The sequence below is a fragment of the Scyliorhinus torazame genome, chromosome 6 (assembly GCF_047496885.1).
Source record: "Scyliorhinus torazame isolate Kashiwa2021f chromosome 6, sScyTor2.1, whole genome shotgun sequence".
Classification (NCBI taxonomy): Eukaryota; Metazoa; Chordata; class Chondrichthyes; order Carcharhiniformes; family Scyliorhinidae; genus Scyliorhinus; species Scyliorhinus torazame.
The window spans coordinates 198,816,491-198,938,386 of NC_092712.1; the positions used below are offsets into that span (position 1 = coordinate 198,816,491).

Below are 121,896 nucleotides of genomic sequence, written 5' to 3' on the forward strand. Positions count from 1 at the left end.
TTCTGGCAACATTCTTCCCAAACTACACAACTCCTCATCTCTTACCATTAAAGATTGACTAGCTCCTGTATCTCTTAAAATTGTAACTTCTTTACCTGCTCCTCCTGATACACATGAGTAAACTTTACCCACACAAGTAAATTCTTTGAAGATATCTGGCACCTTCTTATCAATCACCTCTTGATCAGGCTGGACAATCTCTTGTACTTCCTTCACTTCACTTGGGCTTTCCTTTACCACTTTAACAAACCCCACTGTCTTATCCTGTTTTACCACATCAGCCTTCCCAGTGCTTTTCTTCCACCGCCAACTCTGTGACTTTACATGGCCTAGTTTATTACAGTGAAAACATTTGAAACTTTTCATTTCTTTTCCACCCTCCTGGATTTCTTTTTTAATCTGAGGTACACTCTCCTTATTATCTCCCATCAGATCACCTTTACCTTTACCACTTGAGTATTTCTCATGTCCCCAGTTTCTATCCCTCACAGGCTGAAACTGATGTCGGAAACCAAGCTTTGATTTATGAACTAATTCATAATCATCTGCCATTTCTGCTGCTAATCGTGCAGTTTTAACCCTCTGCTCTTCCACATGGGTTCTCACTACATCAGGAATTGCATAATTTCTCTGAGAGCTTCATACGTTTGGTCTATTTTCAAAGCCCTTATCCACCTATCAAAATTACTCAGTTTGAGCCTTTCAAACTCCATGTATGTTTGACCAAATTTTTACCTTAAATTTCTAAACCTTTGTCTGTAGGCTTCAGGCACCAGTTCATATGCACCTAAGATGGATTTTATCACCTCCTCATACGTCCCAGATACCTCCTCCGGTAGTGATGCAAACACTTCACTAGCCCTACCTACCAGTTTTGTTTGAATCAGTCATACCCACATGTCCTGTAGCCATTTCATTTGTTTAGCTACCTCCTCAAATGAAATGAAAAAGGCTTCTACCTTCTTCTCATCAAACCTTGGCAATGCTTGGACATATTTAAATAGATTCCCACCAAGCCTTCGACTTTGATGCTCTTTCTCACTATCCTCATCACTATCCTCAAACTGTACGTTTCCCTTTACGTCTGCCAATTTTAACTGACTGTCTTGTTTCATGGCCATTTTCTGAAGTCCAAACTCTCTCTCTTTATCTTTTTCCCTGATCTGTATCTCCCTTTCTCTTTCTTTTTGCTCTGCTCGGGCTATTTTTTCTTTTCTCCCTTCTTCTCTCTCCTTTTCTTTTTCCTCTCTCTCTCTTTCTTTTTCCTCTCTATCTCCTTCTCTTTCTTTTGCCGCTCTCTCTCTTTCTTTTTCGTTTGCCTCTCTCTCTCTTTCTTTTTCCTCTCTTTCATATTCAAGCTGCTTTAATTCTTTCTCATGTTCCATTTGTTTAATTTGTAACTGAATTTTTGCCATTTCCAATGAGTCAAACTGTATCTCAGGCAACTTTAAATACTTAGCCACCACCATAATTATCTCACTTTTTCGCATTTTGTCAGGTAGTGTTAACTGCAATGTTTTTGCCAAATCTAACAGTCTGCTTTTAGTCTCTGTTCGTAAGGTACTGTGTATGACCGTCTCCACCCCCAAAAACATCAGAGCCTCTGAAAGAGCCTTTGTCCACAACACACTCCCCACTTAAACTAGAATACCACACCTGAAAAGCAACCACAATATGCTCACCCCTCACTGTCTTTAAGTTCACTCCGCCAATCCAATCGATAGACCTTTATCCCCCTCGAGCCCCCAATTTGTTATGGGCCAGGGTTTAGAGAACCCCAAAGTGTATCATGGAGATCACCTGACCCACAACTTTTAATAGATTGTGGTATGGGGAGCACACGGCCCACTCTACAGGTGTGGTACAGCAGAAATGGAAAAGTATTTTTTAAAGAAAAGCAATGTTTAGTCTATGAACTCAAATGAAAAATGAAATGAATGAAATGAAAATCACTTATTGTCACAAGTAGGCTTCAATGACGTTACTGTGAAAAGCCCCTAGTCGCCACATTCCGGCACCTGTTCGGGGAGGCTGGTATGGGAATTGAAGCGTGCTGCTGGCCTGCCTTGGTCTGCTTTCAAAGCCAGCGATTTAGCCCTGTGCTAAACAGCCCCTGTTAACCTTTTTAAGTTAACCTTTTTAAAACAGACAGTGAACATCTTAGCAACCATCAATTCAAATACAACCCCCAAAGAATACAACACTAAATAATCCTTAATAACTTCCCAAACAACATCCAGAAGACAAAAGAAACACCTTTTAACAGAAGCACATGAGATTTACATTCACTACGGAGAACATTTATAATTCTGAATTCACCAAATGATCAAGAGATAGTCCTTTCATGGCAGAGAGAACAGCAGTACACCTGTTTTGTCTGGCTTCAGCTCCAACACCAAAAGCAAAACCAAAACACCCGGCAGCAAACAGCCTAAAATGAAAGTAAAAAGCTGACAGGCAGCCCAGCTCAACCCACACTCTAGAACGTCTAGAACGTGTTGAAAATCGGGAGGCACTGAAAAATAAACAGGAATCTTGGGAGGATTGTCATCTTTACCGTCTGCACTCTCCCCGCAAGTGATAGCGGGAGTGCATCCCATCTCCTGAACTCGCTCTTCATTTGTTCCACCACTCTAGTGAAATTTAGCTTATGCAGCCTGCCCCAGTCTCGTGCCACCTGTATCCCTAAGTATCGGAAACTTTCTCCGAATATCCTAAATGGCAGCCTCTTCAACCTGTTCTCCTGGCCCCTCACCTGCACTACAAACATCTCACTCTTAGCCATGTTCAGTTTGTAACCTGAAAACCTGCCAAATTCTCTCAATAGTCCTAGTATACTGTCCATCCCAGCCAGCGGGTCTGATATGTACAGGAGCAGGTCGTCCGCGTAGTGCGATACCCTGCGTTCCACCCCTCCCCTAATCATTCCCTTCCACCCCCTCGCAGCTCTCAGGGCAATCACCAGCGGCTCTATGGCCAGTGCAAACAGCAACGGGGTGAGTGGGCATCCCTGTCTGGTCCCCCGGTGTCGTCTAAAGTACGCTGATGTTGTCCTATTCGTCCTCACGCTAGCCTTTGGGGCCTGGTACAATAGTCTAACCAAGTCAACAAAGCCTTCCCCGAACCCAAACCGTCCGAGTACCTCCCACAAATCGTAGATTATCATAGAATTTACAGTGCAGAAGGAGGCCATTCGGCCCATCGAGTCTGCACCGGCTCTTGGAAAGAGCACCCTATCCAAGGTCCACACCTCCACCCTATCCCCATAACCCAGTAACCCCACCCAACACTAAGGGCAATTTTGGACACTAAGGACAATTTATCATGGCCAATCCACCTAACCTGCACATCTTTGGACTGTGGGAGGAAACCGGAGCACCCGGAGGAAACCCACGCACACACAGGGAGGATGTGCAGGCTCCGCACAGACAGTGACCCAAGCTGGAATCGAACCTGGGACCCTGGAGCTGTGAAGCAATTGTGCTATCCACAAGGCTACCGTGCTGTCCCACTCCACCTGGTCAAAGGCCTTCTCGGCATCCATTGCTACCACTGCCTCTACCTCTCTGCCTTCCGGGGGCATCATGATCACATTGCGTAGTCTTCTCAAGTTGGCTACCAGTTGCCTGCCTTTCACAAACCCTGTTTGGTCTTCCCCGATCACCTCAGGGACACAGTCCTCAATTCTAAGCGCCAAGACCTTAGCCAGGAGCTTGGCGTCGACGTTGATCAGGGAGATTGGTCTGTATGACCCACACGCTTCCGGGTCTTTATCCCGTTTTAATATCAGCGAAATGGTAGCCTGTGACATCATCGGCGGTAGTGTCCCTCTGTCCCTCGCCTCATTAAATATCCTAGTCAGCACCGGCCCCACTATCTCCGAGAACCTTTTGTAGAACTCCACTGGGTATCTATCCGGCCACGGGGATTTACCCGACTGCATGGCCTTCAAGCCCCCGAGTACTTCCTCAGCTCTGATCAGGGCCCCCAGTCCGTCTACCAGCCCCCTATCCACTTTTGGGATGGTCAGTCCGTCTAAGAAACGCTTCATCTCCTCCGGCTCCCCAGGGGGTTCCGAGATATAGAGCTTGCTGTAAAACCCCCAAAACACCCTGTTCAGTCCTGATGGGTCATCCACACTGTTCCCCATACCGTCCACTACCCTGCCTATTTCTCTGGCTGCCTCCTTCCTCCTGAGTTTATTGTCAGTATATCTATCTATCACATGCATTGCTCCATTGGTGACACTCCCACCTCTAACTCAGATGCTTTTAATTCATGCCATTGGGGGGAGATTTACCAAGAGTTTTAATCTGGCAAGGTACCTGCAGGGGCTGTTTAGCACATGGCTAAATTGCAGGCTTTGAAAGCAGACCAAGGCAGGCCAGCAGCACAGTTCAATTCCCGTAACAGCCTCCCCGAACAGGTGCCGGAATGTGGCGACTAGGCTTTTCACAGTAACTTCATTTGAAGCCTACTTGTGACAATAGGCGATTTTCATTTCATTTCATTTTCATACCTCATAATACATTGGTAAAGCTGCGATTTTTCTGTTTGTGGCATGAAGGGGTCATACCTCACTCTCTGTAAGGATTTACGTGCTTATTTATGTTAAGCCTATTGTGCAATACTGAGGGAGTGTCTCACTGTCAGAACAATTGTCCTTTGAGTAAAATGTTGAAGAGTTGCTTATGTCTGTTCAAATAGACAATGTAAAAGAACACTTATGCTATTTATAATTCTGTGCATCCTTTTTATTTTAAAAGATTTCATTGTGAGACTTGCTATTCAAAATTAAATTTTCGTGTCTAGCTGTAGCACACTCCAGAACTTCGCTTTTTCTGTAAAAGCTAATTCAGCTTATTTTGTAAATTGTTTGGATTTATTGTGACATTATTGGGAAGAATGTCAGCAGTGACTTAATTCAGGATGTATATTCAAATTAACAGATGAAATTTTGTGTCGAGCAATGAATGCCAAAGTCCTTTGGTAGAAAGGATGAGGAGAAGCAATAGAAGCTAATGGGGTTGGAGGAGAGAACAGGGAGTTTATGCACATATTTCATAATGGCAGGGCAAGTTGAAGAGGCTTTTAAATGAGATATGGGATCATTTGCTTCATTAATAGAGGCACAAAAATAAGGAAGTTATGTTAAACTTATGGGGAAGTCCAAAACTTACAAGTTCAGGACAAATGTCTTGCCTCGAGAGTGGTTAGAGTATAGAACTTGCTACCACATGGAGTAGTTGATGCAAGAAGCATAAATGTATTTAAGTGGAAGCTCGCTAACACAAGGAAGAAAGGTCACGCTGAGAGGGTTAAATGAAGAAGGGTGAGGAGAGACCAACAAGGAGCATAAACACCAAGAAATGACCTGGTACTGTGGTGCAAAATCTATGTAATTCTGTACGAGCATTTCTAAAACATTGGTTCAGCCTCAGCTGGAGTATTTTGTCCGATTCTGTGTACCACATTTTAGGAAAGACTGGTTAACAGACAGAAAACTGTAAGAATCAATATGGGTCATGCTCAAGTTGGCAGGTCGGGTACTGCAGTGATCAGTGCTTGGGTACCAGCAATTTATATTCTATATATTATTTGGATCTGGGGCTCAAATGTAATATTGCCTGAGTTGTAATATTTGCTGATAACACAAAGCTAGGTAGGGATGTTAAATAAAAACAAAGTGCTGGATAAACTCAGCAGGTCTGGCATCAGACCTAGAGGCTGGTTTAGCACAGGGCTAAATCGCTGGCTTTGAAAGCAGACCAAGGCAGGCCAGCAGCACGGGTCAATTCCCGTACCAGCCTCCCCGAACAGGTGTCGGAATGTGGCGACTAGGGGCTTTCCACAGTAACTTCATTTGAAGCCTACTTGTGACAATAAGTGAGTTTCATTTCATTTCATCAGAGAAACAGAGTTAACGTTTCTAATATGACTCTTCTTCAGAACATCACAGTTCGGATGAAGAGATATATTAGATTTGAAACGTTGGGCACAATATTTTCACCATTTTGCGCCTAGTGCTGATCCCGTATGTGCTGGAATCATTGTGGGAGAGGCCCAAAGTGGGATTGATGCAGGGTGCAAGTCACAAGACCCATGGTGCCCAGCACAATCTGGATCACACTCACGCTGCACATAATCCAGTCAATCATATTTAAAAGATCCATTAGGCTCATCTAAATATGTGCGGCTGGCTTGAGGCCATAGTCTCCCGTCTCCGGGGAGTCACCCGGAGGCCTCACCCGGGCGCCAATTAGTATTGCTCTCCAGAAGCCGAGACCAGGCTTGTTGGTCACTGTGAGGGTCTCAGGGGCCATTAGAGCCCCTTGGGTGGTCCGGGACAGGAATGGCACTGCCCCTGACACCCAGGAACCCTGGCAGTGCCAACCTGGCAGTGCTAGGGTGTCATGGGTAGTACCCAGATACCAGGTTGGGTCAAACGGGGTATAAAAGGGTTTCATGAAGGTTTGGGGGGGGGGGGGGGCGAGGGGGGGGGTGACGTGGTGTCCGGAAGGTTCGGGTACTGATCACAGGATCTCCATCTGATGAAGCTGGGCCATCCAGAGTCACAACCATCCACCACCATGGGGGACCATACGGGGGCCAGTTTAGCTCAGTTGGCTGGACAGCTGGTTTGTGACGGGGAGTGGGGCCAACAGCGTGGGTTCAATTCCTGTACTGGCTGAGGTTATTCACGGGCAGCACGGTAGCATTGTGGATAGCACAATTGCTTCACAGCTCCAGGGTCCCAGGTTCGATTCCGGCTTGGGTCACTGTCTGTGCGGAGTCTGCACATCCTCCCCGTGTGTGCGTGGGTTTCCTCCGGGTGCTCCGGTTTCCTCCCACAGTCCAAAGATGTGCAGGTTAGGTGGATTGGCCATGATAAATTATCCTTAGTGTTGGGTGAGGTTACTGGGTTATGGGGATAGGGTGGAGGTGTTGACCTTGAGTAGAGTGCTCTTTCCAAGAGCTGGTGCAGACTTGATGGGCCGAATGGCCTCCTTCTGCACTGTAAATTCTATGAAAAAACCACCTCAGAGGAGAGCTCCGAGGAGGCCACCATCGAGGCGTTACACCCACACCTTCCACCAGTGCAGAGACACACACCTCGGTGGGCGACATTAGTGGACAGGCTTCTGGGCGCAATCTGGTGAGCACAACACAATTGCTGATGCACATCAGGTGAAGACAGCAACATCCAAGGGAGTCAGCAGTCGGAGGTCTGCTGGATCCCAGGACTTAGCTGGGCCGAGCCTCTGGACAAGGTTCTTCCAGAGCTGATATAGATTGTGGTGTTGGGTGCTCTGGTGCACAGATGAGCCAACACAGTTGTATGTGGTACAACTCTATTTTATTTTAACTCTTATAATACAGTTCGTTCTGGATACTCTGCACGTGCTGTCTCCCTGAGTGTGTTTGGTAGCAGATGTGTCCTGGTCCTCCTCTGCAGCTAATACTGACCACCGGGGGTCGTGTCTGTGCTTTTATATCTTTCTGTCATTGGTTGTGGTGTTGTGTGTTCTGATTTGTCTGTTGGTGTGTCTATCATGATGTGTGTGTTTGAATATCATGACATCCCCCCTTTTTACAAAGATATGTGCCTACGTGGTTATAAATATAATTGTGTCGTGAGTGCATCTAAGAGTGTGTGTGTGTGTTGTGTACAGCGTGTGTATATGACGTAACTATTTACATGGGGCGATGTCGGGTGCGTCACACTAACAAGGTTGTACCATAACAAAACTTGGATGCGAGAGAAAAAAAAACTTGAACATTGGTCCGGTCAGACGATATCTGGAACAATAAACAACAACAGGTTATAATACAGAAGTGTTTGACTTTTTGAACGTATGAACAGTGTTATAAGTCCAGTCTAATGGGTGACCGCCTCAAGAATGGGCTGGTCCTCAAGCCGGTTCAGCTGTGGAGATTTGGGGTCACACTGGTTCACCTTGGACTGTTGGAGGTGATGCTGTTGCCGAAGTCTCTACTTTACCATTTGTTGTACTTCGTGCAGTGCTTGGTTTTTTCATTCGTGCAAATATAACATTCAACATCTTTGTTAGTGGTGCCTTGGCTGTGGTTTGGTTCTGGTGGCGATGGAAGGGGCATGATCCGTGGCATCTCCACGAAGTCATCCTTGGGAACCAGTGGAGGATCCGGCGTGTGCGTACGGTTCAGTTGCGAGCGTGGAAGGCGGCGCAAAGCTCGCTGATTGCGCCTACGCACCAATCCATCCGCCCTGCATGCCAGGAACAAGGTGGAGTCTTTTTTCTTTTTATGTTTGTGGTGGACGGCATCTTGTAGCCGATGGGTCGTTGCCATCGAAGTAGCACCATCACTAATATCATGCAAGGCGATGACTGTGCCAGATGTGGAAGTTGGCCGAGACCGTGCACGCTGGTTCCGGCCACCTGCTGTGCCGGAAAGGCGACTCCGCAGAGAAACGTCGAAGCATGTCGCCTTGGAGAGAGAATTGTTGCTCGCATCAACGTCTGGCGATGGCGCGAATTGGTGTGTCCATCTTGGACCGCCGGTGCTGGTTGCCACTGCCGACCCAGTGGGACTGCCACGCGATCCATTCCCTGTCGCCGTGGCATCCGCCGTCACCCTGAGCGTGCCATCACCGAGGCCGCGACACCGCCCGTCCGGAGCAAGGTCTGGCGTGCGCAAATCAGAGTCGGCGCTTGGCTGCTCCCCATCTGGAGTCCGGTCTGCCTTCCGTCGATGCCCCCCGTCCGGAGTCCCAACAGGTTCACTGGAGGCAGCCGAGATTCCCTGAAGCTGCACTTCTGGAGTCGGAACATGCAGGAATGCACCAACCAGTGGAGAGGCTCGAGCCATCGAGGGTGGAAGCGGTGCGCCGCCACCGCAGTCGTCAGTGGTCCCACCGTGATCGTCGAGTGCCTCGGTACGCACTAGGCGAGGTCTGTCACCTTGCACCTTTTGCATGGGAAGTGGGATGCTGTCGTCACTCGTCTCACATCCCGTGGATAGATCCTCATTAGCAGCTTGCTGTTCACTAGGGTTGGATAAATTGTCAGAGTTTTCATCTGGTGGTGCACACCATGTCGGTGGACTGTCATTGTCTTGCCGTTGTCCTTCATTTGGGCTTTTCTTCTTTGGAATTTTAAATCTTCCCCCAGACATTGCAGAACCTTGTTTATTACCCCCAAATTCTCCCATATGTATGGTCTCGAATATAGGATCCAATGTTTCTATCGACATTGTACTATTTTCCAAAGAACATTCCGTTTCACTTTTCTTCTCAGGTACCTCATATGTATCTTTGTCTAATGTACATGCCTTCATGGTCTCTGGGTCTGATTTTGCTGGGACTGGCATGGTCACAGTCTCTCTTTTACTGTTCTCAATTGCCCACATTATACTCCCCATACATAACTGCTTAATCACTGGGGTTAGTGTGGTACAATGGATAATCGGGTCGACCTTATCTGCATCTTCACCATTAGTGGAAAGCACACTTGGTTCACTTGAAACTGCTGTGGGTTTTAAATTCGTTATCTGGCTACTCGATGTCGGTGTCCTCAGGATTCTTGCTCCAATGTTCTGCTCATTTATCAGTGGAGTGTGTATAGGTTCAATGCAATTAATGTTCCCCTCAAGGTTTGAAGAGTCATTACTGACTAACTGCTGGTCTCCGAAGTTGGGATTTTGCGGCGTTGTGTTGAAGGGAGACATTTGTCCCTGCTGTAGATATGATTCAGGTTGTGTTATTTCCATTACCTGAGGATCAATGTCTTGTCCATTTTTTCGATCCGTACTAAAACACTGGCAATTCTCAGTCTGCTCCTTGCAAGTTAAACATTCAATAAATTTCTTTAGCAAATCCTCAGCATCCTTCTGTGGCCGTGCAGCATTATTAATCTCTGTTCGGCTATAATGATCCTGAAGGTCAGCGCATAAACCTTTTTCCTTCGGGCTTGGAGGAGGCGATTCCTTTGGCTTGTCTTCAGTTGGGCTTGAACAGTCATCAGCGCTGTGCCCTTCATTGTAGCATGAGAGACCTTCATGGTCATGCTGCTGTGTAGTGGAGCATGGTAGGCTGTTATAGCCTTCTTGCTGTTCACGTGAGCATGGCAGACTTGCATCATCTGCCGCTGGTTGGTCAGGAGAGGTTGCTAGACCCTCATGGTCTTGTTCCTGCAAGGACTGCACATTGGAGTCTTGCGTTGCTTCTATCGTGGAGGCTGTCCACGAGCTCTCTGTGGAGGCTTGTGACACTGGAGTCACTTCTTGTTCGTGCAAGGACTGCGCTCTGGAGTCTTGCGTTGCTTCTATCGTGGAGGCTGTCCACGAGCTCTCTGTGGAGGCTTGTGACACTGGAGTCACTTCTTGTTCGTGCAAGGACTGCGCTCTGGAGTCTTGCGTTGCTTCTATCGTAGAGGCTGTCCACGAGCTCTCTGTGGAGGCTTGTGACACTGGAGTCACTTCTTGTCCGTGCAAGGACTGCGCTCTGGAGTCTTGCATTTCTGCAATTGTGGAGTCTGTCCACGAGCTTGCTGTGGAGGCTTGTGACACTGGAGTCACTTCTGGTTCATGCGAGGACTGCGCTCTGGAGTCTTGCATGTCTTCTTTCATAGAGTCGGGAATGTTGAGCGGGACGTGGACCACGCTCTGTGTGGCAGCAGGGCGCTCTCCGTGTGCTTGCACCGCTCCCTGTCTGTTAATGTCAGGCTGCAGCATCATCCGGTACTGATAAGTTGGAACGTCATATCTGCTGGATTGAAGATCCTCAAATCCGAAAAATGAATCCGCATCTGCGTCGGATTCAATGTGGGGGCCGCCAATGTGCAACACGAAAGGTTCGTCCGAGTCATAGTCGTATAGGACCACGGAGCTATCATTGGGCTCGCGAGGTCCGGAAACACTGTAAAGATCGTCATCGAAGTATTCGAGGTCGGAATCATCGGCTTGTGCGTAGGTAACTGCTTGTCGGAGGGTTCTTCGGAGGTCAAATTCATCTCCTGGGTCAATTTGCGGCACTGTGCTGTCATTCCAGGTGAGGGAAGGTTGTTTTACAGCTTTAACAGATTTTTGTTTTTTTGATTTGGGACGTTTCCCTTTTAAATTGGATTTGGGACGTTTCCCCTTTAAATTGGTGCAGTCTGGGGCCTCTGACATCCTGACGCTCGGTATGTAGCACGTAGGAAGCGACTGCGCATGCTCAAATCGCTGTTCCTTTACCGATGGCCGTTTTCTTGACTGCGCATGCGCAAACGATACTTCCGGTTCTGCGCACTGCTCGCGCAACTGTGCTAGCGTGATACCTTTAGCAAGATGGCCGCCGACCTCGACCCAGCCCTCTCTCAGGCCCGGGATTTCGGCCTCTGGGAATTCGGGCTCCGGGATCCCAGCCACGAGGTGAGTACTGCAGCTTTTCTTACCTTTACTTGCCGATTGGATTGCGTTTTCTTCACAGTACTTGGAGAATTTGTCCAGGACTGCCTGGTAATCGTACCTTTGCTGCCTCCTGAAGAACCTGAACCTTGTGAATATTTCTCTTGCCCTTGCACCGGCGATGGTGAGGAGAAATTCAATTTTTTCGCTATCATCCAGGTCCTTGAGTTCAGCTGCCACCAGGAACAATTCGAACCATTGCCGGAATCGCCGCCAGTTTTCGCGGAGGTCGCCGTGGCACTGGAGCGGCTGCGGAACCGGGAGCTCTATCATTTTGCCTGGGCACTGCTGGTTGTCTCTGTACACTGAGGTATGCCGGCAGGTATCGATCCACTCCTGTACCATGTGGTGTTGGGTGCTCTGGTGCACAGATGAGCCAACACAGTTGTATGTGGTACAACTCTATTTTATTTTAACTCTTATAATACAGTTCGTTCTGGATACTCTGCACGTGCTGTCTCCCTGAGTGTGTTTGGTAGCAGATGTGTCCTGGTCCTCCTCTGCAGCTAATACTGACCACCGGGGGTCGTGTCTGTGCTTTTATATCTTTCTGTCATTGGTTGTGGTGTTGTGTGTTCTGATTTGTCTGTTGGTGTGTCTATCATGATGTGTGTGTTTGAATATCATGACACAGATGAAAGGACACTGCCATAACATTCAGGAGGGTTGTCAGTCACATTCCAGCGAGTGCATAGCTGATTTGTAGAGTCCTAAAGGCCATGATGTAGGAGGTGGCGGCAGCAATGCTTGGCACCGAGGTGTGTCTCTCTGCTAGAGTGGTGAATGCAGTGGAAAACCTGGAGCATAATGTTTGCGCCTTGAGTAGTGGTGCTCAGTCCCCTACCATCTTTCAGTAGCAATGGATTGCCACCAGCAGCTGTCCTTAAAGTGCCAGGTCCATAGACCCTACTCATGCATGGTGTACAGCACCAATTTCCTGATCTTTACCTTTCCAGGAGGATAAATGTGAGAAAAATTGCCAACTGATTTCAAAAGATCATGTGTGATGTCTTCTGCTTTTGAGTGCCAGAAACTAGGCTGCACCAGGCAGCCTTCCTGATTTAGGACATAGAACTTAAACTACACATGGCAAAGTCATTCAGAGTATCCAGATCACAGCAGGCTGTGAGTAAAACCTGACCTTTAAATGAGTAAGACTTTCATTGACCACATGTCAGGATCTCGTGTTTCCTGCCCTCCTGTCATGTGCATCTTCAGCAATCACAACTCATTCTGTGGTGGCTGTCCGCTTTCTGCACCTCCACTGTCCATTCATTAGGGCTGATTGATGGCATGGATTGCCCTCAGCTCGATTGCTAGCCACCTCATCCACACCCCAGGCATAGCACTGCGGCTGAACATTTTGTTGACCTACCCACTGATCAATCCAAGGGCAGAACTTTTGGGTGTTTGTAAGGTCTGTGCATCATCTGAAGGCTGTCTCTAAGCAACATTGCAACATTTTGAAGTCAAGCAAAAGAGATTTCTTTACATTTTGATAAGTTCAGTTAACCTTTGAATAGTATTAAAGTAGTAATGTCTAATTTTTCTGTTACATTTGTCATTCATTGGCAATATTTGGTACATTAGGCTTAGTTTAGGAAAATAAGTGGCTGAGAATCAATGCTGAACCTGTAGAACTGATGCAGGTTAATACATGACATGAGTAACCTGGAGCTACATTATATAATTCCATTTGGATAATCAGTGGGAACATGAGTGTAATAGTTTGCAGCAATAACATGATAATTTTGCAATTATTTGTTGATAAGTTATATTTAATTTGGCACTTAATTATTGTATAAATGTTATTCACACATTGGTGCAACCAACATATTTCTATTGAAATATTGCACAACATTCTATTGTAAATTGCAAAAGAAGTTAAAGTGGCCGAGGTTCAGCCAACAAAAATAAACCGCAAAATAGATCAAGTGAAAGTAACTTGGACTTCCTATTATGATCCCAGTTGATGATACAACTGGATGGGAAAATCCCAGAATGGAACCCCGATTCAAAAGACAGTGGGAGGGATTCTCCGACGGCCGGCGCCAAAATCGAGAAAGGTGACTGGGTGGAGAATCGGTTTTGATGCTGAAATCGTGGCGAATGTCGGTTTCACGCCAAATCGCAATTCTCCAGTGCCTCGCCAGCGGCATCAATGGGTTCCACTCCGCGAGTACAGTAAACACCGTTTGCATATCATTAGCGGCCTGAACCAGTATTCTCCAGGGCCTCCGCAATTCTCCACCTTCACTGGGGAGGCGAAGTTCACTTGTGCTTTTAAAAATCAGGAAACAGGACTTCCGGTTACGGCTATGCCTAGGTAGGTCGCAAGTTTGGCAGCGCCCGCCGGGAACGGACTTTTTGGGCTCTTCAGAGGGGCCCCAACGGCAATTGTTCGACGGCTTCCAGTGTGGGAAGGTGACAGCAAGGTCCTCCCGACATTATATAGAATCATAGAATCATAGAAGTTTACAGCATGGAAACAGGCCCTTCGGCCCAACCAGTCCATGCCGCCCAGTTTTTACCATTAAGCTAGTCCCAGTTGCCCGCACTTGGCCCATAACCCTCTATACCCATCTTACCCATGTAACTATCTAAATGCTTTTTAAAAGACACAATTGTACCCGCCTCTACTACTACCTCTGGCAGCCCATTCCAGACACTCACTACCCTCTGAGTGAAGAAATTGCCCCTCTGGGCCCTTCTGAATCTCTCCCCTCTCACCTTAAACCTATGCCCTCTAGTTTTAGACTCCCCTACCTTTGGGAAAAGATGTTGACTATCTACCTTATCTATGCCCCTCATTATTTTATAGACCTCTATAAGATCACCCCTAAGCCTCCTACCCTCCAGGGAAAAAAGTCCCAGTCTATCCAGCCTCTCCTTATAACTCAAACCATCAAGTCCCGGCAACATCCTAGTAAATCTTTTCTGCCCTCTTTCCAGTTTAATAATATCCTTTCTATAATAGGGTGACCAGAACTGCACACAGTATTCCAAGTGTGGCCGTACCAATGTCTTGTACAACTTCAACAAGACGTCCCAACTCCTGTATTCAATGTTCTGACCAATGAAACCAAGCATGCCGAATGCCTTCTTCACCACCCTGTCCACTTGCGACTCCACCTTCAAGGAGCTATGAACCTGTACTCCTAGATCTCTTTGTTCTATAACTCTCCCCAACGCCATACCATTAGCTGAGTAGGTCCTGGCCTGATTCGATCTGCCAAAATGCATCACCTCACATTTATCTAAATTAAACTCCATCTGCCATTCGTCGGCCCACTGGCCTAATTGATCAAGTTCCCGTTGCAATCCTAGATAACCTTCTTCACTATCCACTGTGCCACCAATCTTGGTGTCATCTGCAAACTTACGAACCATGCCTCCTAAATTCTCATCCAAATCATTAATATAAATCACAAATAACAGTGGACCCAGCACCGATCCCTGAGGCACACCACTGGTCACAGGCCTCCAGTTTGAAAAACAACCCTCCACAACCACCCTCTGCCTTCTGTCGTCCAGCCAATTTTGAATCCAATTGGCAACCTCACCCTGGATCCCGTGAGCTTTAACCTTCTGCAACAACCTACCATGCGGTACCTTGTCAAAGGCTTTGCTAAAGTCCATGTAGACAACGTCTACTGCACTGCCCTCATTTACCTTCTTGGTCACCCCCTCAAAAAACTCAATCAAATTTGTGAGACATGATTTTCCACGCACAAAGCCATGCTGACTACCCCGAATCAGTCCTTGCCTCTCTAAATGCTTGTAGATCCTGTCTCTCAGAATACCTTCTAGCAACTTACCTACTACAGACGTTAGGCTCACCGGTCTGTAGTTCCCAGGCTTTTCCCTGCTGCCCTTCTTAAACAAGGGCACAACATTCGCCACTCTCCAATCTTCAGGCACCTCACCTGTGGCTGCCGATGATTCAAATATCTCTGTTAGGGGACCCGCAATTTCCTCCCTAGCCTCCCACAACATCCTGGGATACATTTCATCAGGTCCCGGGGATTTATCTACCTTGATGCGCTTTAAGACTTCCAGCACCTCCTCCTCTGTAATATGCACACTTCTCAAGACATCACTATTTATTTCCCTTAGTTTCCTAACATCCATGCCTTTCTCCACCGTGAATACCGATGAGAAATATTCATTCAGGATCTCACCCAACTCTTGTGGCTCTGCACATATGGATTGGACCAGGAGTGGAGCGGCTAAAAAAGTGATCCTGGTGCAGCGGAAAGTGTGAGGGAGGAAAAGCCAGATGGCGGCGGGTGGAGACCAAGCAGCATGGGTGCAGTGGTCGCAGGAGCAGCAGGAGTTTCTTAAACGCTGCTTTGAGGAGCTGAGGACAGAAATGCTGGCGCCAATGAAGGCGTCGATTAAGAAGCTTGTGGAGATCCAGAAGGCCCAAGGGGCGGCGATCCGGAAGTTGTGGCAAAAAGCATCGGAGAACGAGGACGAGATCTTGGGCCTGGCGGTGAAGGTGGAGGCGCACGAGGCGCTGCACAAAAGGTGGGCGGAAAAATTTGAGGACCTGGAGAATAGGTCGAGGAGGAAGAATCTTCGGATTCTCGGTCTCCCTGAAGGAGTGGAGGGGCCCGAAGTCGGGGCATATATGAGCACGATGCTCAATTCGCTGATGGGCGCGGGAGCTTTCCCGAGGCCCCTGGAGCTGGATGAGGCTCATCGGGTCCTGGCAAGGAGACCCAAAGCCAACGAGCCGCCAAGGGCTGTAGTGGTGAGGTTCCACCGCTTTATGGACAGAGAGTGTGTCCTGAGATGGGCCAAAAAAGAGTGGAGCAGCAGGTGGGAGAACACGGAGATCCGAATTTACCAGGACTGGAGTGCGGAGGTGGCTAAGAAGAGGGCTGGTTTTAACCGGGCTAAGGCGGTGCTCCATCGGAAGGGGGTGAAGTTCGGGATGCTGCAGCCAGCGCGATTGTGGGTCACGTTCCAAGATCGGCACCACTATTTTGAAACGCCTGATGAGGCTTGGAACTTTATCCAGGCTGAAAAGTTGGACTCAAACTGAGGGTTTGTCGTGGGGGGGTGTTTACTGTGTTTACTGTGTTTGGGGAGTGTTCTTTTTATTTCGGTGCTGGGTGGGGATGGGTGAATGGATTTGATGTGGGGGCTGTGGGAGAGTGTGGGCGTCGATGTTGGAGGGGCAGGGCCCCGCGGAGGAAGAGGGGTGGAGGCCCGGGGTAAGGCCACAAAAAGGAGCTGCGCCAGAGGGGACGGGGCCGGCTCAGGAAAGCGCGGGCTTTTTCCCGCGTTAAGGAAGGATGGGGGTGGGGCCGGGGGGTGGGGGAAGGACGGTGCTGGAGAGGAGCGCGCACTGATTGCCAAGGGGTGGGGAGATTCTCACACTGGGGGGTCGATGGAATGGCGGGAGAGGCCGGGGTCAGCAGGAGTCAGCTGACTTACGGGAGTGTCATGGGGGGAGCAAAATGGCTAGATGAGGATCTAGTGGGGGGGAGGGGGGGTGGGGGGAACTGGGTTGCTGCTGCATTGGCCAAAGGGGAGCTGAAAGTAGGAGAGGTAGTCGGGGCGGGAGTCCGCCGCCTGGGGGACTGGAGGGTGCGGGAGGCGCGGGCACGTGGCTGGCCTAGAAAAGGAGATGGCTAGTCGTCGGGGAGTGGGGGGAGGGGGGGCGAGTAGCCCCCCGATCCGGTTGATAACTTGGAATGTGAGGGGCCTGAACGGGCCGGTCAAGAGGGCCCGGGTGTTCGCGCACTTAAAGGGACTGAAGGCAGACGTGGTTATGCTCCAGGAGACACATCTGAAGGTGGCAGATCAGGTTAGGCTGAGAAAGGGATGGGTAGGGCAGGTCTTTCATTCAGGGCTGGATGCGAAGATCAGAGGGGCTGCAATACTGGTGGGGAAGCGGGTGTCGTTCGAGGCACTGAATATTGTAGTAGATAATGGAGGTCGATATGTGATGGTGAGTGGTAGGTTGCAGGGGGTACTGGTGAACGTATATGCCCCGGATAGGCAAGGGAATCTATGTGTGGAGCCAGAGGAAATGGGCGAGGTACTAAATGAATACTTTGCATCAGTATTCACCAAAGAGAAGAACTCGGTAGATGTTGAGCCTGGAGAAGGGTGTGTAGATAGCCTGGGTCACATTGAGATCCAAAAAGACGAGGTGTTGGGTGTCTTAAAAAATATTAAGGTAGATAAGTCCCCAGGGCCTGATGGGATCTACCCCAGAATACTGAAGGAGGCTGGAGAGGAAATTGCTGAGGCCTTGACAGAAATCTCTGGATCCTCACTGTCTTCAGGTGATGTCCCGGACGACTGGAGAATAGCCAATGTTGTTCCTCTGTTTAAGAAGGGTAGCAAGGATAATCCAGGGAACTACAGGCCGGTGAGCCTTACTTCAGTGGTAGGGAAATTACTGGAGAGAATTCTTCGAGACAGGATCTACTCCCATTTGGCAGCAAATGGACGTATTAGTGAGAGGCAGCATGGTTTTGTGAAGGGGAGGTGGTGTCTCACTAACTTGATAGAGTTTTTCGAGGAGGTCACTAAGATGATTGATGCAGGTAGGGCAGTGGATGTTGTCTATATGGACTTCAGTAAGGCCTTTGACAAGGTCCCTCATGGTAGACTAGTACAAAAGGTGAAGTCACACGGGATCAGGGGTGAGCTGGCAAGGTGGATACAGAACTGGCTAGGTCATAGAAGGCAGAGAGTAGCAATGGAAGGATGCTTTTCTAATTGGAGGGCTGTGACCAGTGGTGTTCCACAGGGATCAGTGCTGGGACCTTTGCTGTTTGTAGTATATATAAATGATTTGGAGAAAAATGTAACTGGTCTGATTAGTAAGTTTGCAGACGACACAAAGGTTGGTGGAATTGCGGATAGCGATGAGGACTGTCAGAGGATACAGCAGGATTTAGATTGTTTGGAGACTTGGGCGGAGAGATGGCAGATGGAGTTTAATCCGGACAAATGTGAGGTAATGCATTTTGGAAGGTCTAATGCAGGTAGGGAATATACAGTGAATGGTAGAACCCTCAAGAGTATTGAAAGTCAAAGATATCAAGGAGTACAGGTCCCCAGGTCACTGAAAGGGGCAACACAGATGGAGAAGGTAGTCAAGAAGGCATACGGCATGCTTGCCTTCATTGGCCGGGGCATTGAGTATAAGAATTGGCAAGTCATGTTGCAGCTGTATAGAACCTTAGTTAGGCCACACTTGGAGTATAGTGTTCAATTCTGGCCGCCACACTACTAGAAGGATGTGGAGGCTTTAGAGAGGGTGCAGAAGAGATTTACCAGAATGTTGCCTGGTATGGAGGGCATTAGCTATGAGGAGCAGTTGAATAAACTCGGTTTGTTCTCACTGGAACGAAGGTGGTTGAGGGGCGACCTGATAGAGGTCTACAAAATTATGAGGGGCATAGACAAAGTGGATAGTCAGGGGCTTTTCCCCAGGGTAGAGGGGTCAATTACTAGGGGACACAGGTTTAAGGTGAGAGGGGCAAAGTTTAGAGTAGATGTACGAGGCAAGTTTTTTACGCAGATGGTAGTGGGTGCCTGGAACTCGCTACCGGAGGAGGTGATTGAAGCAGGGACGATAGTGACATTTAAGGGGCATCTTGACAAATACATGAATAGGATGGGAATAGAGGGATACGGACCCAGGAAGTGTAGAAGATTGTAGTTTAGTCGGGCAGCATGGTCGGCACGGGCTTGGAGGGCCGAAGGGCCTGTTCCTGTGCTGTACATTTCTTTGTTCTTTGTTTGAATTAGGATGATGCCGGATTTATGAAACGCATGCTGGGTCGGATTCCGGATCTGGAGGTAGGAAGCTTGATAATGGGGGGGGGCTTCAACACGGTGCTGGACCCAGCACTGGACCGTTCTAGGTCCAGGACGGGTAAGAGGCCGGCTGCAGCCAAGGTGCTCAGGGGGTTTATGGACCAGATGGGGGGAGAGGATCCATGGAGGTTTGCCAGGCCGCTGGCCAGGGAATTTTCCTTCTTTTCCCACGTCCATAGAGCCTACCCCCGGATAGACTTTTTCATTTTGAATAGGGCGCTAATCCCGAAAGTGGAGGGAACGGAATATTCGGCCATAGCCATCTCGGACCACGCCCCGCATTGGGTGGAGCTGGAGTTGGGGGAGGAGAGGGACCAGCATCCATTGTGGCGCCTCGATGTGGGACTGTTGGCGGATGAGGGGGTGTGCAGGTGGATGCGGGGTGTATTCAAAGATACATGGAGGCCAACGACAATGGGGAGGTGCAGGTGGGGGTAGTCTGGGAGGCTCTGAAGGCGTTGGTTAGGGGAGGGCTAATTTCCATTAAAGGAGAAGAGAGAGGGGAGGGAGAGGGAGAGATTGGTGGGGGAGATATTAAGGGTGGACAGGAGCAATGCAGAGGCCCCCGAGGAGGGGCTGCTTAGGGAGCGACAAAACCTCCAAATGGAATTTGATCTATTGACCATGTAAGAGGGAGGCAGCGAGGGAGATTGGTGGAATTAGAGATAGAGAGGGGAATATGGTGCAGAGTGCGGAGAGAATAGACAAGGTATTTAGGGACTTCTATGGGGATCTGGATAAGTCTGAGCCCCCAGAGGGGGAGGAGGGGATGCGGCGATTCTTGGACCAACTGAGGTTCCTGAGGATGGAGGAGGAGCAGATGGCTGGTTTGGGGGCGCCGATTGGGCTGGAGGAGCTGGTTAAAGGATTGGGGAGCATGCAGGCGGGGATGGCCCCGGGACTGGATGGGTTCCCGGTTGAATTATACAGAAAGTATGTGGACCTGCTGGGCCCGTTGCTGGTGAGAACGTTTAATGAGGCAAGGGAGGGGGGGACCCTGCCTCCGACAATGTCCAGGGCGCTGATCTCGTTGATTTTGAAGCGGGATAAGGATCCATTGCAATGTGAATCGTTTAGGCCGATTTCGCTCCTCAATGTAGACGCTAAGTTGTTGGCGAAGGTTCTGGCTACAACGATTGAGGACTGTGTCCCGGGAGTGATCCATGAGGACCAGACGTGGTTTGTGAAAGGCAGGCAGTTAAACACAAATGTGGGGAAGCTCCTCAATGTGATTATGATGCCCTCGGTGGAGGGATAAGCGGAGGTAGTGGCGGCTATGGACGCGGAGAAGGCCTTTGATCGGGTGGAGTGGGAGTATCTCTGGGAAGTGCTTGGGAGGTTTGGGTTTGGGGAAGGGATCATAAGGTGGGTCAGGCTGTTATATAGGGTTCCAGTGGCGAGTGTGGCTACGAACCGGCGGAGATCGGAGTACTTTAGGTTGTACCGTGGGACGAGGCAGGGGTGTATCCCCTTCTTGTTTGCACCAGCAATTGAGCCGCTGGCCATGGCACTGAGGGAGTCTAGGAACTGGAGGGGATAGGTCCGGGGGGGGGGTGGAGGAACACCGGGTGTCGTTATATGCTGATGACCTGTTGTTATATGTTGCAGACCCAGTGGAGGGGATGGCGGAGGTTATGCGGATCCTTAGGGAGTTTGGGGACTTCTCGGGCAAGCTCAACGTGGGGAAGAGTGAGCTCTTTGTGGTGCATGCGGGGGACCAGGGAAGGGGGATAGACGAGCTACCGCTGAAGAGGGCGGAGAGGAGCTTCCGATACCTGGGGATCCAGGTAGCTAGGAGCTGGGCCCTGCACAAACTCAATTTGACGTGGTTGGTGGAACAGATGGAGGAGGACTTCAAGAGATGGGATATGCTGCCACTCTCCCTGGCGGGTAGGGTGCAGTCGGTCAAGATCACAGTCCTCCCGAGATTTCTGTTTGTGTTCCAGTGCCTGCCCATCCTAATCCCCAAGGCTTTTTTTAAACGGGTATGCAGGAGTATTCTGGGATTTGTATGTGCGAATAAGACCCCGAGGGACAGGGGGGAGGGGCTGGCACTGCCGAATCTATGTGGCTATTATTGGGCAGCTAATGTGGGGATGATCCGTAAGTGGGTAATGGAAGGAGAGGGGGTGGAAGAGGGTGGAAGAGGCTAGAGGTGGCATCTTGTGTGGGTGCGAGTCTGGGGGTGCTGGTGACGGCACCGTTGCCACTTCCGCCGACAAGGTACACCACGAGTCCGGTGGTGGCGGTGACTCTGAAGATCTGGGGACAGTGGAGGCGACATAGGGGCGAGGTGGGGGCCTCGGTCTGGTCCCCAATACGAGAGAACCACAGGTTTGTTCCGGGTAGGATGGATGGGGGGTTTCTGAGCTGGCATCAGGCTGGGATTGAAAGAATGGGGGACCTATTCATCGATGGGACTTTTGCGAGCCTAGGGGCACTAGAGGAGAAATTTGGGTTATCTCCCGGGAATGCTTTTAGGTACATGCAAGTGAGGGCGTTTGTGAGACGGCAGGTGAGGGAGTTTCTGCTGCTCCCATTACGAAGGATTCAGGACAGGGTGATTTTGGGTGTATGGGCTGGAGAAGGCAGGGTCTTGATGATCTATCAGGAACTGCAGGAGGCGGAGGAGGCCTCGGTGGAGGAGTTAAAGGGTAAGTGGGAGGAGGAACTGGGGGAGGAGCTGGATGAAGATCTGTGGGCTGATGCCCTAAGTAGGGTTAATTCTCCCTCCTCTTGCGCCAGGCTCAGCCTAATACAGTTCAAAGTTGTCCATTGGGCGCATATGACAAGGGCGAGGATGGGTAGGTTTTTTGGGGTAGAGGACAGGTGTGTGAGGTGCTCGGGGAGCCCAGCAAATCACGTCCATATGTTCCGGACATGCCCGGTGCTGGAGGGCTTCTGGAGGGGCTTTGCGAGGAATATGTCCAAAGAGGTGAACACCCGGGTCAAGCCGAGCTGGGGATTGATATTATTTGGGGTATCAGACGAGCCGGGAGTGCAGGAGCCAAAAGAGGCCGGTGTTCTGGCCTTTGCGTTCCTGGTAGCCCGGCGGACTTCCTATTAATGTGGAGGGATGCGAAGCCCCCAAGCGTGGAAGCTTGAATTAACGATATGGCAGGGTTCATCAAGCTGGAAAGGATAAAGTTTGCCTTGCGAGGGTCTATGAAGGGGCTCTCCAGGCGGTGGCAACCGTTCCTAGACTTTCTCGCACAACGTTAGGTGGAGGTCAACAGCAGCAGGAACCTGGGGGGGGGGGTTTGGTTTTTCTGTTTTGTTTAGGTTAGAGGGGGGCGTTTTATTTACTAGAATGTTTATTTGTTAAATGGGGGTTATTGTATTTTGTTGGAAATCTCATGTATAATTTTTGCTTGTTTTATGCGTTATTCTTTTTTGTTGAAAATCGTTAAAAATTTGAATAAATATATATATATTTTTAAAAATTGATAACCAATTTTGTATGTTTAATAGGTTGGCGGGAGGAAGTTATGAATCCTCTGGTTTTCCATAATTGGCCAAAATCATGTACTGCCCTAAAGCGGATCGGGAATCTGTATAAATATTGACTGTTTTATTTTTAGCTAGAATACATGCTTTAGTAAGGGCAAACTATTCGGCCGCTTGAGCAGACGTTCCCGAAGGCAGAGCAAAAGCTTCCACTATCTTGAATGGAGTTACTATTGCATAGCCGGCCAGGAGGGTCATATCATTTGGTCGGTTTGCTGACCCATTGGTGAAAAAGATGATGTCTGGATTTTCTAGTGGGTGACTCAACAAATCAGGTCGAGGGGTTGTGGTGGCTTCAACCAATAGTAAACAGTCATGATCATACATATGTTCTGCTTCCGAGGGCACGGGCAAGAGTGTTGCAGGGTTGACAGCTGGCGCTCGCTAGTAGGTAAAGTTGGTTTTAGAGAGGATTACTTTGTACCCAGTGTGTCGAGCCGCAGTAAAATACTGCGTTGCGGATGAATTAAGCAGCAGCAAAACTGATTTTTCCTACTATGGCCGCTGTGGCTGCTACTGCTCTTAAGCAATTTGGCATACCCTTTACCACAGCACATAGGGCCACCGAGTAATAGGCAAGGGGTCTTTTCCCTCCTCAATGCTCTTGCACTCTGCTTCATTCACATAAAGAGTAAAGGGCTTGCTGAAATTAGGAAGTCCCAAGGCAGGGGCACTGATCATGGCTTGTTTCAAATTACGAAATGCTTGCTCGCTCTCTGGGATCCAGGTAACAATTGAAGAGACGTCCTATAGGGTAGCCTTGCACAGTCCTGCGTCCATCTCTCTATAGTCCGGTATCCACTGCCTGCAATAGCCTACCAGTCTGAGGAAGGTAAAGGTTTCCTTTTTCATGCGTGGAGTTGGAACCCTTGCTACAGCCTGTATTCTTTCAGACCCAAGCTCCCGCTGTCCTTGCTGCAGCTGAAATCCCAAACACTGAACTGTCTCCTGACAGAATTGCAGCTTGTCCATTGAGACCCTATGCCCTCTTTCTGCCAGATGTGATAATAACAAAAAGGTATTCTGTTGACAAACTAGCCCTCCCTCTGAGGCTATCAATAAATCGTCATCATATTGAGGGAATTGTAAGGCTGCAGACAACTGGCACTCGTCCAAATCTCTTTTAATACTTTTGATTCCGATATGTAAAGCAATTAGATGTTGACTTTCCGGGTGCAATGGTATGGAGAAAAAGGCTGAGAAAGTATCCGTTGTTGGTGGTATAGAAGACAAAATGACATTTGTGTCCGGCACCAATGGAGCAATAGTGATAACAATTTTATTGATAGCTCTGAGATCTTGCACAAACCACCACTTGTTGGGTCTTCCTACCTTTGGAATGGGGAGTATAGGGGTGTTTCAGGGGCTTTGTGTTCTCTTTAGCACCCCTTGCTGTCATACTGCATTGATCACTCACTCTATCCCTTTTTCTGCTTCCAGTGCCAACCTGTATAGTTTTAAGCAGGGCAGGACAACGTTCTTCTGTAACTGCACCCTATGCGCTGGGGCAGAATGTACTTTTCCAACATGATTTTTATGTTGGGTCCATAGATGTGGCAGTGCCTGGGCAAGGATTAAGGGAGTAAATGATGGCTCTCTCGGGGAGGTTGTTGTCTTTCAAATGTAGCGGGCCATTGCTCCTCTTTCCAGGTCACTTTGCCCTCCTGTTTGCCATAAAATTCTATCAGGCAATTTTGTCCGTCCATTTCAATATAAATCCCATGTATTACTTTTTTCCTTTGGCCTCTTTGATCACTTCTCCTATTTGCTTTTCCTTAGCGGGATGTCTTACGGCCAATGTTAAATGAGGTTCTGAAGTTAAACCCATCCTAAAAAGGTCCCTCTGACTATGGGTCAACTGTACTAACATTCCCAATCCCAAAACACCGAAAAATAAAAAGGAGTGACATGCAATGATGTCTGCTGTCCTAAGTGACATTGCGCTTGTAAATTGTATGCCTGCTCATCCTCATGAGCACACCAAGCCATGCAATGGGTCACTATATTCTCTCGTCTGGACCCTGTCAGGTGTTTTAATAGCTGTGCCCAAGGGTCATTAATCTTTTGTAAGACTTCCTGCAGTTTAAAATTTTTTTTTTAAACAGTGGTACTGTATACTGCCAGCATTGAATACAGACACAGAGCGATCGGGCGCAGGCTCAGAAGTTATTACATTTTGCAGCTGGTGAGCTCGTATTTCAGACAGTTCTATAAACATTCCATTATCAATGCAATGTATTACCGCTCCTAATTTGCAGAGTGTCTGTCTGCCTAATAGGTTCAGGTGTCGCTAGGTGGGGTACAGCCTTCCTGGGGGTTAAATGCTTCTTAGCCCCTTGCATGATTGCCTCCTTCCCTCTATTTGCTAACCAGTGTTCGAGGGACTCATTTCCTTCATTCAAATGATTATCATTATTGGGAACCCAGCCCCCATTTATGCCGGGTGGGACTCCAATCCTATCCTTGAAAGCTGGCCAAGATGCACCGTAAGAGTATTTTAGAAGCAGCAAAACATCCCCTGGGAGAGGGCTATAAATAGCACCCATTTAAGTCAATTTCCAATGACTGATTTTATAGACATTAGCTATTCTTAGAGAGGCATATTTTTTTGTCAATTCAGAACAGGGCAACTGTCTGCTCAAATGGTTAATGCTTCCTGCAGAACCTAAGGGGCGGAGAACTTGGATTGATGCCATTTACGTCTTTTCATGTAATCTAAAAACTTATTCATATTCAATTACCTTTATTCGTAAAGGCACTTTCTTTCTTTTGAACTGATTTTAATTTCCATGTTTCAGTTCATTAGAGAAATCTCAACAAAAATAACTTAAGTTATAATCTCTGACTCACAATGACAGACGATAAAAAATACAACCCACTTAGCACTTCATGCTTTGACTAAAATTAAATGGTTAAACAAAACACGCAGATTCTCACAGCTCACAAATATCACAGTTAACCGGTAGCCTTATCTCACGGCTACAGCCAAATCTGAATTCCCTTTTTCTACAGGAACCCATCTGTTACCTTAATCTTCTATTTACTTTTACTCCCCTGTTTTTTTTGTTTTGAGAGGGGGTTAGCTTCATTAGATTCCTATGCAGGACATATAGGTTTTCCTACCTCATTCCGTTGCTTTTACAATTGTTTCTTTTCATTTTCTTACTCATTTTGACTCCCTTATCTGTCTTCTTCAAGGAGTTCACCTTCTTTCTCGCTCCGGATGTCTTTACCGAGGCTTCGGGACGACCTGTGAGGGGGCATCGAGTTTATTGCTCATCGTTCCTTCTGCAAAATATTTTAGAACATATATATAATAACAACGACCACGGAATACTACAGGGAGCGCACACCGGTGTTTATCCTTTCACGAACTTCAAAGTCTTTTATCTTTTAATTTTTAGTCTCTAAGGCACCTTTTTTCTTCCCATGCAGCTATCGTTAATTTATTAATTAAGATAACTCATCTAGCATGAATCACTGGTCAGTAATTAAGGCTGCTGAGCAGCAGACCCCCCTTTCAGCTGGGGTCGCGCTATGGCTCTCTCCCTTTCAGCTGAGAGAGTCCTGTTTAAAGATTCATTTTGGGGTTCACTTCCCGTTAAATTAGGGAGACTGCAATGACTACGTCAATTTGTCGTTGAAATTATAATAAAGACAAATTCCTCGCGGTTCGATTTAAGGAAATTTATTTACACAAATATATTTGCAGAGAGAGAATGTTCTAGCTGCAAAGCCAGTGCACTGCACTCTGAGATTCAATTGAAGACAGCATGTTTTTATAGTCTGAAATAACAGCTTGAAGTAAACAGGCATATTTATATTAAATAGACCTTGGAAAGTACGTACGATGAAATATGTAGTACATATGTTCTTGCCCTTGGCTAAAAACAACTCGAGTACACGTTTTGTTACCTTTCGGAGGACAATGTGTTTTCATAATAAGGCCGAGACCAGAATATTTCAGCAGTATTTCATTTATGTTACCTGACCTACTTATTTTCATTCAAAAGCAGTGTTGAACTATAGTCAAGCATTTCCCAGCATGCTTCTAAGTTGGTTTATGTTAATTTCCCTTCCACACTATTGAAGACTCTGGCTGAGCAGGGGGACAGTGCAGCATATCTGCTGGATCATGTTGCACCTGACACAGCAGGGGAATGGGGAGGACATCTGCTCTCAATTGTCAAGGTGACAGTCGCCCTGAACCTTTACACCACGGGGTCCTTCCAGGCGCCAAGTGGGGACCTGCCCGGGATCTCACAGAGCTTGGTGCACAGATTCATCTGCGCCATCACGGAGCCCCTGTATGCCCAGTACATCCATTTGAATGTGGACCGAGCTCACGAGGATGCCTGGGCAGTGGGGTTCGCCGCCATCGCTGAAATGCCCTGGGTTCAGGGGGTGATCGATGGGATACATGTCCCACTACGAGCACTTGCAGATGACAGGCCACTCAGCACAAACCGTCTGACTCTTCTCCACGGTAGCACTTCCCACCGTTCATCTGGGTGATCCCTGCCTGCGAGCTGGCCATTCCATCACACAGTCCCATCGAACCTCTGACGTGGCGGAGATGGGGGGCGGTGGTGGGACATTGGAGTGGTGAGTGCTGGCTGAACTGCGGTCCTTGGGCCAAATCCAACCCCAACGTAAGCCCATTTCCCGCTCCTCACGCGCACACCCCCCCCCCCCCCCACTGCGGCCAGCCCAAACCGCCCCTCGCACCCATCTGACAGAGCACCAATAAGAATCTTTATCATTCTCACAAGTAGGCTTACATTAACACTGCAATTAAGTTACTGTGAAAAGCCCCTAGTCGCCACATTCCAGCGCCTGTTTGGGTACATGGAGGGAGAATTCAGAATGTCCAAATTACCTAACAGCACGTCTTTCGGGACTTGTGGGAGGAAACCGGAGCACCCGGAGGAAACCTATGCATTCACAGGGCGAACGTGCAGACTTGGCACAGACTGTGACCCAAGCCGGGAATCGAACCTGGAACCCTGGCTCTATGGAGCAATAATTCTAACCACTGTGATACCTTGTCACCCTGTTTGTGTTGGCAATCGAGCCATTGGCCATTGTGCTGAGGGCCTCTATGCATGGAGTGGGCTGGTTAGAGGTGGGATGGAGCACCAGGTGTCATTATACGTTGACGATTTGCTGCTGAATGTTAGGGACCTGGGATTGCCCATTGGGAATATTATGGGTATTTTGCATCGCTTTGGGGCCTTCTCCAGTTACAAGTTGAACATAGGGATGAGTGAATATTTTGTGGTGGCTGCATCAGGGCAGGGGGAGATTGCCGTTTCAGTTGACGGGGACTAGTTTTCGATACCTGGGGTCCAGGTGGCAGAAGTTTGGGGGCAGCTTCGGAGATTGAACTGCATTAGTCTGGTGGGTAGAGCTAAGGCGGGCTTGCGGAGGTGGGATAGACTCCCGCTATCGTTGGTGGGCTGGGTTCAATCGGTGAAGATGAACATCTTGCCAAGATTTCTACTTTCTCCTCCATACACCAAAGGAGGCATCTAGCCTTGCCAGCTCCAATAGGTGGTTAGTGCAAATGGGAGCCAGCCTTAAAGCTGTCCCAACTTAAAATTCTGGCGTAGTTGCCTCCATATTTTTTCTTTTTTTTAATTATTTTTTATTCTCCTTTTTCACATTTTCTCCCAGATTTACACCCACCAACAATAAACAATAATCAGTAACAAATATGTCAATCCCCATATCAATAACAACGATCCCATCCTCCCACCAAACCCCCAAAATTAGCCCGCATTTTTACATAAACAAATGACAAAAAGGAATCAGGAGTCACCCATAGTCACCATTAACACACACAGCCCCCCTCCCCACAACCCTCCTACCCATTCCCCCCAACTAATGTTCGATGTTATCCATTTCTTGAAAGTGCATAATGAATAATGCCCATGAATTACAGAAGCCCTCCATCCTTCCCCTCATTTCAAACTTAACCTTTTCAAGAGTCAAGAATTCCAACAGGTCCCCCCGCCACGCCAGGCCACAGGGTGGAGAGGCTGCTCTCCATCCCAACAGGATCCGCCTTTGGGCGATTAGCGAGGCGAAGGCTACGATATCTGCCTCCACACCTGTTTCCAACCATGGCTGGTCCGACACCCCGAATATGGCCTCCCGGGGACCCGGGTCCAGTTTCACGTGCACCACCTTGGAAATTACCCTATAAACCTCCTTCCAGTAATCCTCTAGCTTTGGACAGGACCAAAACATATGAATGTGATTAGCGCACCCCCCCCCCCCCCCCCCCCCGGCAACGCTCACACACATCTTTTACTCCTTTAAAGAATTGGCTCAGCCTCGCCCTCGTGAGGTGTGCTCTGTATACCACCTTCAGCTGTATCAGCCCCAACCTCGTGCACGAGGTGGAGGCATTCACTCTCCGGAGCACCTCACACCAGAACCCCTCCTCCATAACCGCTCCCAACTCTTCCTCCCACTTTGCTTTGATCCCTTCCAGTGATGCCTTCTCCTCTTCCAAAATAGCTCCGTAAACCGCCGACACTACCCCCTTCTCCAGTCCCCCTGTCGTCAGCATCTCCTCCAACAATGTGGAGGCCGGTTCCACCGGGAAGCTCTGTATCTCCTTTCTGGCAAAATCTCGAACCTGCATGTATCTAAACACTTTGCCTCCATATTTTTAACGTGTCCACCACCTCTGGATTCGTTGAGTACTTTGCTGGCGCCAATGTAAGTGGCGCTGCTACCACTCCCAAACTTGTCCCCCAACATGACTAAGTCTGCCTAAGTAATTTCTCCATAAGGTCGAGCAGCTTATTACCAGGTTTACCTGGGTGTGGAAGGCCTGAGGATTTGGAGGGGGTGCTTCAGTGGGAGCGACAGGCAGGGGGCTTAGCATTGTCAAATTTGCTGTATAATGAGGGCAGCATGTGGTTAGCACTGCTGCCTTATGGCACCGAGGACCCAAGTTCGATCCCGGCCCTGGGCCACTGCCCGTGTAGAGATTGCACATTCTCCCCGTGTTTGCATGAGTCTTGTGATGTTCTGTAGACTGGCCGAAATAAATGATAAACTACAGAACATCTAATTTAAATAATTAATTTTTTAACAAACAAATGATTAAGATAACAAAGATAAATAAAATAATGAACTACCAACACTAACTAATTAATGTAAAGCTACTGCAAATTACGTGTATCTCCTATCACAATCTACTCCAAACTCCCAGAACTAGAGTTATGTGGTGCATTAACACTAGCACCTAGTGGTCGGAGGTTGTGCATAACAGTGTGTACATAACTGTGTTATGCATTTAATCACAGGTCTCACCCCCACAACCCAAAAAGATGTGAAGCGTAGGCGAATTGGCCACGCTAAATTGGAAAAAAAAAGAATTGGGTACTCTAAATTAATTTTCTTTAAAATTTGCTGTATTATTATTGGGCAGCTGATGCGGTGGTGTGGTGTGGGGACCCAGGGACTCTCTGGGTTCAGATGAAGTGGGAGTCATGTTGGGGGACAAGTTTGGGGGCACTGGTAACGGCGTCACTTCCATTGGCGGCAGCAAAGTACTGAACAAATCTAGTGGTGGTGCACACGTTAAATATACGACGGCAACTACGCCAGCATTTTAAGTTGGGACAACTTCAAGGCTGGCTCCCATTTCCACTAACCATCTATTGGAGCTGGCAAGGCTAGATGCCTCATTTGGTGTGTGGAGGGAGAGAGATGTGGAGAGAGTGGGGGATTTATTTTTGGAGGAGCAATTTGCCAGCTTGGAGGATTTGAAAGGGAAGTTTGGGTGGGTGGACTCGGACATGTTTAAGTACCTCCAGGTGTAGAGTTTTGTTAAGAGGATGTTTCGACTTTTCCGGTGGGGCAGCCCTCTTCCTTATTGGAGTGGATTCTCTCCCAATCGGGGTCGGGGCAGGGCAGAATGTTTGGCATGTATGCATGGATAGCGAGGGAAGAGTTGAGTTCGGTGGAAGGGGTGAAGGTGAACTGGGTGGAGGAACTGGAGCCATTATGGAGGAGGGGGTGTGGAGCGAGGTGCTGCAGAGGGTGAACGTACATCTTTCCGTGCAAGACTGATCCTTATTCAGTTAAAGGTAGTGTTTCAGGTGCACCTCACTAAGGTGAAAATGAGTCGTTTTTTCGAGAGGGTGGAGGATAGGTGCGAGCGCTGTTCAAGGGGACCCGCACACCACATACACACATATTCTGGTCCTGTCCTTAGCTGTTGGGTTTCTGGAAGTGTTTTTTGATACCATGTCAGCAATCCTAAATAGTGAGCTGGAACCCTGCCCAGCTATTTTGGGGTTTCAATTGCCTCATTGACGGCTTGGAGTCAGTTTCTGTTGGGTTGGAGGTTGGCAACCCCACCAAGTGCTTTGGCCTGGTTGGGGGTGTTGATTGAGGTTTTGCACTTCAAGAAGGTCAAGTGCACCGCGAGGGGGCCGATTGAAGAGTTGTATTGGAGATGGTCATCCATGTTGTATTTTTGAGAATTGGTTACTGTTGGGGGGAAGGGGTGGCAGGAAGGGGAGGGAGGGTGGGTGGCGGGGAGGGCAGGGGGGGGGGGGGCGGGGGCAGTGTCTGGCATTTTTCTGTTTTGTTTTTCCTGTTGTTTTTTTTAAAGCTATTTGTGTTTGTGTTCGGTAATTTTGTATAAAATGTTAAAAACTGAAAGACACTTTTTAAAAAAGAAGCTGGACATCATCCAGGACAGAGCATGCACAAATATTTAATCCCTCCACCATAGACGCAGAGTAGCAGCCCTGTGTATCATCCACAAGATGCACTGCAGGAACTTACCAAGGCTCCTTAGGCAGCACCTTCCAAACCCATAACCAATACAATCTAGAACATTGGGCAAGGTAGCAGATGAACATGAACAATACCACCTGCAAGTTCCTCTCCAAACCACACACCATCCTGATTTGGAAATATATCGCCGTTCCTTCACTGTCACTGGGTTAAAATCCTTGAACTCCCTTCCTAATAGCACTGTGGGTTTATTTCCACCACCTGGACTGCAACGGTTCAAGAAGGCAACTCCCCAACGCCTCCTCAAGGGCAGTTCGGGATGAGCAATAAATGCTGGCGTAGCAGCAACATTTACGTCCCATGAAGGAATCAAATAAGGGAGAAATAGTAGAATGCCTAAAAGTACACCAGTCGTTATGGCATTTCAGGCATTGTGATGATTGTTAATGGCCTTCAGTTCACAAGTGAAGAATTCAGCCATTTCACAAAGGATTAGGAAATCCAACACAACACATCATCTTCACACTATCCCTAATTGAATGGAAAGGCTGAGGTGGCACTGAAAATTGCCCAAGAAATCACCAAGAGATCAAACAAAGCTAGCACACAAATATACAAGGCAATTGTTGGGTGGAGAAAGACACCGACTGAAGGGATGGAAAGCAGTTCAGTCCAAAGACTAATGTCACACTGCACCAAACTACCCTTTCAATAGCAAAACAGCTATTGAAACCAGGTGTTGTAACAGGTGTGAGTAAAAAGATAAGGTGAAACAGCAGAAAGTCAAATTTTAATTTGACATATCTACCAAGCCATTGCCAGAGCTGAGCACTGGAGAGTCAGTCAGGGTACAAACCTTCATGGTCTCATCAGGAGTCAGCCATCATGGAAACTTCGGACATGTGTGGAGAAATTGTCACCTCAATCGTATGGAGTGGAAGCGAAGGATCAAATAAACTGGCGCAACTGCGGCATATATTAACAACTAGTGAAACTGTTCCTTCACAGCAATCAGCCAGTCAGGGAGATAGGATTTCACCAGTTGTACAGAAAGGACATCCCTCCAGAGATCTAATGGTTCCAGTATCAACGGGTACCACAGTGTTGAAGTGAGTTCCCAGGGCAGAGGCACCTGAAGTAAACATTACATAAATTTATGTATACACATGTGGTTTTGGAAGCACAATATATGAAATACCTATGAGTGTTCAGGTATACTCTAATAATGCATAATCCCAGCTAGCAATGGAGTGTTCGTTGGGCATCATGGGAAGTAGCTAATTGTCTTGGCTACATTCTTTATAAGGGCTGATTTGTACAGTTCTGCACAGGAATGACCCAGTCAACATGTATTCCTTGTCTGCAGCCCAGAGGTACTGCTTCTGAGGGATGCTGACCGTGAAACCAAATCATCAACAAGGTTAAGATAAGAATGCCTCAAGCTATGAGACATCACCAAGACCCAAAGACAATTGATAATGGGTCTGGAACTGAGTAAGTTTATCTGCCCATTAGTTGATCACGCAGTCCCATGCTGCCGAATAACGAATTTCATTGGATTTAACAAGCCGATGTATATAATCTATAATCATTATGGTGGGACTATATCCAGCCAAGATGGGCCGAGAAACTATTTGAAACTGTATAAATGATGATGATTCCCTTTGTTCAGTGGAGAGGTACCTGGTTTTTACCCAGAGACTTGCTCCCCGCCAGTGTAATACAATAAACTGTTTGACATTTGAAACAGACCCAAGTGTCAAGGGATTCTTTCAGACTCATTCCCGTCAACAGCAACAGGTGCTGTGAGAACAACACTCTACAGACAAGGAACATCACCTAACTGACACTGCCAATGACACTGAGAAAATGTACGATTAATAATCCTGCATGGCTCATCCATCCTGCCGCCAGGGAACTTGCAACGGGGGTCAACTTCGGCAGGACTGGAAGATCCCGCTGGTAGGAAGGACTAGAGAATCTCACCCTTTGTATGCAATGCAGATACTTATGAGAATAATGCAGTTTGTTAATGCATGAGAACAGTGTGTGTATAATGGGTAACTTGGGTAAGTCACAGTTACACATGATCCTGCAAATTTGTTTTTTGTTTGATAGGAAAAGGTGGATGTTTGTATCTTTTGTTCATTATGAAAAGGGTGGGTGGTAGGGTTTTGAAATGCAACAGTAGTACATGTAGCAGGGGCATGGGAACCTGGATTGTAGTTTTAGGGTAAGGGAGAATGTATAGAGGTCAGGAGCTCAGATTTGACGTCGCAGGAGGGGGCCAGTGTTCATGTAGGTGGTTTGAAGTGTGTCTACTTCAATGCCAGGAGTATACGAAATAAGGTAGGGGAACTGGCAGCATGGGTTGGTACCTGGGACTTCGATGTTGTGGCCATTTCGGAGACATGGATAGAGCAGGGGCAGGAATGGATGTTGCAGGTTCCGGGGTTTAGGTGTTTTAGTAAGCTCAGAGAAGGAGGCAAAAGAGGGGGAGGTGTGGCGCTGCTAGTCAAGAGCAGTATTACGGTGGCGGAGAGATTGCTAGATGGGGACTCATCTTCCGAGGTAGTATGGGCTGAGGTTAGAAACAGGAAAGGAGAGGTCACCCAGTTGGGAGTTTTCTATAGGCCTCCAAATAGTTCTAGGGATGTAGAGGAAAGGATGGCGAGGATGATCCTGGATAAGAGCGAAAGTAACAGGGTAGTTATTATGGGAGACTTTAACTTTCCAAATATTGACTGGAAAAGATATAGTTCGAGTACATTAGATGGGTCGTTTTTTGTACAGTGTGTGCAGGAGGGTTTCCTGACACAGTTTGTTGACAGGCCAACAAGAGGCGAGGCCACATTGGTTTTGGGTAATGAACCAGGCCAGGTGTTGGATTTGGAGGTAGGTGAGCACTTTGGGGACAGTGACCACAATTCGGTGACGTTTACGTTAAGGATGGAAAGGGATAAGTATACACCGCAGGGCAAGAGTTATAGCTGGGGGAAGGGAAATTATGATGCCATTAGACGTGACTTGGGGGGGATAAGGTGGAGAAGTAGGCTGCAAGTGTTGGACACACTGGATAAGTGGAGCTTGTTCAAGGATCAGCTACTGCGTGTTCTTGATAAGTATGTACCGGTCAGGCAGGGAGGAAGGTGCCGAGCGAGGGAACCGTGGTTTACCAAAGAAGTGGAATCTCTTGTTAAGAGGAAGAAGGAGGCCTATGTGAAGATGAGGTGTGAAGTTTCAGTTGGGGCGATGGATAGTTACAAGGTAGCGAGGAAGGATCTAAAGAGAGAGCTAAGACGAGCAAGGAGGGGACATGAGAAGTATTTGGCAGGAAGGATCAAGGAAAACCCAAAAGCTTTCTATAGGTATGTCAGGAATAAGCGAATGACTAGGGAAAGAGTAGGACCAGTCAAGGACAGGGATGGGAAGATGTGTGTAGAATCTGAAGAGATAGGCGAGATACTAAATTAATATTTTTTGTCAGTATTCACTCAGGAAAAAGATAATGTTGTGGAGGAGAATGCTGAGCTCCAGGTAAATAGATTAGATGGCATTGAGGTACGTAGGGAAGAGGTGTTGGCAATTCTGGACAGGCTGAAAATAGATAAGTCCCCGGGACCTGATGGGATTTATCCTAGGATTCTCCAGGAGGCCAGGGAAGAGATTGCTGGACCATTGGCTTTGATTTTTATGTCATCATTGGCTACAGGAATAGTGCCAGAGGACTGGAGGATAGCAAATGTGGTCCCTTTGTTCAAAAAGGGGAGCAGAGACAACCCCGGCAACTATAGACCGGTGAGCCTCACGTCTGTGTGGGTAAAGTCTTGGAGGGGATTATAAGAGACGAGATTTATAATCATCTAGATAGGAATAATATGATCAGGGATAGTCAGCATGGCTTTGTGAAGGGTAGGTCATGCCTCACAAACCTTATCGAGTTCTTTGAGAAGGTGACTGAACAGGTAGACGAGGGTAGAGCAGTTGATGTGGTGTATATAGATTTCAGCAAAGTGTTTGATAAGGTTCCCCACGGTAGGCTATTGCAGAAAATACGGAGGCTGGGGATTGAGGGTGATTTAGAGATGTGGATCAGAAATTGGCTAGCTGAAAGAAGACAGAGGGTGGTGGTTGATGGGAAATGTTCAGAATGGAGTTCAGTCACAAGTGGAGTACCACAAGGATCTGTTCTGGGGCTGTTGCTGTTTGTCATTTTTATCAATGACTTAGAGGAAGGCGCAGAAGGGTGGGTGAGTAAATTTGCAGACGATACTAAAGTCGGTGGTGTTGTCGATAGTGTGGAAGGAAGTAGCAGGTTACAGAGGGATATAGATAAGCTGCAGAGCTGGGCTGAGAGGTGGCAAATGGAGTTTAATGTAGAGAAGTGTGAGGTGATTCACTTTGGAAGGAATAACAGGAATGCGGAATATTTGGCTAATGGTAAAGTTCTTGGAAGTGTGGATGAGCAGAGGGATCTAGGTGTCCATGTACATAGATCCCTGAAAGTTGCCACCCAGGTTGATCGGGTGGTGAAGAAGGCCTATGGAGTGTTGGCCTTTATTGGTAGAGGGATTGAGTTCCGGAGTCAGGAGGTCATGTTGCAGCTGTACAGAACTCTGGTACAGCCGCATTTGGAGTATTGCGTACAGTTCTGGTCACCGCATTATAGGAAGGACGTGGAGGCTTTGGAGCGGGTGCAGAGGAGATTTACCAGGATGTTGCCTGGTATGGAGGGAAAATCTTATGAGGAAAGGCTGATGGACTTGAGGTTGTTTTCGTTGGAGAGAAGAAGGTTAAGAGGAGACTTAATAGAGACATACAAAATGATCAGGGGGTTGGATAGGGTGGACAGTGAGAGCCTTCTCCCACGGATGGAAATGGCTGGCACGAGGGGACATAACTTTAAACTGAGGGGTAATAGATATAGGACAGAGGTCAGAGGTAGGTTCTTTACGCAAAGAGTAGTGAGGCCGTGGAATGCCCTACCTGCTACAGTAGTGAACTCGCCAACATTGAGGGCATTTAAAAGTTTATTGGATAAACATATGGATGATAATGGTATAGTGTAGGTTAGATGGCTTTTGTTTCGGTGCAACATCGTGGGCCGAAGTGCCTGTACTGTGCTGTATTGTTCTATGTTCTATGTTCTATGTCCCATCTGACTTGCTGTAGTCATGTTACTTCTGCCATGACTTCCGGCTACCAGCAGAAGTTTGTAAGGTGTACATGAGGACATTCGTGCATAAGGGTAGTTCCAGGAGAATCTAATGTAACTCGATGATAACTTGGTCTGTATCTGTTCATTACCTTAACATGTGTACATTAATAAATCCTAGTTCTGGCTAAGTCACCAGCAGTTCTATAGATGCATTGCAAGACAAGATAATGTAACACAACACTCCCTTTTTGAACAGCAGGGTTATATTAGCTACCCTCCAATCTGTGGGAACCATTCCAGAGTCCAAAGAATTTTGAAAAATTATCTAGTATTTCTAGGGTTACTTCCTTAAATATTCTGGGATGAAGATTATCAGGCCCTTGAGATCTGTCCCCCTTCAATCCCATTAATTTCCCCCAAACCATTTCTTTACTGACATTAATTTCCTTCAGCGCCTCACTAAAACTTGTGTTTTCGCAGAACGTCTGGTACATTATTCATGTCTTCCTTTGTGGAGACAGAAGCAAAGTACGAATTTAGTTCCTCAGCCATTTCTTTTTTACCTGTTAAAAATTCCCCCGTTTCTGACTGTAAGGGGCCTACATTAGTTTATATCAATTTTTTTTTTACATACCTACAGAAACTTCTACAGTCGGTTTTTATGTTCCCCCCTAGCTTACTTTCAAGTTGTATTTTCCTCTTCTTAATCAATCCCTTGATTCACCTTTGTTGAATTTTAAACTATTCCCAATCCTCAGGTCTATTGCTTTTTCTTGCTAATTTATATGCCTCTTATTTGAATCTACTACTATCTCTAATTTCCCTAGTAAGCCATGTTTGGCCACAGTTCCCTTTCTAATCTTGCACCAAATAGGAATAAGCAACTTTTGGAGTTCACCTATTCATTCCTTGAGTGCCTGCCATTGACTCTCCACTGTTCTTTCTTTCAGTAATATTTCCCAGTCCGTCGTAGTCAGCTCTTGCCTCATACCATCATGGTTACCTTTATTGGGATTCAGAACCCTGGTCTCAGAATCAACTACCTCACTATTCACCTTGATAAAGAATTCTCCCATATTATGGTCACTCGTCCCCAAGGGTTCTCTCACAATTAGATTGTCAACTAATCCTTTCTCATTGCACAACATCCAGTCCAAGATGGCCTGTTCTCTTGTTGGTTCCTCAACATACTAGTCCAGAATACCATCCCGTAAGTACTCCAGAAATTCCTCCTCTATTGTACTGTAAAATTCTTGATTTTCCGCCAATGGGTTTCACTCAATAATTGCACTGGGTGTGTTGCTAAATACATTATTGCACCACATTCCAACTTAAGTTGTAAAAGATTCCAAGTACAAATAAAACCATAAAATAGATTAACTGAAAGTAACTTGGACTTACACATTTGATTAAATCTGCTGTAATATATGAACATTGATCACTTAGCATATATTCACTTGTTTGTTCAGCCTGTTCCTTTCCTAACTTTCTTTAATTACTCCAATTCTATCCTTCACACATTTTAAGCTAATTGAGACCATGGGTAAACATCATCAAGTACAATGACAATTCTTGTTAAAATTAATTTAATTATGATTGAACAAAATCACAGTAAGTTGATTTCTATTTCCCAATTTGTACACAGTGGTAAAAGTTCCACATCAGCACCATGCTTTCAGAAAATGTAGACTCAGTGAAGGAAAACAAAACTGCCTGGGCAATTTTCATGAAATTATAGAATGGTATGTCACAGGAGGAGGCCATTCGACCCATCATGGAAAGTTATCTACTTGATTTTTCTCCATGGATTTCAAGGCCCTTCTTGCAATGTTTTCAGACATGGGCCATCTCTCACAATATTCAGACCACGGGGTTTGAGCTACACAGGTATCACTCCTCTCAACACTTCTGTAAACCAAAATTTCCCCAATCAATGAAACATCCCCGCAATCCATTTAATTTTGTGCCCCCTATCCCAAACCTCGTTTTGCTTTGTTGTCCAGATTCTTCAGTGCTTGAATGTTGGTACCTAGCAGCCACTCAATACTCATCTTCCTTATGATCTTCCTGTCATGCTTTTCAAAAAGTGCAAGTGATGAAGATTTAGTGCAAAGCTAAACATGCGAGTGACGGGTTTTAAATGGAAAAATTACCTGAAATGCATAGTTCAATTCCAAAACACTATTAAAAATCTCCGAATACAACATAAAAAATAATTCCACTCAGAATTCAATGGTCCTCATAAAAGTAAATCACATATTACATATCATAACATCTCATTGTAAAAAACATTGATGCATAACGACAAATCAATTGTGCATGTAATACCAGGAGCACGTTTCTAGCCTCTTGGCTGTTTAACCATTTTTCTACATTTGTCCACTTTGATTTTGCAAACCTGCCACTTTGCTTGATTTTTAGTAACTTCTCAGCAGCTGCTACAAAGAAATGCAATTTATGGTTGTGACCAATGCAATGTTCATGATGGCCATTGAGGGGCTGGCTGAGACACATGGGGGAAAACAGCGAGAAAACAATGTCGCAGAATGCCAATGTAATTCTCACATCTACATAAATTCAAGGTTTAAGTCTCAAGGACATTTGAGTAATCAGTCACATGGGTAAATTTGATCTTTTAGCAGATTCCTGAGATAGAAACATTTACAATGCAAATTAATTATTACAATGTCAAATTATGCTTCCCGTTTTAATCAAAATGAGAAGTGAAAGTAGTTTTACAGGGAACTGAAATTGCAATTGCATCTGCATTACGGCAAAAACAGTTCAAACTTGCACAAGTCCAATTACTGCTTTTAGACTTGTCTGTATCTGCAAGTGTTGCAGAATCACAGCACTTGTTACAACACAGGACTCCATTGTGTTTGTGTCAACTCTCTGTCAGAGCAATTGACCTAGTGTCACTCCCTCGCCCACAAGTAAGAAAGTAAAAAGAAAAGAAAACTCAACACAATTAACTGAAATACTGACACTAAACTAAACACCCTAACAGCTGACAGTGAACAACCCCTTAAAAAAGGAAATAATTGGTGGCCAACTTAGATAGAATCTCTCCACTGACCCCCCTTTTTTAAATGTATTTTATTCCAAACATGTATAAAAAAACAGTAACATATACAACAACACACTCCACAAACCCGCAATCCACAGTTTGTACAATTTTTTCCCCTCTTACCCCCTCCAACCCCTCCTCCCCACCCCCATTCACTGGTCCCCTGATGGTAACTTTGATTTTCTCAAAGTTTAGAAATGACATTAAGTCACCCAATCAAGCAGAGGCACTGGGCGGATTGGAGGACCTCCAACTCAACAATATTCGCCTCCAGGCTATCAGTGAGACAAAGAATACAATATGTTTCTTCACCCCAGACTGAACCACCAGCGAAACCGACACACCATAAATGGCCACCAGTGGAAATGGATCTAAGTCTACATGAAGTATCTCTGACATAGTACCAAAGAAGGAGGCGCAGAAACCTATGAGTATGGGGCAAGACCAGAACATATGCATGTGGCTAGCTGGGTCAAGAGAACAGCGATCACACCTATCTTCAACATTAGAGAAAAACCCACTCATTCTTGCCGCAGTCAAATGTGTCCTGTGTAGTACCTTGAACTGAATTAAACTCAACTGAGCGCATGAGGATGTGGAGTTGACCCTATGAAGGGCCTCCCTTCAAACATCTTCAGTAAATATAGGGCTCTATTCACTTTCTCAATTCACTTTCACCCTGCCGAATGAGGCAGGATCCGACGAAAGAATATGGTCATCGAGATCCGAAATAGACCCCTCACCAGCTCAGCCAGGGACAGAAACCTCTTCAGCGTGGAAGAATGAGGCGCCAAGGGGAAGGAAAGAAGAACCGTACACGAGAAGTTGCAAGCTTGAAAATAACAAAAGAGGCTGGAGTTAGGTAGTTGAAATTTATCAAGAAACTCCCTAAAACTGGCAAACCTCCCCTCCACGAACAGATCCCCCAAACACTCAAGGCCCTTTACTTACCAGGAATTAAATGTTGGGTCCAAACCAGAGGTACGAAAAGGTGACTGCTACAAATAGGGGCCAGTGAAAACATGAAAAAGAGCCAAAGTGTTGCTTAAACTACTGGGTTTGAGGAACACTTAACGGTGAGAAAGGCAACTGTGCGGTGACTATGGCCTGAAGAGTATCACAGAATTTACAGTGCAGAAGAAGGCCATTCGGCCCATCGAGTCTGCACCGGCCATTGGAAGCCCACATCTTCACCCTATCCCCATATCCCCATAACCCAGGAACCCCACCTAACCTTTTTTTTGAACACTAAGGGCAATTTATCATGGCCAATCCACCTAACCTGCATATCTTTGGGCTGTGGGAGGAAACCGGAGCACCCAGAGGAAACCCATGCAGACACGGGGTGAATGTGCAGATTCGGTGCAGATGTGACCCAAGCCGGGAATCGAACCTGGGCCCCTGGAGCTGTGAAGCAACAGTGCTAACCACTGTGCTACTGTGCCGCCCAAGTAGAAATAATGCAGGAGCGAGCCTCCATTTGACCCCAAATAGAGTCGGAGTCACTGACTAAGTCATTAACATATATCAGAAAGAGCAAGGGCCTCACCACCAAACAAACCCTTGGGAACTCCATTACAAACCTTCCTCCAATTCAAAACATATCTGTTAACTACTATTCACTATTTATTGTCACTCAGCCAATTACCTAACCATATTGCTACTGTCCATTTTATTTCATGAGCTAACTTTGCTCAGAGGTTTATTGTGTGACATTTCATCAAATGCCTTCTGGAAGTCCATAACACTTGCCAGAGCAATTGACCACATCAATAGCATTACTTATATATCAACCTTCTCAGCTACCTCAGCAAAACAAACTCCAGTAAGTTAAACACAACTTGTCCTTAACAAATCCATGCTGGATTTCCTTAATTAACCAGCATTTGCCCAGGTGACTATTAATCTTGTCCAGAATGATCATTTCTAAAACATTCCCCACAATCAAGCTCAAACTGACTGGCCCGTAGTTCCTGAGCTTAGCTTTCCACTCGTTTTTGAACAAGGGTGTAGCATTTACCATTCTCCAGTCCTCAGGCACAATCCCAGAGTCTAAGGAAGACTGGAAATTTATGGCCAGTTCCTACGCAATGTCTACTCTCACTTCCCTCAATTTCCCTGGATGCATTCTATCCTGTCCTGGCGCCTTATCAATTAAAAAAAAAATACATTTAGAGTACCCAATTATTATTTTTTTCAATTAAGGGGCAATTTAGCGTGGCCAATCCACCTAACCTGCACATCTTTGGGTTATGGGGGTGAAAACCACGCAGACATGAGGTGAATGTGCAAACTCCACATGGACAGTGACCCGGGACTGAGATTCAAACTCGGGTCCTCAGCAACGTAGTCCCAGTGCTAACCACTGTGTAACGCACCGCCCTGTGCCTTATCAATTTTAAGTACAGGCAGGTTATCCAAAATCTCCTCCTTATCAGTTTTAAAACCGTAAAAGTGTTTGAATTAGACTTCCGGTGGTGATCATGAGCTGAGCGGTTTCATGAAAGATCGCTCTTGTCTAAGAACTTCGACTATGGCCTCTTAACACCAACAATCAGGCACCAAAAGTACTCATAATCTCCCAGACTAACCCCCCATTGACTGTACCACCAAGCAGGATGTGAAAGAATCAGCCGCCCAGCCGAAAAGCCAGTAAAGACGAGGGGAGGGAAACCTCAACCTCGGAGCAGGGGACTGCATGTGGAAGCACAGAACTGGTGAGATCTTTGTTTATGGGGGTGGGGGAAGGGACTGGTGATCTGCTGACGTGTGGCATTGATGTAGCACAGTTGGTTAAGAGGAGATAGCAGCGGCTTCTTGGGGAAGCCCGGTGGGTGAGCAAGACGTGGACTTGGGGAGCTGGTTAAAGAGCTGTGCACGATCAATGACCACTAAAGCAAGGTTGTAGTCCAACTGAAGGCTTTAATAAGCTAGATGTTTCCCCCAGCAGCTCAGGTACAGAATGAAGGCTGCTGGGGCGGCGCGGGCTCTTATACCCCGCCTTGCAGGGCGGAGCTACCATACAGCTTGACCAATAGAAAACATACAATATCTACCAATGGTGTTCCAGGATTACCAGGTACCGTAATACCTCTACACAGACTACCACATTCACCCCCTGTTAAAAAATAGTCCAGCGGGGGTGGTGGCCTGATATTACAACATGGTAACGTGGTAGAAATTATAGTTATGGAGGTACCGTAATACCTCCGTACAGCGTTCTGTAACTATTTACAATTCTATTTACTATTTACAATTTATGATTCATAATTAACTATACACTTTAAAATGAAGCAATCAGTCGATCGGGGGCCCTGGTCGTCCTCTGTGATCGTCGAAGCTTCAGTGGTGACTCTGGTGGAGGCTCGGGTGCCTGTGACTCCGGGAGCGTGGCTTCGATCTCTGTGGCAGCTTCGATACCCCTAGATGGCGCTTGTGGGGAAAACGGTTGACCTGGGAAGGGAGCGTTTGCGGGGTGCGTCGGTGGGTGGAGGGGGCCTAGACGGGGCCGGCAGAAGGACCGATCCTCCTGTAAGGTGCACTGGTGGGAGGGAGGGTGGGACTGGTGGCTGGGGTGTGCGAGGGCTCCGGCGGGCGCCAGGTCTCGTAGGGAGATCGTATCTTGTCGGCCTTTGGGGTATGCCACGTAGGAGTACTGGGGTTTAGCGTGGAGAAGATGGACCCTCTCGACCAACAGGTCCGACTTGTGCGCCCGCACGTGTTTTCGGAGCAGGATGGGTCCGGGAGCTGCCAGCCAGGTCGGGAGCGAGGTCCCAGAGAAGGACTTCCCGGGTAAGACAAGGAGACGTTCGTGAGGTGCTTGGTTGGTTGTGGTACAAAGCAGTGACCGGATGGAGTGGAGGGCATCTGGGAGGACTTCCTGCCAGCGAGAGACTGGGAGATTCCTGGACTGTAGGGCCAGTAGGGCGGTCTTCCAGACTGTTCCGTTCTCCCTCTCTACCTGTCCGTTACCCCGGGGGTTGTAACTGGTCGTCCTGCTTGAGGCGATGCCCTTGCTGAGCAGGAATTGACGCAGTTCGTCGCTCATAAAGAAGGACCCCCTATCACTATGTATGTAAGCAGGGAACCTGAACAGTGCAAAGATGCTATGGAGGGCCTTGATGACGGTGGTTGCGGTCATGTCGGGGCAGGGGATGGCGAATGGGAACCGGGAGTACTCGTCAACCACGTTCAGGAAGTACGTGTTATGGTCGGTGCAGGGGAGGGGGCCTTTGAAGTCCATGCTGAGGCGTTCAAAGGGATGGGAAGCCTTTATCAGGTGCGCTTTCTCTGGCTGGTAGAAGTGCGGTTTGCACTCCGTGCAGATTTGGCAGTCCCTGGTGGCTGTCCTGACTTCCTCGATGGTGTAGGGCAGGTTGCGGGTCTTAACAAAGTGGAAAAAGCGAGTGACCCCCGGGTGGCAGAGGTCCTCGTGGAGGGCTCGGAGACGGTCCACTTGTGCGTTGGCATATGTGCCGCGGGACAGGGCATCAGGAGGCTCATTTAGCTTCCCGGGACGATACAAGGTCTCTTAGTTGTAGGTGGAGAGTTCGATCCTCCACCGCAAGATCTTATCGTTTTTTATCTTGCCCTGCTGTGCATTATCGAACATGAAAACAACCGACTGTTGGTCAGTGAGGAGAGTGAATCTCCTGCCAGCCAGGTAATGCCTCCAATGTCGCACAACTTCTACTATTGCCTGGGCCTCCTTTTCGACTGAGGAGTGGTGGATTTCGGAAGCATGGAGGGTACGTGAGAAGAAGGCCACGGGTCTGCCCGCTTGGTTGAGGGTGGTCGCCAGAGCTACATCAGACGCGTCGCTCTCGACCTGGAAGGGGAGGGACTCGTCAATGGCGTGCATCGTGGCCTTTGCAATGTCTGCTTTGATGCGGCTGAAGGCCTGGCGGGCCTCTATCCACAGGGGAAAAGCTGTGGATTGGATCAGGGGACGGGCCTTGTCCATATAGTTGGGGACCCACTGGGCATAGTAAGAGAAAAACCCTAGGCAGCGCTTCAGGGCCTTGGAGCAGTGAGGGAGGGGGAACTCCATAAGGGGGCGCATGCGTTCAGGGTCGGGGCCTATAACTCCATTTTGCACTACGTAGCCGAGGATGGCTAGGCGGTCGGTGCTAAACACGCATTTATCCTTGTTATATGTAAGGTTAAGGATCTTTGCGGTCTGGAGGAATTTTTGGAGGTTGGTGTCTTGGTCCTGCTGGTCGTGACATTATCGAGATACGGGAATGTTGCCCGTAAACCGTACCGGTCAACCATTCGGTCCATCTCGCGCTCGAAGACCGAGACCCCGTTGGTGACACAGAAGGGAACCCTTAAGAAGTGATAGAGCCACCCGTCTGCCTCGAAGGCAGTGTACTTGCGGTCACTAATGCGGATGGGGAGCTGGTGGTAGGCGGACTTAAGATCCACCGTGGAGAAGACCTTGTAAGGCGCGATCCTGTTTACCAGGTCGGATATGCGGGGGAGGGGGTACGCGTCCAGCTGCGTAAACCTGTTGATGGTCTGACTGTAGTCGATGACCATCCTATGCTTCTCCCCCGGTCTTTACCACCACTACGTGAGCTCTCCAGGGGCTGTTGCTAGCTTCAATGACCCCGTCCCTCAGCAGCCTTTGGACCTCTGACCTAATAAAGATCCGATCCTGGGCACTATACCGTCTGCTCCTGGTGGCGACGGGTTTGCAATCCGGGGTGAGGTTCGCAACCAGGGATTTTACTTCAAAGTTATTCAAGGAAGTTATGGATAGCTTAGGAATAAAACAATTTAAATCAACTGCATACCATCCAGAATCGCAGGGAGCGTTAAAAAGGTGGTTTCAGACATTAAAGAGAATGTTGAGGGCGTATTGTCAAGATTATCCAGAGGATTGGGATAAAGGAATCCCATTCGTATTGTTTGCAATTGGGGATGCACCTAATGAGTCTACCAAATGTAGTCCTTTTGAACTAATTTTTGGTCATGAGGTAAGAGGACCACTTAAATTGATGAAGGAAAAATTGGTGGGTGAGAAATCGGAAATTACACTATTGGATTACGTGTCAAATTTTAGGGAACGATTAAGTAGAGCAGGTGAATTGGCTAGACAACATTTGAAAGTTGCACAAAATGTGATGAAATGGGTAGCGGACAAGAAATCCAAAGTTCGTAGTTTTGATATCACATGGGCAAGTTTGTAGAGATAAATTGGGAAGTACTAAAATGGCTACACATGATGTAGATGTGGGAATGCTGTTCCTATCAAACAACATCCATATAGACTTGGCACAGGTTAACAGAGAGATTGAGAGTATGTTGAAGAATGGCATAATTGAAGTGGGTTGCAGTCAATGGAGCTCACCCATAGTGATGGTACCTAAACCAGACTGTACCCAACGGTTGTGTGTGGACTATCGAAAGGTGAATGCAGTTACAAGAACGGACTCTTATCCTATCCCACGTTTGGAGGATTGCATTGAGAAGTGGGACAATCCGCTTTTATTACCAAATTTGATTTACTGGAAGGTTACTGGCAAGTACCTTTATCTGAAAGGGCGAAGGAGATTTCAGCTTTTGTGACTCCAGATGGTATATACCAGTTCAAAGTTATGCCATTTGGCATGAAAAACGCCCCAGCAACATTTCAACGGTTAACTAATACAGTTGTTTCAGGATTACCCAATTGTACTGTATACATCGACGATCTGGTAGTTTTCAGCCAGACATGGAAAGAACATTTAAAACATCTGAGGGAGTTATTCGATCGACTTCAGGAGGCGGGTTTGGTGATAAACCTAGCCAAAAGTGAATTTGGAAAAGTCCAAGTCACTTTCCTTGGCCATACAATCGGACAGGGTCGACTGGTCCCACGGGATGTGAATACGGAAGTTATTGGGGAGTTTCCGATACCCTCGACACGACGGGAAATAATGCGATTTCTTGGTATGAGTGGATTTTATCGGAAATTTGTACCAAATGTTAGCAGTGTAGTTGCTCCACTGACGGACTTGCTCAAGAAGCGTAACAAATTCCAGTGGACAGCGGAGTGTCAACAGGCATTTGACGGCCAGAAGGCTGTGTTAACCACTGTTCCTGTGTTAGTCATCCCAAATTATACCAAACCCTTCAAGGTGGCTGTTGATGCAAGCGATGTGGGCGTAGGTGCGATGTTTCTACAAGACGACGACGAAGGGCTATAGCGGCCTGTTGGTTATTTTTCAAAGAAATTGAATTCTCACCAGAAAAAGTATTCGACGATTGAGTTTGGTGCTGGCTTTGCAACATTTTCACATTTATGTGACCAGCAATCCATCTGACACCATTACATATACGGATCATAATCCTTTGACGTTTTTGGAGCGATTCCGGAATAACAATGCAAGGCTGTTTCGCTGGAGTTTGTTGTTACCTCACACAGTCTGACCGGCTTATCCGGTTTGGGCACCGGGACCACCGGCACTGCCCAGTCGGCAAAACATACTGGTTTAATGATCCTAAGCCTTCGAACCAGCTTAGTTCAGCCCCAACTTTCTTTAACAAAGTGTAAGGGACCGGGCGAGTACTAAAGTTCATTGGTTGTGTGTCCGAGTCTACCTGAACTTTTGCCATGGGCCATATTATTTTTCCCAGTTTGAGTTGGAAAACTTCAGGGTATTTCCCTAGCACTTTGTGTAGGCCCCATTTGGAAAATTTGTTGCCAGGGAAATTTGCATACGTCTGTGTGCTCACCCTAACTTGAAGGTGTACCTGAGCAAGAGGCCCTAGCTGGTCAAGTGAAGACAAGCACCCAGCAGAGGGCAGTAGAGTGGAGCTGCTGATTGGTTGTTGCGGGGGAAATTTGCATACATCCGTGTGCTCACCCTAACTTGAAGGTGTACCTGAGCAAGAGACCCTAGCTGGTCAAGTGAAGACAAGCATCCAGCAGAGGGCAGTAGAGTGGAGATGCTGATTGGCTGTTGCGGGGGCAATTTGCATACGTCCGTGTGCTCACCCTAACTTGAAGGTGTACCTGAGCAAGGAACCCTAGCTGTTCAAGTGAAGACAAGCATCCAGCAGAGTGCAGTAGAGCCGAGCTGCTGATTGGCTGTGGCGGGGGAAATATTCATACATCCGTGTGCTCACCCTAACTTGAAGGTGGTTTGTGGAGGAGCTGTTGTCAAGTGACACTTAAACTCGAAACACTTCTTCAGTGTTTCCCTCCCTACCCTCTCCTCTAACCAAAAAAAACCCAACCGCTGTAAAGATCAAGAGGAAGGTTCGAGGGCAGGTAGAAGTAGAAAGAAGTTGAACCGTGACATCACAGCCTGCCGGTAAGGGATTGGCTGGTGACTGGTGAGTAGTTTTTCTTTTATTTTCCCTCAGGTGTTATTGTGCGGCGTGCAGAAGTTGCTGAGTGAGTGCTTGCTGAGAAGGGGAGTGAATAACAGGTAAGCTCTTTCTTTCTTTGTCTTTTTTTATCTAGAGGGGATGGCAATGTTCCTCCTGCAGAATGTTTGAGGTGAGGGACGCCGTCAGTGTTCCTGCTGATTTCACCTTTGGGAAGTGCACCCATCTGAAGCTCGTCAGAAACCGCGTTAGTGAACTGGAGCTGGATGAACTTCGGATCATTCAGGAGGCAGAGGTGGTCATAGATAGAAGCTTCAGGGATGTAGTTACTCCGAAGAATAAAGATAGATGGGTGACGGTGAGAGCGGCTGGGAGGAAGCAGTCAGTACAGGGATCCCCTGTGGTTGTTCCCCTTAGTAACAAGTATACCACTTTGGATACTGTTGGGGGGCGGGGGTGGGGGGGGGGGGGGAGACTTACCAGGTGTAAGCCATGGGGTACAGGTATCTGGCACAGAGTCTGTCCCTGTTGCTCAGAAGGGAAGGGGGGAGAGAAGTAGAGCATTAGTCATTGGAGACTCCATAGTTAGGGGGATAGATAGGAGATTCTGTGGGAACGAGAGAGACTCACGGTTGTTGCCTCCCAGGTGCCAGGGTGCGTGATGTCTCGGATCGTGTTTTCGGGATCCTTAAGGGGGGAGGGGAGCAGCCCCAAGTCGTGGTCCACATAGGTACCAACGACATAGGTAGGAAAAGGGATATGGATGTAAGGCAGGAATTCAGGGAGCCAGGGTGGAAACTTAGATCTAGGACAGAGTTATTATCTCTGGGTTGTTACCCGTGCCACATGATAGCGAGACAAGGAATAGGGAGAGAGAGGAGTTGAACACGTGGAAACAGGGATGGTGCAGGAGGGACGGTTTCAGATTTCTGGATAATTGGGGCTCATTTTGGGGTCGGTGGGACCTCTACAAAGGGGATGGTCTACACCTGGACCAGAGGGGTACCAATATCCTGGCGGGGGGGGGGGGGGGGGGGAATTTGCTAATGATCTTCGGGAGGGTTTAAACTAGTTCAGCAGGGGCTTGGGCACCTGAATTGTAGCTTCAGTATACAGGAGGTTGAGAGTAGTGAGGTCATGAGTAAGATTTGAAAGTTGCAGGAGTGTACCGGCAGGCAGGAAGTTGGTTTAAAGTGTCTTCTTCAATGCCAGGAACATCCGGAATAAGGTGGGTGAATTTGTGACATGGGTTGGTACCTGGGACTTCGATATTGCAATTTCGGAGACATGGATCGAGCAGGGATAGGAATGGTTGTTGCAGGTGCCGGGGTTTAGATATTTCAGTAAGCTCAGGGAAGGTGGTAAAAGACGGGGAGGGGTGGCATTGTTAGTCAAGGACAGTATTACGGTGGCAGAAAGGACGTTTGATGAGAACTCGTCTACTGAGGTAGTATGGGTTGAGGTTAGAAACAGGAAAGGTGGTCACCCTGTTAGGGGTTTTCTCGAGGCCTCTGAAAAGTTCCAGAGATGTAGAGGAAAGGATTGCAAAGATGATTCTGGACAGGAGCGAAAGCAACAGGGTAGTTGTTATGGGGGACTTTAACTTTCCAAATATTGACTGGAAACGCTTTAGTTCGAGTACTTTAGATGGGTCCGTTTTTGTCCAATGTGTGCAGCAGGGTTTCCTGACACAGTATGTAGATAGGCCAACGAGAGGCAAGGCCATATTGGATTTGGTACTGGGAAATGAACCAGGACAGGTGTTAGATTTGGAGGTAGGTGAGCACTTTGGTGATAGTGACCACAATTCGATTACGTTTACTTTAGTGATGGAAAGGGATAGGTATATACCGCAGGGCAAGAGTTATATCTGGGGGAAAGGCAATTATGATGCGATGAGGCAAGACTTAGGATGCATCGGGTGGAGAGGAAAACTGTAGGGGATGGGCACCGTGGAAATGTGGAGCTTGTTCAAGGAACAGCTACTGTGTGTCCTTGATAAGTATGTATCTGTCAGGCAGGGAGGAAGTGGTCGAGCAAGGGAACCGTGGTTTACTAAAGCAGTCGATACACTTGTCAAGAGGAAGAAGGAGGCTTATGTAAAGATGAGATATGAAGGTTCAGTTAGGGCGCTCGAGAGTTACAAGTTAGCTAGGAAGGACCGAAAGAGAGAGCTAAGAAGAGCCAGGAGGGGACATGAGAAGTCTTTGGCAGGTAGGATCAAGGATAACACTAAAGCTTTCTATAGATATGTCAGGAATAAAAGAATGACTAGGGTAAGAGTAGGGCCAGTCAAGGACAGTAGTGGGAAGTTGTGCTTGGAGTCCGAGGAGATAGGAGAGTTGCTAAATGAATATTTGTCGTCAGTATTCTCACAGGAAAAAGACTAAGTTGTCGAGGAGAATACTGAGATTCAGGCTACTAGACTAGAAGGGCTTGAGGTCCATAAGGAGGAGGTGTTATCTATTTTCACACTTTCCAGAATTGCTAAGTCCCCTGGGCCGGATGGGATTTATCCTAGGATTCTCTGGGAAGCTAGGGAGGAGATTGCTGAGCCTTTGATCTTTGTCATCTTTGTCTACAGGAATAGTGCCAGAAGACTGGAGGATAGCAAATGTTGTCCCCTTGTTCAAGAAGGGGAGTAGAGACAACCCCGGTAACTATAGACCAGTGAGCCTTACTTCTGTTGTGGGCAAAATCTTGGAAAGGTTTATAAGAGATAGGGTGTATAATCATCTGGAAAGGAATAATTTGATTAGAGACTGTCAACACGGTTTTGTGAAGTGTAGGTCATGCCTTACAAACCTTATTGAGTTCTTTGAGAACGTGACCAAACAGGTGGATGAGGGTAAAGCAGTTGATGTGGTGTATATGGATTTCAGTAAAGCGTTTGATAAGGTTCCCCACGGTAGGCTACTGCAGAAAATACAGAGGCATGGGATTCAGGTGATTTAGCAGTCTGGATCAGAAATTGGCTAGCTGGACGAAGACAAAGGGTGGTGGTTGATGGGAAATGTTCATACTGGAGTCCAGTTACTAGTGGTGTACCACAGGATCTGTTTTGGGGCCACTGCTGTTTGTCATTTTTATAAATGACCTGGAGGAGGGCGTAGAAGGATGGGTGAGTAAATTTGCAGATGACACTAAAGTCGATGGAGTTGTGGACAATGCGGAAGGATGTTACAAGTTACAGAGGGACATAGATAAGCTGCAGCGCTGGGCTGAGAGGTGGCAAATGGAGTTTAATGCAGAAAAGTGTGAGGTGATTCATTTTGGAAGGAATAACAGGAAGACAGAGAGTACTGGGCTAATGGTAAGATTCTTGGCAGTGTGGATGAGCAGAGAGATCTCGGTGTCCATGTACAAAGATCCCTGAAAGTTGCCACCTAGGTTGAGAGGGTTGTTAAGAAGGCGTACGGTGTGTTAGCTATTATTGGTAGAGGGATTGAGTTTCGGAGCCATGAGGTCATGTTGCAGCTGTACAAAACTCTGGTGCGGCCGCATTTGGAGTATTGCGTGCAATTCTGGTCACCGCATTATAGGAAGGATGTGGAAGCATTGGAAAGGGTGCAGAGGAGATTTACCAGAATGTTGTATGGTATGGAGGGAAGATCTTATGAGGAAAGGCTGAGGGACTTGAGGCTGTTTTTGTTAGAGAGAAGGATGTTAAGAGGTGACTTAATTGAGGCATACTAGATGATCAGAGGATTGGATAGGGTGGACAGTGAGAGCCTTTTTCCTCGGATGGTGATGTCTAGCACGAGGGGACATAGCTTTAAATTGAGGGGAGATAGATAGAAGACAGATGTCAGAGAGTAGTAAGAGCGTGGAATGCCCTGCCTGCAACAGTAGTGGACTCGCCAACACTAAGGGCATTCAAATGGTCATTGGATAGACATATAGTGTAGATGGGCTTTGGAGTAGTTTCACAGGTCGGCGCAACATCGAGGGCCGAAGGGCCTGTACTGCGCTGTAATGCTATATGTTCTTGTCCAGGTGTAAGCGCTTTAGCCAATCGCAGGCTGGGGCCCTAGCAGGCTGGGGCTATGTCTGTTGACTATGATCAACAGGAGTCGTACCGATTGTTTCCCGTAAATTGCTGGGGCCATTTTGGTTCTCACGATGGCTAATGGTTCGCCGGGGTATGTTGCTAACCTTGCCTCGGTGCCCCACAGATCTAACTGTTGCACCCCCGTCTTTATTGTGTCGAAGATGTTTTCCAATAACCAAAACCACGGCTCCCGTGTCTAGTTCCAGTTCTAATGGATGTCCATTAACTTGTACGGTCATCTTGATGGGGGCCACGCGGGGTGCTTAATGCACCTCAGCTGCATACACTCCTCCTTTGGTTAGTACAGGTGAAAGGTGCTTGGTTGGCGCCGGCCTCTACCAGGGCACCAGGGATGCTGGTTGATCTGTGCCTGGAGCTCCCTGCAGCTCCTGCATCAACATGCCCCACAACGCCTGGGCTCTCCCTCCACAGACTCCGGGGAGGCATACGGTTGGGACATTTCAGTCCTTGACCAATGGACCCTGCCCCTACGGCACTCGGTCCAGGGTTTCAGCATTGAGGGGAGGCGCTTGCTGGGAGAGGGTGTGCCCTCGGGTGTTTACCTCCGTCCCCAGATATCTTGCAGTCCCTCTCAGCGTTTTCGCGGGAACATTAAATTTAAACAGCCTATTGCAGGTCTAAGGACGTTTCGTCTAGCAACTTCCTTTGAGTAGCCATGTTATTTACTCTCCGACGGAGAATTCAGCCAGGTATCTCTGTACTATAACGGACATGGTTGTGCAACTAGGGTTCCTAATTCTTCAAAAGTGTTAGTGTCTGGAGGATCTGTAAGGTTTTCCATCAGTCAATAAGTGTGAGCTCCACAGGCAGTCATCAATATAGCGGCCTGTTGATCATCATCCGCGAGTTTGCCTGGAAAAAGCAATGCATGCGCTCGGTGTACTGTGTCAAATGCTCTACGCTCACGTCAAACATGTCCAATCTTCCAAACAAAGGCATTTTTGCGATAGAAAAAAAAATTACTTCAGCAGTGGAAAGGAGCTGGTTGTTCGTCGAGTGTAGCAACGTCGACAGTAATCCAGTTTTATCGACGAGGAACGAGTCCGAATCAAGTTGGTAAAAAGAAAACTAAGTTTATTGCATAGCAATTATATTTTCAATATACATCAGCTCCCAGGGGGGTCTGCTGTCAGTTCCATACCTGGTTAACTTTATATAGCACTCAATCATTAACGTTCTCAATTTCCCCACCCCCTTAGCGGGGGATCTCATATTCGGCGAGACTCACGGGAGACTGATTGCTTCAACCCCATAGGTCTTGTGCATTTTGTATCAGCACATCTAATACAAGATGAAAAAGGACCTTAATTCTTTCCTGGTGGAACTACACAATATTTTATCTGAAGGCAAAAGGTTGAATAAACTCAAAATAACTATTTAAAGATAAGCTTAATAACATCATAAGAAATTATGAAGACATGCAAAATATTCATGAAAAACTAAAATCACGTCTCTACACACACCAACAGAAAGAGGCTCTCCTCTTTTCTTAGTTAGTCCCTTACTCTTTTTTACTCTATGCATTTTTAAAACATCTTGGGTTTTCTTTGATTTTACTTGGCGGTTATTTTTTCATGCCCTCTCGTCTTACATAATTTCCTCTTTAATTTCATCCTTGCATTTTCTTGCCAGTCTGTCTGTTTCGAACTTTCAGTATGACACCAGCTTCTTTTAGTCTTATCCTAGTCTGGTCTCTGACATCCAGGGAGGTTTAGATTTGGGATCTCTTTCAAAGAACATATTTATTCTAAACTCTTTCTCCATTCTGCTGAATCCCTTCCACTGCTCTGACACTGGTTTACTTTCGAGTAGGTTTTGTAGCCACCTAAAATGGCTGATTCCCTATTAATTTGGCCAAAACCCAATTTAAAATGGCTAACCGAAAAGGCTGATGGGAAAAGCAGCCAACAGGACACAAACAGACAGCTGCAGACAGAATAGCGTATTCAGCTCTGGGGAAGTCAGCCCAGATCGATACTCAAGACCAATAGCAGCACATCAACCCAGACAACTGCAGTTTAGTCGGCTATCCCCGGGAACAATTGCAACATATTAGCAATTGAATGCCGGGCCAGACCTGTCGGCGCCTGCAGTGGCCGAAACAAAGACAGGTGAACGACCACCCCCCGATCGAGGAATCGCCCCGTTATTGGACATATCGAACCCAGTGATTGGGAACAAGTCCAATCACTTGGGACTCAGGGTCAAGGGCCGCCCCGAGAGGCGGGAAGCCCCTGGGCCCTATAAAGTGAGGGGCCAAGTTCAGATCTCGCTCTCTCTCCCTTCTTCTCCTGCTCGAGACCTTCGCAAGAACATCGACCAGAAACAGTAAGTCTGACTCCAGCGATCGCTACCCGATAAAGACTCCTAGCCATCGACCTGTATCAGCCTTTTTGAATCCCGCGGGCCAGATCCGATTCGATAAACCATTTGTTTCCCTGACCTGGTGGGCCCTTCCTAAAGTTAAGTATTGGCCAGTAGTGGTAGGTTTCTATATAGATAGTAGGATTATTGTTTAAGCATTAATTGTTGTATATAATAAATGACCGTTGATTTCAATCTTACTAAGTGGTGTGCTGACTTATTAATTATAACTCGAGCTTGAACCACGTGGCGGTCTCAGAAAGATACCTGGCGACTCGTGAGCAAAGGTGACATAATCAGAGGTAATAAAACTAAGGCTAAAAAGAGCAAGTTTCCAGTCCACTTTTACAAAATCACACTTTAGCTTAATAAAATTGGCTTTACCTCAATTTAATACTTTTACTCTTTGTTCTTTTCCATAACTATACTAAATCGAATTGAATTATGATTGCCACCAAAGTGATGTCTTCAACCTGCCTAACTTCATCCCGAAAAGCTAAGTACACAATGGCCCTTCTCTTTTGGAGTTTGCTATGTACTGGCTAAAAGATTCTCCTGAATGCATTTGAATAATTTTGCACATAATCCCTTTAACACTGATTAAATCCCAGTTAGAGTACAAGAAATTTCCAATTATTACTGTCCTATTGTTCCTGCACTTCAGCAATTTGTCTGTATATTTCCTCTTCTTCAGGGGTATATAGTATATATTTAGAAGTGATTGCCTCTTTTTGTTCCTCAATTCAACCCATATGGCTTCATTTGATAATTCTAGTATTATGCAAAACTGATTGTTTCTTTAGCCAATATTGCATCCCTCAGTTTTTATTCCTCTTTGTCCTCGCTGAAAACACTAACCAAGAGTGCTGAATTGTCATTTCTGCCCTTCTTGAGCTGTGTTTCAGTAAGTTATGGTATCATACTTCCTAGTCACAATCTGTACCCTCAGTTCACCTGCCTTATTCACTCGTCATCTCATGCATTGAAGTACATATCACTAATCACTGAACAACTTATTTGTTCTCTATCTTCCAGCCTTTGCTTCCTCTGCCTTCCACTTCCAGCTTTGCATCTTTTCATTACAAATGTGCGCTTGGGCTCCCATCCCCCTGCCAGGCCAGTTTAAATTCTCCCCAACGGCAGTAGCAAACCTTCCTGTCACGATACCAGAAAATAAAAGGAAGGGACAGAACATGTGAAAGTAATATTACACCAAGGAATCAGACAAAAGTAGAGAAATTTGATAATTAATAGAAACTTAAAAGCTTTGTGTCTGAATGCAAGAAACATTCGGAACAAAATTAATAAGTGAAATGCGCAGATAGAGACAAAGGGGTATGATTTGGTGGTGAATACAGAAACACGATTATAAGGAGACCAGATCTGGGAGTTGAATATCCAAGGGTACTCAGTGTTTCGGAAGGATAGACAGAAATGAAAAGAAGGTGGTGTAGCTTTGCTGGTAAAGGAAGATCAAGATGATGAGAAATGACAGAAGCACTGGAGATCAAGATGTCGAATCGGTCTGGGTAAAAATAAGAAATAACAAAGGGAAGTCGTCCATGGTAGGACTAATCTATGGGTCCCCAAACAGTAATTCTACAATGGGACACAGTATCAACCAGGAAATAGCAGGGGCTTGCAAGAAAGGTATGGCAATAATAATGGGTGATTTTAATATGCACGTAGACTGGAGGAATCAAATTGGCACAGGTAGCCTGGAGGCAGAGATCATTGAATGCATTAGAGATTGTTTCCTGGAACAGTATGTTGGGGAACGAACCAGGGAGGAGGCTACTCTCGATTTGGTATTCTGTAATGAAGGATTAATTAATGCCTCATAGTTAAGGATCCACTAGGGAGTAGTGACCATAGTATGGTAGAATTGAAGATTCAGTTTGGGGGCGAGAAAGTGGAGTCCCACACTAGTGTTCTGGAATTAAACAAAGGAAATTACATAGGCTGGAGGTCAGATTTGGCCCATATAGACTGGGCAGGAAGGGTAGGACAGCTGATGAACAGTGGCAGTTGTTTAAGGAGATATTCAATTCTTCACAACTAAAATATATCCCAGTGAGGAAGAAAGATGGGAAGAAAGGTAAAAAACATCTATAGCTAAACAAGGAGGCCAAGGACATTAAAAAGACAAAAACTAAGTTAGATCATAATGCAAATGCCAGTGGCAGACTGGAAGATTGGGAAACTTTCAAACATAAACAAAGGGATGCTACAAAAATAATAAAGAAAAAAAGAGTTAAAGTAAATTATGAGAAAAAAAACTAGCACTGAGTATCAAAAAGAATAGCAAAAGCTTCTACAGGTACATAAAAGGGAAGAGTCGCTAAGGTGATGGCCCCTTGGAAGATGAAAGCGGTTAGTTAATAGTGGGGAACATAGAAATGGCAGAGGTGTTAAATCAATACTTTGCCTAAATTTTCATGGTGGAGGATTTGAGTACCATTCCTATAAACAATTCAGAGGTAATAGAAAGGGTGGAACTTGGAACAATCAGCATCAATAGGGAAACGGTACTCAACATACTCTTGGGATTGAGGGCAGACAAGTCCCCAAGGTCTGATGGCCTACATCCTAGGGTGTTAAAGGAAGTGGTAGCAGAGATAATGGATTCATTGGTTATAATATTCCAAAATTCCATGGACACCATGAAGGTTTCAGTGGATTGGAAAAATGTAAACACAACGCTCTTATTCAGAAATGGAGGGAGGCAGAATGTGGGAAATTACAGACCAGATAGTTTAACATCTGTTGTTGCAAAATTGTTAGAAATCAATTATCAAGGATGTAATATCAGGAATTTGGAACGCCAAAGCGCTATCCATCAGAGTCAACATGGCTTTATGAAGGGCAAATCATGTTTGACTAATTTGCTTGTGTTCTTTGAAGATGTAATAAGCAAAGTGGATAATGGGGATCCTGTAGATGTAGTATATCTGGACTTCCAGAAGGTGTTTGATAATGTACCGCACAGAAGGTTAATTCACAAGGTGAGATCACGTAGAATTAGGGGTAATTTATTAGCTGGGATAGAAGTCTAGCTGACGGACAGGAGAGTGTGTTGGGATAAATGGGTCTTTTTACAATCTATTAACTTGAGTACAGTGATAGAAGGTTCTATAGCCAAATATTCTAGATTTTGGCCTTTAAACGGTGCGCTCAGATCAGACCCGGGCACTTCGTGGTGGTTGAATCACACCCTATATCCCCCTACAATAGTTCAAACGAAGACCGTTTTCCCTCGGCAAGTTAAGACAAGGCAAAAGTACTTATAGCAATGCTGATCATTATTGATATAGATCCAATTTAAATGTCCCCACCCCACTTGATAAACAACTGCAACTGCAGACAAATAGGAGATATTTTAAGATTTATTTTATATATTTTACAAAGTTATAAAACACTCAGGTCAATACTTTATTAGGAATGATACTATTTCCCATTCAAAAACAAATTGCAAACTTAAACACAACTGAAAACTTAAGTATGTTGAGCTAAATGGATCAAGAAATTATATAAAAATAGCTTTCTAGTGGAGGCCAGACAGCATCAGGCTAATAGGCATCACTTTCTGTAGAGTTAACCAGTAACACAGTGACATGGAACTGCTGATAATTTCCAACTTATATGTCAAGTTTAGATTCATACAATATGGGCAAAAACAGTTGGATCGGCTCACATTTACACAAGTTATCAAGGGACTATGTTACTTATCAAAAATGGTCACGGTTGGTAAACTTGAACCCTACAAAAAAAAAAAAAAAAAAAAAAAAAATCACAGAGGCTTATTTGTTGTTCATCACCTTGGGTAAATAAAAGCTACTTGTAAAGTTACAAATGTTTGCAAATGCAAGCAGAAGTTTGGAAAATCATGCGGTAAGTAGTGTTCAAATCCTTTTCCACCTCAACTCTTCAGGTGTTCGCCATGCAGCTTGCAGAATTCAAAGAAGAACCAAAGATCCACTTTTTTCAAAAATAATTTTATTCATTCTCGTCTCATGCCGAATCTAAATCTGGACCGAAGACTTTTTTTTTCTTCTTTCCACGTTTCTTATGCTTCTTTTTCTTCTTTAATTTCTCCTTAATAAAAAAAATGCTATCAGTATAAATACAGTACTGAGACCATATGATCTAACTGGTACCAACATACCTCGCTGTCATACAAAGGATCTACTGAGATAATAGCTTTGCCTGTAAATTTTAGTCAAGGTGACTAGCATGGAGTAAACTGACTTATTTTGTTCCGCAATTATGTTTAGGCACTCTCCAAACCCCCATTAGTATCCACGCAGTTCTTGAATCAGACTCTTAACAAACAGCCATTTAATTGTAACTCGTCTATCCTGATGGCAAGCTAGTTTTCATCCAGGATAATGTGCTGCAGTAATTATTTAAAACCCCCTTCTTCCAAATACATGTATTACACTGAACAAAGAAACCCCAATTAATCTGAAGGATTGAGCATTACCTATGTTTCTGGTGAAAATTTGGACCATGTTTTGATGGATCATTTTCTTGTTGCATTAGGAAATCAAAGGTAATTTTAAGGGATTTTAATGGTAAAATATTTTATTGATATTATGTGGATTGAATTTAATGTTTCTGTGGAAGGAAGGTTAAACCTATAGTTAGATTCATGCTGGACAAAGGTGATTGTATGTGTGGCAGTTGGTTCAGTTCCAATTGTGTTTCTGTTGTGCTGTTGTGTATGGCGTGACGAGTAAAGAAAATTAGAAATGGTTGCTTAGCAACTGGGAACCTTGTAAGGTAGAAAAGCCTTTCCGTTTTAGCTGGTCATACTGCAGTTGAAGGAGGGCACCAGGGAGTGAACATTTCTCAACTCTGCCAGGGGAAAGACTGGGCAAGACAGGAGCTGCAAATAGACTGACTTCCCAAAGAACCAGTTACAGTCCAGATAATTAGGGAATTGGCAGAGACCAATGTCTTAAATGACTGAAGCTAAGAGAAAGATCAAGGTATTGTTTCGAAGAATTCCAGAAGAATAAACAAAGTGTTTGGAGTTAGAGACAATTGCAGTAACCAGGTTTAAGGTGGGAAATCAGACTAAATCAAAAGTTTGATGCCATTTTAACAGAGTCTGGTAAAGCAATTGTGAATAGTTTGTACAGTCAAATCCTAAAGGGTGTGGTGTGGAAACTGGATACTTGGTGGAAAGCTTTGTTTAAAAGTGTTGTTTGGAAAACCTAGACTGGATTTCAGAATGCAGACCGTTAATGGAAAGCATTATTGTGAAACATGATTTTAAAGCATGTTTTTGGGAATGGAGTTTGGAAACTCTCACTTGAATCATCTGGGCGTTTCGGGGGGAAAATCCACAGACACTACCTTGGGTTCAGAGCGGAGGGTGTGTAATTGATCACAGCCAATCAGTGTGCTTAAAGGGACTTTGTGTTAATGAGACCATGTATCTTATGAGGTACTTTGTTGTTCATGTTAATCTTAAAATCTGTTAAAATTTAAGCAAATGGGGGAAGGGGAGTATTTTACCATAATCCAAATCTAGTCTGCACCAACAAAACTACACTAAATCTATACTAATCCCAATTTCCTGCATTTGGCCCATAGCCTTGAAGGTCATGACATTTAGTGCTCATCCACGTACTTCTTAAAAGGTCGTAAATTTTCCCACCTCTACTACCCTCGCAGGCAGTGCATTCTGGACTCCCACCACCCTCAGGTGCAAAGACATTAACTCAAATCCTCTCTAAAGCTCCAGCCCTCACCATACAATTATGCCACCTCATTATTGATTCTTCAATCAAGGAAAACAGCGGCTTCCTAACCACCATGTCCACACCCTTCAATCAGATCCACCCTCAGCTCTCTCTGCTCTAAAGAAAACAACCCAAACCTATTCAGCCTCTCTTCATAGCTCAAAAGCTCCATCACAGATAACATCCTGGTGAATCTCCTCTGCACCCTCTCCAATGCAATCACATTCTTCCTATAGTGAATCAACCAGAACTACACACAGTACTCCAGCTGTGCTCTAACCAAAATGCTGTACATTTTCAACATAACCTCCCTGCTCTTATAATCTATGTCACAACTGATAAAGGCAAAAGTGCATCACATCACAATTTTCAGGGTTAAATTGCATCTGCCACAGATCTGCCCATCTATATCTTCCTGCAATCAGAGACTTTCTTCCTCACTATTTTAACCTGTGACATCCACAAACTTACTTATCATCCCTCCTGCACTTTTGTCCCCTTCTCCTGTTGTGCCTGCCCCATTTTAACCCCATTACCCCTCCCCAACCCTTTTGCTTACTCTGCAATCCTCCTCAGAGAAATCAATGCATGGTTTCCACCTCAACCGACCCCCTCCAGACAAACTTTACCTTCCCCAGCCTCAGGAATTCTGTCAGGTCGCTCACCCACACGTCCGCTTTCAGTGGCTCCGGGGCCCTCCATGCATGCAAGATCCGTCTCCGGGCTATCAGGGAGGCAGAGGCCAAAACTTTGGCCTCTCTTGCCCCCTGGACTCCCGGTCCTCCGACACCCTGAATATCGGCATCTCCAGACTCCGGGCCACCTTTAACCCAAACACCTCGGACATTGCGTCTTCAGACCCCTGCCAGAACCCCTTTAGCTTCGGACACGCCCGGAACATCTGGACATGATTCACAGGCCTTCCATCTCACCACCCACAACGGTCCTCTAAACCTACTCATACAGCTACCATCATACGTGTCCTAACCTTGCATACAACAAGGACACATTTACCCTCCACAGGGCCTCAGCCCATGACCCGGCCTCTACCTCCCCACCCAGCTCCTCCTCCCAATCCATCAGCTCCTTGCAGACCTCAGACACCTTCCCCTCCTTCGACAGCATCTTGCCTTGCAACCCCAAGGGTGGTAATGCAGGGCTGCACCTTCTCTTCACAAAACTCCTGAACTTGCAGGTACCTGAAATCAATCCCCCAGGACAGCTCATACTGGTCCTCCAATTTCACGAAACTGCCCCCTACAAACAGGGACCCTGGCGCTGTGAAGCAAAGTGCTAACCACTGTGCTACCGTGCCGCCCAATAAAAAGTTAATTCAGCATATTGTAGTATAACATTAGGTTAGTGCATTTTATGTTGTTGTCCATCCCTAGTAAATTGTAGATAAATTCCCAGAAATATTCCCAGATGACCAAAAACATACATGGACTGCACGTGGCAAACAAAATCTAGAAATTAATCTGATGTGTTAGTGTCAAATCATAGCATCATTACCTGGGTCAGTTGTACTGTCAATTTTATTCCATGTTTAGTACTCACTGCAGTTTTATCTCTCTCTTCATTATTTTTCTTTTTCTTTGACTGTGCCTTAAAAATAAAGGTGCTCATTAATGAAATACAGTTGACAAGCTACAGGAAATATAAATATTAAATCTGCACAATTCAAATCAAATTGCCAGGGCCAATAATCTGTACCATGATGCTAGCTCATCTTTGATCTTCAAAATTATTTTCATTCCTTCAAAAACAGTCAAACTGCATATTTATTGTCGGCATTTTCAGCGAGGTGTGGGTGAAGCTCAGTTTCACTTGGGTGATTTTAAATTTAAACAAATATATATATAGATTATAAAGGTTGTACTTTTAAGTCATCCCCTAAGCACACAAATCTAGGAAGATACTACACTGAAATTTGAGAGATACTGCCCTTTAAATGAGATTGAAATCAAAATTCTTTGCCATTCTGAGTTATTCAGGTCGATGTTTTTTTAAAATGTTCTATTTCAGGTAGAAAGGCAGTGAAGGATAGAAATGAAGTCTATTCTACATACTTGGAAGTTTATTTATAGAGACAAAACTGACCAACATACACCTCCAAACAGTTTCAGTTTGCTGCTATATAGATAGCACATGTGAATCCCCAGTTAATGGCCAATACACAGACACTTGGGTTGCGTTTTTCTAGTGTTAGGGCCAATATTCCTCCCTCAACGACCACCACTGAAACTACATTTTGCAGTGTGATCTTGCTGAGCACAGTGATTGACATGTTTGTCGATGAAACAGTTACTTTAATTGAAAGAGGAATTAACTGTATGAAACATTGTGGGATATGAGAGGTGCAAGCAGAGTTGCATAAAATGTAAGTCATTCTTCTGCTTCTTGCCCAATTTAGTGGTCTACCCATGTAGACATATTCATCAGCCAAGTGACTAGAATAACAACACGATTGTAGAATGCTGGACCCGTAATCACATTTTGAACCACAAGATTGCACATAGCAGTAATACCTTTAAAGATTTGCGCTATTTTTCCTGCACCACTGATCGGTCTATTTATCTGGGTACAATCAGCTTCTGGATCATGGATTGATTTGATTTTAACAATGATCTATTACCGTCGACCTTCAGTCTTCAAGCTTTTGATTCACTAAAACTAGTAGCTTTACAGCTTTAAGCTTGCGATACAATAGCTACATCATGCAAGGATTATTAAAAAGGAAAACCAGAAAGTAGTACGGTTAACAACACACTTTATACAGCAGGATATTATAGCAATAGAAAGACACCAAACACAATTTGAAGCACATCAACAGTAACCGAAGTGCATCATGGCAAGCAATCATGCCAAGAAAAAACCCCACAGCAAACCAGGAGTATAGATCTATTTTGGGAGATACAGTTGGGCCCTTATTTAATCTTCAACCAAATTATCTTGTCATATACTTAATTGCTGTTTATGGCACAAACTGACCGAATTAAAACAGTCACCACATGTGAAAATGCAACATCGATGCAAATTGTCTTTCAGTTTATGGAATTTCAACTAAAGAAGGCACAGGTTAATAGGGCAATAAAGTGAAAAAAATTACACCATGTGAAATAGCCGCAAGCACTTGGTTGAATGGGAAAGAAGAAATGTTGAAAGAGAATCTTTCCTATTTCTCTCAATGACTAAAAATGAGGGGTAGAGGGGCTTGGGGACTGAAAGCAGTATTTAATTTACACAATTTAGTTTAGATAAAACATGGAATCTTGCAGATGATTGGGCTTCCTAACCTATGCCACCCAAGAGTAGATTCCCACTTGTGAGCTAGAATTCAGATTTACCATTGTTACAAATGCCTTTAAAAAAAAATACTGCATTTTGTTCCAAACCTATTTAAACAGTTACAAAACATAAACAATCGGGGGAACATGCTCCCCATCTCACAATTTTACAGCCTGTACAGGTTTTCCCCCCATTTTCACCCCGCACCCCCTTCCTATGACAAACAGCTCCTCAAACATGGCCACAAACAGCCCTTACCTCGTCTCGAAGCCCACTGCTGAGCCCCTCAGTTCATACTTGATTTTCTCCAAACGGAGAAGTCATACAAGTCCCCTAGCCAGGCTGCCACCCCAGGCGGTGTTGCCGACTGCTATTCCAATAAATTTCTCGCCATGCAATCAGAGGCAAAGCTACGACATCGGCCTTCCTCCCCTCAATCCGCTCCAGCTTCTCAGATATCCCGAAGATTGCCACCATAACAACCGGCCCAACCTCCTTCCCCACAATCTTGGTTTGTGTTCCGAACACTCCCACCCAGTAGCTCTCTAGTTTCTCAACCCCAGAACAAATGCATGTGGAGTGCCAGTCCCTGCCCACACTTCTACCACCCCCTGGAAGAACTCACTCATCCTAGTCAGAGTCATATGCACACTATGTACCACCTTAAACTGTATCAGGCTCATCTTCGTGCACGAGGAGGTCGAGTTCACTCTGCATAATGCCTCACCCCACACTGCCAATTTATCTCCCTTCCAATTCTCCTTGATCCTCATCACCTGCACAACCCCTGCTCTCCCAACCATCCATATATGTCGCCAATCCTGCCTTCCCCTTCTATGTCCCGGTGCAGCAACCATTCCAATAGAGCATACTTCAGCAGCTTGGGGAATCCTTTCCACAATTTCAGTGCAAAGTCTCTTACTTGTTAATATCTAAATTTGCTTCCTCTTGGGAGCTGTACCCTTTCCCTCAGCTCCTTTATGCTTGCAAACCTCTCGCTCTCACCAGCTCCACCTCTCTCCACTTCCTACACATACCATCCATCCCCCGATAGCGGCGTTAGCACCAGCATCCCCTGTATCCTAAAATGCTTCCTCAGCTGGTTCCATACCTTATCATGAACCCTACAACCAGGCTCTCTATATATCTCCTGTCACCATAGCCCTCAGGCTGGACCCCCTACAGAATTCTTCCTCCATCCTAACTCATTCTGCCCCCTCTCCCTCCCACGACCGCCTCACCTTCTCCATGTTCGCTGCCCAATAATAATGCAACAAACCACTCCAAAAAAAGGGAAAAGAAAAACACTGCCACAGACATTAGGGGAAGCGGTGACGACTATCCCCGTACAAAGTTATTACCCCTGATACAAATAATCAACCCAACAACCATCCTCCACCTAGGTAGAAAAGAAACCCCCCACACTACATTCCCCACTTTACCTGTATCTTCCGAACTCGCCGGCTCCTCCATCTCCCAACAGAATTCAGTTCTCCCCCAGTTTGTGCTCTTTAATGAAGTCAATGGCCGCCTCTGGGATTTCAAAGTAATATTCCCGGCCTTCGTACGTCACCCAGTTTTGCTGGGTAGAGCACCCTAAACCTGATCTGCCGTCAATAAATCACCGCCTTGGCCCTGTTAAATCTGGCACGCCGTATTGTCAGTTCAGCTCCAATGTCCTGGCATATTCGGACCTGGTTTCCTTCCCAGTCACAGTTCCTCTTCTCCCTGGCCCACTGCCGAAACTTTTCCTTTTCCACAAATATGTGGAGTCTTACAATCACCACCCGCGGCGGCTCCCCTATTCTTGACTTTAGAAACCTGCGCGTATTATCCACCTCTGGAGCCTTTCCCAGCACCCCCTCCGCCACCAGCCCTGCCAACATCCTCGAGACGTACCCCGTGGTACTCTTGCCTTCCACTGCTTCAAGCAGGCCGACGATGCGCAGGTTCTGCCTTTTCGACCTGTTCTCTTGCTCTTCCACCTTTGCTCCAATGTCTCCATAGAGCCCCACCTCCGCATCCAATGCCACCACCGCTGTGGTCCAACATCGCCCCCTCCATCTCCCGGATGTGCGACCCGTGCCCCCTGACACTTTTCAACCCGGTTCATCGAGCCCTTCAGGGGTGCCACAGCCCCTTTGATGGCCTTTGATCGGAATTCCTGCACCTCTTTTCTTTGTTGACGGAACTCTTCCCTGATGAAGGCCATCAACTGCTCCATTTGGGGATTTCCAACCTGCACCAGCCCTTCCCCCTCCGCCATCTTTCCAATATCTGCTGCAGCACAAGTCTCTTCCAATTCCTTGGCCAGGTCTTTCACTTTCTTCTACCAGGTCTGGTAACTAGGAGACATGCCACACCAGGGGGGGGGGGCAATATTCTGGGATGATTATAGTTTAATTGCATAAAATGGGATGAATACAAATAAAGAAGCTTGAAGGCTATTACACACAAAAGGTGGCACCATTTTGACTTTAGGGGTTAACAGTTAGAGAGGCAGGATTGTAAAACAGTAGGTAGGTTAACTTCGCTGGAAAATTGGTGATGAGGTGTGTATATTGCTTACAAAGAAATGCAGCCTAAAGAGTTGTTTTGTGTTGTATGTGAGCTATAATTAATTTTAAAACATTAATTGAGCCCTGGAAGGCTATCTCATCATGAAGATTGGTAAAGCTTAAGCAAGTTTTAGGATTTCAATTTATTGGTGTTTTTGCTGGCGTTTTCCCTGTTATGCAGCAGGGAAAAAGGCCATGCCGAAAAGGTACTGATGTTAGCAAGCTCCAAAAGGTGTTGCTTTTAGATGGCTCTCTGTAGTTGGGGCTCGAGAAGTCCTGGGGAGCTGTGGAGGTGGCAGAAAGTCACTGGACCGCTGGAAAAGGCTAGGAGTCAGAAGAAACCCTGGGAGCCTTTTATAGCTTTGTATAGCTGGGGAGATTGGAGCATGTTGAAATCCAGGGGCAGTTCAAGCCCAGAGAAGCTAACGGACTGTTTAAAAAGCTGAAAATATGCAATTCGTGGCTGCAGGACAGATTCAGAAATCTAGACAAGCCTCAGGAGAAGAGATTGAAACCCTAGGTGGTGTGTAGTTGTTGAGCAAGCCCAAGTTGGAGTGACTTTGAGAGAATTCAGAAACGTGATAATCAAAAGTGAAACATTTGTGAGGGAGACAGTTTCAACAAGATTAGTTGACTCACAATGTTTACTGACATCTGGGTGGATTGCTGAGAAATCCATGGGATCCACCTTGGTCACTTTTGCTGTTTATTGTCTATTGTACATTGTGATGTGTTAACTCACTTATACCTCATATTAACCCGGAATGTACAAGATAGATATTGCAAATTGTTTGATTTTTTTACCTTGTATAGCGTAGTTTATTTTTGGCTCATACAATTACCTAGAGATTGAACATATGAATTGGCCACTAAAGACTCTGGACACGAGGATGTAAATGCAAGCGTGTTTTGTTTCTTATTTTCTCTTGTACTTAATTATGTCACTTCGAGTGTTTGTCCTCAAGAAGATAAACCACTTGAGTTATCAAATTCTAAACATTTAAGTCAATAATAGAACAGAACATAGAGCAGTACAGCACAGAACAGGCCCTTCTGCCCTCGATGTTGTGCCGAGCATTGTCCAAAACCAAGATCAAGCTATCCCACTCCGTCATTCTGGTGTGCTCCATAGTTGAGATATAGAAGTAAATGACCATAAACCGCTGCATTAAAGTATTTTTTTTCTCCAAAAACTGCTTTTATGTTGTTTGAACAGAACCAGCAGCCTGGGAAAGGTGAAGAATTTACTGTTGGCCCACAACTCTAGGGAGGATTAAGCCCATGTTATCCTGTGTCCTCCTCTCAATGGTGCCAGACCCCATCTCCTCACCAATGGTGCCAAACATTGAATATCCAGTCCATTACCATCAAGAACATCTCTCCCAAAATCTGGAAGCTTCCTCCTAGAATCCATAAACTCCCAGTATTATCAGATTGTGAAATTCTCCCTCGTCAACTCAGCAGATTGCACCTAGAGTTGATAGAGCATTGAATGGAAGACAGAGGGTTGACATCCATTGTACGTGCATATTGTGACTATACTCAGCACAGCATCCCTAATGTAATAAGACAACGGTCAATTGTTCTGATGTAGCCATAATACTGTGTCACCAAACGTCAATATCTTGCCTGGTTCAGAAACACCTTTGGAGCCCTTTAAATGCTCCACTTCCATCAGTCTACCCTCGATCATGGACAAAGTGATGGAATGGGTCATTAACAATGCCATCAAGCGGCACTCACTCAGCAATAACCTGCTCATTGATGGTCAGTTCGGGTTTTACCAAGGCCACATTACAGCCTTGGCCCAAACATGGACTAAACATCAAAACTCCAGAGGAGAGTGGAGGGTGACTGTCCTTGACATCAAGGCAGCATTGGTTTTGCTAGGGATCCTGGAAATCACATTTGGTCAAATGCTGCCTTGATGTCAAGGGCAGCCACCCTCAACTCACCTCTGGAGATTCAACAGCGCGATTTAATGGAAACGTTTCCAAGTATCATTTTTGGAACAACTGTCAGGGTGTTTCTCGATGGGTGCGTTGGCGTGATCGCATATTTAAAGACACTTAGTGCCGGAAAGGAGCCCCCTTGTGCTTCTAGCCATAACTGGCTGCTCGCCATCTGATTCGCCAGACTAGCACCTCAGTGTCTCGCAGCCAACAAGGGGAAAATGCAATTAAATGCTCCCTCACTACTCACATCCAGTCACACAAGCATGGCAGGGCACTTTGGGGATACCGACCTGGCCAAGTTTCTTGACGCTGTTGATGCAAGATGGGCCATCCTGTTCCCCAGAGGGGTAGGAGGACCAGCAGGATCACCAATACCCTGGGAGGCAGTGGCAGCGGATGTCGGTGTGGGCAGCATGACCAGGAGGACCCCTGTACAATACAGGAAGACAACCAACGACCTCCATTAAGCTGCAAGGGTAAGTTACCACCGGTCTCCAGGCATCAGTTCCAACTGCCACCCCTCAAGTTCTCTCTCTTTCTCCAGCCCCCCAAAATCACTGGCTGACACCTTGCCCACATCCAATCTTAGTGCTTACTTCCCAGAACCCACTAGCACTCACCAGAACAAACCCTGCATGTCCAAGAGTGGTGCCTACAAATGTCAACTGCTATAGACTCTTGCCCCCTCGCCCTGACACATCAAGGGTGTGGCTCACAATGTCCTATTTATCCCCGCAGGTGAAGATAGCCCATAGGGAAAGGGCCAAGACGGGGCGGAGTACCAGAGATTTGAGACCTCACCCACTATGAGGAACAACCCTGGAAATCGCAGGGTTGTCAGAGGAAAGCAGTCATCAACAGTGATCTGCGCCACAGGAGGCGAAGATCCTCATCCCCTTCACCCAGGTGACCTGTCTAAAGTGAGTTGTTCATATCAGAGAAAATGATCCTTCCCTATCACTGACCACATGTTCATTGTCTTGATGGAAGTTTGTTTGTTGGAGCTGAGCCATCCAGAGTCGTTTCTGCTGCCCCCCCCCCCCCCCCCCCCCCACACACACACACAACATCAACGCGATAGTTATCATCCCCACCTTCCACCAGCGCAGAGACAGGCACTAGTGGGCGATATTAGTGGACAGCCTTCTGGAGTTTAATCTGAGGAACACTACACGGTTGTTGATGTGCATCAGGTGGAGGCAGGAACATCCAAGGGAGTCAGCAAACGGATGTCTGGTGGATCCCAGGACTCAGCTGAGTCATATTCACATCCCAGAGCTGATAGGATGATAGAGCACTGTAGTGAGATTCAGGAGGGAGTTGCCAGTGATATTCCAAAGAGTGCATAGCCGATTGGAGGAGTCTCAAATGCTACGGGAGAAGGAGATGATGCCGACAATGTGTGGCAATAAGACTGATATTGCTAGGGTGGCAACCGCCGTGGAAAGCCTGGACATCAGGATCTTGAGTGGTGGTGTCCAAGGAATGGCTCAGTCTGTGGCGCCCATGGCTGAAGGCTTCGATATCATATCTCAGTTCATAGATCATAGAATTTACAGTGCAGAAGGAGTCCACACGGCCCATCGAGTCTGCACCGGCCCTTACAAAGAGCACCCTACTCAAGCCCACGTATCTACCCGATTCCCGTAATCCCTACTTAACTTTTATGGACACTAAGGGCAATTTAGCATGGCCAATCCACCTCACCCGCACATCTTTGGACTTGATGAGGGCCATGTCCCAGTTGCAGGTGGACATTGCTGAGGCACTAAAAAACATGGCCTCGTCTGAGGAGCATCGCTGAGGGCGTCAATACCAACGGTGGGCCACCAGGATTGGCAGAGCCAGATAATGCAGAGGCTCTCGGGCTCAAACCAGCTGCCCCATGGAAATCTGCAGGACCTTAAGGGGCACGATCAGGGGGGAGGAAGCCCTGGAGGCCAACCCAGTGCCTGCCACTAAGTAGATGACAGCAATCCCCAATTCTTCTGAATCCCCCCTCCTGACACTGGTACATCTCAAGGTCAGCGGGCAGTCAGACAGGGCCCGCGGGAGGACGTCCGCCAAGGACCTAAAAGGCCACATGACACAGAAAGCAGCAGGCTGCCTCCACCTCTGATGTACATCCTTGGGACACACCTAGATACAGCAGTAGACTATGACAGATTAAGATCTGTAGCTAGCAGGAATGGACATGTCAAATGTTCATAATTAAAATATGCTATATCTGATAAACGTGAAGCCTCTGTCATGTTAATCTTCCCTGTTCCCGGCAGACCTGTCTGCACCCCAATGTCCTATTGTCCTTCGCTCCCCCCACTGCCCCGGACACAAGATCAAACGCCCCCGTGCGGACCTAATTCAGAGGATGGGTGTGAGCGCAATGTCTGCTGAAAGACAGGAGTCAGACTTACCTCACGGTGTGTTATCACCACTCTCCTGCCTCATCTCAATGCGGCAGGGCTGAGCCTAACACAGCTGAAGGTGGTGTTCAGAGCACACCTAACCAGAACCCAAATGAGTGGGTTCTTTTCGGAGGTGGAGGACAAATGTGAATGGTGCCAATGCGGCCTGGCCATCCACACCCACATGTTCTGGGATTGCCTGAGACTTGTCGGAATCTGGATGACCTTTTATGAGGCAATGTTCAGAGTTGTGGGAGTGAGGGCAGAGCCATGCTCAAAAGTGATGGTCTATGGGGTTTCAGATCAGTCAGAACACTCATGTGGCTGGGAGGGGGGGGCGGAGGGGGAAGAGACCAATAGATTTCTGGATACCATTGACATCAAGGCATAAGGGGATAGTGAGAGAAGATGACTAACAAGATCAGCTAGGATCTATTCAAATGCTGCAGCAGGCTTTCGAAGCTGAATGGCCTTCCTTGTTGAAAACTGGTGAGGATAGGCAACCTCTCAATGGCTAAAAATAAGTAATAGGCTCAGGGTGGGATAGTGTAAAACAGAGACAACTTTGTGCATTGGGGAAAATGAATAGAACAGTTTAAATTAAGAGGTTTCTAAAACAGCCGCAACTTTGGCCTGTGTTAGGAGGAACACAATTAACAAGATTAAGAGGTGTGACAGAAACATTTAATGTCAGTCTCTTGTCTGGTTCACTGCTGTTTTACTTTGAGCTAATCAAAAAGAGCAAAGTATGACAAGTTTGTATAACAGATGCTACATTCAAGTTCAAGAATATCAACAAATAACTAGCTGCGCACTGTAAACTGGAAAGGTCACCTTGACTTACCATTACATTTTGTATTTTTGTTTCTTCATTTTTTTGTTTACTGTTTTTTTAAAAATGTGTGTTTGTTAGGAAACAACTGATGCGGCATGCTTAATGAATGGAATTACGGAGATTGATGACATTTCTTTTTTGTTGGACGAGATGGATATGGGGGGGGAAATATGCGTGGTAATTAATACTAGCTCTTTTTGCATCGTCTAATCTAGTGCAGGTTGATGTTATGCTGTGCTCTGTATTCTTTTGAATTTTAAGCTCCAGATTTATCGGTATTTGTTGATCAGTATTTGATGTGTTGCTACATGTGAATTTATTAACCTGTAATGAGAAAACAGCTGTGTGTGTCTTTGGTTAGATAACTTCGGATCACATTTCTGTTTCTTCCCCCTCCATCCTAGTTATGTTCTTGGTCAAAGTGTGCTTGATTTCATATCCTAATTCATGTCTACCCATCTGTTTCTGTGTGCCTAACCTCCAATTCCAGTGCAACAATCTAGTTTTTGTGGCCATCTAAAGTGGCCTCCCGCAAAGAGTGATGGCAAATTCATCAAGCTGGAACACAGACAAGCTGCAGTTTGCAAATATACAAGCTGCAGCCCAGACCTCGTGCAGACATTCACACCTGCAAAAGGACCATTAAAAGGCAATTAAAGGAATAGGACAATCTTGTCCATCACATCATCTCACAGACTAAGCGGCACCAAGCCTCTGCTCGGAGCCCTCCCAGGGTTGGCCAGAGTACCCACCCCAAAATTGATATGGCAGCCCCTGATTGGACATAACCGATCAGGGGATGGAGCCCTGATCAATTGATTGACAGCGACCCACAAAAGCGGCAGGGAAAACTCAAGCCAGTTAAAAAGCAGCACAGGCCTGCATTCTCTCTCTTTCGGCTGATCTCAGACTGCAGCACAACTACCAACATCAGCCAAGTTCAAGGACACGTGACATCCATCAAAGGACGACAATCGAACACAGACGACCTACAAGAACTCCAGCCGGCAGAAGTTAGGAACCAGATAAGGCCATATCTACTCTATATCTGCCAGTCACCTGGAAGTTAAGTTAAGGTCGTTTAAGTGTGTTAGTTATAGTCCTAGTGTGCAGGAACGTGTGATTACTTAAGTAAATAACCTTGTCTAATAAATAAACTGATTGAACTAAAATGTGAGAGATTATTTGTCTACCATATGGGTTAAAACACATTGTGGTTATAGAAGAGCAACAGTTTGTTCTCTCCCTCTCACATCTTCATGTTTATCATTTGAGGAAAGAAAGAGCGCAGATCTAGGGAGGTCTCAACTATAATCATTGGTGTTTCAATGCTACATCAGACCATAAATTTCAGCTCTGCAAATGTCTTTTTTGTAACTGTTTTTACATTGGATAATTGGAAGGCAAGGGTAAGACTTATGGGCAACAGGAAGTCGGGGAGGCATGACACCAGGAAGAAGGCCCAAATTACTCTTGCAGGGCCTGGAACAGCAGGGGGAGCAGTTACAGAAAAGAAAACTTATTTCTCCCCATCTTGGAAAGTGGGTGGGGAGGGAATGGCAAAGTTGCAATATTTTATCCGCCCTTAGATAAAATTAGAAGATGGTTGGTGGTAGAGTGGCAAGCGACTGCAGAAGGCATGAAAGTTAATCACATACTGTGGCATTGCGTCATGCAATACGGCAAGTGTTTTTCCTTAAAAGGTGATTGGTGAACCAGTTGAGCTTTGCTTTACTATGATATTCTGGCAACATGAACAATTTTCAGTGCTAACTCACAAATAAGCAGACTGATCAAATTCAAATGTAAAATTTTCCTTGGTGATGGGAGATATACATTGGTCCAGTACCATAACCAGTTATTATATCCCGGTACAAACAAAGATCCAAGAATTTAATTAAATTGCAAAGAATAATATTCTGTACATCTGTACCATAATTATGTTAATAACAATGCACTTGTGAATAGATAGCCTCCCATACTTATTAAAACTGTTATTGTCCGTGGGAACAGAGAGAGCTCAACCCCTACAGATGCCAATTCTGCTCATGCCGAGATTGTCCACACAACAAATACACTTTTATACAAGTAACATCTACTTCTCTTCTTTGAAGTTTGGTAGCATAAGATGCTGAAATATCTTTATCTTAAAAGTATTTATGGCAAAATGTATATTCCTCCTCTGCGCCCCCCCACCCCCCCCACCCCCGTTGCATGTGCAATATTTTAAAACTGAACACAATCCTTACCTTAATATAAATACAAAATACACATTTCTTCCTCTCTTTAGCTGTGACGAATGACTCTAAACGTCAACTCTCTCTCTTGCCACAAATGCTGCCTGAACTGCTGAATTTTTCCAGCATTTTCTGGTCATACTCCTTGTGTTAACTGCAGTTGCCAGCTATTCCACTGAATTTATTGAGCAGCAGTGAGCTTAGAAAGCTAAAGAAACATTCTCTAGTTTTCCTGGAGATTAGTAATACTATCACCTGAAGGTCTTTACCTTGTAATGTTCCTTTAATTTAATGTAATAGCTTGCCTTGGAAGAGACGTAACTCCATGATTTCAGTTGCTAGCATGGAGGCTTTCCTTGGTTTCAACACAGTACAACTTAGCTGGGGCTGGAATAGTCTGCTGCAACAGTTGTACTGCCACATAGGGGCACAAATCAGGTATTGTGGATAATTGGTCAAATTTACAAAAAGCCAAATTGCAGATTTTGTGTCAGTTTAGTGTAAAATGGAACGGAAAAGTTGCACATTTATAACCAAAGCATATATTAATAATACAAGGAAAGTGAAATAAAAATGATCCAAAATAGGCAACGGAAATATACACAACACAAAAATATTTGTCAAGAGATATTTACTTGGAAAAGTGTCTGTATATGGAGAAAAAGCACCAAGCTGTATTAAAAAGTTGGAACTGCCACAATAACAAAATAGTGAAGGCGGCCCAATGAGTCTCGATTGGGGCAGGAAAAAGCCATTTATGAACTTTGCTAGATATTCACAGTGCCAGTTGAGGAATCTCATGGCTTTCCTCGTCATAACATTCACAGTGCAGCAGATAGCAGTGTTTGATTTTTTTACTACTTTTATTAAGTCAAAAACCTCCAACTGATGCTGGTGACCTGGCTCCTAAAAAGAAACCGCAACAACATACCAAACAGTTTTTCACACCACCCAGATTCAGGAAGGGGAGGTGCATTTGGCAAGTGTCACAATCGTATGGAATATTTTAATACTATAAACACTAAATTTTTAAAAGTTATTTTGAAACACTAAGAAAAGTGTCTTCCATTCGAAAGAAAAACAGGAGCTGGATTCAATATTGTCAATAAGATGCTTTTTCAACTGAAACACAGAATTTCTCCTCTTAGTAGACAAAAACCATGAAAAATGAACCTGTTAATTTTGGGGACAAAACAATAGTTCGCTAAGTAAATAAAATGCTATTTACTGACCTTATTCTCTTCAGCCGAGTCCGATTCTTCCTCTGAAGATTTTCCCTGTGTAGGATCACGCTTCTTCTTTTTATCCTTATTGAACAGTGAATATAAAAGTGAATTGAATCTAAGCTGTTTATTGACAATGAACATTAAACAACCTTTGAAGTCACTTGTGCCAAAATCATTCTTAGGCAAGCTATCGCTCAGGCCTGCCATTTATTTAGTTTGCAGTTGATAATTTATGGCTATCCAGTGTTGCCTTCCAACATCATTGCTGCTGCTCATATGAAAGAAGTAACTGGAACACTGGGAGGCAATGTTGAGCAATGGAACATTATTTTTAGCATCTGTTCTTAGAATGAAGATCGCTGTCTGAATCAGAGTCCGACTATTACAATGCAAGTTGGAATTTTGAAACAAAGGAAAGAAAGGCAGTTAGATTTCTTTTCCTCTCCATATGAAAGAACAGTCAAGCCAAAGTTTGCAAGTCATACAAATGGAGATGTGACTACTCCGATAGAATTTTCTGTCGCGGTATAGATTTTACTTTGTATTGTACATTCAAGAAACATTTCAGATCAATGTTACAATTAAACTATTACTCACTCGCTCTTTTTCAGTTTCTTCCTTGATCTTTCTCTTTTTATTCTTTGTGGTTTCCTTAAGACAAATATACCAATAATTTTAAATCAACTTTCATAAACTCTCATCCCTATTAAAATAAAGATATGGTAAATAGTTCTACCTTATTATCAATGTCACAATCAGTTCGGGAATCATCTGAGGATTTTCTCACAGTACTATGCTTTCGCTTGCGCTTCTTCTTGACATGTTTCTTTACATCCTGCAACAGATATAACAATTTCTAGACTTTAAACCAGATTGATTTATCATGAATCATTTTTCAAAGCATAGCTATTTTTAACAAAAACCTTTATGTTGACACCCAAAGAATAGAATAATTGAATCTGAATAATAAAAACACAGCATCATTTCAAATAAAACTTTAACACTATTTCCTGGGATTTTATTCCAAAAAGACCATTTACAAATTAGAATAGAATTTTTTTAAAAATCACAATCTGTTTTATTTAAAAACAAATCTATGTAATTAGCTAAATCTTTTCCCCGAACAGTCCAGTTATGGTACCATAAAAGGTGCATAACGCCTCTTAACAGTCAGACACAATGGTGAACTTCTGGCAGCAGAATTGCTAAATTGCATTCCATCATGTCACTTTACCTTTATCAATTAATTATATAACAGTGCATTTCAGTAGGAAACAATATGATTTTGAAAAGGGGTGGAAAAATAAGCATCAGAAAATCAATTATTTTCTTCACTCAAGAACATATGCTCATCAAAAGGGAAGAACAGTTCACTAATAACAATGTCCAAATACGATGAGCAGTATACAAGTTTAGCAGTGTTTTGCAATGCAAAATCAAGGCCCAAATGGACTCTGAAGCAAAGCAACAGCAAGATTAACTCTCCCAAGGAGGTTCACAGATTCATTACAATCTCAAGTCCAAATCGGAAATCAAGCTCCCTTCAATACAACAGTATTATTGGTGCAAAGCCATAATGCTTCATCCCTCAACAAGATGAAGGAGCAGAAGCAGGCCATTCAGCCCAACAAGTGTTGCGTGCCATTCAATGGGATCATGACTGATCTGATAATCCTCAACTCCATATTCCCGCTGTATCCTCATAACCCTGGATTGCCTCACGGATTTAAAAATCTGTCTTTCTCAGCCTTGAACATTAACAACCCAACTTCTGTAATTCTGTGCAGTAAAAGATTCCACAGATTCATTACCCTCCAAGCCAAAATTCCTTCTCTTCAGTCATAAATGGGAGACCCCTTACACTGAGACTATGCCCTTTGGTCCTACATCCTGTCAAGGGGAAACAACTCAGCATTTACTCTATCAAGCCCTTAGAGTATCCTATATGTCTCAATAAGGTAGCCTCTCGTTCCTCTAAACTCCAACAAATGCAGGCCCAACCTACTCAACCTCTCATAAGAAAATCCCTCCATACCCAGAAGCATCTTTGTGAACCATTTCTGGGTTACCTCCAATGCCAGTACATCTTTCCTTAGATAAGGGGACCAGAACGGTTCAATATTCCAGGTGTGTTCTAACTAGTGCCTTGAATAGTTTAAGCAAGATGTCCCTATTTTATTCCCTTTGAAATAAAGGCCAACGTGCCATTAGCCTTCCCTATTACTCGCTGAACTTGCATGCTAGCGTGTGATTTATGTACCAGGGCCCAGAAATCCTTTGGTGCTGCAGCTTTCTCCAAATAAACAATATTCAGCTCCTTTATTCTTCCTACTCACATTTTCCGACATTATATTCCACCTGTGAAGTTTTTGCCCACTTAACAGGTCTATATCCCTCTTTAGACTTTAAAAAAAAATATTTTTATTCAAGGCATTTAACATACACGGAGTACAAGAACACCACATCAACCTAATAAACAACCACAACCCTCCAACCCTGTTGACACAAACACCCGCCATGTCCCGCCTTCCCTATTTTAACCCCCTTACCTCCCCGCCCACAAACCCCACCTCCCCTTTGCAGACCCCTCAATTCCCCTTGGAGAAATCACCTCCAGACGAGCCCCTGCACCGACCCCGCAGAGCGAGCTTAACCTTTTCCAACCTCAAGGATTCTGCCAGTTCGCTCACCCACGTCCCTGCTTTCGGCGGCTCAAAGTACTGCCATCCCAACAAAATCTGTCTATGAGCTATCAAGGAGGCAAAAGCCAACAACATCGGCTTCTCGCACTCCCTGGGTCCTCTGACACACCAAATAATCGTCATCTCTGGACTCGGAACCATTCCCACACCCAACACTTTGGACATCACGTCCGAGAACCTCTGCTAGACCCCCTCAGTCTTGGATACGCCCCAGGCATGTGAACGTGATTTGCGGGCCACCCCTGTGCAAAACCTACACCTGTCCTCCACCCCCACAAAGAACCTGTTCATCCACGCCACCGTCAAGTGGGCCCTATGCACCACTTTAAACTGGATGAGGCTCAACAGACTTAACATGGCACATGATGAGGACGTGTTCACCGTCCACAGGCCTCCTGTCACACTTTGGCTATCAGTAACCAAATGCCTTTCAATGCTGCCACATGCTTTTGCTTTGTAAGCCTCTATATCCCCTCTGCAGAACCATTCCCCCCTCGTATTTAGCTGAAAAGGCCTTGCTACTTCCCTAGTAATGCAGTTTGCAAGAACGCTGGTCCAGCAAGATTCATATGTAGGTCTGCGCAATGGCATTTTATGTACCCCATCCCAATTTTTACATTGCTCAGGTAATAATCCAGAAATTATAACCTTGTTGAATTTAATTCCAAGCTCATCAATCTCTCGAAGCAGAACCTCTTTCCTCATTCTACCCATGTCATTGGTACCTACATGGACCACAACAACAGGATCCTCCCCCTCCCACTGCAAGTTCCTCTCCAGCCTGGAGCAGATGTCCCAAACCATGGCACCGGGCAGGCAACACAGCCGTCTGGACTCTCACTCTTTGCTGCAGAGAGAAAAATGTTGTGAATGCACTATTGAGCAAATTGACAGCTCATGCTTTGACTAGATTAAACCGTTTTCACTGTAACGTATTTCCCATGGTGAATTAATTCCAGAAATTAATTTGTCGGAGAGAAAACATCTAAAGCTTAAATGAGAAAGCAGTGACACTGGAATGTAATAAAATAAAATCATAGCGGTAATTATTTCTGAACACTATATTGGGAATAAAGTATGAATTTTTTATTAAAATTCCTAGCAAATTAATTTCATGTTCAATCCTCCAACGGCTAAGATTTTATTATCCCTGAAGCATTTATAAATGAAGTGCATAAATGCAACTGCAGTTCTTGGGAGGATTAAAAGAGCATTCAAAAGCAGTCTAAGAGGAGGTTATTTTTATTTAAAATACTCCATTTTATAGGAAAACAATTATATACTTCTGAAAATGAAATGACACCTTTCAAATACAGGCATCAGCTGATATTGGGTCTTCCAAGATACACGTACTCGGGTTGGAATTTAGTCAGTGCAGTGGAAACCTTAACTGCTGGCCTGAAAACTGCCCAGTTGGGGTTGCTTCCAGCTTGTAGGACCTCCGACTGCATTTTCTGGCTACCCGACAACTATTAGTTTCCCGTCTAGCCCTATTAGTCAAATGAAGGACCAGCAGCTCAACAGTATCATGAGCAGTGTTCACTACTGGCACTGCACCTAGCAGAGAGGATAGCAAAGGAGCAGGCTGTTTGCCCAGCTGGTAGGTGAGATCTGGGGCCAGCTAGGAGGCCCTGGGGTGGGATGTGGAGGCTACTTAGGACTGGGGTGGATACAAGGGTAGATATTGTCATTGGGGTGTCCCCAGTGAGACAGATTGATGTACACCAAGGTTCACCAAGTGGTTTTCTCACACAAAATGCCAGCAGCGGTGAAAAGAGGCCTTTGGTCCCTGGCAACCAAGGCCTCCATCTTTCCTGCCACTGGTAAAATGGCAGGGCAGCAGGAAGGCAACAGGGACTCCATACTCCTGTAATTTCAAGGCTTCCCTCCCAGACCATCAAGACTGATAAAATCTAGCCCTAGGTCTCTGTAGTGACATTAAGTGCAGACAGCATCCCCATTCTTCTAATAATGGCTCCATAGTCAGTAGAAAAATCCCAGTCTTTCCACAAGTTTGCAGTAAGGTGCTTGGAAATTAAAACCACAAGCAAAATAGTTCCACAGCTTTGTCAGGTTGGTCTGATCATTGCGGTCGAATGGCCACCTAAGATGGCGTTCTGCATAGGATGCTGGGAGAATTGGCCAAGTTTAAGGACAAGCAGGCTGCAGCTCAAATAAACTACAGCCCAGACTCTCCAATACACAGGAAAAAGGCCATCTCCAGGGCCAATAGAATTATCATGTCAATCATACTCATCTACCAGACACAACGGCACCTGCATTCCTTATCTGAAAGGGCTTGTGTGTCCCAGACATGTACAGACATGGCCGGTAAGTGCACGCCCCACAATCAAAGTGGCAGGCCCTGATTGGACTTGATAGATCAGGGTGATCCAACTCGGATTGATTGATTGGTAGCACCCCAGAGCCCGCACAAAAGGTCACAAAACCAATGTGGGTAAAAGATACTGCTCCACCAGATTCTCTTTGTACAGTGGCAACAAAACAACGTGATCTTCACCGGCCAACATGAGGGGGACCACCACGCTGCCAACAGAAGGAAGGCTAGAACCAGGAACAGACCAGACCAAGTACCGGACATCGAGGACTACAGAATACAGCAGCCAGATAATGGCCAATATCTGTCTGGTACTTGCTAGTCACTTTGAAGTTAAGTTAAGGTCTTGTATGAACTTGTAGTACTCTGTAGAATACCTTATGTTGATGGTGTGATTGTTTAACTATAACATTGTATAAATAGTTTGATTTAAACAAGTAGACTTGCAATTATTTGTCCAGTGTATACGGGTCACACACTGTGGTAGCAACATCATGAACTCTATTTTTCTATGTAATAAGTGTAACTCTTACAACATTAATTAAACAACATGGGAACATGCCAAAAAAAACCTAACAGTTTAATAAAGATTAAATCCAATTTTCTGAGTGCTTCGAATAAAAAGGTACTCACATTAAATTCTCAATCTTCCTTAGGACTTCAATTTAATTTTGTGGTGGATTCAAAATTCTTGTGAAAAACTCACCTTACTGTCAATGTCCGAAGAGCTGCTGGAAGAATCAGAGCTTGATGATGAGGAGGAAGATGAAGACGGCTTGACCAAACACAATAAAAGTACAGCTTGTGAGATTTATCATTCATTTGATTTAAATCAGCAATTAAAAGCAAACAGAAATGAACTAAAGCAAATAAATATGAATTTGAAGAAAAACCTTCTTTGAAAATTTGCTCACCCTATTTTTCTTCTTTTCCTTTCGTTTTTTCTAGGAAGAACAAAAGAAATTACTGAATGTGGAGGAAAAGATCACAAGTATTGAAGTGCACCCACATTTTCACCCATTTAAATTAATTGATGGAAAAGCAAGCAGAACAATTGGTTTCCGCAGGTCACACCCTCTCTTGCCACACAAAACAAACCCAGTAACGTTTCGTTTTTAAACTATAGTCTGACGGCTTTAAAAAAATACCATCTTCTAATTTCCTTTTGCTGCAAGATTGTTTCATTCCACAGATAAACCTTGACAATTCACAATGCTTTCTGTGGTTTGGAGGCAATCATGAGATGGTTGAGCACCAGCAATGTGTCCAGGGTCTGCGGAAGCACACAGATACAATTGTTGCAACTGCAACTTGCAGAATAACATCACTTTCAGTGCTTCTGATTCAATATTAATTTGAACATTTGACATCTGGAATAAATAGCTACCAGGAGTAATGGGGACCACATTGTCGTAGAAACCCAATTGGTTTCATAAGCTCCTTTAAAGGAAAGAAGCCTACCCTCAGTTTGGCAAATTGGCATTCAGCAACTCACTTCAACAGCACTTTCCCAACCGGTGACCTCTCCCACCTAGAAGGACAGGGCAGTGGATACACGTGAACACCATCACCTGTAAGTTCCACTCGAAGCCACACACCATCCTGACTTGGAAATGTATCACTCTTCTTGCACCATTGCTGGGTCAAAACACTGGAAGCTCTCGAACAGCAATGCTGATGTAACAACAACTACACCACATGGACTGTAGCAATTCAAGAAGGCAGCTCACCACAATCTCCTCAAGGACAATTACAGAGGGGCAAGAAATGCTGGCCTGGTCAGCAACCCATAAAGAATGGATACATTTTTTAAATGCTCATGAACGAGTTGGACAAATAGCAGGAAGACTGCTAAAGTCAAGCACTACCAAGTTATCAAGTTTAATCTTTGTAAACACTGTCCCTGAGCTCCCAGGAGGCTGAAGAATGTACACGCTCTGACAATTAGAAATTTTACACAAGCAGTTTTCTCAGTTAAGAGATATAAACATGCTAATGGGATACTGTGTATGTTATGCACCCAACAGACCCACAAAACAAAATACATTGGACAAGAGTCTGTGTGTGTGTGTGTGTGGGGAGGGGGGACGAGGGAGGGCGGGGGGGACGAGGGAGGGCGGGGGGGGACGAGGGAGAGAGGGGGGGGACGAGGGAGAGAGGGGGGGGACGAGGGAGAGAGGGGGGGGACGAGGGAGAGAGGGGGGGGACGAGGGAGAGAGGGGGGGGGACGAGGGAGAGAGGGGGGGGACGAGGGAGAGAGGGGGGGGACGAGGGAGAGAGGGGGGGGACGAGGGAGAGAGGGGGACGAGGGAGAGAGAAAGAAAGAGAGGGGGGGAAACGAGAGAGAGAGGGGGAGGGAACCAGAGAGAGAGAGAGAGAGAGAAGGGGAGAGAGAGAGAGAGAGAGAGTAGAGAGAGGGGGGGTGGGGGAAAGAGGGGGAGAGAGAGAAAAAAAATTGATGATGTGGGAAATCATTAAAGAAAACTTGTGTTTAGCAGCTTTATGTCACTAAGCAGCAACATAACATTTTCTAGCTAGGTAGAAAGTGACAAATGTCATAATAAAATTTTAAATCACATTAACACTACACCTCAGCTTCAGAAGAAGCCCCACCATCTTTTATTATATTACCATTCGACCAAGATATTTATTTTTTGACCACAAGTTTTGTGATGTAGACATGAGAAACTAATTGAGATTACGCAAATTATCTTTAATTAGGGCCTTGCAGAAGATAAAATTCCATTCCCTCAGGTTTGGATGCAAGCACAAAGCAAAGTACAGATTTAAACAAGTTTCACCTCTTTCTTTTTGGAAGAACTTTCACTTCCACCAAGAATCTTCTCTCTATTTTTCTCAAGTTCTCTTCGCCATTTCTGAAAGCAGTAAAACATAGAGTCAAAAACAGGACAACTGTCATATTACTATTCAAGTACAAACTATGGTTCAGAACTTCTATATTGCTAACAATTTCAGTAAATCCCTGACATTACTTAATTTACCTGGCCACTACACGGATATGATTGCTTATGAGTTTATTTCATATTTGTTGAAGAATGCTCTTAAAATTGTGTAGGAAACCTTTGAGTAAACCATCAGATACAAATCACATTTTAAAAGAAAAACAATTTTCAACCGGTCAGTGGTTCGTTGCGATCTGTGCTTCACGTTCTTGCAACCTTTTTGAAGCAGTATGCAGGGTAATGTCAAAGTTGAAATTTTCATCTTTACTGTAACAAACACTAGGGTTGCAACTGTATACATTAATTTTCTCAAATTAACAGCCCGAATTGTGCAGTAAACTCCTGGTGATCACATATGCGAAAATCAAGAAGTTGGTGTCCAAGTTGCCCTGCTCCTCCACAAGCTTTGCTGTAACAATACCTTGCTGAGGAACTCGACACTGAACACAAAAGGGAGTGAAGTTGAAGTAGTTAGGCCCTAGATATCTCCTAAATGTCAGAAAAAGTTATAACTTTTCCACTCCAGTGTAAGTAGTGAAAAATCTTAATTGCTGGCAAACAACCTTTCTGTCATTGAAAATTAGCATACAGACACGCAGTCTCATTTCTTTCAAATTTAATTAATAGAGATTTAAAAATGTAATTATTGGAAATTTAAACCCAAATTAATGATTCAAACTTACTGGTTCAGACTCTATACATCAGTAAGGATTTTTCAATCTGATTGGTTTAGGGGTTGCTGGTCAAATTCACACCTATTCTTGATCCACACACATTTGTGCGGCACTTATAACAAATTTCTAATCACCTCTGTGGGCACTTCCAAGTCTAATAAATGACTGGCAACATGAATTTACCACTGACTGCAAAATCCGAGCAACACGTTGAAGCTACTTAGAACAGTGTATCTGATCACCAAGGATCAAGAAACAACTATAAATGTTTTCAGGCTTATAATACTTAAGCAAAGTATCCAAAGGCAATATACAATGTTCAAAGCAGGAAGCAAATTACTTTATTCCTAACAAAAGGACACTTCTATAACACACAAGTCTATCACTAGGCAGGGCAGAGGGAGTGGGTTAGTTTAGGCAGTGTAATAGTGCCAAGGAAGTAACAGGTCAAACCAGAGAAAGCGGCTGGCTGTATAATTTTGATGAAGAATAGGATTAAAAGGAAGTTCAATATTAAAAATTCAGCCATTCCAATTGACTAAGGCTTCAGCAGTGGGTGAACAGAACAGCGGCAGTAGTCTCAAAGGACAAGCAGGAGGATAAAAGGTTGGGGCGAGGAGTGAAATAAGATTACTTTTAAATGTTTTAACACTTTTAGTGTAAGACTTAAGAAAATGGTATAGCAAAGAGAATTTTGAATAGTATAAAACCCAGAGCTTGCAATCACTGATTAAAACAAAAAAATCTTTAAAAATCAACTGTCAGAATAAAATGGCAATTATTCTGTGTCAAACAGGTAATATTGTCAGTTAATACTGTAAATGCCATTTGCAGTGCCACTTCCAAATGCAAAAAGTATTTTAATGAGCTTTCAATATGTACAAATGTAATGTACAATTGATTACATACACAGAACAATAAATCCTCTTCGACATTAACCAGTCAGAGAAAAAAAAACAGTACAGAGAAATAAAGCACATAATAATCTGAAATTAGAATACATTTACAGATTGAGCAAAGTGCTTAATTGTGTGTAAACTACTGGAACTGGATATCTTTTAAAAAAGGTTGAGAAGAACGTATTAACAAACCTCATTCATTTTCTCCTCGAAATCTGCAAGAGTTTTTGAACCTTTCTTCTTTTTCTCAAGTTGCTCTTTTAATTCTTCCCTGGAAGAATACAACACAAGTTCTTAATTTTATATTTTTGGTCATGTACAGATTATGATTCAACAAATATCTCAAAAGAAATGCCAAAGAATATTTAGAGTAAATATTAAAGTACAAACAAAGCACTCCCTTTAGATTTTGCTTCTCCTTTGACACTAGGCCACATTATCCAGTCTTAATACAACCAAATGGAGAAGCAGAAGCACAAGCATTTTAATGGGAGCATAAAAACTTCAATTACTGTAACTACAGGGAAAACGATGGGTGGTTTTTACCTTGGCTTTAATTAACATCAAAAAGATTAGATATACAATATCCTTAATCCATTTCTGCTGCAACAATAGAATTCCTTATCATCCAATAAAGCACATGAAAGTCCAAACAGACATTATATTTACGTATTTCAGTTCAGATTTTTTCCTAAATATTTCAATTATTTTAGAGTGGATGTGACTTAGATTCTCTTTATCTCCCGGTTAGAAGCAAGTGATGACTACTCACTAATTTACTGTTGTCGAACTAGAGTTCAGTTAACTTTTTTTTAAAGTATCTTTATTGTCACAAGTAGGCTTACATTAACACTGCACTGAAGTTACTATACAAAGCCCCTAGTCGCCATATTCTAACGCCTTTTCGTGTACACTGAGGGCGAATTCAGAATGTCCAAATTACCGAACAGTACGTCTTTCGGGACTTGTGGAAGGAAACCGAAGCACCCGGAGGAAACCCACGCAGACAAAGGGAGAACGTGCAGACTCTGCACAGACAGTGACCCAAGACAGGAACAAACCTGGGACCATGGCGCTGTGAAGCAACAGTGCTAACCACTGTGCAACTGTGCTGCCCAACTGCACTGTTGATGAAGTTGTTCCACAACTAGTTAAAGATTAGGATTTTCTTTAGTGCCCACTGAAAAGCAACATTTAGATATGCACACAGAGTTACATACAATTCAAAGCAGTGCTAAATTGAAGGGAGGGGAGGTGGCAAAAATAAACTTCTAAATCAAAGCATCATTTAGCTCAAGAGTTAAAATCCCAAACATAAAATAAAGAATGTCTTTTAGAATTGCAGCACAAGTCTCACAAGGCAAAGATGTATTATAGTGGCTCTTCAAAATATTAGCACACAAGTTTCTTCCAAGTATTACTTTATATCGTTAACAAGCTTCTGTTGATGGTTCAGCAAGCTAATGAACGGAATAGCTGAGCTGCAGAGACTAGAAAGGCTCCTGGTGAAAAATCACACTGGTGCTGAATTAGCTGATAACTGGCCAATTTTAGTAAAATCTGTCTGAGTGTCCAAAGAGAGGGAGAGTGAAAGAATTAGTTAGCATCATGATTGCTATCCAATGACTTCCGGTTGCGGCGATGCACTGCTAAGCCGCACGTTTCGGCACCTCCCGTTCCAACGGACTTTTGGGCTCTTATCAGGAGCCCCAACGGAATTTTCTTTCGACCAAACCCAGTGTGAGGTGACGAAGGAAGGAGTCCCCCCGGGTGTGGATGGAAAGGAGCGGCGGTAGTGGCCAGATTGCGGAGGATCCTTTGGAGCAGCGGTAGAGAAGAGAAGGGAGAAGCAAGATGGTGGCCGATGGAGCCCAGATGGTATGGGGCCCGGAGCAGCAGGAGTTTCTCCGACGATGTGTGGAGGAGCTCAAGAAAGAGGTGCTGGCACCGATGTTACTGGCAATCGAGGGACTGAAGGAAACACAAAAGGTCCAGGCGATGGAGCTCCGTGGAGTGAAGGCAAAGGCAGCCGAGAATGAAGATGAGATACAGGGCCTGGTGGTAAAAACGGAGACACACGAGGCACTACATAAGAGGTGCATAGAAAGGCTGGAAGCCCTGGAGAACAGCTCGAGGAGGAAAAACCTACGGATTTTATGTCTCCCCGAAGGAACGGAGGGAGCTGATGCTGGGGCGTATGTGAGCACGATGCTCCATACACTAATGGGAGCTGAGGCCCCAACGGGCCCCAAGGAAGTGGAGGGAGCATACCGGGTCCTCGTGAGAAGACCAAAGGCAGGGGAAACACCAAGAGCAATAGTGGTGAAGTTCCATCGCGACAGGGACAGAGAGATGGTCCTGAGCTGGGCCAAGAAGGCACGGAGTAGCAAATGGGAGAATGCGGTGATACGTGTGTATCAAGACTGGAGTGCGGAGGTGGCGAGAAGGAGGGCGAGTTTCAACCGGGCCAAGGCGGTGCTCCATAGGAAGAAAGTTAAATTTGGGATGCTGCAGCCGGCGCGACTGTGGGTCACGCATCAGGGCAAACACCACTACTTTGAGACGGCAGAGGAGGCATGGACATTCATCCAAGAAGAGAAACTGGACTAGATTTGAGAATTTGATGTTCGGAGAGAAGCAGCGAGGTGGTGGTACAGAAATGTAAAGTGGGGAAAGGGGAGGGCTACTGTATAACAATGTTGGACGGGGAATTTTTCTCCCCCCGATGGGGGGGACGGGACACGAAGAAATGTGGGCGCCGGTGGGAAAAAGGGACAGGGAAGGGGAATGAGGGAACTGCGCCATAAGGGGCGGGGCCGAGAGGAAAGCGCGGACATTTTCCCGCGCTATGGAAATTATAGCGGGAAAAGGGGTGCAGGAAGGAAGGGAGCCTCACACGCAGGGAGGTCAAAGAGTGAACGGGGGAAGCCGAGGTCAGCCAGAGTTAGCTGACGTCCGGAAGCAATATGGGGGGAGTAATCAAGCTAGAGGGGGATCTAGCGGGGGGGGGATTAACTGGGTTGCTGCTGCTGAGTGCAAGGGGGAGCTGGTACGAGACGAGGTGGTCGGGGCGGGAGGGCGCTGCCTGGGGGACAGACGGGTGCGTGGGACCTGGATGAGGAGATGGCCTAAAAAAGGGGATGGCTAGTCGACGGGGGGGGGGGGGGGGGTGAATGGACCCCCAATCCGGCTGATCACATGGAATGTGAGAGGTTTAAATGGGCCGATTAAGAGGGCACGGGTGTTTGCGCACTTAAAAGAGACTGAAGGCGGACGTTGTCATGCTCCAGGAGACGCACCTGAAGTTGCCGGATCAGGTTAGACTAAGGAAAGGATGGGTGGGACAGGTATTCCACTCAGGGTTGGATGCGAAAAACAGAGGGGTGGCAATATTGGTGGGGAAACATGTATCATTCGAGGCTAAGAATATAGTGGTGGATAGCGGGGGCAGATATGTGATGGTGAGTGGCAGACTGCAGGGCGAGGCAGTTGTGCTGGTGAATGTATATGCCCCGAATTGGGATGACACGGGATTCATGAAGCGAATGCTGGGACGTATCCCGGACCTGGAGGTGGGAAACTTGATAATGGGGGGGGGGGGGGGAAAACTTTAACACTGTGCTGGATCCAGGGCTAGACCGGTCCAGATCCAGGACCGGGAGAAGGCCGGCAGCGGCCAAGGTGCTTAAGGGATTTATGGAACAAATGGGGGGAGTGCATCCGTGGAGATTCGCCAGACCGATGAGTAAAGAGTTCTCCTTTTTCTCCCATGTCCACAAGGTATACTCCCGGATAGACATTTTCGTTTTGGGAAGGGCGCTGATCCCGAAGGTGGCAGGAACAGAGTACTCGGCCATAGCCGTTTCAGATCACGCCAGACGAAGGGCTATACAGGGAAAGACGAAGACTACAGATGGAGTTTGACCTGCTGACTACGGGAAAGGCAGAGGCACAGTGGAGGAAGGCACAGGGGATACAATATGAGTATGGGGAAAAGGCGAGCCGGCTGCTGGCCCAACAACTTCGGAAGAGGGGGGCGGCGAGAGAGATCGGGGGAGTTAGGGACGAAACGGGAAATATGGAGCAGAGAGCAGGGAAAGTGAACGAGGTGTTCAAGACCTTCTATGAGAGGCTGTACAAGTCCCAACCCCCGGGGGGGGAAAGAAGGAATGCTACACTTTCTGGACCAGCTAAGGTTCCCGAGGGTGGAAGGGCAGGAGGTGGCAGGTCTGGGGGCGCTAATCGAGGTGGATGAGGTGATTAAAGGACTAGGGAACATGCAGACAGGGAAGGCCCCGGGACCAGATGGGTTTCCGGTGGAATTTTACAGGAAGTATATGGACCTGTTGGACCCACTTTTGGCGAGAACCTTTAATGAGGCTAAGGAAAGGGGGATGCTACCCCCGACAATGTCGGAGGCGACGATATCGCTAATCCTGAAACGAGATAAAGACCCGCTGCAGTGCGGGTCATACAGGCCCATCTCACTCCTAAATGTAGACGCCAAACTGCTGCCAAAGTGATGGCGACAAGGATAGAGGATGGTGTCCCAGGGGTGGTGCATGACGATCAGACAGGGTTTGTAAAGGGGAGACAATTGAATGCTAATGTACGAATGTTGCTGGGGGTGATGATGACGTCCCCACCGGAAGGGGATGCAGAGATAGTGGTGGCGATGGATGCAGAGAAGGCATTCGATAGGGTGGAGTGGGACTATCTGTGGGAGGTGCTGAAGAGGTTTGGGTTCGGTGAGGGGTTTATTAGATGGGTCAGACTCTTATATGGGGCCACGATGGTAAGCATCGTTACAAACAGGCAAAGATCGGGATACGTTCGACTACATAGGGGTACAAGACAAGGGTGCCCCCTGTCCCCGTTACTGTTCGCGTTGGCAATTGAACCATTGGCCATAGCGCTGAGGGATTCTAAGAAGTGGATGGGGGTGCTTAGAGTGGGAGAGGAACACCGAGTGTCGCTATATGCAGATGATCTACTGCTATATGTACCGGACCCGGTAGAGGGGATGCCAGAGGTAATGCAGATACTTAGGGAGTTTGGAGAGTTCTCGGGATACAAACTAAATATGGGGAAGAGTGAGCTTTTTGTGATGCATCCCTGGGAACAGGGCAGGGGGATAGATGCTCTGACGCTGAGGGGAGTGGTAAGGAATTTTCGATACCTGGGGATTCAGGTGGCCAGGAACTGGGGAACCCTGCAAATACTTAACCTGACACGACTGGTGGAGCAGATGGAGGAGGACTTTAAGAGGTGGGATATGGTGCCGCTGTCATTGGCGGGCAGAGTGCAGGCAGTTAAAATGGTGGTCCTCCCGAGGTTTCTTTTCGTGCTTCAGTGCCTCCCCATCCTGATCACAAAGGCCTTTTTCAAAAAAATAGACAGGAGTATTATGAGCTTTGTGTGGGCGGGAAAGACCCCGAGGGTAAAGAGGGGGTTCCTGCAGCGCAGTAGGGACAGAGGGGGACTGGCACTGCCGAGTCTGAGCGACTACTACTGGGCCGCCAATGTGTCGATGGTCTGTAAGTGGATGAGGGAGGAAGAGGGTGCGGCGTGGAAAAAACTAGAGATGCCGTCCTGTAAGGGAACGAGCCTAAAAGCGCTGGTGACGGCGCCGCTGCCGTTCTCCCCGAAAAGGTACACCACAAACCCAGTGGTGGTGGCGACCTTGAAGATCTGGGGGCAGTGGAGGCGACACAGGTGGGTGACGGGTGCCTCGGTGTGGTCCCCGATAAGGAATAACCACAGGTTTGTCCCGTGGAGGATAGATGGGGGATTCCAGGGTTGGCAGCGAGCAGGAATTAGGACGCTGAGGGACCTGTTGATAGACGGGACGTTTGCAAGTCTGGGAGCGCAAGAAGAAAAATATAAGTTGCCACCAGGGAATGCCTTCCGATACATGCAAGTGAGGGCATTTACGAGGCAACAGGTGAGGGAATTTCCACAGCTCCCGACGCAAGGGATCCAAGATAGAGTGATTTCGGGGGCATGGGTTGGAGAAGGCAAAGTGTCCGAAATATACTGGGAGATGAGGGACGAGGGTGAGGCGATGATAGAGGAGCTAAAGGGAAAACGGGAAGAAGAGCTGGGGGATGAGATCGAGGAGGGGCTATAGGCGGATGCCCTACGTAGGGTAAACACCTCGTCCTCATGGGCCAGGCTTAGCCTGATTCAATTTAAGGTTCTACATAGAGCACATATGACGGGAGCAAGACTGAACAGGTTTTTCGGGGTGGAGGACAGGTGTGGGAGGTGCTCGGGAAGCTCGGCGAACCACACACACATGTTCTGGGCGTGTCCGGCACTGCACGAGTTCTGGGAGGGTGTGGCAAGAGTGATTTCAAAGGTGGTGGGGGTCCGGGTCAAACCAGGCTGGGGGTTAGCTATATTCGGGGTTGCAGAAGAACCAGGAATGCAGGAGGCGAAAGAGGCCGACATTCTGGCCTTTGCGTCCCTAGCAGCCCGGCGAAGGATTCTACTTATGTGGAAGGAAGCGAAGCCCCCGGGCGTGGAGGCCTGGATAAACGACATGGCAGGGTTCATTAGATTGGAACGAATAAAATTTGCGTTGAGAGGATCGGCTCAGGGGTTCACCAGGCGGTGGCAACAGTTCCTTGACCATCTCGCGGAACGATAATGAAAAGACAGAAAGGACAGCAGCAGCAACCCAGTGGGAAGGGCACTATTTTGTGTTTTTGTTTTTTCTTTTCTAGTTTGCTGTTAGCTCACTATATTATTTAAATAATGTTTAATATATATTCCTTTGTCGAGTTGTAAAAACGGAAAAGTTTTTGTTTGAAAAATTTCAATAAAATATATATATTTTTTAATGATTGCTATCCAATCATCCGTGCAAGTGGAGCATGCTCAAATTTTAGATTTATATTTGTCATGTGTACAGAGGTACAGTGAAAAGTATTGTTCTGCGTGCAGTCCAGGCAGATTGCTCCATACACGAAAAACATAGGACATATGATAAATACACTATATTTGTAAATACATAGATATCGGGTGAAGTATACAGAATATAGTGCTACAGCTGTTGTGAAGATGCGTCGAGAGATCAGTTCAGTTGATAAAAGAGGGTCATTCAGGAGTCTGGCAACAGCAGGAAAGAAGCTGTTTTTGAATCTATTGTGTGTTCTCAGACCTTTGTATCTTCTGCCCGATGGAAGAGGTTGGAAGAGAGAATAGCCCAGGTGGGAAAGGTCTTTGATTATGCTGCTCATTTTCCCAAGGCAGCGGGAGCTGTTGACAGAGTTAATGGATGGGAGGCGGGTTTGTGTGATCGATTGGGCTGTGTTCACGACTCTGTAGTTTCCTACAGTCTTGGGCAGAGCAGATGCTATACCAGGCTGTGATACAGCCAGTTAGGATGCTTTCTATGGTGCATCTGTAAAAATTGGTAAGAGTCAATGTGGACATGCTGAATTTCCTTCGTTTCCGGAAGACGTATATGCGCTGCTGTGCTTTCTTGGTCATTGCGTCGACATGGGTGGAACAGGACAGATTGTTCGTCATGTACACACCTAGGAATGTGAAGCTGTCAACCATCTGCACCTCAGCACCATTGATGCAGGCAGGGACATGTATGACACTTTGTTTCCTGAAGTCGATGACCAGCTCCTTAGTTTTGCTAACATTAAAGGAGAGATTATTGTCATTGCAGCTGATGCCAGCAGATAGCAGGACTGGGAAGTACCGGTTGCAGAATGTTAATACATGCAGTAGAGATTCCAAAATAAATAATGACCACGTGGGTGAGGAGCTTTAGGGGAAAATTTGCATGGAAATATTCTCCATAAAGAGCATTAGAAATGAACATCACTTAAATTTAGCACGCACGTGGAGACAAAAATCATGTGGTTCATGAGGTGGCCTGAATTGTATAAAGTTTGGAACAAAATTTGGAAAACATTGACTTTTTAAATGATGAACTAATTCAGGGAGTAAATAATCCGTATCTGTTCAGTGCAGCAAAAATAATTAGGCCAGATTGTCATGCGATAAAGGGAAATAAGCATATACTATTACTTTTTCTTCAGATGATGGTATTGATGATACTCTCAATTCGTCAATTCTTTTTTGAAATTGGCAGTTTTCTTGCCAGCTTGGAGGCCTTGAAAGGATTCAACCTCTATTGGGGTACCAAGTGATGCTAGTTGTGGTGAAATTATGTCAGGACTCCCAAGCGTTAACTTGGGGAGGAAACATTAGACAAAGTCGGGTTACATTCTTTGGAATTTAGAAGTGAAAGGGTGACTTGATTGATGCTTTCAAGATATTAGATACAGAGAAACGATTTCAGTCTCTGGGAAATCTAGGAATAGGGAGCATAGTTTAAAAATGTGTTGCAGAGCTTCCAGGAGTGAAATTAGGAAACACATCTACACATGTTATGTAGAAGGTTGGAAATCCCTTCCCCAATGGCAATTAATGCTAGATCAATTGAAATCAGAGGTTGCTAGCCTTTAGCTGCCTAAAAAAGTATTAAGGGATCAGGGGCAAAACGGGTATACAGATGGGTCTTGGATCAGTTGTGATCCCGTTGAATGTTGAAACAGTCTCAAGGGACTAAATGGACTTTTTCTGTTCTTGGTGTAAATCCCATAGAAAATAAAGGGGACAAATTAACATTCAAAGCACAAGAGCTGTTCAATTGGAAACCAGGACAGAAAGAAATTGATGGGATTCCAATTTTAAAGATCCCCCAATTTTTTGGTATTACGTTCTTATATTTTCAACAGAAAGGGGTGTACTTTGAACAAAGTCCCCTTAAACTCTAGATCATGAACACCCCAGCATCTGGTAAACTGGGAAGAAATATTTCTGAATATAGTTACGCCAGGTATGACTAATAGGCATGCTATCATGAGATTTCCCGTCCCTCCCCCCTCCAGTTTATAACATGCTGTCCTTCTCGCCCCTTCCATGGATCTACATAAGCCTTCTTTTCAGACATCTGGCATGGATCTTTGGTAAGTGTTTCTTCTCAAAATATGCACTCTGTACCAGTATTAAAGACTTTTCACAATCTTGATTGCAAAGGATTACCCTGACTCCAATTCTTCTCTCTATTTGCACTGCGGGCACTACGTAAATGACAATAAGGCAAAAATAGCTGCAAAGTAGTTGCTGCCTTTAAAATATAGGGGGCTGGATTCTCCACCACGCTGCGCCACATTTCTGTTTCAACACACCGGCGGGATGCTCCGTTACGCCGGCTGGTCAATGGGGTTTCCCCATTGTGGGGCAGCCCCACGGCATCGGGAAACCCGCGGGCTGCCGGCAAAACGGAGAATCACGCCGGCAGAGAATCTAGCCCAGGATGCTCACCAAAAAGTTTTTGAGTGCGAAAAACTGAAACAGTAAATTGGTGGTGCAAATCAGGGGAGTTAACAGCACAAGCTGTCATGGAACAGATGAATAATTCCTACAATCTCTAGGATGTACAGTGTTCCCATGTGGTGTGACGTGGAATTCAAAATGAGATTACTTAGCAAAACTAGATGAAAGTCAACGCATGCAGCAATAATGATCAAGCATCAATTTTGTAAAGTCAGAAATGCTGCAAAAACCAGAGTCAAATTTGTTATCTTAATTGTTTTATGAATGATACACAAATTTTAAACATATTAATTTGAACATTTACCATTTATTTGCAATTTAAAACTAAAAATGGTTTGGAAATTAAGAGTTTGACAGGTTTGTGAAAAAACTGCTCCCTGCATTTATATATTTCTTTGATATCGAAACATCACAAGGTACTCCACAAATGAATCACTTCTCACTGCAAATGAAATCAGCAAAAATCAAACAAACGATATTGCAGAAGCAAAATGATTCTGTTTCTTACCAAGTAGGTCTTGGTCGACTCAGGTAATCTTGTATAGAAGGTCCTGAAGAAGGAGCAGGGCCCCGAGCTCTTGCAAGAGCTACTGGGTTAACAAAGGCCTAAAAACAGGAAGAATTATTTGGACAATTGGAGCAAGGAATAACAAATAATTATCTTTGCAAACATTAAACAGTAAAACAAAAGTGTTAGCCTGTTTATCCAAATAGGATGACATCCCTGTTTATTTATCTAATCTATGCTGTGGATTTGGTTTTAAAGACATTTTTATAATCTGCTTATCTCACAGGTTTGCCTCCCATAGCAAAAATATTATTGAAGCAACTAGTAAAGTTAACAAAGAATATGAATTCCACTGGAAACATTTTTTATTCATTCTTGGGACGAGGGCAATGCTAGCTAGGTTAGCATTTAGTGTCCATCCCTAATTCCCCTCAAGAAGGTGGCGGTGAGCTGCCATCTTGAATTGCTGCAGTCCATGTGCAACCCACAGTGATTAGAGGGAGGAAATTCCAGGATTTTAACCAAACGACAATGGTAACCCCCCCCCCCCCAGAATGTTGGTATCAGATGATTCAATAATGGTAATGGCATTGAATCTCAAAGGATGTCGGTTATATTCTCTTTTGTTGGAAGTGGTCATTGTCTGACCCTTGTGTGGCGCAAATGTTACTTGTCACTTGTTAGTCCAAGCTTGGATATTGTCCTGGTGTTGGACATGAACTGCTTCAGTATCTGAGTTACAAATGGTGCTGAACATCTCCACTTCTGACCTTATGATGGATGGAAGGAAGGTCACTGATGAAGGAGCTGAAAATGGTTGGGCCAAGGACATTACCCCGAGGAACTTGTGCAGTCATGTCCTGGAATGAGATGATTAACCTCCAACCAACGCTGTAATGAGGTCAACCAATGCTGTAATGAGGTCAGGAATAGAGTGGCCCTGGCAGAATCCAAACTGAGCCTCAATGAGCAAGTTATTGCTGAGTAAGTGCCACTTGGTAGTACTCCGGTTCCGACATCACATTCAATAGTCTCCTCATATTGGTGGCCCTTCACAAACCCCGTCTGATCCCTAGCTACGACCCCTGGCAGACATTCCTCCAAGCACGTTGCCAGCATCTTGGCCAAATTTAGTAGTGATATAGACTGATAAGACCCACACTCCACTGGATCCATTATCCGTTTTCAGGATTAGAGGGACGGAAGCCTGTGTCAATGACGTTGGCAACTCTCCCCGGCATAACGAAACATTAAACATCTCCATTAGAGGAGGCCACAGCTCGGTCGCAAATTTCTTATAAAATTCCACTCGGAATGGTCTGGGCCTGGAGTCTTCGCAGACTGCATTGAGCAAACACACCCCAATTAGCCCCTGCAATTTCTCTTCTTACCACCAAGATGTCTAAACCATAACTTTTTCACGTCACCCGTACAACCCCCTTTCCTGGATCAGAAAGCAGTCTGCCCCGCTAGATCCTTTATTTGCACTATCGCCATGGAGGCTTCCTGCCGTCTCAACTGGTGTGCCTGTAACCTATTGGCCTTCTCCCCATGTTCATAGAATGCCTCTCGCACATGATGCATCTGGCCAATTGCTTGCCCCATCAATACAAATTTGAACTTCATCTGGAGCTTCTTCCTCTCCTTCAACAACTCTTCCTTTGGGGTAGCCGAGTACTGCCGGTCCACCGCCACAATTTGTCAACAGGAACTCCACCTACTTCTCAGTTGTCCACTGAGCGGGCAACAACACCACATGTCCCTCAGTCATGTTTTCCCCTCCTGCACCACGCATGTCCTCCGAGTCCAAAGAGAGCTCTTTACTCGACGCCCTCCTTGTTTTATAACTTTGACATTCCAACCGGAAGAGGAATTCTAGTTCTTCCACGTATCACTTTTACACCTGCACAACATTCGCGAATGGGCGGATAGGGCCAAAAAACGTTTGCAGGCAGGAGCCACCTTTCATGCGACCACTCACTTCATGGCCGCCACCATAAGTCACTGCCAGAATATTTTCAGGGAGTGAATTGCATTGGCTGAAAATTGGCACCTGCGATGCTGGGGTCTCTGGAGGAGGCAGAGATGGATCATCCAATCAGCACTTCTGGCTGAAGAGTATTGCCAATGCTCCAGTATTACCTTTTTTACTGATGTGTTGCAACTCCCCAATCATTGTGGATCGGGGTATTGGTAGAGCCTCTTGTTCCAGTGAGTGGTTTAATTGTCCCCCACCATTAATGGCTGGATGTGGCATGATCCATTGGTTGTGGGATCACTTTAGGGTAAATGTTCTCACCTTGCCAACCACAGGAATCGTCATGGGCGGGACGGATAACTTAGTGGACTATTAAAAGGGCTGTTGACTATGGCCGGAATTTCCAGTCCCTGGGCCGGCCGGACCAAAAGATCCCTCCCTTTTTCTATCACTTGCTGCTTATGTTGTTTGCCCCACAAGTAGCTCTGTACTGTAGCTTCACTAGGTTAACACCTCATTTTAGGCATGCCTGGTGCTGCTCCCTGCATGTCCTCCTGCATGCTTCATTAACCAGAGTTGATCCTCCATCTTGGTGGCAATGGCGATATGCTAGGCCATGATGTTACAGACTGTTGTAAAAGACTTAGGACTTGGGAATTTGTTTATCCATCCTCTATGAAGGTAACTTTCACCAGTGATAATGACAACTATGGAAACATCTGCATCTAGAATGGCAAGATTCACAAGTGTCCACTTGCTTTAAATTAGTTGTCGCAATTTCAGAAAAATTGATATACATTCTCACACTTGCATATTCCTGCAATATTAATGGGGCAGTGTGTAGCAAGATAATCCTTTCCACATGCAAATTCAATAAGTCATAATCTCATAATTACTCAGGATATACAGAAAATTGCCATAACTGCTGCAAAACTGGCACAATTTAATTGTGACTGCATGTTTGAAAGTATTATTATTCATCTTTTTTCTACCATGTATTATGCTGCAAGTTATTAAGGCGTTTTCGGTGAAACTTTTCTCGTTATTGGGTGTGGCTTCGATACATTGTCTATGTTTCTCATCCAAACAAGAGGTTTGGGCGGCACGGTAGCACAGTGGTTAGCACTGCTGTCTCACAGCTCCAGGGTCCTGGGTTCAATTCTGGCCTCGGATGACTGTCTGTGTGGTGTTTACACTTTTTCCCTGTGTCTGCATGGGTTCCTCCGGGTGGTTCAGTTTCCTCCCACAGTCCAAAGATGTGCAGGTTAGGTGATTTTGCCATGCTAAATTTCCCCTTAGTGTCCAAAAGATGAGGTAGGGTTGCAGGGATAGGTTGGAGGTGTAGGGTTAAGTAGGGTACTCTTTTCAAGGGCTGGTGCAATCTCAATGGGCCAAATGGCCTCCTTCTGCACTGTAAATTTTATGATTGTAAGAGTGCTCAGTATAATTGCCTTATAATGCTCAGGTAGCCTATTGAAGGCGATAGCTGCTCTCTGTAGCCAGAGTGGCCATGTCCTATCAGGTACACAACACAGATGTGACAAGGGGATCAGGGGTATGGGGAGAAGGCAGAAGAATGGGGATGAGAAAAATATCAGCCATGATTGAATGGTGGAGCAGACTCGATGGGCCAAGGGGCCTAATTCTGCTCCTATGTCTTATGGTTTTATGGAGATGTAGCTGGGATAGACTTGCAAAATAAAAGCAGTTGCGGAGTAAATTTTGACATTCCTTTTTGTGGCATGGTGGGATAGTTGGTGGTGCAGTTCACTCTTTAAAATGTTACACAAAGTCAATGGTGACAATACCAAGGCGAGTAAAGTTGCTGTGGAAAAATAAACAGCAAGGCCCCTAACTGGACAGCTGAATCTCTGTATGGTAGCTGTGGGGCACATGTCTTTGTATGTAGTCATCAGCAACAGACTGCAGCCCTAGCCATCCCAGTAGCTTCGCCCTCATAAACCAGTGGATCACAGAGCGACAGAAGAAACTGTGGTGGTGATTCAGTGCAAACCACTGCCACAATAATCCACTCACACAATATGCATCAGTAAATGTAGGAGGGATCAAAGATCAATGGATAAATGAAAATGATACAGGCATAATGATGCTGGTGATCATTGTCACAGACCTGCATTCAGGGTGACCAGAATACAAGTCAATCAGTGCTGGGTTTTTATTTATTTTTTCTTTCATGAAGGCTGCTGGCAGACTAGCATTATTGCTCACTCCTAATTACCCTTGAGCAGGAAGTGGTGGGCTGCCTCTTGAACCGCTAACGTCCACGTGGTGTAGATACAGCCAGAGCATTTTAGGGAGGGTGTGCATTTTATGATCTGTTGTGAATGCAAATGCTTCTAAACCACTTCAAATGGGTTGTATTATTCAATGTTAGGTGGGTGGAAACATCATTTTTCTCTATGACCACTGGGACTATGGACCAATGCATTTGTATCTAATCACAAGACTGACCTCAGTATTCAATACAGTCAGTGTGGACTTCAACCTGTATTGCATGCACTAACAACAGAACATGACCTTGCTGGATTGTATACACAAGCTACTTTCCAATGTAACCCCTTTTTCACTCACCTCCACCTTCTCCAGGGTAATCAGAGATGGGAAATAAATGCTGGTTTTGACAGTATGCTAACACCCCATGAATAAATACATTAAAACAAATTCTTTAAAATTTACTTGACCCCAGACACCCAAATAGCAATAAGCATAGCAACATTCAGTATCTAATTAAAGTTCATATAGCAATACATTATATAAAAATGAAAGTGTGTTTTCAAAGTACTTTGTTAATGTTACTATTTGATGTACTCACAAGTGAAGCCTACTCAGTGAAGCTCTTCACACCTCTATACACACTTAATAATCATCACCACTCCCCCCCCACTATACACAAACCCCTCTTCCTGAACTCACTCACTGTTCGTCTTGCCGACCCGAGCCCCTGTCAAACACTCAGCAACCTGCTCATTTCAACAGCCTTACAACAACAGAGGCACTCGGAGCCCACAACCCCCTTTTTTGCCAGCACACCATGAGAGAAAACCAGTGAAAACTTCACCATAATCAGCTCAGACACAGGCTCCACTGCTCCCTCCTGGGTAGCTAGTTACACTGTGTTAACACGGGTCCCTTAACATGTCAGTTTTGTCGTAACTTGCAAGAATTTGATTCAATGAAGAACTCGTAAGAAAAAACATACCTGTCTGAAATAGCAACAGGGGCAAGTTGTCAAATTAATTTTAGAATAATTAATCTAAACAAGATTGTTCTATTTCCCCAGAAGTACTTTGGATAATGAACACTTTTCATGATAACTGATGTTTAAGAAAAATTTTGTCACCTTCTTGCAATGGACTATTGCAACATCTTGCATTTAAGTGTAACATCTTACTGAATAAAGAAAAATCTGTGCCTGGCCAAGAATTCAATCAATTTATTGCTCAAGATCAAAACATCACACTCCTTTTTGACTTGACAAATCAATATATACTGCATAGTGCTGTATGCACTACCACACGACAGTATGCACATACTGCTGCTCCTACCACCCTCCCATGCCTGCCAAACTTCAGCTCTGCGTCTCCCCACCCTCCCGGGCTTGCCAAACGCGGCTTCCCTCCAGCCCTCCTGGGCTTCAGCAGGATTTGGACAAGCTGGGTGAGTGGGAAGATGCAGTATAATGTGAACAGTATAAATGGGAGGTTATCCACAGCGGTAGCAAAAATAGGAAGATGAATTTGTGTAAATTGAGAGTGGTGGATACTCAGCAAGACCTTGTGCCCTCGTGCATCAGTTGTTGAAAGTAAGCACGGAGGTATAGCAGGCAGTAAGGAAGGCAAATGCGTTGGCTTTCATAGTGAGAGGATTTCAGTGTAGAAATAGGGATGTTATGGGAGAAAATGTGAAAAGGAGTATAAAAATATATTTTTTAAATAGGGATATTTTACTGCAATTGCATAGGGCATTGGTGAGGCCACACCTGGAGCATTGTGCTCAGTTATGGTTTCGTTATAGGAGCAAGGATACTCTTGCTATGGAGGGAGTGCAGCGAAGGTTTACCAGGCTGATTCCTGGGATGGTGCGATTGTCATATGGGGAGAGACTAAGTCGGTTAGGATTATATTCATTGGAGTTTAGAAGAGTGAAAGGGGATCTCATAGAAACATAGACAATTCTAACAGGATTAGAAAGGGTAGAAACAATATTCCTGATGGTTGGGATGAAGGGATATGGGGGTGTGGGGGAAGGAAGGCAGGATCAGGGTATTGAATTTGATGATCAACTATGCTCATAATGAATGGCGAAGAAAGCTCAAAGAGCCGAATGGTTTGGTTTCCATGCGATCCACATCTCCCTCTGAAATGGCCGAGTACACGTCTCCAGGGCAAGCACTCCATTAGTCTTATGATTATCTGTTGTACCGGGCCAGACTTTGAATTGAGCTCCAAAATCACTTTGGACCCCTACTGCTTCTAATTTTTCATTATTCTATTCTCGGAAAAGTCTTTAGTTCAAAAGGTTGACCTCACATTTACTGACATTAAAATCCTGCTGCCTGGGTTTCACCCCTCATGCAACCTATCAATTCTCTTTTTAATTTTATTCACACATCTTTGTGGGGCACCACAAGTCATCTCCTTCCAATTTGAGTGCATATGTGTTATTCCCTTTTCCCCATTTTAATCAGCCCACCCAATCTTAATTTCCTTTCAATTCCACAAGCTTAATTTTAACAGTCTGTCATATGGACCCTCATTGAATGCCTTCTGGAAGACAAAATACACACTTTTGCCTGAAAAATGTAATTAGGTTAATTAGATATGACCTATTGATTACAAACCACGTCAACTCTCTTACATTAGCTGAAACGTCTCAGTCATAACTGCTCTTAATTTTAGATTCCAATATTTATCACACATCAGATGCTAGATTCATAGATCTATAATTTCCTGATGTGGAGATGCCAGCGTTGGACTGGGGTGGGCACAGTAAGAAGTCCAGGTTAAAGTCCAACAGATTTAATTGGAATCACGAGTTTTCAGAGCATAGATCCTTCATCAAGTGAGTGAAAAGGTAGGCTACACAAACACAGCATAAATAGACAAACCCAACGATGCAAGATAATACTTTGAATGCGATTTTTTTGCAGGTAATTAAGTCTTTACAGGTCCAGATGGTGCAACTGGAGAGAGGGATGATCACAGATTAAAGGGGTGTGAATTGTCTCAAGCCAGGACAGTTGGTAAGATTTCACAAGCCCAGGCCAGGTGGTGGGGGTTAAATGTATCATAGAATCATAGAATTTATGCCGCAGGAGGCCATTCGGCCCATCTCTGCACCGGCTCTTGGAAAGAGAACTATACTCAAGCCCACGCCTCCAGCCTATCCTCGTAACCCAATAACCCCATTTAACCACAAAGGGCAAGTTAGCATGGCCAATCCACCTAACATGCACATCTTTGGACTGTGGGATGAAACCGGAGCACCCGGAGGAATCTCACACACACAGGGAGAACGTGCAGACTCTGCAGTGACCCAAGCCGGGAATCAAATCTGGGAACCTGGAGCTGTGAAGCAACTGTGCTAACCACTTCTGCTACCGTATTGCCCAATAGCAAAGGACTCGTCCGGGATGTAGTGAGACATGAATCCTAGATCCCGGTTGAGGCCGTACTCATGGGTATGGGACTTGGCTATCAGTTTCTGCTCGCGGATTTCCTTTTGAGATAATTCTCTCTTCTTCAACCATCCGTGTGGGCAGCAAGTTCCCGGTCGTTATTGCTCACTACCTAAAAAAAAAGGTTCCCAACACCACCCCCCACCTTCTAATTCTTCCTCAAACCTTACATTCATGTCCCCGAATCCATCCAAGATCACCCAGTGGGAACAAGGGCGGGATTCTCCGAAATGGAGGCAGAGTGTTCGTGCCGCCGAGGTTCACGACGGCGTGAAACGTCCCCTTTCCCGACTGATTCAGGGCCCGATAATGGGCTAGGAGTGGCGTCGTGTCATTTACGTGTGGCAGGCCTTGGCGCCGCGTCAAGGCGGCGCCGCATACATGACGCGGCCAGCCGCATAACTGGCGTCACCCGCGCATGCGTGGTTGCCGTCCTCTCCGAGTCCGCCCCGCAAGAAGATGTCAGACGGATCTTGCGGGGCTGCGGAAGAAAGGAGGTCCTCCTTCAGAGAGGACGGCCCGACGATCGGTGGACACAGATCGCAGGCCACACCCCATTTGAGCCCCCCCCCCCCCCCCCCCCCAAGCGTTCCCGCACTGTTCCCGCCGGCAGCAACCAGGTGTGGACACCGCCGGGGGGGAACCCGCCGTTTTGGGCTGGCCGCTCAGCCCACCCGGGCCTGAGAATAGCAGGGGTGCCGGAGAATCGCCATTTTGGGTGTCTCGAGCGATTCTCCGGCCTGCGCCGCGCGGAACTCGACAGGGCCGTTCTCGCCGCTTGGGAGAATCGCGGGCAGGGCGTCGGACCGGCATCGCGGGAAAATTTGACGACCCAGGCGATTCTCCCAACCGGCGCGGGAGCGGAGAATCGCGCCCCATTTCTTTGTACACAATTTAAACTGGTCTCGATCTTGAGCACTTCAATCAAATCTCCCTTGCACCCTCAAACTCTGGAAGCACTCTGGGAAATCTCCTATGCACCTTCACACCCTTCCTAAATATTTGAGTTGTGGCCTGACTAGTTTTGCATAACTTCCCTGTTTTTATACTCAGCACCTCAATTTATAAAGCCCAACATCCGAAATACTTTGCTCGCAATATGGTCTGTCGCTGCAAATATCTATACACATGAACCACACATGCTATTGTAACTCCCCTATTCAAAAAGGGAGAGGGGCAAAAAATGGTAAACTATAGACCGGTTAACTTGACCTCTGTGGTGGGAAGTTGCTGGAATCAATCATTAAGGAGAAGATGACTGAACATTGGGAAAGACAAAGCTCAATCCACCATTGCCAGCATGGTTTTATGAAGAGTAAGTCATGCTTGACAAACTTGCTCGTGTTCTTTGAGGACCTAACCAGCAAGATGGATAATGGGGAACCTGTGGATGTGGCATGTCTAGGCTTCCAGTAGCCGTTTGACAAGGTGCCGCATAAAAGATTGATCCAGAAGGGGAGATCGCAGGGTTGGGGGGGTAGAATACTAGATTGGATTGAGGATTGGCTAACTGAAAGCAAGCAGAGGGTCGGGTTAAATGGGTCCTTCTCTGGCTGGCAAATTGTAATTAGTGGAGTGCCATGGGTTCAATCTTCGGACCTGAACGGTTTATAATCTATATAAATGATCTGCAAGCAGGGACAAGGTGTAGCATACCAAAATTTGCAGATGATACTAAAATAGGTGGGAAAGCAGCCAGTGAAGTGAGATACAGATTTTACAGAAGGATATAGATAGGCTAGGAGATGTGGATAAGAGATGTGGATAAGTGTGAGATTATCCATTTTGGCCAACAAATATAGTCAGGCAAATTATCTAACTGGAAAGCAGATTCAAAATGCATCAGGGCAGAGGGATCTAGGTGTCTTTTGCAGAAAGTCTGTATGCAGGTACAAAGTGTAATAAGAAAGTTAGTGTTTATTGAAAAAGGACTGGAGTATTTAGAACATAGAGTGCGGAAGGAGGCCATTCGGCCCATCGAGTCTGCACCGGCCCACTTAAGCCCTCACTTCCACCCGATCCCCGTAACCCAATAACCCCACCTAACCTCTTTGGTCACTAAGGGCAATTTAGCATAGCCAATCCACCTAACCTGCACGTCTTTGGACTGTGGGAAGAAACCGGAGCACCCGGAGGAAACCCACGCAGACACAGGGCGAATGTGCAGACTCCGCACAGACAGTGACCCAGCAGGGAATCAAACTGAGTTTAAAAGTAGAGAAAGGTTGTTGCAATTGTATAGGGTGTTGGTGAGACCACATCCAGACTGTTGTGTCCAGCTTTGGTCTCCTTATTTGAGGAAGGATGTGGTGGCATTGGAAGGATGCGGTTCAGAGGAGGTTCACCAGATTGATTCAGGGATGAAGGGGTTGACGTACGAGGAGAGATTAAACAGTTTGGGCTTAAAGTCGCTGGAGTTCATAAGAGTGGCACAGTAGCCCAGTGGTTAGCGCTGTTGTTTCACAGCGCCAGGGACCCAGGTTAGATTCCCGGCTTGGGTACTGTGCGGAGTCTGCACGTTCTCCCCGTGTCTGCATGGATTTCCTCCGGGTGCTCCGGTTTCCTCCCACAAGTCCCGAAAGACGTGCTCGTTAGGTGAATTGGATATTCTGAATTTTCCATCCGTGTACCTGAACAGGGGCCGTAGTTCATTGCCGTGTTAATGTAAGCCTACTTGTGACACTAATAAAGATTATTATTAGGAGGAGGAGCAGGGATCTGATCGAGGTATGTAAAATACTAAAAGGGATTGATTAAGTAAATGTCGACTAAATATTCCCTCTTGTGGGGCAATCTAGAACAATAAGTCACAGATATAGGCTGAGAAGCAGTACATTTAAAACTGAGATGAGGGGGCACTACTTCTCGCAGAGGGTGGTGAATTTGTGGAACTCATTGTCCCATAGTGTGGTGGAATCGGAGTCATTAAATGGTTTCAAGAGGCAGATATATTTCTTATATAAAGAGGGTTAAAGGGATATGGGAACAGGCAGGGAGATGGTTTTGAGACCAGGAAGAGATCAGCCATGAGTGAATGGCAGAGCAAGCTCAAAGGGCTGAATTGCCTACTTATGCTCTTAATTCCTATGTTGCCTATCACCACTCTTTCCACCCTGTCCCGCTGTCACTGCACACTATTTGAAATGTGACATTAAGTATATAAATAATTCTGTCAAAATGCATCACTTTATACTTCTTTATACCAAATTCTGTCACTTTTCAGCCCATTCTGCAAGCCTATCTGCATCCTGGTGCAGTCAATTGTTATCATGGCAGATTTTGAAATTTTAATCTGCATTCCAATATCCATTTACTTATACATCCCCCCCCAAAAAATCAGCCATCCTAGCAGTGATCCTTGGATCACTATCTATCAGACTAAAAAAAGAACCATTTACCACTACTCACTGCTTTCTGTCCTTATGCCTTTTTTAAAAATTCACAAAGAGACTGATTCTCCTATTCCATTAGCCTGAGTTTTGTTAAGCAATCTTTAATGTGGCAAATGCTTCCAAAAAACCTAAATAGACAACACCCATTGCTCTAATTTCATCAAGCTTTTCTGTTCTTCATCAAATAATTTAATTGAATTAGACCAACAGTTTGCCTTTTACAAGCGTGTTGGCTCTTCTTCAATAACTCAAACCTCAAAGCGCCTGTTATTTTTTTTCTGATTGCTTCCAAAAACCTTACCAATGACTGATGTTAGACGAAGTGGCCTGTTCCTATCACTGACCTCTTCTAGAAGGCAAATGGAATGTTGTCCTTCATTGCTAGAGGGATGGAGTTTTAAGACTCGGGAGGTTATGCTCCAATTGTATAAGGTGTTAGTTTTGTGTTCAGTTATTTGTGTTCAGTTTTGGTCTCCGTCTTTGAGAAAGGACGTACTGGCACTGGAGGGTGTGCAGAGGAGATTCACTAGGTTAATCCCAGAACTGAAGGGGTTGGATTACGAGGAGAGGTTGAGTAGACTGGGACTGTACTCGTTGGAATTTAGAAGGATGAGGGGGGATCTTATAGAAACATATAAAATTATGAAGGGAATAGATAGGATAGATGCGGGCAGGTTGTTTCCACTGGCGGGTGAAAGCAGAACTAGGGGGCATAGCCTCAAAATTAGGGGAAGTAGATTTAGCACTGAGTTTAGGAGGAACTTCTTCACCCAAAGGGTTGTGAATCTATGGAATTCCTTGCCCAGTGAAGCAGTAGAGGCTCCTTCATTAAATATTTTAAAGATAAAGATATATAGTTTTTTGAAGAATAAAGGAATTAAGGGTTATGGTGTTCGGGCCAGAAGTGGAGGTGAGTCCACAAAAGATCAGCCATGATCTCATTGAATGGTGGAGTAGGCTCGAGGGGCCAGATGGCCTACTCCTGCTCCTAGTTCTTATATTACAGGAAGATTGGAAAATTATGGCAAGCCCTTTCACTATCTACGCTGCTTCCGAAACCTTACTGATGTTAGACTAAGTGGCCTGCAGTTCCTATCACGGTCCTCCTCTCCCCTTCACATTTGTCACTTTCCAGTCCTTTGGCATCTCACATATTAAAGAAAAATTGAAAAATTATGGAAAGCCCTTTCACTATCTACGCTCCCACGTCCTTTAGCAACTTGGGATGCAAGCCATAAATTAACTAATCAACAAGTTTACCATTTCCCTTTCTGTATTTACAACATTAGCCAGCGGATCTGTTTTTCAACGGCTCCCATTGCCCTCGGGAGGCGGGTTCCAGCAGGGAGCGGCTCCCACAGGGCCAAGACTGCCCCCTCACTCAGCTTCACCTGCTTCAGGCCGGAGACCGGGCAGCACCAGCTCACTGATCCAGGGTTAGGCCCAGGGGCCGGTACTCACCACTCGGTTGTCCCGCTTCCCCATATTTCCTTTACCGCACCGGCTAAGCAGACACCGCTCCTCCTAGATCATCGAGCCAGGCCCCCCTCGACCGTTGATCCTCGCGCCTGCGCAGCCCAACCACATCGCCTTAAAGAGGAGCCGCCCGGCCCCAGCGCGCCTCCGCGGTACCCGGGCGTGACGTCCCGGATACAGGAAATTACGCCACGTTCAGGGTGGCGAGCGAGTTTCCGGCGAGTGGGACATGCGCAGTTAAGGGTGGGACTTAATTGGAATGAATTCTTTCATGTTCAGTTAGTTTCTCTCTCGCGGGTTTGGAAGCACGAATCACAGTTACCAATATGCCCCAGAAGGTCGAATAACCATTTTGGTGTTAGGATAACATTAACACCACTGAGGAATGAATCATCTCCAGTGTTTAAATTGTAAATTTTGCTGCTAATATTCTCCTGATGAACATTTCCCCTGAAATTATTGTTGTCAAACATATTGGGTATTTCTGTGTTACCAGGTGTGGTAAGATCTAAATCGACTTTTTTTAAAGGGTATGATGCTGCTGTGGTTTGGAAAGAGAAAGAAGTATATAATTAATGCCTATCTTGTGTGGATACGCCAAACCCTTGACAACCAATGGATTGACCAATGCTGTACATCCTCCAGCCTATTCCGCCAAGCAAGTTCCAAAAATAATTAGCTAAATGGCCAGATATTCTGGTCTGCTCATGATGAATGGCCAGGACGCTAAGAGAATTCCTCATGACTTCAGACACGTCAGAGCAGCCTTCTCGAAGGTCAAGCCTCGGAAAGCCACTGGCCCGGATGGGGTACCTGGACGGGCACTCGGGTCTTGCACAGATCAGCTGATGGGGGTATTCGCAGACATCTTCAACCTCTTTACAACAATCTAAGGTCCCTATCTGCTTCAAGAAGACGACCATCATCCCTGTACCCAAAAAAAGCCAAGCAGCGTGCCTTAATGACTATCGTCCAGTGGCTCTGACATCCATCATCATGAAGTGCTTCGCGAGGTTAGTCATCGCCCGAATCAACTCCAGCCTCCCGGATTGCCTTGATCCAGTACAGTTCGCCTACCGCTGCAACAGGTCCACAGCAGATGCCATCTCCATGGCCCTGCACTCAACACTGGAACACCTAGATAACAAAGACACCCATGTCGGACTCCTATTTATCGACTACAGCTCAACCGTCAACACCTTCATTCCTACGAAACTTATCTCCAAACCCCTTGGCCTCGGCTCCTCCCTCTGCGACTGGATCCTGAACCTTCTAGCCCACAGGCCACAATCAGTAAGGATAGGCAACAACACCTCCTCCACGATCATCCTCAACACCGGTGCCCCACAAGGCTGTGTCCTCAGCACCCTACTATACTCCTTGTACACCTATGACTGTGTGGCCAAATTCCCCATCAACTCAATTTTCAAATTTGCTGATGACACCACAGTAGTGGGTCGGATTTCAAACAAGACAAGACAGAGTACAGGAATGAGAGAATCTGGTGAACTGGTGCGACAACAATAATCTCTCCCTCAATGTCAACAAAACAAAGGAGATTGTCATCGACTTCAGGAAGCGTAGTGGAGAACATGCCCCTGTCTACATCAATGGGAACAAAGTAGAAAGGGTCGAGAGCTTCAGGTTTTTAGGTGTCCAGATCACCAACAACCTGTCCTGGTCCCCCCATTCCGACATTATAGTTAAGAAAGCCCACCAACGACTCTACTTTCTCAGAAGACTAAGGAAATTTGGCATGTCACCTACAACTCTCACCAACGTCTACAGATGCACCATAGAAAGCGTTCTTTCTGGTTGTATCACAGCTTGGTATGAATCCTGCTCTTCCCAAGACCACAGGAAATTACAAAAGGTCGTGAATGTAGCCCAATCCATCAAGCAAACCAGCCTCCCATCCATTGTCTCTGCAATTCCCGCTGCCTCGGAAAGGCAGGCAGCATAATTAAGGATCCCATGCACCCCGGACATACTCTCTTCCACCTTCTTCCGTCAGGAAAAAGAAACCAAAGTTTGAGGTCATGTACCAACCGACTCAAGAACAGCTTCATCCCTACTGCCATCAGACTTTTCAATGGACCTACCTCGTATTAAGTTGATCTTTTCTCTACACCTTGCTATAACTAACATTATATTCTGCAGTCTCTCCTTCCCTATGTACGGTATGCATTGTTTGTACAGCATGCAAGAAACAATACTTTTCACTGTGTACTAATACATGTGACAATAATAAATCAAATCAAAATCAAATCACTGCCATGGGATCTTTTGCATCCACCTTAGCAGTGTGCTGAAGTTCATAATGAAGCTGGAACTGCAATGTTACTTACTGAACCTAACTGATTAGAATACAAATTACATATGGATAAAACACCGAGTATGAAAGCCATTGTGATTGTCTTATTTCATTCATCCATAAAGAGGAAGACTATACTTCAACATCCTTATTTTGGAGCCCCCAACTGTTTTTTAACAATTCCAGAATTTTATTCAGCAGCTTATTCTATGGACCTTGTGGGTACTTTTACATTTTCAGTTCAATTGTGGTCAGTTTTTGCCCTGTCCTGTGCTTTAGCACATATGCCAACCTGAAAAATTCAAAATCTGGCTAAGACTTTCAAAACAGTTGAGTCCACAAGAAAAGTTGAAAATTCCAGACACCGTTCAACTGAAAACACAGCCATCGTGGAAATTCTATGCCTTGAAGCATTCTGGTCATTGCTTCCAGGTGACAAAATAAGTTGAAATTCTTTTCTATTACATTGCATCTCAAGGTTTTTATTAGTGGTTGGATCATATTTTGTAGATGACGGAATAAATGGTGGGGCATAAACTCCTCATGACTTAAACATGTCATGACTTAAACTGCCACTATATTTTAACTGTTAGTAGGGAAAATGAAGTACAGAAGTGTATAGTGGCAAACCATCAATTTCATGCTTCCAATTTGCACCATAGTGTCACATCTATTAAGGTAGCTTTTCTGGCTCTGGCTGAAGATAAGGGATAGAAGTGTTTTTGGAACGATGGAGATAGTGGTCAGTATGAGTTGTCTTAAGTCTCCCATTGAAAACTGACAAAATATTGACTGGCATCGACCAATCCTGTAAGGTCAAGAGTATATTTGAATCAAGATTTGGGCATGCATTAACAATTTAGGGAGATTGGGAGTGAGCAAGATTGTGATGGGACAAATTATCAAAGACTGGTGAAATATAGAGTAAAACAGGCCAAGGAGAGACACAGGACAATATCAGACCGTTTGAAATTTCTCTCTACCTTCAAATGATTTTGAAAAATACCTTGGCACAAACTATGAGGTATGAACAAAAAACAATTTCAGCACCTTAAATGTAGAGGTGCATCCTAGCACATGCTGAGACAAATACAAATTCAGGTATGTAAAATAAACATGGGAGTAGACCGGCATCTTTCACACCGCTGGTTTAGTGGTCTGAATGGTACAGGAAAATGCCTGAAACCTTTTTTTAATCTTACTTACCTGCTCAAGTTGTTCTATAGTCTCGTAGTCCATGTTTGAACCCAGGCTGTAATTAGGTCAGGAGTTAAGTGATCCTGGCAGAACCCAAGCTGAGTCAATAAGCAGGTTATTGCTGAGCAAGTACCATTTGATAGCACTGTTGATGACCCCTTTAATGACTTTACCGATGAGCGAGAGTAGACTGATGGGGTGCTAATTGGCCGGGTTGGATTTGTTCTGCATTTTGTGTACAAGACATACCTGGGTATTTTTCCACATTGCCGCATAGATGTCAGTGTTAAGCTGTATTGGAGCAACTTGGCTAGAGGCATCCATATGGGCCAGGGTTTAGAGAACACCAAAGTATATCATGAAGTTCAACTGACCCACAACTTTTAGTGCAACTTTGGTTATGAGGAGCACAAGGGCCCACTTTCCAGGTGTTATGCAACAGAGACCTTAAGTATTTTTAAACAAAACAATGTTTATTCTGTGAATCTAGTTAACATCTTATAAACACACAGTAAACAGTTTATCAACTACCAACACAAGTAATCCCCACAGATACAATACTCTATAGGTAACCCTTAATAACTTTCCTACCAAATCCATAAGTCAACTTCAAGATGGTTTCATTTTTCATCTTATCACTTTCCTTTAAGAAATATTGACAGTAAATATACTTTTTTGTTCAACGAAACAAAACACGCAAACATTTCTAATAACATTTTAGTTCTTCCTCCACCGAACCTACTTCTCTTCATCACATTCGTGACAAAGCATCGGCTATCATTGTTTTCTCGTCCTGCCACATGTATAATTTTTAAATGAAATGGCTGTAACAATAAACTCCATCGAAACAGTCTGGCATTGTTATTCCGGAATCGCTCCAAAAGCGTCACTGGATTATGATCAGTATATATAATTGTTTCAGATGAATTGCTGGTGATATAAATTTGAAAATGTTGCAAAGCCAGCACCAAGCTCAAAGTCTCCTTCTCAATCATTGAATACTTCTTCTGGTGCTTATTTAATTTCTTTGAAAAATAACCAATAGGCCGCTCTAGTCCTTCATCGTCGTCTTGTAAGAACGCCGCACCTACACCCACATCACTCGCATCAATAGCCACTTTAAAAAAAAATTTTTTTTAGAGTACCCAATTCATTTTTTCCAATTAAGCGGGCAATTTACATGGTCAATCCACCTAACTTGCACATCTTTGGGTTGTGGGGGCGAAACCCACGCAAACACGGGGAGAATGTGCAAACTCCACACGGACAGTGACCCATAGCCGGGATCGAACCTGGGATCTTGGTGCCATGAGGCAGCAGGGCTAACCCACTGCGCCACCGTGCTGCCCTGTCAACAGCCACTTTGAATGGTTTCATGTAATTTGGGATGGCTAACACAGGAACAGTGGCTAACACAACCTTCAGGCCATCAAATGCCTCTGCTGTCCACTGAAATTTGCTACGCTTCTTTAGCAAGTCTGTCAGTGGAGCAAAATCCAGTCCAGTAAAATCCACTCATGCCAAGAAATCGCATTATTTCCCTTCATGTCGAGGGTATTGGAAACTCCCCAAAAACTTTTGTTTTCACATCCCGTGGGACCATTCGACTGTGTCCAATTGTATGGCCAAGGAAAGTGACTTTTGGCCAGGTTTATCACCAAACCCGCCTCCTGAAGTCAATCGAATAACTCCATCAGATGCTCCAAATGTTCTTTCCATGTCTCACTAAAAATTACCAGATCGTCGATGTATACCGCACAATTGGGTAATCCTGAAATGACGTTGTTAGTTAACCGTTGAAATGTGGCTGGGGCGTTTTTCATGCCAAATTGCATAACTTTGAATTGGTATATACCATCTGGAGTCTCAAAAGCTGAAATTTCCTTCGCCTTTTCGGATAAAGGTACCTGCCAGTAACCTTTAAGTAAATCCAGTTTGGAAATAAAAGCTGATTGTTCCACCTTCTCAATGCAATCCTCCAAGCGTGGGATTGGATAAGAGTCCATTCTTGTAACTGCATTAACCTTTCTATAGACCACACACAACCATTGGGTACTGTCCAGTTTCGGTACCATCACTATGAGTGAGCTCCATTGGCTCCAACCCACTCAATTATGCCATTTTTAATTTCTTTGTCAACCTGTGCCAATTTTAAAGGGTTAAGTCTATATGGATGTTGTTTAATTGGAACAGCATTTCCCACATCAACATCATGTATAGCCATTTTAGTACTTCCCAACTTATCTCCACAAACTCGCCCATGTGATATCAATACCTCTTTCAGGTCAGTTCATTTTTCCTCTGGAAGGTAACTCAACAATTTTTCCCAATTTTTAAGAACATCCTCGTTTTCCAATTTAATTTGAGGGATGTCAAATTCAAAGTCATCTGGATTTGGTTTGTCACTTTGAGTTAGAATCATTAAAACCTTCATCTTTTGCTCTCCTTCCCTTTCAAAGTACCCTTTAAGTATATTCACATGACACACTCAGTGAGTTTTCCTTCTATCCGGCGGTCTTGCCACATAATTTAATTTCCTTTCAATCTGATAAAGTCCACAAAACATTGCTTATAAAGGTTCACCTACCACTGGTAACAATACTAAAACTTTATCTCCACTGGCAAAACTATGAATTTTTGTTTTCTTGTCCGCTACCCATTTCATCACATGTTGTGCAACTTTTAAATGTTGTCCAGCCAATTCACCTGCTCTATTTAATCGTTCCCTAAAATTTGACAAGTAATCCAATAATGTAAGTTCCGACTGCTCACTCACCAACTTTTCCTTAATCAATTTAAGTGGTTCTCTTACCACATGACCAAAACGTGATTCAAAAGGACTGAATTTGGTTGACTCATTAGGTGCATCCCTAATTGCAAACTGTACGAACGGAATTCCTTTATGCCAATCGTCTGGATAATCTTGACAGTGAGCCCTCAACATTGGGCGGGATTCTACGACCCCCCGCCGGGTGGGAGAATCGCCGGGGGTCGGCGTGAATCCCGCCCCCACCGGCCTCCCAATTCTCCCGCCCCCCCCAAAAATCGGCGTGGTGTGAGTCGCGCCGCCCGCCTCGGAGGATGGCGGGGTCCGGCGCGACTCAATGGGCCCCGGGGCTGTCTGGATTCTCCGGCCCGCGATGGGCCGAAGTCCCGCCCATTCTATGCCGGTCCCGCCGGCGTAAATTGGAGTTGGTCCCTTACCAGCGGGACCTGGCAGCTCGGGCGGGCTCCGGGATTCTTGGGGGGTCGCAGGGGGGATCTGGCCATGGGAGGTGCCCCCACGGTGGCCTGGCCTGCGGTCGGGGCCCACCGATCCGCGGGCGGGCCTGTGCCATGGGGACACTCTATTCCTTCCGCACCGGAGGCCGTGGTCATCCACCATTCCCGGTGCGGAAATGACTCCATGTGCGCATGCGCGGGGATGGCGCCAGCACATGGTGGCACTCCCGCGCATGTGGCGACTCGCGCCGGCCGGCGGAGGCCCTTCGGTGCCGGTTGGCATGGCGCCAGGCCCCTATCCCGCCGGCCAGCGGGGCGCCAACCACTCTGGGGCGGGCCTAGCCCCTGAATGTGCAGAGGATTCCACACCTTTGGGGCGGCCGACGCCGGAGTGGTTCACGCCACTCCATCCCGCCAGGACCCCCCGTCCCGCCGAGTACGGGAGAATCCCGCTCATTGTCTTTAATGTCTGATGCCACCTTTCTAATGCTCCCTGCGATTCTGGATGGTATGCAGTTGATTTAAATTGTTTTGTTCCTAAGCTATCCATAACTTCTTTGAATAACCTTAAGGTACATTTTGATCCTTGATCCAATTGTATTTCTGTGGGTAGTCCATATCGAGTAAAGAATTCAAGTCACTCCTCCACAATCATTTTAGCTGGAATATTACGTACTGGAATGACCTCTGGTAATCTAGTAGACACATCCATTATAGTCAAAAGATATTGATTCCCACTTTTCATTTTAGGAAGCAGGCCTACGCAATCAATTAAGACCCTTGTAAAAGGTTCCTCAAATGCTGGAATGGGTATTAAGGGCTCTGGTTTTATCACTGCTTGAAGTTTCCCTATCACTTGACATGTGTGACATGATCGACAAAATTTAACTACATCTTTATGAAGTCCAGGCCAATAAAAATGTTTTTGTATTTTAACTTGAGTTTTCCTTACTCCCAAATGACCTCCCACTGGTACCACATGTGCTACGTGCAACATCTCCTTTATATTACCTACCGGCAATACCACTTGATGAACCTCTGCCCACTTTTCATCCGCCTGCATATGTAAAGGTCTCCATTTACTCATCAAGATACCATTTTTACGGTAATAACATTCTGGGATACACTCAGATTCCTCGTCTGTGTATGCATTCTGATACATCCATTTCATTTCTATATCTTTCTGTTGTAACTCTGCCAATTTTCCTGAATTAAAAATATCCGCCTCATCCTCCATCTGTTCTTGTTCTTTTCCAACCATCTGATCAAAAATCGTTTCTGATAATGACACTTCAACTTCATCTTCACTCTTTGATTTCTCTTTTTGTCTTAACCTGTGACTTTGCGCCCTTGTTACTACACAATCCGGAAAAATCCCAGGCTATTCGTCCTTCAACAGTTCAGTTGTCTGATTTTTCACTGGCTTATCAATCACAGTAGGCATCACTCCCACCTGCGATCCAACTCTATCATTACCCAAGATAAACTGTATTACTGGACAAAATAGTTTCTCTATTACTCCTACTAACACTTCACCACTCTTCATTGGACTTTCCAAACTTATCTTATATAATGGAACACTACTCTTCTCACGCTGAATTCCACATATTACCAACTTTTCTGGCAATATTCCTCCCAAACTACATAACTCCTCATCTCTTACCATCAAAGATTGACTAGCTCCTGTGTCTCTTAAAATTATGACTTCTTTATCTACTCCTCCTGGTACACATGAGTAAACTTTACCCACACAAGTAAATTCTTTAAAGACATCTGGCATCTTCTTATCAATCACCTCTTAATCAGGCTGCACAATCTTTTGCATCTCCTTCGCTTCACTTGGGTGTTCCTTTACCACTTTAACAAACCCCACTGGCTGTTTTACCATATCAGCCTTCCCAGTGCTTTTCTTCAAGCACGAACACTGTGACTTTACATGGCCTAGTTTATTACAGTGAAAACATTTGAAACTTTTCATTTCTCTTCCACCTTCCTGGATTTCTTTTTTAATCCGAGGTACACTCTCCTTATTATCTCCCATCAGATCACCTTTACCTTTACCACTTGAGTATTTCTCATGTCCCCAGTTTCTATCCCTCACCGGCTGAAACTGATGTCGGAAACCAAACTTTGATTTATGAACCAATTCATAATCATCTGCTATTTTTGCTGCTAACCTCACAGTTTTAACCCTCTGCTCTTCCACATGAGTGCTCACTGCATCAGGAATTGAATTTTTAAACTCCTCCAAAAATAAAAAAATAATTTCCCTGAGAGCTTCATACGTTTGGTCTATTTTCAAAGCCCTTATCCACCTATCGAAATTACTTTGTTTGATCCTTTCAAACTCCATGTATGTTTAACCAGGTTCTTTCCTTAAATTTCTTTTTTTAAAAAATATATATTTATTAAAGTTTTTTAACACAATTTTTCTCCCTTACAAACAATAACCCCCCCCCTTAACAAAATAACAAGAAATCACACTGAGCAAAATATATACATGGCAAAATGGTATATTTACATAGCTTTGTACACTGGCTCTCTCCCGCACGTGCCAGTTTCCCCCCACCCTTCATGTTATCTCTTGCTCATCCACCCCCCCAAGCAATCCCCCATTCCCTCCCCCCCCCCCCCTTTCCCAGGACGATCCCCCCCCTCCCGGGTTGCTGCTGCTGCTGACCGACCTTGTGCCGGGCATGACCAAAACATATGGACATGGTTCGCCGGGCTCCCTGAGCACCTTCCACATCTGTCCCCTACCCCAAAGAACCTACTCAATCTCGCCCCCGTCAAGTGCGCTCTGTGAACCACCTTAAATTGTATCAGGCTGAGCCTGGCACACGAGGAGGAATTAACCCTCCCTAGGGCATCAGCCCATAGCCCCTCCTTAATCTCCTCCCCCAGCTCCTCCTCCCATTTACCCTTCAGCTCCTCTACCAGCGTTTCCCCCTCTTCTTTCATCTCCTGGTATATTGCCGACACCTTGCCCTCCCCGACCCATACACCCGAGATCACCCTGTCTTGAATTTCTTGTGCCAGGAGCAACGGGAATTCCCTCACCTGTCGCCTCACAAACGCCCTCACCTGCATATATCTAAAAGCATTTCCTGGGGGTATCTCAAACTTCTCCTCCAGTGCCCCTAGGCTCGCAAACGTCCCGTCAATGAACAGGTCCCCCATTCTTCTAATCCCCACCCGATGCCAGCTCTGGAACCCCCCGTCCATCCTCCCCGGGACAAACCGGTGGTTACCCCTGATCGGGGACCACACCGAGGCTCCCATTGCACCCCTGTGCCGTCTCCACTGACCCCAGATCCTTAGCGATGCCGCCACCACCGGACTCGTGGTGTACCTTGTCGGCGAGAGCAGCAGCGGTGCCGTTACCAACGCCCCCAGGCTCGTTCCTTTACAGGACGCCATCTCCATCCTCTTCCATGCCGCCCCCTCTCCCTCCGTCACCCACTTGTGGATCATTGCCACATTTGCTGCCCAGTAGTAGCTCCCTAGGTTTGGCAGCGCCAACCCTCCTCGGTCCCTACTGTGTTCCAGGAACCCTCTCCTTACCCTCGGGGTCCTAGTCGCCCACACAAACCCCATTATACTCCTACGTACTCTCTTCAAAAAGGCCTTGGTGATCACGATGGGAAGGCACTGAAACACAAACAGAAACCTCGGGAGGACCACCATTTTGACCGACTGCACTCTACCCGCCAGCGAGAGCGGTAACATGTCCCATCTTTTGAAGTCCTCCTCCATTTGCTCCACCAACCTCGTTAGATTCAGTTTATGTAGGGCCCCCCAACTCCTGGCTATCTGGATCCCCAGATACCGAAAGCTCCCCTCCGCTCTCCTCAGCGGTAGGTCCCCTATCCCTCTTTCTTGGTCCCCTGCCTGTAATACAAAGAGCTCACTCTTCCCTACATTGAGCTTATAGCCCGGAAACTCCCCAAACTCCCTTAGAGTCTGCATGACCTCCACCATCCCCTCCATTGGATCCGCCACGTACAACAACAGGTCATCTGCATATAGCGACACCCGATGCTCTTCTGCCCCTCGGCCCACCCCACTCCATTTATTAGACTCCCTCAATGACATGGCCAAGGGTTCGATCGCCAATGCAAACAACAGGGGGGGACAGGGGGCATCCCTGCCTCGTTCCTCGGTACAGCCGAAAGTACTCCGACCTCCGCCGGTTCGTCATTACACTCGCCACCGGGGCTCTGTAAAGGAGCTTAACCCAACTGATAAACCCTCCCCCAAACCCAAACCTATGCAGCACCTCCCAGAGGTACTCCCACTCTACTCGGTCAAAGGCCTTCTCCGCGTCCATAGCTGCCACTATCTCCGCCTCGCCCTCCTCCGATGGCATCATTATCACGTTTAAGAGCCGGCGCACATTAGTGTTTAATTGCCTGCCCTTTACGAATCCCGTCTGGTCCTCGTGGATCACCCCCAGGACACAGTCCTCGATCCTTGTGGCCAGCACTTTTGCCAACTACTTAGCATCCACATTGAGGAGCGAGATCGGCCTGTACGATCCACATTGCAGTGGGTCCTTGTCCCGCTTTAGGATCAAAGAAATTGCCGCTTCTGACATTGTCGGGGGCAGGGTCCCCTCCTCTCTTGCCTCATTAAATGTCCTCACTAGTAGCGGGGCCAACAGGTCTACGTACTTCCTGTAGAACTCCACCGGGAACCCGTCCGGTCCCGGGGCCTTCCCCGCCTGCATGCTCCCCAAACCCTTGCTCAGCTCCTCCAACCCAATTGGTGCCCCCAAACCAGCCACCTCTTGCTCCTCCACCCTCGGGAATCTCAGTTGGTCTAGGAATCGTCTCATCCCCTCTTCCCCCGCTGGGGGATGGGATCTGTACAGCTCTTCATAGAAGGCCTTGAATACCTTGTTTATTTTCGTCGCACTCTGAACCGTGGCTCCCCTTCCATCTTTGACTCCCCCTATTTCCCTCGCTGCTGTCCCCTTACGGAGCTGGTGTGCCAGCATCCGACTAGCCTTTTCCCCATACTCGTAGGTCACCCCCTGCGCCTTCCTCCACTGTGCCTCCGCCTTCCCTGTGGTCAACAGGTCAAACTCCGTCTGGAGCCGTCATCTTTCCCCAAGTAATCTCTCCTCCGGGGCCTCTGCGTATCTCCTGTCCACTCTCAAAATCTCCCCCACTAACCTCTCCCTTTCCATGGCCTCTGTCTTCTCCCTATGATCCCTGATGGAAATTAGCTCTCCTCTGATCACCGCCTTCAACGCCTCCCATACCACCCCCACCCGCACCTCCCCGTTGTCGTTGGCTTTCCTTAAATTTCTAAACCTTTGTCTGTAAGCTTCAGGCACTAGTTCATAGGCACCTAAGATGGATTTTTTCACCTCCTCATACATCCCAGATACCTCCTCCGGTAGTGATGCAAATTCTTCACTTGCTCTACCTACCAGCTTTGTTTGAATCAGTAAAACTCACGTGTCCTGTGGCCATTTCAGTTGTTTAGCTACCTTCTCAAATGAAATGAAAAAGGCTTGTATCTCCTTCTCTCAAACCTTGGCAACGCAGGGACTTATTTAAATAGATCCCCACCAAGCCTTTGACTGTGACGCTCTTTCTCACTATCCACATCACTATCCTCCAACTGTATTTTTCTCTTTACATCCGCCAATTTTAACTGACTGTCATGTTTCATGGCCATTTTCTGAAGTTCAAACTCTCTCTCATTTTCCTTTTCCCTGATCTGTATGTCCCTTTCTCTTTCTTTTTGCTCTGCTAGGGCTATTTTCTTTTTTTCTTTCTTCTCTCTCCTTTCCTCTTTCGTTTTCCCTCATTTCGTATTCAAGCTGCTTTAATTCTCTTTCATATTCAAGTTGCTTAATCTGTAACTTAATTTTTGCCATTTCTAATGAGTCTTGATTGTACCTCAGGCAATTTTAAATGCCAGCTACCACCGTAAATACCTTTTCTTCTAGTATGCTGTCAGGTAACGTTAACTGCAATGTTTTTGCCAAATCTAAAAGCCATTTTTTAGTCTCTGGTCGTAAGGTACTGCATGTGACCTTCTCCACACCCAAAAACTTCCGAGTCTCTGAAAGAGCCATTGTCCACAACACACTCCCTACTTAAACTGGAATACCACCTGAAAAGCAAGCACAAGTATGCTCACCCCTCACTGTCTTAAAGTTCACTAAGCCAGTCCAATCACAAAAGATAGACTTTTATCCTACAAGCCCCCAATTTATTATGGGCCAGGGATTAGAGAACACCAAAGTATATCATGGAGTTCACCTGACCCACAACGTTTAATAGAGTTTGGTTATGAGGAGCACAAGGGCCCACTTTCCAGGTGTTGTGCAACAGAGATCTTAAGTAATTTTAAACAAAACAATGTTTATTCTATGAATCCAGTTAACATTTCATAAACACACAGTAAACAGTTTATCAACTATCAACACGAATAATCCCCTCAGATACAATACTCTATAGGTAACCCTGAATAACTTTCCTAACAACATCCATAAATCAAATACCCTTTTTAACAAAGACAGCAGGTTTGAATTCTCTACAGAAAGCAGTTATCACTTTTAAATTATCAAGTAAGCTGAAGACATTCTTTAGCATGCAGAGAGAGCGAGATCAAAATACACCTTCTTGTTTGAATGCAGCACCCAACTGAAAGCGAAACCAAAAACTCAGCTATAAAACAGCTTCCAACTCAAAACGAAAGTAAAAGACAGAAACACAGCTCAGCCCTCCCCACACAATGACATCACTGCAGCTATTTGATAAACACACTTTTCTTAAAAGGACCCTCACATGACACATGGCATATTCTGGAGTAGATGTCTTCTGTACTATTGATGGAATATTGTCAGGGTCCTTAGCCTTTACAGTATCCAGTGCTTTCGGCAGTTTCGTGATATCATGTGGGGTGAATCGAATTGGCTGAAGACTGACATCTGTGATACAAATATCCTTTGGAGGAGGCCAAGATGGAGCATCTACTCAGCACTCTGACTGAAGATTATTATGAAAGCTTTAGCCTTATAATAATAATCTTTATTGTCACAAATAGGCTTACATTAACATGGCAGTGAAGTTACCATGAAATGCCCCTAGTCTCCACATTCCGGCACCTGTTCGGGTATACAGATGGAGAATTCTGAATGTCCAATTCACCTAACAGCACGTCTTTCGGGACTTGTGGGAAATCGGAGCACCCGGAGGAAACCCACGCAACAATAGGGAGAATGTGCAGACTCCGCACAGACAGTGACCCAAGCCGGGAATCGAATCTGCGACCCCGGCGCTTTGAAACAACAGTGCTAACCACTGTGCCACCGTGCCGGTATCTTTTGCACTGATATGCTAGGCTCCTTCATCATTGTGGATGGGGATATTTGGTGGAGCATCCTCCTCCAGTGAGTTGTTTAATTATCCACGATCATTCATGACTGGATGTGGCAGGACTGCAGTGCTTATATCTGTTGGTTCTGGGATTGCTTAGCTCTGCCTTATGCTTTTTGCAAACTTGCTGCTTGTGCTTTTTGACACGCAAGTAGTCCTTTGTTGTCGCTTCACCTGATTTTTAGGTATAGAACATAGAACAGTATAGCACAGTACAGGCCCTTTGGCCCACAATGTTGTGCCGACTTATCCTAATCTAAGATCAACTTAACTTACACCCCTTCAATTTACTGTGCCTGTCCAAGTGTCGCTTAAATGTCCCTATTGACTCTGACTCCACCACTTCTGCTGGCAGTGCATTCCACGCACCCAACACTCTCAGTGTAAAGAACCGACCTCTGACATCTCCCCTATACCTTCTTCCAATCACCTTAAAATTATGTCCCCTCATGACAGTCATTTCCACTCTGGGGAAAAGTCTCTGTCTACCCACTCTATCCCTACCTCTCATCACCTTGTACACCTCTATCAAGTCACCACTCTGCCTTCTTTGCTCCAGTGAGTCAACAATTCTTCATAAGACATGCCCTCCAGTCCAGGCAGCATCCTGGTAAATCTCTTCTGTACCCTCTCCAAAGCACCCACATTCTTCCTATAATGAGGTGACCAGAACTGGACACAATATTCCAAGTGTGGTCTAACCAGGGTTTTATAAAGCTGCAACGAAACCTTGTGGCTCTTAAACTCAATCCCCCTGTTAATGAAAGCCAACACACCATACGCCTTCTTAACAACCCTATCAACCTGGGTGGCAACTTTGAGGGATCTATGTACATGGACCCCAAGATCCCTCTGTTCCTCCACACTTCCAAGAATCCTGCCTTTAACCCTGTATGTCTGGTATTGTTTCCTGCACTCGTCATTGAACCAGGGTTGATGATAGAGTGGGAGTTAAACTGGGGCCATGAGGACACAGATTGTGAACGAGTA

The 121,896-nt window shown here is 45.6% G+C and overlaps 1 protein-coding gene across 1 annotated transcript; it reads right to left on the reverse strand.

Annotated features, from left to right (window-relative positions):
- Positions 1-57,899: 57,899 nt before the first annotated feature.
- fam133b (family with sequence similarity 133 member B) lies at positions 57,900-106,947 on the reverse strand. Its single transcript, XM_072509290.1, has 11 exons — positions 106,762-106,947; positions 94,233-94,330; positions 84,554-84,632; positions 82,627-82,701; positions 80,740-80,769; positions 80,532-80,600; positions 75,522-75,620; positions 75,383-75,436; positions 74,792-74,866; positions 61,794-61,886; positions 57,900-58,626 (listed from the first exon to the last, which is right to left on the reverse strand). Exons 1-11 carry the CDS (start codon positions 106,783-106,785, stop codon positions 58,543-58,545), a joined length of 780 nt encoding a protein of 259 aa, XP_072365391.1. The 5' UTR covers positions 106,786-106,947; the 3' UTR covers positions 57,900-58,542.
- Between the last annotated feature and the right edge of the window lie 14,949 nt (positions 106,948-121,896).

Excerpts from the sequence above, each read along its gene's own strand:
- fam133b (XM_072509290.1), bottom strand. The coding sequence starts at position 106,785 with ATGGGGAAGCGGGACAACCGAGTG. Across the intron at positions 80,770-82,626 it reads GTTCTTCCAAAAAGAAAGAG|AAAAAACGAAAGGAAAAGAA; the intron begins GTGAAACTTGTT and ends TGTTCTTCCTAG. Across the intron at positions 61,887-74,791 it reads ACTCGGCTGAAGAGAATAAG|GCACAGTCAAAGAAAAAGAA; the intron begins GTCAGTAAATAG and ends TTTATTTTTAAG.